The following is a 144179-nucleotide window of genomic DNA, read 5'->3' on the forward strand; positions in this document are numbered from 1 at the left end:
CGAGAGACACCAAGGATTTGCTCCTTGGCGTGGGTTCAACCCGCGAGACAAATACCCCGGCAAGCATCCCCTTTTCATTAAAAAACATCCCATACAGGTACAGTCCATAGAGGATGAAAAACATGAAAGAGAGGATTACAAGTTTTAGATACAGCTAAGGCCCGAAGGCTTACAATTAAAAAGATAAGGTGCCCGTAATCCCTTTCCTGTCCCTCTCTTCAGGAGGTAGGTCAAGGAGACGAAAAGGGGAAAGGGGCGCCAAGGCGAGCTACAGGTGCCAGAAGACACCAAGAGAACATCCCGGGGACCGGACGGTGATGGCGACGCCGGGGGAAGGGTGCGAAGGAGGGGCGGCAGGACGTCAGCACACTGTCGAGGGCACCACGCCCTTGTACTCCGACCTGACGGCCTTGTCGCCAGCCCTCTTCCCCTTCCGCGGCCTCCCTACGCCAGCCGCCCAAGGAGACGCCCCCGGGGAGTTCAAGAAGCCGGCGGCGCGGATGATGGGGTCGCCGGTGCTGCACGAGACGGCGCCCGACACCTAGTCGGAGCCGCCATCCTGCCGCCCGCCACCCTCACCATCACTGCCGCTCTCCTCCTCGTCACTCTTGCTCGGGGAGGAGCCTTCGCTATCGGAGGAGCTGTCCACGCAGCACTTCGCCCGGGTGCCGAAGCACCCGAAGACCTTGACAGAGAGGAGATCGCCCTCCACCAGCTTAAAATGGAGGGTGAACCCCTCCATCAGGCTGTGGATGCGGGCGAACGTCTTCCACCCTCGGTCAAGATACATCACACCAGGGGCTGGGAACACGACGCGGACTCGCGTGCCGCTGATCCCACAGCCCCTCATGTGCAGTCTCAGCGTCTCGGGCGGGTCCAACTCCATCGCGCTCGCGAACGGAGCTGGAAGCCGGAGGCGGCGATGAGGCGCCCAGCGCAGCTTGACGAAGAACTCGCAAGGGTTGTCCCCTATATGGACCGCCGCGGGGGGAGGAGTCGCCGGCGGAGGCGAAGCTGGCGCGCCGCCCCGTCCGCCTCCTCCCCGAGCGCCTCGACCTCGTCCTCGACCTCGTCCACGACCTCGCCCCCTCCCTCTTCCCCTTATGGCTGGCTCTGCCACCACGAGCGCGGAAGAGAGCCAGCCATAAGGGGAAGAGGGAAGGGTGCGCTGTCTGGCGGCAACCCTCGCCGCCACCGATGAAGGCCCAGGGTTCCCTTTCTCCATGGCGAATGAGAGAAAAGGGAGCCGAAGCTGAAGAAAGGAGGAGATGAGAAGGTGCGGGCTTCGGTGCTCCCTTCCCGCTCCTTATAAAGGAGCAAAGTGGGAGCCCGGCCGCCCCGCTCAGCGAATCAAGGCACGGGAAGAGCAGGGAGGCAGGCCGACCCGCTACCTTTGCTCGCAATGGCCCAGATTCCCACCTCCACCGTCCGCGACCCCAAGCGCATGGGAGCCGCGTGGCGAAGGTGCAGAACCGAGGCGATGGATGAGGCGGCCTCGCCCTACCCCGTGATCTCGGGAAGTGGGCGCCTCAGAAACCGCGCACCGGCCCCGTCCAGTAAATACACCACGCCCCCACGCCTACCTCCGTTTAGAGAGGAGGGCGTGGGTCGTCCCCTTCATCATGGCCTGACGCATGCTCGCGGGGCTTAACCCCACGCACGCCGCCCGCGTCACCCACGGCTCCGCGTTTGATGCATGCCGTTCGAGGCGTGCGCGGGGGAAACGGACAGATATACGGCGTGACCCAGGCCGCGCGTGCCCGTGCACTGTTTTGGGCCTGGCCCAACAGCGCTCGGCACCGTGTCTGGCCCAGGCCCGGGGGCTCCTGTCGGTGTACTAAAGTAGGGGTACCCTTAGTACCCCGAACTTGTGCACGGGCAGTCGCAGCATCCCGCGGCAAGGCTTGCCGGGCGACCGCCAAGATCCTCCGTGGTCCCCTTGAAGACTATTCAAGAACAAAGTACTCAAGACAAGACCCCGGCAAGAGGAGCTTGCCGGGAAGGCTATCAGAAGTGTCCCAAGGCCCCGGCAAGAGGCGCTTGCCAGGAAGGCCAACCAAGGCGTACCAAGGAAACTTGCCGCGGCACCCCACGCGCCCCGGCAAGGCCCGGTGAGCGACAAGCTCCCGGACCTACACGACAAGACGACGACCGCGGCAAAGAGCTTGCCGCGGGAAGCCCCCACTTCGTGCCCGCGCTCCAGCACATCCACCCACGCGTCGCTTTGGGGCCCTCCCAAGCACACGTGGCGGAAGGCTGCGCAGCTGAGGTGCGAGGTGGCAAGCAGGCGCTGGCAAGACAACCACCGTGGCTAACGGTGGCTTCTCTAGCAAGCCCCTTTCGGCACTGTTTAGGCGACACAGACGGGCATTTAATGCTCTTGTCCCCTGCCGTCAGGGTTAGGTATGATAACACTGTAGCAGCTAGCTGTGCCTACTACAGCACCTAGCTGTGCCTACCACCACTCTTCCACTTTTGCCCTCCGTTGCCCTATGTCGGTAACCCCTTGAGCATATAAAAGGAGGCCCGGGGCAACTGAGAGAGGGGTTAGACACTTCGAATACTCTCGCTCGGGGTTCAGCAATTCCACACACTCACGCTCGATCTCGCTCCCGAGCTAGAAAGCAATACAATCCACAAAGCAGGAGTAGGGTTTTACGCATCCGTGCGGCCCGAACCTGGGTAAATCGCCCGTGTGCTTCGCCTCGATCTACTCTTTGCGCGACCTCCGCCCCCCGCCGAACCAAAAGGGACCCCGGTCCCATAGGTGCCCGTGGATCAGCAGCCCCGGCAATTATCCTACTTATTAGAATTTTGAAAATGTCACTTATTTATAAGAAAAGAAAATATAAATATTTAAAAAGCTGTGTTTGATAAAAATACCTTTTGAATTTTTTGTATGTTATTTTTTTGAGGCGTCATGTAATTTTTATGTTATTTTTTGAGTGGTCAGGTAATTTTTATGTAAACAAAAGGAAAAGGAAAAAATAAACAAAAGGAAAAGCATGGGCCAGCCTAGACATCTAGACCCACGCGTGGTCCAGCACGCGGGATAGGCCGGCCTATGAAAGCCCATCTAATCTAGCCCATCGCATGGGCGCACCAGGTCAGAGCAAACGGTGGTGGGAGTTTAGTCCCACCTCGCCGAGCGAGAGGGAGACGCACCAGCTTATATACCCGGCTGTGCCTCCCCACTGAAGCTCCTCTCCTATGCAGGCAGTACTTTGCCTAATCATCATGCTCTTTGCCCCGTTGGGCCTACCAGCCGAACAGTAATCTGCACCACGGGCCTGCATCCTGGCCCATAAACTGTTGGGTTCCTAGTCGTATACAGGCCGTGGTGCATGAAATCTCCTGCCTCTGGTAGGTGGGCATTTTTTTGCATTTTGAAATTAGTTTTGATCTTCTTCATATCACCAGCAAAATTTTACACATGCTCACTCACTTACATGTAATACACATTTGTTTTGCATATATGTTTGTTGAAATGTACTGCTAGTAAGGGTGTTTTTTTCATCTGTCACATGTTTTTCATCCCAAATCAATTGCTACCATTTTTAATCTGTCACATGTTTTTGAACCCAAATCAATTAGTACTATATTTCATCTCTCACATGTTACATCATCCCAAATGAATTACTACTATTTTGTTATAAAGTACACTTGGAAACCTAGAGGGCAGTATAGAGTGATGTTTTCACCAGTCAGTCTAGAGGGCAGTACAAATTCAAAAAAACAAAAAATATATAAAACCTGGGAAACCTAGCTTTGTTTGTGCAAGAGATCATGTGTGCAAAAATTGAGGTGATTTGGAGGTGGTCGAAGAAATCACCGCATTCCCTAGGGACCATTTGGTATTAACTTAAGCCAGTTTTTGAGCAAATGTGATTTTTTCCACCACCTCCAAATCACCCAAATTTTATTTTACAGGGTGACCTACATTGTGCCAAACATGTCTATGAAAGAAAATTTGTAAAACATATATTTTACAATGCCCCCTTGAGGTATAGACCGATATTTTGACAAGTGAGTCTAGAGGGCAGTATAAATTCAAAAAAACAAAAAAAAAACCTTGGAATCCTAGATTTGTTTGTGCAAGAGATCATGTGTGCCAAAATTGAGGTGATTTGGAGGTGGTCGAAATAATCGCCGCATTCCGGAGGGACCATTTGGTCTAACTTAAGCCAGTTTTTGAACAAAGGTGATTTTTCCACCACCTCCAAAACACCCAAATTTTCTTTTACACGGTGACCCACATGTGCCAAACATGGCTATGAAAGAAAATTTGGAAAAAATATATTTTAAAATGCCCCCTAGAGGTATAGACCGATGTTTTGATCAGTCAGTCTAGAGGGAAGTATAAATTAGAAAAAATTCAAAAAAAATATAAAACCTTGGAAACATAGCTTTGTTTGTGCAAGAGATCATGTGTGCCAAAATTGAGGTGATTTGGAGGTGGTCAAAACAATCACCGCATTACGGAGGGACCATTTGGTCTAACTTAAGCCAGTTTTTGAACGCAAGTGATTTTTTCCACCACCTCCAAAACACCCAAATTTTCTTTTACATGGTGAACCACATGTGCCAAGCATGGCTATCAAAGAAAATTTGGAAAAAATATATTTGACAATGCCCCCTAGAGGTATAGACCGATGTTTTGACCAGTCAGTCTAGAGGGCAGTATAAATTCAAAAAAATCAAAAATATATAAAACCTTGGAATCCTAGCTTTGTTTGTGCAAGAGATCATGTGTCCCCAAATTGAGGTGATTTGGAGGTGGTCAAAAAAATCACTTCATTCCGGAGAGACCATTTGGTGTAACTTAAGCCAATTTTTGAACAAAGGTGATATTTTCCACCACCACCTCCAAAACACCCAAATTATCTTTTACACGGTGACCCACATGTGCCAAACATGTCTATCAAAGAAAATTTGGAAAAAATATATTTTACAATGCCCCCTAGAGGTATAGACCGATGTTTTGATCAGTCGGTCTAGTGGGTAGTATAAATTCAAAAAAAATAAAAAAAATAAAAAACCTTGGAAACCTAGCTTTGTTTGTGCAAGAGACCATGTGTGCCGAAATTAAGGTGATTTGGACGTGGTCGAAAAAATCACTGCATTACGAAGGGACCATTTGGTCTAACTTAAGCCAGTTTTTAAACAAAGCTGATTTTTTCCACCACCTCCAAAACACCAAAATTTTCTTTTACACGGTGACCCACATGTGCCAAACATGTCTATCAAAGAAAATTTGGAAAAAATATATTTTACAATGCCCCCTAGAGGTATAGGCCGATGTTTTGATCAGTTAGTCTAGAGGGCAGTATAAATTCAAAAAAATATAAAACCTTGGAGGAGTTGAAAAAAATCACCTTTTCTCGTGCCCGGACTTAACATTTTTAGTCCCACCTCGCCCCCCGAGCAAGTCCTGCACCTGCTTAAATACCTTCATTTTTTTGATTATGACAAGCGTTGGTCTTCCTTGCACTCTACGTGGAGGATATGTAGGATAAGTATGATTCATCATATGTATTCATCCTGTATATTCTTCAATTGGAGAGCATGGATGACTAATGTATTTTTCGGATTTATCAGCTTTTATTTTGTTTTCGAGAGTGAAATATAATTCCTCCATTACATCTATTTCCAAATTTTATCATGCAACATAAACAAGCTACACGCTAGCCATGAAGAAACCATGATTCTTGAGGTTGCACTTCAAAAACTCACATATAAAATGCAAAAAATATATCCCAAACTCATAATGTTACAAGGGAGTGGACAACCAAATAGCTGAGTCATACATTATGAGGAAGTCACAAACTGATAGAATGAAGTATTTTAGAGAAAAGGTCACAAGATACTAGACATAGACAACAATGCACACGCCAACATCAGGTTGATCGTCGACGTACTTGCTGTCCGACCGTGCGCATACATCTCTCTCTTTATGGTCGGTGCGAATGCACATTTTGCACTCATTGTCCACCTAGTGGGAACACAACACCTGGGCAGTGTTTCTTCTTGTAAAATTCCCAATATGTAAAATATGTGGGAACATGGTGTGCATGCGCATTCCAATTTGTGGCAAGAACAACTGATACTGTGAAGCAGACCTTCCTTCGACTCCGTGCGCACTTTGATCTTTTTATCCATTCTTTCCTTCTTAGACAAAACGTATGTGGTAACCTCTACTGCATCAAGTACCTCTCTGATCTCACATTTTTTGACAGCATCTATGCTCCATATATAAGACCAACTTAAACACAACAGGAGTGAAAACTTTAACTGCGTGTTTCTCAAGAACTGAAGCATTTCCCTCTATGAACGGAACGGACTGCAAGGCCTCGAGGTCTTGGAGAGCCTCATTCAAGCGTCGCGACGCAAGGCAACGCTCATAGTGCTCTAGCATTTGAAACAACGTCATCTTAGCCTCAAGATGCATATGTAGCACCGAGTTTAAAGTCTCACTTCGCTGATTGCTGCTCAATCCTAGGAAACAACGGCCCTCAAGATATGGAGCACACCACAGTTTTCTCATCTTATGCATCTGATGCAGCCAGGAGTCCTCACTTGTTACTTTATTTTGTTGTAAGAAGTGTAACCATTTTCTCTCATGCTCTTCAATGGAAGATGTATCATATATGAAAGATCTGAATTCCTCCTTTACTGCGTCATCATGTAGATGGCGTACAATGTTCTGCTGAATGTGCCATATACAGAGCCTATGGTTTGAGTCAGGCCACACCACCCTGATTGCTCTCTGCATTGCAAGGTCCCCATCCGTGATCACAGATATAGGATGCTTCTGTCCAATAGCATCAGAAAAGGTCCGTAACATCCACTCGTAAGCCTGGCTTGTTTCATGTGAAATGATACCACATGCAAAAATAACGGTGCTGCGGTGGTGATTCAACCCGACAAATGGCACAAATGGCAGATTGTACTTATTGGTTCTGTATGTGCTATCAAAAAGAATAACGTCTCTAAAAGCATCGTTGTCAATTCGGGATTGACTATCACACCAGAACAGTCCCTTTAGATGGCCAGCTGCATCAACCAAGTACCTGAAGAAAAAAATCTGAATCTTTCTCTTGCCTCGCCTCCATGTGATTGATCACCGTTTGAGCATCCCCAGAAGAAATTGTTTCCTGCTTGTTAGCATGGCAGAAATTGTAAATGTCCCTCATAATGCATCCAACCTCATCATATCCACCGTATTGCATGCACATAATATCCATAATATGCTGTTTTCTGATCCCAGATTTTTCCATGTCTGCAATGTCCGCTTTCTACTCATCGCTAATTCTTCTGTGTGAACGCAAAAGACACGACAGATCCCGTGGGGCTAGAGGATGGTTGTGTTCATCGATGAAATCCTTGACAAACCACTGACCTGTTTCCTCTTGTCATGCAATCACCAATTTAGCTTTACACCCTACACGAGTTATACTCCGTGGCCTGCTCTTTCTATCTTCCATCTTCCTCTTCATGTGCTTATCTTCACGAACCCCTTCACTTACACACAAATTTCCTTAAAATTATATGGCAGTTGGATCCATCCCACTCGACATAGCTTCTCCGGACACTAAAACCTTTCTCAAGACCATATTTGTTATAGAATGTATAACCTTCATCATCACTATTAAACATCTTGTTGGCAATATGATAGTACTCCATCATTGACTCATGACTTACATCCGCCATGTCTTCCTGCATCACAATTCAGACGAATAAAAATCTGAAAGGACAAACATAAATTCATGCAAAATCTAGTATGAAATCTTGCGTGGAATTTTAAACTTTGCTCCTTGTACATTTATGGCAAGCGATCATAAACGTCCATAAACTGGGTCCCCCATAAACTAGTCAAGTGACCATGGATGATGAAAAATTCTAAATTGAATTGCATGCACTAGGGAAACCTAAATCTATGATGACTAAACAAATCTAAATAGGAAGTGCAGGCTACGAAACAAAGTAAGTTTATGGCGATATCTCCCACAGGCATTGATATCTCCTGTTGCATCAAGAAAAACAAGCCTACTTTCATAACAAGAATTGATATCTCCCGGCGGCCTAACCGAGGGGCCAACCGCAGAGTATAGATCCATCTACGAGGAAGTTGGAGTTCCTGCCAAGAGTCACTTCCAACGGGCCAATCAAACGGGGAGGAGTTGAGATCCGGGTGATTCATACCTTAGTATGCAAGCCCGAAAGCGATGTGATCGGCGGGGGCGAGTTCCAATAGCGCCGCCACCGTCAGCGCTGACACTGCCGCCGCAGATGTCACGCCTTAATCTTCTTCCTGCCGCCGGGCACGTCGTTTATAGTGAAGGGGACGAGGTGGAGGACGAGGACGGCGCCGGCAACGTTGTTGGTACCTCTCGCCGGGCTCGTCGGACAGAAGGAAGAGGACGAGAACGAGAACTGGATCTAGACGTCGTGGACGTGATCGGTTGAAAACAGAATATTTTACCCTGGACCATTATGCCCTTCTCTAATTAAAATAATTAGGTTAATCTATTTTTAATCCCCCGCCAGATTGGACGACTAACAAAACTCGGAGGGGTAAGTACTCGAAAGTACTCCCAGTACTGCCTCAATCACCGTAAAGGAGCTCTTACTTCAGAGTACATACTAAGAGTTGGTGCGTGTACTACATTCTTGTTGCAACTTTAAATTAGGACACCGAGATGTACCGAATGTTCGATCTGGAGGAGCCCTAGGCCGAACGATGCATTGACTCGGAGAGGGAGGTTCTACCGAACCAAATCTTTCAATGAAGCCCCACTCCAGCACAAACAGAAAAAGTCCAGACAACCCATTTTGCTGGGCCACTCCCCAGCTGTTAATAAAAACTAAGGTAAGACTTCTGAAAAATGAAAAGCTTTTTAACAATGATATATGGGTTTAATTGCCAACATATACTTTTGAGGATGCACACAAATATTACCTGAAGATCACTAAAAAAACAGTTCAGGGCAAGAGATAAGAAGAAAAAAACACTAGGATGGAGAAGCACTTCTTCTGATGCCTAGACCTCAGTCCACTCTATGTACACACATATGTGCCCACCTTCTTAAGTTGCGCATACACCGACCACATGGTAAAACAATAGACTGGTGCATAGCTAATAAGTTCATAAGAATACAACCTACGATGGAGGAGATATATTCCTCTCGTACAAGACCATATCATTTTCTACATAAACGCAATGATGACCAACACAACGCCGATATATCAACCAATAATTGAGCCCTTAATTTAACAGTAAGAACATGCATCCATCTACCAACATAGTTGAACACCCTATCAGGATATAATTTTGACACCATTTGTATGTTATACCATACAACAAAAAGATAAATGATAGCCGCACAATAATTGTCGTGGTTTTGTAATTTAAGGTATAGCAAGCCTTCTCCCTGATTGTAGAAATTGTTGACTTTAGAAAAGGTTCAACAAGAATTATAGCAATAAAGGAGCTTATCAGAACCTGGGTGTACTTTATCTCGCACTTGGAAGTGGAAGAGAAAGTGGTGGTATGCCAGACGCCATATCAAGATACTGGTGGGGTGATGATGACAATCATAAGAGAAGAGGATACATTGGGCAACATGGTGGAAACTTTGTATTCCGAAGAACAAAAGGGGGGGGGTTGGGATTGTTGGGGAATGTAGTAATTTCAGAAAAATTTCCTACGCACACGCAAGATCATGGAGATGCATAGCAACGAGGGGGGAGAGTGTTGTCCACGTACCCTGGTAGACCGAAAGCGGAAGCGTTAGCACAACGCGGTTGATGTAGTCGTACGTCTTCACGATCCGACCGATCAAGTACCGAATGTATGGCACCTTCGAGTTCAGCACACGTTCAGCTCGATGACGTCCCACAAACTCCGATCCAGCAGAGCTTTGCTGGAGAGTTCCGTCAGCACGACGGCATGATGACAGTGTTGATGATGCTACTGACGCAGGGCTTCGCCTAAGCACTGCTACAATATTACCGAGGTGGAATATGGTGGAGAGGGGCACCGCACACGGCTAAGAGATAAAGAGGTCAATTGTTGTGTCTAGAGGTGCCCCCCTGCCCCCGTATATAAAGGAGGGAGGGAGAGGCCGGCCCTAGAGGAGGGAGCGCTAAGTGTGGGAGTCCTACTACGACTCCCAAGTCCTAGTAGGATTCCCCTTTCCTTTCCGGAGTATGAGAGAAGGAAAGAGGGGGAGAGGGAGAAGGAAAAGGGGGGCTGCACCCCTTGTCCAATTTGGTCCAGAGGGGGGGCGCGCGCCTCCTTCCTTTTGGCCTCTCTCCTCTATTCCCGTATGGCCCAATAAGGCCCATATACTCCCCGGCGAATTCCCGTAACTCTCCGATACTCCGAAAAATATCCGAATCACTCGGAACCTTTTCGAAGTCCGAATGTAGTCGTCCAATATATCGATCTTTACGTCTCGACCATTTCGAGACTCCTCGTCATGTCCCCGATCTCATCTGGGACTCCGAACTACCTTCGGTACATCAAAACACATAAACTCATAATACCGATCGTCACCGAACTTTAAGCGTGCGAACCCTACGGGTTCGAGAACTATGTAGACATGACCGAGACACGTCTCCGGCCAATAACCAATAGCGGAACCTGGATGCTCATATTGGCTCCCACATATTCTACGAAGATCTTTATCGGTCAAACCGCATAACAACATACGTTGTTCCTTTTGTCATCGGTATGTTACTTGCCCAAGATTCGATCGTCGGTATCTAAATACCTAGTTCAATCTCGTTACCGGCAAGTCTCTTTACTCGTTATGTAATGTATCATCCCGCAACTAACTCATTAGTCACATTGCTTGCAAGGCTTATAGTGATGTGCATTACCGAGTGGGCCCAGAGATACCTCTTCGACAATCGGAGTGACAAATCCTAATCTCGAAATACGCCAACTCAACAAGTACCTTCGGAGACACCTGTAGAGCACCTTTATAATCACCCAGTTATGTTGTGACATTTGGTAGCACACAAAGTGTTCCTGCGGTAAACGGGAGTTGCATAATCTCATAGTCATAGGAACATGTATAAGTCATGAAGAAAGCAATAGCAACATACTAAACGATCAAGTGCTAAGCTAACGGAATGGGTCAAGTCAATCACATCATTCTCTAATGATGTGATCCCGTTAATCAAATGACAACTCATGTCTTTGGCTAGGAAACTTAACCATCTTTGATTCAACGAGCTAGTCAAGTAGAGGCATACTAGTGACACTTTGTTGTCTATGTATTCACACATGTACTAAGTTTCCGGTTAATACAATTCGAGCATGAATAATAAACATTTATCATGATATGAGGAAATAAATAATAACTTTATTATTGCCTCTAGGGCATATTTCCTTCAGTCTCCCACTTGCACTAGAGTCAATAATCCAGATCACATCATCATATGATTTAACACCAATATTCATATCTGTATATGATTAACACCCATAGTTCATAGACTAAGGCATAGCCTAGTGGTGGGAAGGGGCTGATGCCTTCCCACCCACCCAGGTTCAAGGCACGATACTTGCAATTTGGGTTTGTTGCACCAATTATACTGTAGGGGGTTCCCTTACAATCTTTCTGTCAAAAAAACACCCATAGTTCATGTCTTCATGTGATCAACACCCAAAAGGTTTACTAGAGTCAATAATCTAGTTCACATGGCTATGTGATTAACACCCAAAGAGTACTAAGGTATGATCATGTTTTGCTCGCGAGAGAAGTTTAGTCAACGGGTCTGTCACATTCAGAGTCGTGTGTATTTTGCAAATATTCTATGTCTACAATACTCTACACAAAGCTACTCTAGCTAATTGCTCCCACTTTCAATATGTATCCAGACTGAGACTTAGAGTCATCTGGATCGGTGTAAAAGCTTGCATCGTTGTAACTCTTTACGACGGGCTCTTTTATCACCTCCATAATCGAGAAATATTTCCTTAGTCCTCACTAAGGATTTTCTTGACTGCCGTCCAGTGATCTACTCTTAGATCAAAATTGTACTCCCTTGTCAAACTAAGGTATACAATAGGTCTGGTACACAGCATAGCATACTTTATAGAACCTATGACTGAGGCATAAGGAATGACTTTTCATTATCTTTCTATTTTCTGCCATGGTCGGGTTTTGAGTCTTACTCAACTTCACACCTTGCAACACAGACAAGAACTCCTTCTTTGACTGTTCCATTTTGAATTACTTCAAAATCTTATCAAGGTATGTACTCATTGAAAAAATCTTATCAAGCGTCTTGATCTATCTTATACATCTTGATGCCCAATATGTAAGCAGCTTCACCGAGATCTTTCATTGAAAAACTCTTATTCAAGTATCCCTTTATGCTATCCAGAAATTCTATACCATTTCCAATCAACAATATGTCATCTACATATAGTTTTAGAAAATGCTATAGAGCTCCCACTCACTTTCTTGTAAATACAGGCTTCTCCAAAAGTCTGTATAAAACCATATGCTTTGATTAACTCATCAAAGCGTATATTCCAACTCTGAGATTCTTGCACCAGTCCATAGATGGATCGCTGGAGCTTGCACATTTTGTTAGCACCTTTAGGATTGACAAAACCTTTTGGTTGCATCATATACAACTCTTCTTTAATAAATCCATTAAGGAATGCAGTTTTGACATCCATTTGCCAGATTTCATAAAATGTGGCAATTGCTAACATGATTCGGACAGACTTAAGCATCGATACGAGTGAGAGTATTTCATCGTATTCAACACCTTGAACTTGTCGAAAAACTTTTGCGACAAGTCGAGCTCTGTAGATAGTAACACTACTATCAGCGTCTGTTTTCCTCTTGAAGATCCATTTATACAATATGGCTTGTCGATCATCGGGCAATTCCAACAAAGTCCTTACTTTGTTCTCATACATGGATCCCATCTCAGATTTCATGGCCTCAAGCCATTTCGTGGAATCTAGGCTCATCATCGCTTCCTCATAGTTCGTAGGTTCATCATGTTCTAGTAACATGACTTCCAGAATAGTATTACCGTACCACTCTGGTGCGGACTATACTTTGGAAGACCTACGAGGTTCTGTAGTAACTTAATCTGAAGTTTCATGATCATCATCATTAGCTTCCTCACTAATTGGTGTAGGAATCAATGAAACTGATTTATGTGATGAACTACTTTCCAACAAGGGAGTATGTACATTTACCTAATCAAGCTCTACTTTCCTCTCACTCACTTCTTTTGAGAGAAACTCCTTCTCTAGAAAGGATCCATTTTAGCAACGAATATCTTGCCTTCGGATCTGTGACCCAACAGTTACCTTTGGGTATTCTATGAAGACACACTTCTCCGATTTCGGTTCAAGCTTATCAGGTTGAAACTTTTTCACATAAGCATCGCAGCCCCAAACTTTAAGAAACGACAACTTTGGTTTCTTGCCAAACCACAGTTCATAAGGCGTCGTCTCAACAGATATTGATGGTGCCCTATTTAAAGTGAATGCAGTTGTCTCTAATGCATAACCCCAAAACAATAGTGGTAAATCAGTAAGATCGATCATAGATCGCACCATATCCAATAAAGTGTGGTTACGACGTTCGGATACACCATTACGCTGTGGTGTTCCATGTGGCGTGAGCTGTGAAACTATTCCACATTGTTTTTAATGAAGGCCAAACTCATAACTCAAATATTTTCCTCTACGATCAGATTGTAGAAACTTTATTTTCTTGTTACGATGATTCTCCACTTCACTCTGAAACTCTTTGAACTTTTCAAATGTTTCAGACTTGTGCTTCATTAAGTAGATATACCCATATCTTCTCAAATCATGTGTGAAGGTGAGAAAATAACGATACCCACCGCGAGCCTCAATGTTCATTGGACCACATACATCAGTATGTATGATTTCCAACAAATCTGTTGCTCGCTCCATAGTTCCGGAGAACGGCATTTTAGTCATCTTGCCCATGAGGCATGGTTCGCAAGTACCAAGTGATTCATAATCAAGTGATTCCAAAATCCCATCAGCATGGAGTTTCTTCATGCACCTTACACCAATATGACCTAAACGGCAGCACCACAAATAAGTTGCACTATCATTATTGACTTTGCATCTTTTGGCTTCAATATTATGAATATGTATATCACTACGACCGAGATCCAACAAACCATTTTTATTGGGTGTATGACCATAGAAGATTTTATTCATGTAAACAGAACAACAATTATTCTCTAACTTAAATGAATAACCGTGTTGCAATAAACATGATCAAATCATATTCATGCTGAACGCAAACACCAAATAACACTTATTTAGGTTCAACACTAATCCCGAAAGTATAGGGATGTGCGATGATGATCATATCAATCTTGGAACCACTTCCAACACACATCATCACTTCACCCTTAACTAGTCTATGTTCATTCTGCAACTCCCGTTTCAAGTTACTACTCTTAGCAACTGAACTAGTATCAAATACCGAGGGGTTACTATGAACACTAGTAAAGTACACATCAATAATTTGTATATCAAATATACCTTTGTTTACTTTGCCATCCTTCTTATCCGCCAAATGTTTGTGGTAGTTCCGCTTCCAGTGACCATTCCCTTCGCAGTAGAAGCACTCAGTTCCAGGCTTGGGTCTAGCTTTGGGCTTCTTCATTGGAGCAGCAACTTGCTTGCTATTCTTCTTGAAGTTCCCCTTCTTCCCTTTGCCCTTTTCTTGAAATTAGTGATCTTGTCAACCATCAACACTTGATGCTTTTCTTGATTTCTACGTTCGTTGATTTCAGCATCATGAAGAGCTTGGGAATCATTTCCGTCATCCTTTGCATACTATAGTTCATCATGAAGTTCTACTAACTTGGTGATGGTGACTAGAGAACTCTGTCAATCACTATCTTATCTGGAAGATTAACTCCCACTTGATTCAAGCGATTGTAGTACCCAGACAATCTGAGCACATGCTCACTAGTTGAGCAATTCTCCTCCATCTTTTAGCTATAGAACTTGTTGAAGACTTCATATCTCTCAACTTGGGTATTTGCTTGAAATATTAACTTCAACTCCTGGAACATCTCATATGGTCCATGACGTTCAAAAACGTCTTTGAAGTCCCGATTCTAAGTCGTAAAGCATGGTGCACTAAACTATCAAGTAGTCATCAAATTGAGCTTAGCCAAACGTTCATAATGTCTGCATCTGCTCCTGCAATATGTCTGTCACTTAGCGGTGCATCAAGGACATAATTCTTCTGTGCAACAATGTGGATAAACCTCAGATCACGGATCTAATCCGTATCATTGCTACTAATATCTTTCAACATAGTTTTTCTCTAGGAATATATCAAAAAATAAACATAGGGAAGCAACAACGCGAGCTATTGATCTACAACACAATTTGCAAAATACTATCAGGACTAAGTTCATGATAAATTAAAGTTCAATTAATCATATTACCTAAGAACTCCCACTTAGATAGACATCCCTCTAATCATCTAAGTGATCACGTGATCCAAATCAAATAAACCATGTCTGATCATCACGTGAGATGGAATAGTTTTCAATGGTGAACATCATTATGTTGATCATATCTAGTATATGATTCACGCTCGACCTTTCGGTCTTAGTGTTCCGAGGCCATATCTGTATATGCTAGGCTCGTCAAGTTTAACCTGAGTATTCTGCGTGTGCAACTGTTTTGCACCCATTGTATTTGAACGTAGAGCCTATCACACCCGATCATCACGTGGTGTCTCAGCACGAAGAACTTTCGCAACGGTGCATACTCAGGGAGAACACTTATACCTTGAAATTTAGTGAGAGATCATCTTATAATGCTACCGTCAATCAAAACAAAATAAGGTGCATAAAGGATAAACATCACATGGAATCAATATAAGTGATATGATATGGCCATCATCATCTTGTGCTTGTGATGTCCATCTCCGAAGCACCGTCATGGTCACCATCATCACCGGCGCGACACCTTGATCTCCATCATAGAATCGTTGTCGTTTCGCCACCTATTGCTTCTACGACTATCTCTACCGCTTAGTGATAAAGTAAAGCAATTACAGGGCGTTTGCATTGCATACAATAAAGCGACAACCATATGGCTCCTGCCAGTTGCCGATAACTCGGTTACAAAACATGATCATCTCATACAATAAAATATAGCATCACGTCTTGACCATATCACATCACAACATGCCCTGCAAAAACAAGTTAGACGTCCTCTACTTTGTTGTTGCAAGTTTTACGTGGCTGCTACGGGCTCAGCAAGAACCGTTCTTACCTACACATCAAAACCACAACGATAGTTCGTCAAGTTAGTGTTGTTTAAACTTTCTCAAGGACCGGGCGTAGCCAAACTCGGTTCAACTAAAGTTGGAGAAACTAACACCCGCCAGCCACCTATGTGCAAAGCACGTCAGTAGAACCACTCTCATGTAAGCGTACGTGTAATGTCGGTCCGGGCCGCTTCATCCAACAATACCGCCGAACCAAAGTATGACATGCTGGTAAGCAGTATAAGTTGTATCGCCCACAACTCACTTGTGTTCTACTCGTGCATATAACATCTACGCATAAAACCAGGCTCGGATGCCACTGTTGGGGAACGTAGTAATTTCAGAAAAATTTCCTACGCACACGCAAGATCATGGTGATGCATAGCAACGAGGGGGGAGAGTGTTGTCCACATACCCTCGTAGACCGAAAGCGGAAGCTTTAGCACAACGCGGTTGATGTAGTTGTACGTCTTCATGATCCGACCATCAAGTACCGAACGTATGTCACCTCCGAGTTCAGCACATGTTCAGCTCGATGATGTCCCACGAACTCCGATCCAGCAGAGCTTTGCGGGAGAGTTCCGTCATTACGACGGCGTGATGACGATGTTGATGATGCTACCGATGCAGGGCTTCACCTAAGCACTGCTACGATATTACCGAGGTGGAATATGGTGGAGGGAGGCACCGCACACGGCTAAGCACTACTAGGGAAAACCCTAGTAGTAGCGCGGGTTTTGAGGCTATCAGCAGCGCGGGCACCCGCGCTACCAATAAGGCACTACATCTAACTGTTAGTAGTAGCGTTGTCTGTACCCGCGCTACTACCATTGACTATATCAGCAGCGCATTTTCGAAACGCGCTACTATTAGTTAGCTGTAGCGATTTCCTGAGCCCGCGCTATTGTTATATCTTTCACAATTTCCCCATTCCAGCTTCAATAAACTGCAATTTCCAGATACTAGGTACTACTAGATATCAATTTCATAAAGCATTATAGGTACTAGGTAGTACTCCCTCGGTTCCAAATTACTCGTTGTGGTTTTAGTTCAAATTTGAACTAAAACCACGACGAGTAATTTGGAACCGAGGGAGTACTAGATAACAATTTCATATATACTCAACATGCATCCTCAAGCAGTACAAGGTGACATCGACGATGATCATCATATTTAGTTCTAGATGATATCGACGACGATCATCATATGTAGTTCTACATGATATCGACGACGATCACCACATGTAGTTCTAGATGATATAGCCATACACACATATGTAGTTCTAGATGATATCGACGACGATCATCATCCTCAAGCCTGGGGCGGTGGGTGTTCCTGATAGTAATTAGGATGGCCTGTCCAACACGAAGATTCTTGCCAACGAGGAATCTCTTCCACCCAACCGAGTTTCAGTGTGTGCGACCGTCTGTGTCCATGCGGTAAGTACAGGTGGTGACGGAGCCCCTTGCGGTAAGGCGTAGTCCAGCTGAGCCTTCTTCATCAGGCTCGATACCACAACTCACAGATAGGTTCTTTGGCAATTTCTGAATAAGAAAAACATATCAATTAATAAATAGCCTCACATATACTCTTGCAAATATATCTATTAAGTCTAGATTTCTACACTATAAAAAGACACAGTACTATGCATTTGTACTAATTAATCATGAATTCTACTAATAAGTATATATGGATTATCTACACTATTAATAGTTCCTTGGATTCTACACTAATAAGCATGTGATCAGACTCTACACTAAAGCATATCAACGACTAGATTCCACACAACATATCATTGGACTCTACACTAAGCATATCATCTGATAATTTGCATTTGTAAGTATAACATACCATATCATGTCGATCGACCATGGTACTTGTCAGGCGGGTCACGAATGGCACCCCGACAAAGTCAGCACGTGGTGGAATTATGTCCCATAGGTTGCACACCTCTTCCTCGCTCAGCCTCATTCTTTGAGCTACGATGGCTTCATGAAGTGGGTTCTCATCATCTTCATCGAGTGGGTCCTCATTATCTTCATCATCTTCTTCATCTTCGTCATCTTCATCATCTTCCACCAGGTTGAGATAAATGACAGCCAGCTTGGGTCTTTCTGCTCTGAAGGAGAAGCTGATCAACTCACCACCAGTAAGACGCATGCGGGCGAGGAAACGGGCCCATCCATCTCCTCCAATCTGCGACATATTGCGTCCTTTCTTGACCTCCATAGTGTACGCCCCCCAGGAGCCTCAAATGTCACAGTGTCTCCTGTCAGCTTGTTGAATGTCAACCTCACATTGCATGGGACGGTCTGTGTAAGAAAAGAAAAATGACACAATGCAGTAATGCCAACACTAAAAATAAAATAGTTGTTACATTTCATCTAATTTCTTACCGCTGCATGACGAAAACTCGGCTGGAAGTAGATGCCAAACAGCTTGCCAGTTGCAAGGCTGCTGGCGCACCTTGACTTGCACAGTCGACATAGTGGTGGTGGTGGTGGCGCCATTTTTCTAAAGCAATATGAGCAAAGGATTAATGATTCACTTCACAGGAAAGAAAAACAGTAGCATGTGATATTTTCCTAAAGCAATATGAGCAAAGGATTAATGATTCACTTCACAGGAAAGAAAAACAGTAGCATGTGATATTTTCCTAAAGCAATATGAGCAAAGGATTAATGATTCACTTCACAGGAAAGAAAAACAGTAGCATAGTGGTGGTGGCGCCATTTTATGGACAATTATAATCAACTAAATCAACTAGCCTACTAAATCAACTAAACCAAAATGTTCTAAATCAACTAAATCAACTAGCCTACTAAATCAACTGAATAATATCAACTAAATTAGAATGTTGCATATGAACTAGCCTACTAAATCCACTAGCATACTAAATCAAAATGTTCTAAATCAACTAAATCAACTAGCCTACTAAATCAACTAAATCAACTAGCCTACTAAATCAACTAAATCAACTAGCCTACTAAATCAACTAAATCAACTAGCCTACTAAATCAACTGAATCATATCAACTAAATCAGAATGTTGCATATGAACTAGCCTACTAAATCAAAATGTAGCAGGGAGGAGGGAGAAGGAGGGGCGACTCAAGGAGGGAGAAGAGAGTAGGACGGAGGAGGAAGGCGGAGCGAGGAGGGGCTGGCCGGCGGCGAGTGGAGGGAGAATGGAGGAGGAAGGCAGAGCGAGGAGGGGTCGGCCAGCGGCGAGTAGAGGGAGGACGAAGGAGGAGGAGGCCGGTACCGAGTCCAGTGAGGAGGATGAGGTGACGGCGGCGCAGATCGGAGGAGGGGCGATGGGGGAGGACTGGCGGCGCGGGGGTTGAGGGGGAGATCGAGTGTGTGTGTGAGTGTGATCTGGATCGGATAGGTGAGGGGGCCGGGGGGAGATGGAATGGCTTAGCAGTAGCGCGCTATGGCAACCTGCGCTACTGCTAAACGACCTATCAGTAGCGCCTTTCGCCGATAACACGCTACTGCAATGTTAGAAATAGACATAAAAATACATTGATCATCAATTGTCTTTTTGTGTACAATCTGATTTGTTAATAGGAATCCTCGACGGTTGGTTTAAGAACAGGCGAGGATTCCTATTGCGGCCACAGATCCTACACATAGAGTTCAATGAAGACCAAGTGCTTGTGAAAGATGTAGAAGTAACATATTTAAGGTGGTACAAACTCTCTTCACGGAGCGAGGTGGGACTAAATTTTTGTAGTAACCTTAGTAGTGTCTAGAGGTGCCCCCCTGCCCCCGTATATAAAGGAGGGAGGGAGAGGCCGGCCCTAGAGCAGGGCACGCCAAGTGTGGGGAGTCCTACTAGGACTCCCAAGTCCTAGTAGGATTCCCCTTTCCTTTCCGGAGTAGGAGAGAAGGAAAGATGGGGAGAGGGAGAAGGAAAAGGGGGCTGCACCCCTTGTCCAATTCGGACCAGAGGGGGGGGCACGCCTCCTTCCTTTTGGCCTCTCTCCTCTATTCCCGTATGGCCCAATAAGGCCCATATACTCCCCGGCGAATTCCCGTAACTCTTCGGTACTCCGAAAAATACCTGAATCACTCGGAACCTTTTCAAAGTCCGAATATAGTCGTCCAATATATCGATCTTTACATCGCGACCATTTCGAGACTCCTCGTAATGTCCCCGATCTCATCCAGGACTCCGAACTACCTTCGGTACATTGAAACACATAAACTCATAATACCGATCGTCACCGAACTTTAAGCGTGCGGACCCTATGGGTTCGAGAACTAGACATGACCGAGACACGTCTCCGGTCAATAACCAATAGCGGAACCTGGATGCTCATATTGGCTCCTACATATTCTACGAAGATCTTTTATCGGTCAGACCGCATAACAACATACGTTGTTCCCTTTGTCATCGGTATGTTACTTGTCCGAGATTCGATCGTTGGTATGCTATACCTAGTTCAATCTCGTTACCGGCAAGTCTCTTTACTCGTTCTGTAATACATCATCCCGCAACTAACTCATTAGTTGCAATGCTTGCAAGGCTTAAGTGATGTGCATTACCGAGAGGGCCCAGAGATACCTCTCTGACAATCGGAGTGACAAATCCTAATCTCGAAATACGCCAACCCAACATGTACCTTTGGAGACACCTGTAGAGCTCCTTTATAATCACCCAGTTACGTTGTGACGTTTGGTAGCACACAAAGTGTTCCTCTGGCAAACGGGAGTTGCATAATCTCATAGTCATAGGAACATGTATAAGTCATGAAGAAAGCAATAGCAACATACTAAACGATCGGGTGCTAAGCTAATGGAATGGGTCATGTCAATCAGATCATTCAACTAATGATCGGGTGCTAAACTCATAATACCGATCATCACCGAACTTTAAGCGTGCGGACCCTATGGGTTCGAGAACTAGACATGACCGAGACACGTCTCCGGTCAATAACCAATAGCGGAACCTGGATGCTCATATTGGCTCCCACATATTCTAGGAAGATCTTTATCGGTCAAACCGCATAACAACATACGTTGTTCCTTTTGTCATCGGTATGTTACTTGCCCGAGATTCGATCGTCGGTATCTCAATACCTAGTTCAATCTCGTTACCGACAAGTCTCTTTACTCGTTATGTAATGTATCATCCCGCAACTAACTCATTAGTCACATTGCTTGCAAGGCTTATAGTGATGTGCATTACCAAGAGGGCCCAGAGATACCTCTCCGACAATCGGAGTGAGAAATCCTAATCTCGAAATACGCCAACTCAACAAGTACCTTCGGAGACACCTGTAGAGCACCTTTATAATCACCGAGTTACGTTGTGAAATTTGGTAGCACACAAAGTGTTCCTCCGGTAAACGGGAGTTGCATAATCTCATAGTCATAGGAACATGTATAAGTCATGAAGAAAGCAATAGCAACATACTAAACGATCAAGTGCTAAGCTAATGGAATGGGTCAAGTCAATCACATCATTCTCTAATGATGTGATCCCGTTAATAAAATGACAACTCATGTCTATGGCTAGGAAACTTAACCATCTTTGATTCAACGAGCTAGTTAAGTAGAGGCATACTAGTGACACTTTGTTTGTCTATGTATTCGCACATGTACTAAGTTTCCGGTTAATACAATTCGAGCATGAATAATAAACATTTATCATGATATGAGGAAATAAATAATAACTTTATTATTGCCTCTTGGGCATATTTCCTTCAGGGGTTCAGAGATTCGCATAGTTTTAATCTCGCCTCGCTGGCCAAGCAGGTATGGAGACTTATGGAAAATCCCGACTCACTATGCGCACATGTTGGGGGCAATTTGGAGGATCGAGGATGGCTCATAAGTTAATATTTGGTCTGATCCATGGATTGCCATGAGTGCAGACGGATGCATAGTTACGCCGAGAGGAGCAAACCTGCTTTCAAAAGTATGAGACCTTATTGATCCGCCAACAAGAGTATGGGATCAAGATCTTAATTATCAATGACATGTTTTGGTAGGTAGAAGCGGAGAGAATCTTATCTATTTCGCTTGCGCCGCAAGGAGTGATGGAGGATTTTTTGGCATGGAGGTTCACAAGGAATAACATGTTCACGGTCAGATCGGCGTATTATGCAGAGTGGGATCATCAATTCGGGCGCTAGTTTGAGAGAATTGTAGGAGAACCGTTACAACAATATCCAGTATTGACGAAGTGGTAGAATAATTCACTTCCGGCTAAAATAAAAATACATGCATGGAAAGTGTTGCATGGTTTTATACCATGCTTCGGAATCTTAGCAAACCGACATATTGCTATATCCAGGAACTGTCCAATGTGCGCAGCAGGATGTGAGGATATCAAGCATGTGCCGTTTACTTGTGCAAGAGCAATAGAGATCTGGAGGTGTCTAAATTTGATTGGTTTTGTGGAGGAGGCATGCGAAGTGGACCGAGCCGGTTCATTGTTGCTGGACTATATTTTGTGTGCGCCGATGAGAGAACGTTTGCTTCCAGATGTGAGTGCATATGTCTTAATCCTCGTGGGCATTTGTTATATGTGTGGTGGGAAAGAAGGCAACAAGTCCATGGAGAAGATGTGCAAAAGTGTGCTCATTCGGCCTTGTCGATCTCAACTCTAACAGCGAACTATGTCAAGGCGAGGAAGAATGATGCGGGTGTGAAGAACGAAGGATGGACTAAGCCAAAGGAGGGGCATGTTAAGCTTAATGTTGACGCAACATTTTATGTACAAACTCTTAAAGGAGCGGTCGGGGATGTGCTGCAGGATGACAAAGGAGGATTCATAGCAGCATCCAATGAAAAACTTGAGCATGTTTCGGACGCAACTTCAGCAAAGGCATATGCAATGCGACATGGGATTCTTCTGGCTCAACAGATGGGAGTAAGCAACCTGGTGGTGGAAGCAGATTACTTGGAGGTGATCAACATGATGAATGTGGGCGGCTTCATTGTGACAGGAGCAGCGACAATTTATGCAGACTGCAATGTCTTATCGGTAGGTTATACTTCAGTGTCTTTCGCCCATTGTCCTAGGAGGCAAACTGTGTCTCTCATGAGCTAGCTAGGCTGGCGGTCTCAACATCATCCTCGTTGTGGGTTGAGGAACCACCGGCCTCAATTGTAAGGTCGATGGTGGATGATGTAATGTACAATGGTAGTACTTGTCTCCTTGAATGGCTACTCTGGGTAGACGAACCTCTACCTTGCTTATCGCATGACTTTCATTTCCCTCTATGAATGCCCAAAATCAGGTCGGTTTTGAAAAACATTCCCTCTGGTTATAGGCCGAAACCATGCTCAAGTGCTTCTATAAGTTATTTTTTACTTGAAAGGTGTTTTTTTATAGGATTCAAGAGTCTATGCAAATTCGATGTTTTTCTTTTCTATTTCTACGTTTCGACAATCATACTTGAATTCAATGAAACAGTCTTTTTTTGGTAACCAAACTTTTTTGCTCATGAGTCAATTATTAATTGAAACTCGAAGGGAATGAGATTGAATCTTCCCTGCAAAAATAAATAAAAATAAAAACCTCTTACATGTCACGCGGTCTACTCGTAATTCCGCTGAGGAGGACAACTTAATTAGCGATGGCCTGCACATCAGCTTCAACGTCAACGACAACAGCCATAGATTTTGCTTGAGCTTGAGCAGCCAAGGCGAGCCATCCCCGCAGGCCCTTCCGCACGATCTTGCAGTCGTCATAGGCACGGTCGCGGAAGGTCTCCACGTCGGCCATCATGCTCGCGATGCTGGACATGAGCAGCTCCTTCTTCCACTCCTCCAGCGGCGCCAAGTCCGAGTACTTATCCCCGAACTCGTACATCTTCTGAAATTCGATGCCGGCGATGTTGTGGGTGTGCTTCCTTGCCACGCCAACAGCCTCCCTGGCGCGTAGGTGCTCCTCCACGGACCGCAGCATCTCCTCTTCCGCCGACAGCGCGCGGCGGCTGGACAACACCTGCGCGATCCACCGCGCCGCCACCTCGAAGAACCACGGGATCAGGACCTTCCTCGCCATGCCCACGAAGGACAGAGATGGTGCGAGGGACGGTGCCAGGGACAGCGGGAACACGTGCTCGAACAGCAGGCCGACGACGTAGCCGTCACTGTCGATGGTGACCGCGACGGCAGTGTCCAGGAGCGGGAACGAGTAGGTGTACCCCGTGCAGTAGATGACCGTGTCGGCCACGACGGAGGAGCCGTCCACGAACTCCACGCGCCCGTCGGCGTGAAGACGGCAGATGCGGGAGTGCAGGCGCAGCACGTCGCCGTGGTTGGCCAGCATCCTCGACATGGCCGGCGTGGCGGCCGTGGCCTCGGAGCTGGCCGTGAGGTGCACCTCCCTGGCGACGCGTCAGAGGTCCAGCACGATGTCCTTGCCACTTTCACCGCACCCGACCACCACCGCCGCCTCACCGAGGAATGGCTCCGGCGTCCGGAACAAGTGGCTATGCAGCTGCCGGCGCGTCCACTCCGCCATGCCTTCGATGTCGCTCGGGAGCATCGGCTGCGAGTAGTGGCCGGTGGCCACCACCACAGCGTCGAACACCTCCTCCTCCCGCGCAAAATCATCATCCTCAGTGGTGCCGAGGCGCTGCACGGACCTCCACTGACGGATCATAATCGTCGATGTCGGCGTGGGGGCGACGCGCAGGACCATGGTGTTGAGCCTGACGACGTCCATGAGCCCGAACGCGTCGCAGAAGTCCCGGAGGTAGCAGTGCATCTCGCCGTGGACCGGCAAGCTGCGCGGGTCACGGCCCTCCAGTCCCCGGGGAAGAACTGGAAGTCGGAGAAGCCCATGGCCTCGCGCGGGCTGATGAGGCGGAGGCAGGCATAGATGCTGCTGGGCACGCGCACCGGCATCCTAGCGCCGAGCGGGTCCTCGACGTCGGTCCGGGGGCCATACAGCCACTGTCCGCCGATGTCGCCGCTCTGCTCCATGACCGTGACGGCGTGGCCCTCCTGCCGCAGCTCGCGCGCCACCGCCAGGCCGGCCACGCCGCCCCCCACCACGCACACGCTCTTGGACTGCAACGCTGACTCGCCGCCCCCAGCATCCATGCCGATCGGTTGGTCGACGGTGACCACGCTTTGCTTTCCTTGGTGGGTCGATAATAATATCGATTGCTAACATACCACGATCAATGACTGTCATCCATGTACTTGATACTCTTATGAAATGCTACATTTCAGTATTCCTAATCTGACATAGCTGTCGATCAACTAACACAGAGAAAGATGACGAAGACGTGGATGATAGTATGGAGAGCACGGACAGCAAGAGCCGCTACGTCCTCAGGAGGCTGCGGAATGGGGAAATCCCGTACCGCAGCGGCTCCGACAGGCTCTACGGCAACATAGCCTGCCCCTTCTGCTGCGCGAGAATCAAGAACGACTACGACAACCTGATCATGCATGGCACCGATATCGGCCGTGGTAATGGGAGGAACCACAAGCCCCACGTCCGGGCTGAACATGCCACTTTTGGTGCCTTCCTCACGAAGTACGCGAAGGGGCATCTGCCATTCTACCTCCCGAGGCCTCCTCGTCCGGCCAAGATGCCGAGGATCTGATGCGCTACTTGGTTGTTACTACTGGCCCACCCTAGTTAAGACTGTTTTTATGTTATGGTTGTCGTGTGATACTTCTGCCCCACCGTACTGCTTGAATTTATGCGCCGGTTTATCTTTTGGGTTGCGACCGTTTAACATGCTATGTTTAAGTGTTTGGTAGTACATTGCTCATTTCTTGTAATGGACAACTTCCAATGCTACGTGCTTAGGTACATGCTAACAATATTAAATATGGTTTTCTGAAGCAGCAGTGCCAATTTGTATATGATAGGCGCCTAATTAAGCGTCTACCCTGTACTAATAAGCGTTGTTGCTTCATTAAACTATTGTTTATCTTGTAAGCACCTACCCTGTACTAATAAGTGCATTGCGGTCAACCTTGCCTAATACCTCCACTATGGTGATATATGGTACATATATGTTATGACTCTAACTGAAGATCCTAATGCTATATCTTGCACTGAATTTGGTATGTTTAGAAATAATGACATTCAAGTTATTTCTATGGACATTTAAACCATTATAAATGATCTTGTATTAATAGCTGCCAAATGTAGAGCACAGAAATGTTTGCCAGGAGTACATACTGCCATTTGAAGTAAAACAAATGAGCATGCATTAGTAATTGCCAGAAATGTAGCATGCACATGATTGCCAAAAGTACCTATTGCCATTTTTTGACATGCACTTAGGTTGTATAATATATTGCCAAAAGTACATCATGCAAATGATTGGCAGAATGACCTATTGGCAGTTCAACCAAAAGAACCGAGCATGTATCCCTAATTGCCAAAATTATATAATGTTCGTGATTGCCAAAAGTATGTACTGCGACAGGAGAGATTGCTATATTGAGGTATGTTATCATACCCTACTTTTTACGGTCTTAGCTAGTGTTAGCAAGCCATCTTTCATCACTCGTCGATGCACGTTTGATAAAGTTCAATGACCAAATCGTAAATGACAAATGTATCATAAGTAGTGCTAACGACTGTGCTACCGAGTACGTACCTAAACTACCATTTGGTTAACTTAAATGAGCTCGATATAGCTTATGACGGCTTGCATGATCGTCTTGATATCAAAGAAGGCACTTGTTTAGCAATGGTATTGCTATCAAATTTCACTCTAAGCTCTTCCATAGTTTTTGTTTTTTTAGCTTGAACTTTATCAACAAGCTTCCTCGGGCGTCCACGTGCTCTCCGCTTTTTTGGGGAGCTCGGGGTGTCGGGATCCTTTGGGGAGCTCGACGTGTCTGATATCTTGCACTGAACAGTACCGATAATTTCTTGGACATCGTCTTGTGAATTGATAGGTTCCGATGCAACGTGGGCTTCATACTGCCTGCACAGCAGACATCAGTGCATTCTGTAGCATCATGACACATGTGAATACAATAAAATATCCGTGCTTTTTCGCTAACCGTTATGGGGTACTTGTATGTTTTCATGCGAAGACTGTTGCAATCTGAACGCAGCAAGCTTGAAACTATTTTCCAGCTAAATATATCTATCTGTGACTACATTTGATAAGCGACACATATGTCAGAACAGCGTTCAGTCATAAGATATTCTACAAGAAAATATAGTGTTTGGCTCACCTGCTCCACTTTGTCGGTAAATACTTCACCGTTCCATGTCAACATGTACTTCAATGTAAAAAACACACATGAATGCCTGCAGTATTTAGTTTAGGTTTTAGTAAACTTGGACGTGTCGGCAAGGAATAATTTAGGAGGTCGTACGTACCTGTCATTCTGTTGCGGTATGTCATCGTAGAGTACTACTTCCCAGTCAGTAAATTTGATGGGATTATCTGGTGTTACCAAGCCATCCTTCACCGCTCCGTCCATGCAGGCATGAATCGCCTCCACCTACATAATACGAGTATTATGAAGGGTTACGGTGATTTGGGAGTTCATGTGCCATGCGATAGTAAAGAGGCAGCAAGATAAAGCTTACAAGAGCAGTTTCCTTCGACTCGTCAAACTGATTTTTCAAGGAGTTTAGGATTTGAATCTCTTCTTTTTGTCAAAATTGAAAACCATTGCCATCCAGTGGTTATCATTCACATTCAACGAGATGTGGACCTGCCGTAAAGTCAAAGAGGACTCATTCCACAGAATAATGTATATAAGGTAACAATTATGGTTCGGGGGACCCCTGAAATATTTCATCTACACTATCTATTACGATATATGAAAGTGAGGAAAACGGGTACCTTCCGGCGTCCTAAAAATTTATTTGCAATACGCTCAAGGAACGAGCTTCCACGGCCCTTTGGAATAACCCCTTTTGTTTGTAAAAGCTTTCTGGTTTCATTGGGGGATATGACTGAGGTAGTATCAGTCTCAACTCCGCTGATGTGAGCATATGCCATAATATCCTGCCAAATTTGTATCATATAATGATGTGCCAACAGTTCAAATAGTTGATGTACAATGGAGTACAAGGGGCTTACATCACCAAAGATGTATTTTTTATCGTAAATTGGCTTCAGTTGTTCCGCTCTTAGGGGAATGTCTCCGATTTGAACGACTTCAACAGGGCCGTGTGTTCCCCGGACGAAAATGGCTGCCTCTTTGTCCTCAGCGGTGAGCACGTAATCATTATCAAACAGAGGCTTAAATGGTGTGATTCGAGGATCGTCCTTGTTAGGCAGGACGTGTCTGGCACTTGGTGTTGGAGTCGAAGTACGTGGCATGGATGCGTCGAACTTAGGAGTCGCGATGAAGGGATCACTGCACACATTGACTTGTTCCTACAACAACAAAAATGGTCAATTATAATTAGTTTGGTAATACTACTTATGTGGTGGGCCATAATTATTACCTCGATGCCTTCTTTCTGTGACTTGGATTCTCAGCTGACTTTAGTTTGGTTTTTAATTCCTACGACAATTATAACAATAATGAATATGGAGGAACATATTCATAACAATAAAAAATGCACAACATGACATACCTTCAGTTCCCTCCTTAAGTCCTTAATTTTGTCCTCGAGCAGCGAGAGCCTAGGATTATTGCCAGATTTACTCTTAATGTCGATTAACTCTTCGCTCAGGGTGAGGAATTTCGCGTCAAATCTATGCTGAAATTCCATTAACTGTCTACCTATCTTCTTTTCTTGCTCAGCACAACGTGCATTCAGGGCTGCAACTATCATTCCCACCTGTGCAAACAAAATAACACCCCGTTCAGAACAAAGCAAAATGAATGAGTTTCGATGCGACCTTTTAATGATCATGGAAAATGAAAATTGTCTTTGTTGGGATTACTTGGTGGCTACTCATATTTTGACCTTGTGATTGTGCTCGAGATGAATCACCTTCATCCTCACGTACAAATTTTTTGCTTCCTGGATCCTTTCTATTGTTGGCCTGTGGTTGTCGAGCACAAATTTCCATCACAACCTTTGAATCAGGTACAATGAATCAGTAGTAGCAAATAAATAACCAGATATATACATGGGTCAAATCTAGAAACACACCAGTCCTTTATGAAGACCTCCTGAGGTGTAAGCTTCTGCTCTTATTACGCATGTGCATTCGTCGTCCCATCGTGCGACCAATGGTGGGGGTATAGGAGTATACATCAATTTGCCGGAACGCAGGTGCTCCCAGTACCAAATCTTCACAATAAATTACACTACTAGGGAAAACCTTATACACAGAATCTTAGCAGAAGCGTGGTTTAAAAACAGACGCTACTACTAATTAGCAGTAGCGAGCTTCAGTAAAGAGCGCTACTAATATTTAAGTAGAAGTAGCGCTCTAGGTGAAACGAGCGCTACTACTATAATTGCCACGGTGTTGCCTCCAGGCTAGATATAGTAGTAGCGCCCTTCCATGGGACGCGCTACTGCTAATGTACTTAGTAGCAGCGTTTTTCATCAAAACTCGCTACTGCTAAGTATCACCGCAACTAATTAATGATAACCAACGTATATTTTTGATGTTTCTACATTGCTTAGACTTAGAGCGTTTTTTCAGGACAAAGCGTTACTGATATTGGGATAAACAAAAGAAATAACTGCTTCCATTAGCAGTAGTGTTTTTCACTAAAAAGTGCTATAGATAAGTTAGCTATAGCGCGTTTTCCTTATGAGCGCTACTGCTAGTTCGACTTAACCACCCCCGGCTCAAAATTTCGCTAAGTCCACCATTCACCCCCCCGGCCTGTTCCCCTACTCCTCTCGCCGCCGGCCGAGCCCGAGCCTTCCCTCACCGCCGCCGCCCGAGCCCGCCCTCAACCTCACCGCCGTCGCCCGCCGCCGCTCTTGACCACACCCTCACCGCCTCCTCGCCCACCACCGCTCTTGACCACACCCTCACCGCCGCCGCCCGCCGCCGCTCTGGACCTACTCCAGGACCGCCGCCTCCCGATCCACACCCTCACCGCCGCCGCTCTCTCCCTCTGTAAGCCCCCACCCCTCCCCCACCACCTCTCTCTTTGCTTAGTTAGTTGATGATTTTAGTAGTGGTAGATATTAATTTAGGGTTCATAGATAATGATTTTTAGTAGTAGTGGATATTAATTAGTAGTAGTGATGGTAAACTAGTTGTATAATTAGCAGTAGTAGATGTTAATTAGTAGTAGATGTTAATTAGTAGTAGTAGTAGTAGATGTACTAGTTTCTTTCTATTTATAATAAGTTTATATTTAGTAAGAACGAGTTGAATTAATAGAACTAGTTTAGTTTTAGTTGAACTAGTTTAGTTTTAGTTGAACTAGTTTAGTAAGTAAATTAATAACTAGTTGAACTACTTTATTTTAGAAAGAACTAGTTTCTTTCTATTTATAATAAGTTTATATTTAGTAAGAACTAGTTGAATTAATAGAACTAGTTGAACATGTCATATTTGTTGTTATTTTTTAGTTTAAGCAATTATTTCATGTTTTGGTTACACCTCCGAGTGGCCTATGTTTTGTCGGAGTGTCGATTAATTTCCGTTCCAGCAAATTTCAGGCGCTCGATATGTCCTTTTTTAGCAAAGGTCATGCCGGATTTTTCCATGAATTCTGGCATGACTTTTGCTAGAATATGTACAAGTTTAATCTTTGAATTATGAACGTAGGAAATGTCGTACTCGGACGATGACAGTCTCCCGGGGGAGTGCAGCTGGTGCCACGATGATCGAGGTATGTGCAACAGGTTCGTTGAGTTGGATGAAGATCGGCGCTTCAGCATTAAGCTCGAGGAGACCTTCGATGTTGAAATGGTACGCAACAACGACATGTGTTTTTTTCGTAATTAAGCATGACTTCAACTATTTCAACGTCTAATTTTCATCTTTTACAATTCGACTAGCTTATCCCATGCCATGCAAGATGCTATGTCTTGGAGAGGATGGGTTTTGAAGACCATGAAAATTTTGAAACAAAGAAAATACACCTAAGGATCCATCATGATATGGATTTTGAAGTAAATCTGTGCAATGCTCAGAGCGTAACCCATTTTGGTTGCCAAAATTGGGAAGCACTTTGCAAAATGTATGGTTTTTATGAGGGTATGATTGTCACCATGGATCTTGGTGATCCTGACATCGAGCAAGACAATATGGACATTTGGGTCCTTGTTGATACGCTTCCGATTGTACCGCTATGTGAGTTTCTCAAACATAGTTATTAACTAATTTATATTGTTTATTTCAAAATAGTTGACAACTTAGTTCCATTGACAGCTTATTTTGATTCTTCCAAGACTGTGCGGAAGATGGTAGACAAAACCCACTACACTGATGGCTCCGAATTAACTTATAAGGAGAAAAATCATTTGATCGCATTTTGTACTCTTCTTGAGGATTACAATAACTATTATCGAACTCCTCCAAATTATGGTGAATACGTGCCACTAGTGCACGTGTTGAACCACGGTAACTTCTCTGGAGATACCCTGGTAAGATTTTTTACTATTATGACATCCGTGCATCTTTTTCATACTTCTAAAACTAGTACATCATTGCTAACTATGAAGTTATTACTATGTTTTTCAACAGAAACTCCCGATGGATTGTGTGCCTCATCTGATGTATCTAAATGGTCGCCTTACAGTTCTGAACATACTGCCAAGTAAATCTAGGGAGCTCACCTGTGCATATCGGATTTCTAAAACCGGTGAACACATGTTCATCAAAGAATGGAAGAAATGTATGGACATTCGCAAGGAGGTTCTTGGAAGTAACATTCAGCGAAAGGCAAGAATTGGAGACAGGCTAATCTCCATTCTCCATAATAGAGAGTCAGGGGCTATCTTGTTTTTTGCTATTTTACCTTAGAAAATGTAGTAGGTCTTAATCGAATGTAGTAGGTCCTATGAGGTACAATATGTTTATTATGTGGTAATGTGTTAGAGTTGATAATGAGGAGTACTTGTGATTACGACTAGTGACCAATTTGCTAGGTTGATCTTGAGGAGGTGTTATATGACAATGATGTATTATGATGATAAGTTGTTAATGATATGATGATGATGATGATATTATTATATCATTGGGTGAAAGAACCACAGATTAGTTTCAAGTGGATGGACATCCACTTGAAACTAGTCCATGGTTCTTTCACCCCGTGATGTAATAACTCACTATGATGTAAAAATAATCTCTAAATTCCTGTTGTATGAAACCTTGTGTAAAGGTGTATGAATACAACATGAAATAAAAAAGAAATAAAATACTAAATAATAGTAGTAGCTACTACTAATTACCAGTAGCGCTCTTTTGGAGAAGCGCTACTACTAAGTCAATTTAGCAGTAGCGTGGGCCTAGGCATGCTATTGCTAAGCTTTAGCTGTAGCGCCTTATCAGTAGCGCTCCTGCCCGCACTACTGATAGGCCTAAAACCTGCGCTGCTGCTAGGATTTTCCCTAGTAGTGTTACTTTGTGAATATAGAGAGATATAGAAAAGAAAAACAATTGTACAATGTTAACTAGTGATGTTGCACTAACTTGAAGCAGAGCTAGATTTCCCTGTAGAGATACTTGATCAAGAGAGTTAAATTTGTGTATGGACCTGAACAAGTGTTTCATTGTGAAACATCCACAGTTCAATTTCCGAAGGCTTTTAATATCCGCAACAAGTTTAAGGTATTTCGCGTCGACATAACATTGTGCTGTTGGTGCTAAAACTGTGCCAATAGCGAATAGAACGAACCGTGCCAGGAAATCATTGTCCGGAGTTTTGGAACTTAAGATAGCTGTCTCAAGGTCAGCCAGATCAATGGTCCCATTGTTTTGAAATGTGTTAAACAAATTTGGATCCGGCGTGCTTTGCAGCTTTTCATCAATATCCTCCCCTTTTATCGCAAGGCCAAATATATGGTGCACGTCTTCTGCGGTGATAGGAATGGGTGTTTTACCTATGGTAATGGACGATGTCTCACTATCGAAGCTCTTTGCTAGTCTTATCAACATAATGCGTCGGATTTTAAATTCACGAATCATGTTTAGACACCCAAGACCGGTATCGCTTATGATTTTCTCTATGTGTTCTGGTGACAACAATTTCATGACTTTGGCGAGCCTTGACGGTGAGCACACTAACTTCATATGGCCGTGCTTCCTCAAGATTTCCTGCAAAAGTGGCAATAGATTTTATCGAGTATGAAAGAAGTGTCTGCAAGTACAGTTTTCAAATGAAATGTCAACTACGTACCTCATCAGTCATTTTGGTGACGTATTTTTCTCCATTAGCAGCACTTTTAACAGTAGTTTCCATTTTACTGCACCTATGGAACAGAAGCAAAACCGGTTCAATTTATTTGACCTTCATGTTGAGAAATGTGTAACAAAAAATAGAATCTTATACGCAGGCACGGATGAGTTTATTAAATAATATGGACTACATGTAACTTTAAGCACAGTACAGATTTTGGTCATGCATAACATTGGGATAGTTCAACTAGGGTTTTGGGATTGCATAAACATACGACGTGTTATTTCTTGAAAGAGATACCCTTGTTGTGGTATTACCTATTCGGACATTCGTGTAGTGTGCCAAGATTGATCATGTTGATAGTTATTAATGAGAGCTATGATCAGGTAATCTTGACGGCTAGAATAACTTGTGGGAAACCTATTAGGGCTTTACTAGTAGACGTGCGTGTCCGAGAAAGATTACAAAAATAGCTATGATCACATAACCTTCTGTCATCGATGGTAGCGGCCCAATGCTCCACGCGGATAGTGCGTCCCACACTAGATGTGGATGTGTGGCGCTTGACGACAGCAACAGGAGCAGTGGCGCGTTAACGCGCGTAGGAGGCGGCGACAACACCACTGCCGTCCGACCCCTCAGGTGACGTTCCTGGTAGGCGGCGGGCGGCGGCTACAATCTGATCTTGCAGTAGTCATGGGAGGTGGTACGGGACCTGGATGCCGCGGGTGGTTAGGAGAGAGGAGCTGTAATCGTGGGATTTCAGGAGATCTGGGTGGCGTGAGTTATGGGAGGTTGAAACATTAGCTTGTAATTGGCCAAAATAAATGTAATGTTCCGAAGAAAAAACAAATGTGCCGTCGAGAAAGGAATGCTTTTTTTAAGTGGTATAAAATATGTTGTTTGTTCTCAAAATGCCCGAAAATTGTCCGTACATGACAAAACTTGTAAGTTTGCTGAAAATGGTTGAAATTTGTACGTACCCCAATAATTACCATGGCTTGCAACCCTGCAAAGTCGGGTTGATTTCAGGTAGGTCAACAAACCAACATGTGATTTCGGAGGGTGCCAGGGCGTGTTTGGGGGCACCCCCATGTTTAGTAGATCATCTACAATACAAAATGATGTCTACTATTTCCCATGGAATCCCATGACCAAAACAAGCTGCCATGCGAAATGCTTCTCAGTTTAGACTAAGATTAAACAAAAGGAAAAGCATGGGCCAACCTAGACATCTAGACCCACGCGTGGTCCAGCACGCGGGATAGTCCGGCCTGTGAAAGCCCATCTAATCTAGCCCATCGCATGGGCACACCAGGGCAGAGTAGACGGTGGTGGGAGTTTAGTCCCACCTCGCCGAGCGAGAGGGAGATGGACCATCTTATATATCCGGCTGTGCCTCCCCACGCAAGCTCCTATCCTATTGTTGGGGAACGTAGTAATTTCAAAAAATTTCCTACGCACACGCAAGATCATGGTGATGCATAGCAACGAGAGGGGAGAGTGTTGTCTACGTACCAACGCAGACCGACTGCGGAAGCGATCACACAACGTAGAGGAAGTAGTCATACGTCTTCCTGATCCGACCGATCCAAGCACCGTTACTCCGGCACCTCCGAGTTCTTAGCACACGTACAGCTCGATGACGATCCTCGGGCTCCGATCTAGCAAAGCGTCGAGGAAGAGTTCCGTCAGCACGACGGCGTGGTGACGATCTTGATGTTCTACCGACGCAGGGCTTCGCCTAAGCACTACAACGATATGACCGAGGTGTAATATGGTGGCAGGGGGCACCGCACACGGCTAAGGAACGATCACCAAGGATCAACTTGTGTGTCTAGAGGTGCCCCCTGCCTCCGTATATAAAGGAGCCAAGGGGGAGGGGGGCGCCGGCCAAGAGGAGGGCGCAGGAGGAGTCCTACTCCTACCGGGAGTAGGACTCTCCCCCCCCCCAATCCTAGTTGGACTAGGTTTCCCCAAGGGGGAAAGAGAGAGAGGGGGGCCGGCCCCTTCTCCTAGTCCTAATAGGACTAAGGGAAGGGGGGGCGCGGCCACCTATGGGCTGCCCCTTCTCCTTTCCACTAAGGCCCATGAAGGCCCATATGGCTCCCGGGGGGTTCCAGTAACCTCCCGGTAATCCGGTAAAATCCCGATTTCACCCGGAACACTTCCGATATCCAAATATAGGCTTCCAATATATCAATCTTTATGTCTCGACCATTTCGAGACTCCTCGTCATGTCCGTGATCACATCCGGGACTCCGAACAACCTTCGGTACATCAAAATGCATAAACTCATAATAACTGTCATCGTAACGTTAAGCGTGCGGACCCTACGGTTCGAGAACAATGTAGACATGACCGAGACACGTCTTCGGTCAATAACCAATAGCGGGAACTGGATGCCCATATTGGTTCCTACATATTCTACGAAGACCTTTATCGGTCAGACCGCATAACAACATACGTTGTTCCCTTTGTCATCGGTATGTTACTTGTCCGAGATTCGATCGTCGGTATCCAATACCTAGTTCAATCTCGTTACCGGCAAGTCTCTTTACTCGTTCTGTAATACATCATCTCACAACTAACATATTAGTTGCAGTGCTTGCAAGGCTTATATGATGTGCATTACCGAGAGGGCCCAGAGATACCTCTCCGACAATCGGAGTGACAAATCCTAATCTCGAAATACGCCAACCCAACATCTACCTTTGGAGACACCTGTAATGCTCCTTTATAATCACCCAGTTACGTTGTGATGTTTGGTAGCACCCAAAGTGTTCCTCCGGCAAACGGGAGTTGCATAATCTCATAGTTATAGGAACATGTATAAGTCATGAAGAAAGCAATAGCAACATACTAAACGATCGGGTGCTAAGCTAATGGAATGGGTCATGTCAATCAGATCATTCAACTAATGTTGTGACCTCGTTAATCAAATAACAACACCTTGTTCATGGTTAGGAAACTTAACCATCTTTGATTAACGAGCTAGTCAAGTAGAGGCATACTAGTGACACTAAGTTTGTCTATGTATTCACACATGTATTATGTTTCCGGTAATACAATTCTAGCATGAATAATAAACATTTATCATGATATAAGGAAATAAATAATAACTTTATTATTGCCTCAAGGGCATATTTCCTTCAGTCTCCCACTTGCACTAGAGTCAATAATCTAGATTACACAGTAATGATTCTAACACCCATGGAGTCTTGGTGTTGATCATGTTTTGCTCGTGGAAGAGGCTTAGTCAATGGGTCTGCAACATTCAGATCCGTATGTATCTTGCAAATCTCTATGTCTCCCACCTGGACTAGATCTCGGATGGAATTGAAGCGTCTCTTGATGTGCTTGGTCCTTTTGTGAAATCTGGATTCCTTTGCCAAGGCAATTGCACCAGTATTGTCACAAAAGATTTTCATTGGACCCGATGCACTAGGTATGACACCTAGATCGGATATGAACTCCTTCATCCAGACTCCTTCATTTGCTGCTTCCGAAGCAGCTATGTACTCCGCTTCACATGTAGATCCCGCTACGACGCTTTGTTTAGAACTGCACCAACTGACAGCTCCACCGTTTAAAGTAAACACGTATCCGGTTTGCGATTTAGAATCGTTCGGATCAGTGTCAAAGCTTGCATCAACGTAACCTCTTACGTTTAGCTCTTTGTCACCTCCATATACGAGAAACATATCCTTAGTCCTTTTCAGGTATTTCAGGATGTTCTTGACCGCTGTCCAGTGATCCACTCCTGGATTACTTTGGTACCTCCCTGCTAAACTTATAGCAAGGCACACATCAGGTCTGGTACACAGCATTGCATACATGATAGAGCCTATGGATGAAGCATAGGGAACATCTTTCATTTTCTCTCTATCTTCTGCAGTGGTCGGGCATTGAGTCTGACTCAACTTTACACCTTGTAACACAGGCAAGAACCCTTTCTTTGCTTGATCCATTTTGAACTTCTTCAAAATATTGTCAAGGTATGTGCTTTGTGAAAGTCCAATTAAGCGTCTTGATCTATCTCTATAGATCTTTATGCCTAATATGTAAGCAGCTTCACCGAGGTCTTTCATTGAAAAACTCTTATTCAAATATCCCTTTATGCTATCCAGAAATTCTATATCATTTCCAATCAGCAATATGTCATCCACATATAATATCAGAAATGCTACAGAGCTCCCACTCACTTTCTTGTAAATACAGGCTTCTCTGAAAGTCTGTATAAAACCAAAAGCTTTGATCACAGTATCAAAACGTTTATTCCAACTCCGAGAGGCTTGCACCAGTCCATAAATGGATCGCTGGAGCTTGCACACTTTGTTAGCTCCCTTTGGATCGACAAAACCTTCCGGTTGCATCATATACAACTCTTCTTCCAGAAATCCATTCAGGAATGCAGTTTTGACATCCATCTGCCAAATTTCATAATCATAAAATGTGGCAATTGCTAACATGATTCGGACAGACTTAAGCATCGCTACGGGTGAGAAGGTCTCATCGTAGTCAACTCCTTGAACTTGTCGAAAACCTTTTGCGACAAGTCGAGCTTTGTAGACAGTAACATTACCATCAGCGTCAGTCTTCTTCTTGACGATCCATTTATTCTCAATTGCTTGCCGATCATCAGGCAAGTCAACCAAAGTCCATACTTTGTTCTCATACATGGATCCCATCTCAGATTTCATGGCTTCAAGCCACTTTGCGGAATCTGGGCTCACCATCGCTTCTTCATAGTTCGTAGGTTCATCATGATCTAGTAGCATGATTTCTAGAACTGGATTACCGTACCACTCTGGTGCGGATCTCACTCTGGTTGATCTACGAGGTTCAGTAGTATCTTGTACTAAAGTTTCATGATCATCATCATTAGCTTCCTCACTAATTGGTATAGGCGTCGCAGAAACAGTTTTCTGTGATGTACTACTTTCCAATAAGGGAGCAGGTATAGTTACCTCGTCAAGTTCTACTTTCCTCCCACTCACTTCTTTCGAGAGAAACTCCTTCTCTAGAAAGGATTCATTCTTAGCAACAAATGTCTTGCCTTCGGATCTGTGATAGAAGGTGTACCCAGCAGTCTCCTTTGGGTATCCTATGAAGACACACTTCTCCGATTTGGGTTTGAGCTTATCAGGTTGAAGCTTTTTCACATAAGCATCGCAGCCCCAAACTTTAAGAAACGACAACTTTGTTTTCTTGCCAAACCACAGTTCATAAGGCGTCGTCTCAACGGATTTTGATGGTGCCCTATTTAACGTGAATGCGGCCGTCTCTAGAGCGTATCCCCAAAACGATAGCGGTAAATCAGTAAGAGACATCATAGATTGTACCATATCTAGTAAAGTACGATTACGACGTTCGGACACACCATTACGCTGTGGTGTTCCGGGTGGCGTGAGTTGCGAAACTATTCCACAATTTTTCAAATGTATACCAAACTCGTAACTCAAATATTCTCCTCCACGATCAGATCGTAGAAACTTTATTTTCTTGTTACGATGATTTTCCACTTCACTCTGAAATTCTTTGAACTTTTCAAATGTTTTAGACTTGTGTTTCATTAAGTAGATATACCCATATCTGCTTAAGTCATCTGTGAAGGTGAGAAAATAACGATATCCGCCACGAGCCTCAATATTCATCGGACCACATACATCGGTATGTATGATTTCCAACAAATCTGTTGCTCTCTCCATAGTACCGGAGAACGGTGTCTTAGTCATCTTGCCCATGAGGCACGGTTCGCAAGTACCAAGTGATTCATAATCAAGTGGTTCCAAAAGTCCATCAGTATGGAGTTTCTTCATGCGCTTTACACCGATATGACCTAAACGACAGTGCCACAAATAAGTTGCACTTTCATTATCAACTCTGCATCTTTTGGTTTCAACATTATGAATATGTGTATCACTACTATCGAGATTCATCAAAAATAGACCACTCTTTAAAGGTGCATGACCATAAAAGATATTACTCATATAAATAGAACAACCATTATTCTCTGATTTAAATGAATAACCGTCTCGCATTAAACAAGATCCAGATATAATGTTCATGCTCAACGCTGGCACCAAATAACAATTATTTAGGTCTAATATTAATCCCGAAGGTAGATGTAGAGGTAGCGTGCCGACCGCGATCACATCGACTTTGGAACCGTTTCCCACGCGCATCGTCACCTCGTCCTTTGCTAGTGTCCGCTTATTCTGTAGTCCCTGTTTCGAGTTGCAAATATTAGCAACAGAACCAGTATCAAATACCCAGGTGCTACTGCGAGCTCTAGTAAGGTACACATCAATAACATGTATATCACATATACCTTTGTTCACCTTGCCATCCTTCTTATCCGCCAAATACTTGGGGCAGTTCCGCTTCCAGTGACCAGTCTGCTTGCAGTAGAAGCACTCAGTTTCAGGCTTCAGTCCAGACTTGGGTTTCTTCTCCTGAGCAGCAACTTGCTTGCCGTTCTTTTTGAAGTTCCCCTTCTTCTTCCCTTTGCCCTTCTTGAAACTAGTGGTCTTGTTGACCATCAACACTTGATGCTCCTTCTTGATTTCTACCTCCGCAGCTTTCAGCATTGCGAAGAGCTCGGGAATAGTCTTGTTCATCCCTTGCATATTATAGTTCATCACGAAGCTCTTGTAGCTTGGCGGCAGTGATTGGAGAATTCTGTCAATGACGCAATCATCTGGAAGATTAACTCCCAATTGAATCAAGTGATTATTATACCCAGACATTTTGAGTATATGCTCACTGACAGAACTGTTCTCCTCCATCTTGCAGCTATAGAACTTATTGGAGACTTCATATCTCTCAATTCAGGCATTTGCTTCAAATATTAACTTCAACTCCTGGAACACCTCATATGCTCCATGACGTTCAAAACATCGTTGAAGTCCCGATTCTAAGCCGTAAAGCATGGCACACTGAACTATCGAGTAGTCATCACCTTTGCTCTGCCAGACGTTCTTAACATCTGGTGTTGCTCCAGCAGCAGGCCTGGCACCTAGCGGTGCTTCCAGGACATAATTCTTCTGTGCAGCAATGAGGATAATCCTCAAGTTACGGACCCAGTCCGTGTAATTGCTACCATCATCTTTCAACTTTGCTTTCTCAAGGAACGCATTAAAATTCAACGGAACAACAGCACGAGCCATCTATCTACAATCAACATAAACAAGCAAGATACTATCAGGTACTAAGTTCATGATAAGTTTAAGTTCAGTTAATCAAATTACTTAAGAACTCCCACTTAGATAGACATCCCTCTAATCCTCTAAGTGATCACGTGATCCAAATCAACTAAACCATAACCGATCATCACGTGAGATGGAGTAGTTTTCAATGGTGAACATTGTTATGTTGATCATATCTACTATATGATTCACGCTCGATCTTTCGATCTCTGTGTTCCGAGGCCATATCTGCATATGCTAGGCTCGTCAAGTTTAACCTGAGTATTCTGCGTGTGCAAAACTGGCTTGCACCCGTTGTAGATGGACGTAGAGCTTATCACACCCGATCATCATGTGGTGTCTGGGCACGACGAACTTTGGCAACGGTGCATACTCAGGGAGAACACTTCTTGATAATTTTAGTGAGAGATCATCTTATAATGCTACCGTCAATCAAAGCAAGATAAGATGCATAAAAAGATAAACATCACATGCAATCAATATAAGTGATATGATATGGCCATCATCATCTTGTGCTTGTGATCTCCATCTCCGAAGCACCGTCATGATCACCATCGTCACCGGCGCAACACCTTGATCTCCATCGTAGCATCGTTGTCGTCATCGCCAATCTTATGCTTCCACGACTATCACTACCGCTTAGTAATAAAGTAAAGCATTACATCACGATTGCATTGCATACAATAAAGCGACAACCATATGGCTCCTGCCAGTTGCCGATAACTTGGTTACAAAACATGATCATCTCATACAATAAAATTTAGCATCATGCCCTGCAAAAACAAGTTAGACGTCCTCTACTTTGTTGTTGCAAGTTTTACGTGGCTGCTACAGGCTTAAGCAAGAACTCATCTGACCTACGCATCAAAACCACAACGATAGTTTGTCAAATAGACTCCGTTTTAACCTTCTCAAGGACCGGGCGTAGCCATACTTGGTTCAACTAAAGTTGGAGAGACAGTCGCCCGCAAGCCATCTATGTGCAAAGCACGTCGAGGGAACCGGTCTCGCGTAAGGTTGGTCCGGGTCGTCTCGTCCAACAATACCGTTGAACCAAAGTATGACATGCTGGTAGGCAGTATGACTTGTATCGCCCACAACTCACTTGTGTTCTACTCCTGCAAATAACATCAAACCATAAAACCAGGCTCGGATGCCACTGTTGGGGAACGTAGTAATTTCAAAAAATTTCCTACGCACACGCAAGATCATGGTGATGCATAGCAACGAGAGGGGAGAGTGTTGTCTACGTACCAACGCAGACCGACTGCGGAAGCGATCACACAACGTAGAGGAAGTAGTCGTACGTCTTCCCGATCCGACCGATCCAAGCACCGTTACTCCGGCACCTCCGAGTTCTTAGCACACGTACAGCTCGATGACGATCCTCGGGCTCCGATCCAGCAAAGCGTCGAGGAAGAGTTCCGTCAGCACGACGGCGTGGTGACGATCTTGATGTTCTACCGACGCAGGGCTTCGCCTAAGCACTACAACGATATGACCAAGGTGTAATATGGTGGCAGGGGGCACCGCACACGGCTAAGGAACGATCACCAAGGATCAACTTGTGTGTCTAGAGGTGCCCCCTGCCTCCGTATATATAGGAGCCAAGGGGGAGGGGGGCGCCGGCCAAGAGGAGGGCGCAGGAGGAGTCCTACTCCTACAGGGAGTAGGACTCCCCCCCCCAATCCTAGTTGGACTAGGTTTCCCCAAGGGGGAAAGAGAGAGAGGGGGGCCGGCCCCTTCTCCTAGTCCTAATAGGACTAAGGGAAGGGGGGGCGCGCGGCCACCTATGGGCTGCCCCTTCTCCTTTCCACTAAGGCCCATGAAGGCCCATATGGCTCCCGGGGGGTTCCGGTAACCTCCCGGTAATCCGGTAAAATCCCGATTTCACTCGGAACACTTCCGATATCCAAATATAGGCTTCCAATATATCAATCTTTATGTCTCGACCATTTCGAGACTCCTCGTCATGTCTGTGATCACATCCGGGACTCCGAACAACCTTCGGTACATCAAAATGCATAAACTCATAATAACTGTCATCGTAACGTTAAGCGTGCGGACCCTACGGTTCGAGAACCATGTAGACATGACCGAGACACGTCTCCGGTCAATAACCAATAGCGGGACCTGGATGCCCATATTGGTTCCTACATATTCTACGAAGACCTTTATCGGTCAGACCGCATAACAACATACGTTGTTCCCTTTGTCATCGGTATGTTACTTGTCCGAGATTCGATCGTCGGTATCCAATACCTAGTTCAATCTCGTTACCGGCAAGTCTCTTTACTCGTTCTGTAATACATCATCTCACAACTAACATATTAGTTGCAGTGCTTGCAAGGCTTATATGATGTGCATTACCGAGAGGGCCCAGAGATACCTCTCCGACAATCGGAGTGACAAATCCTAATCTCAAAATACGCCAACCCAACATCTACCTTTGGAGACACCTGTAATGCTCCTTTATAATCACCCAGTTACGTTGTGACGTTTGGTAGCACCCAAAGTGTTCCTCCGGCAAACGGGAGTTGCATAATCTCATAGTTACAGGAACATGTATAAGTCATGAAGAAAGCAATAGCAACATACTAAACGATCGGGTGCTAAGCTAATGGAATGGGTCATGTCAATCAGATCATTCAACTAATGATGTGACCTCGTTAATCAAATAACAACACCTTGTTCATGGTTAGGAAACTTAACCATCTTTGATTAACGAGCTAGTCAAGTAGAGGCATACTAGTGACACTAAGTTTGTCTATGTATTCACACATGTATTATGTTTCCGGTAATACAATTCTAGCATGAATAATAAACATTTATCATGATATAAGGAAATAAATAATAACTTTATTATTGCCTCTAGGGCATATTTCCTTCACCTATGCAGGCAATACTTTGCCTAATCATCATGCTCTCTGCCCCGTTGGGCCTACCAGCAGAACAGTAATCTGCACCACGGGCCTGCATCCTGGCCCATAAACTGCTGGGTTCCTAGTCGTATACAGGCCGTGGTGTATGAAATCTCCTGCCTCTTGTAGGTGGGCATTTTTTGCATTTTGAAATTAGTTTTGATCTTCTTCAGATCACCAGCAAAATTTTACACATGCTCACTGACTTGCATGTAATACACATTTGTTTTGCATATATGTTTGTTGAAATGTAATGCTAGTATGGGTGTTTTTTTTCCATCTGTCACATGTTTTTCATCCCAAATCAATTGATACAATTTTTAATCAGTCACATGTTTTTAAACCCAAATCAATTAGTACTATATTTCATCTGTCACATGTTACATCATCCCAAATGAATTACTACTATTTTGTTATAAAGTACACTTGGAAACCTAGAGGGCAGTATAGACTGATGTTTTCACCAGTCAGTCTAGAGGGCAGTACAAATTAAAAAAATATAAAACCTGGGAAACCTAGCTTTCTCTGTGCAAAAGATCATGTGTGCAAAAATTGAGGTGATTTGGAGGTGGTCAAAGAAATCACCGCATTCCGGAGGGACCATTTGGTCTAACTTAAGCCAGTTTTTAAACGAAGGTGATTTTTTTCACCACCTCCAAAACACCCAAATTTTCTTTTAGACGGTGACCCACATGTGCCAAACATGTCTATCAAAGAAAATTTGTAAAAAAATATATTTTACAATGCCCCCTAGAGGTATAGGCCGATGTTTTGATCAGTTAGTCTAGAGGGCAGTATAAATTCAAAAAAAGTTAAAACCTTGGAGGAGTTGAAAAAAATCACCTTTTCTCATGCCTGGACTTAAACATTTTTAGTCCCACCTCGCCCCCCGAGCAAGTCCTGCACCTGCTTAAATACCTTCATTTTTTTATTATGACAAGTGTTGGTCTTCCTTGCACTCTACGTGGAGGATATGTAGGATAAGTATGATTCATCATATGTATTCATCCTGTATATTCTTCCATTGGAGAGCATGGATGACTAATGTATTTTTCAGATTTATCAGCTTTTATTTTGTTTTCGGGAGTGAAATATAATTCCTCCATTACATCTATTTCCAAATTTTATCATGCAACATAAACAAGCTACACGCTAGCCGCGAAGAAACCATGATTCTTGAGGTTGCACTTCAAAAACTCACATATAAAATGCAAAAAATATATCCCAAACTCATACTGTTACAAGGGAGTGGACAACCAAATAGCTGAGTCATACATTATGTGGAAGTCACTAACTGACAGAATGAAGTATTTTAGAGAAAAGGTCACACGATACTAGACATAGACAACAATGCACACACCAACATGAGGTTGATCGTCGACGTACTTGCTGTCCGACCATGTGCACAATGTTGTAGCTATCATTGTTCTGCTTTGAGATCCTGCACATAAGGATATTATTAATGCCATGGAATATATTTTGAAACATTTAAAAATGAAATTATGGCATATTAGGTACCTCTGTCAATTTGGCACACGTACGTCGATTGCGACCATCTTCCTCATGACAATAGCTACATCTACCCTTTGTTCTTGTTTTCTTCATCTTTGCTTGTAGCCTTTTCTCCGGAGCACCTCGGCCTGGCACATGCACTGGATCCAGAACCTTTTCGAAACCTTCACCATCAAGGTTAGCCGATTGTGGCATCAGCGGGCCAAACCTAATGCTGTTACCCTGAGCCTTAGTTGATCCCTTGCTATCAGCTTGTTCACTTGTTGATCCCTGGCAAACATCTTGTCCTTCCAAAACCCTTTTTAGATGCTAAAACGCCTCATCAGAGTGGCATGCCTTGAAAGATGCCGTGTGACTAAAATTCCTTAGCTTACGGTACCTTGGTAGGGCTGCAGAGTATGCATACATCTCTCTCTTTCTGGTCGGTGCGAATGCACATTTTGCACTCATTGTCCACCTAGTGGGAACACAACACCTGGGCAGTGTTTCTTCTTGTAAAATTCCCAATATGTAAAATATGTGGGAACATGGTGTGCATGTGCATTCCAATTTGCGGCAAGAACAAATGATACTGCAAAGCAGACCTTCCTTCGACTCCGCGTGCACTTCGATCTTTCTATCCATTCTTTGCTTCTTAGACACAACATTTGTGGTAACCTCTGCTGCATCAAGTACCTCTCTGATCTCACATTTTTTGATAGCATCTATGCTCCATATGACCAACTTAAACACAACAGGAGTGAAAACTTTCACTACGTGTGAGGTAGTCCTGGATTAGGGGGTGTCCGGATAGCCGAACTATCACTGTTGGCCAGACTCCTGGACTATGAACATACAAGATTGAAGACTTTGTCCCGTGTCCGGATGGGACTTTCCTTGGCGTGGAAGGCAAGCTTGGCAATACGGATATGTAGATCTCCTACCATTGTAACCGACTCTGTGTAACCCTAACCCTCTCCGGTGTCTATATAAACCGGAGGGTTTTAGTCCGTAGGACGAACAACAATCATACCATAGGCTAGCTTCTAGGGTTTAGCCTCTTTGATCTCGTGGTAGATCTACTCTTGTACTACCCATATCATCAATATTAATCAAGCAGGAGTAGGGTTTTACCTCCATCGAGAGGGCCCGAACCTGGGTAAAAACATCGTGTCCCTTGTCTCCTGTTACCATCCGCCTACACGCATAGTTCGGGACCCCCTACCCGAGATCCGCCGGTTTTGACACCGACATTGGTGCTTTCATGGAGAGTTCCTCTGTGTCGTCACCTTTAGGCCCGATGGCTCCTTTGATCATCAACAACGACGCGGTCTAGGGTGAGACTTTTCTCCCCGGACAGATCTTCGTATTCGGCGGCTTTGCACTGCGGGCCAATTCACTTGGCCATCTGGAGCAGATCGAAAGCTACGCCCCTGGCCATCAGGTCAGATTTGGGAGTTTGAACTACACGGCTGACATCCGCGGAGACTTGATCTTCGACGGATTCGAGCCACAGCCAAGTGCGCCGCACTATCTCGATGGGTATGATCTAGCTCTGCCGCCGAACAGTGGCCTGGAGGCCGCACCAGCGTCCGCTCCGACCCTTAGCTCGGAGCCGACTTTGCCGATCGAGGACGAGTGGCTGGACACCGCCTTGGGGGCTACAATCTGTACGGTGATTGAGCCGAACACCATCCCTGTCCCTTGCAAAGCCCGTGACTCCGAGGTGCCGGACTCCTCTCCGGACTCCGAACCTCCCGCGCCCCTGCCAATCAAATCTGATTGGGCGCCGGTTATGGAGTTCACTACCGCGGACATCTTTCAGCACTCACCCTTTGGTGACATCCTGGATTCACTAAAGTCTCTCTCTTTATCAGGAGAGCCCTGGCTGGACTATGGTCAGGAAGGTTGGGATGTGGACGACGAAGAAATTCAACACCCACCCACCACCCACTTTGTAGCCACTGTCGATGATTTAACCGACATGCTCGACTTCGACTCCGAAGACATCGATGGTATGGACGACGATGCAGGAGACAACCAAGAACCAGCGCCTATAGGGCACTGGAAGGCCACCTCATCATACGACATATACATGGTGGACATCCCAAAAGAGGGGAATGGCAATGGAATAGCGGAGGATGACCTCTCCAAGAAACAGCCCAAGCGCCAGCATCAGCGGCGCCGCTCTAAATCCCGCCACAGCAAAAACGGTGATTCCGGCACGAGAGATAATAACACCCCGGACAGTGCCGAAGACAACCCCCTCCAGCAGGATTCAGCACAGGAGGAGGGAGAAGCCAGCCCTCATGATAGAGCGGCAGACAGAGAGGTAGAGGATGATAATTATATGCCTCCCTCCGAAGATGAAGCAAGCCTCGACGACGACGAATTTGTCGTACCCGAGGATCCCGTCGAGCAAGAGCATTTCAATCACAGGCTTATGGCCACGGCAAGCAGCCTCAAGAAAAAGCAGCAGCAGCTTAGAGCTGACCAAGACTTGCTAGCTGACAGATGGACCGAAGTCCTTGCAGCCGAAGAGTACAAACTCGATCGCCCCTCCAAGAGCTACCCAAAATGCAGGCTGCTACCCCAATTAGAGGAGGAATCACCCAAACCTACATCACCAATGCATGACGCGGCCAACCGGCCACCTCGTGGCCGCGACAGAGAGGCCTCTAGGCCCTCCACTAAAGCCGCACCCCGGCGTCGCTCGAAAAGTACAAAGCCACGGGGAAATGCGCCAGACTTGCGAGTCATATTGGAGGACAAGGCAAGGCAAATAAGATCGATCTACGGATCGCGTGGGCGCCCCACGACATGTGATGACAACCATCACGCCAGATACGGCAATTCCGGCCGGGCCGAACACAGTAGACAAAGCTCATTTGAGCTGCGTCGTGGTATATCCCAATAGAGAGGCGCCGCACACCCACTATGCTTCACAGACGAAGTAATGGATCATCAAATCCCCGAGGGTTTCAAACCCGTAAACATTGAATCATACGACGACACAACAGATCCTGCGGTTTGGATCGAGGACTATCTCCTTCACATCCACATTGCCCGCGGCGATGATCTACACGCCATCAAATAACTCCCACTCAAGCTTAAAGGACCAGCTCGGCATTGGCTCAACAACTTGCCAGCAGAATCAATTGGTTGTTGGGAAGACCTAGTAGCCGCATTCCTTGATAACTTCCAGGGCACATATGTGCGACCACCAGATGCCGATGACCTAAGCCGCATAATTCAGCAGCCAGATGAATTGGCCAGACAATTCTGGACACGGTTCTTAACCAAGAAAGTTCAAATCGTTGACTGTCCGGATGTAGAGGCTCCGGATGCAGAGGCCCTTGCAGCCTTCAAACATAACATCGGCGACGAGTGGCTTGCCCGGCACCTAGGACAGGAAAAGCTGAAATCCATGGCAGCCCTCACATCACTCATGACCCGCTTCTGCGCGGGAGAGGACAGCTGGCTAGCTCGCAGTAACAACCTGACCAAAAACCCTAGTAGTTCGGATACCAAGGACAACAATGGTAGGTCGCGTCGCAACAAGCACAAGCGCCGCATTAACGGCGATAATGCTGAAGATACGGCAGTCAATGCCGGATTCAGAGGCTCTAAACCCGGTCAGCGGAAAAAGCCGTTCAAAGGAAATACTCAGGGCCCGTCCAATTTGGACTGAATACTCGATCGCTCGTGCCAGATACATGGCACCCCTGAAAAACCAGCCAACCACACCAACAGGGATTGTTGGGTGTTCAAGCAGGCAGGCAAGTTAAATGCAGAAAACAACGACAAGGGGCTGCATGGCGATGACGAGGAGGAGCCCCGGCCACCGAACAATAGAGGACAGAAGGGCTTTCCCCCACAAGTGCGGACAGTGAGCATGATATACGCAACCCACATACCCAAAAGGAAGCGGAAGCGTGCACTAAGGGACGTATACGCGATGGAGCCAGTCGCCCCAAAGTTCAACCCGTGGTCCTCCTGCCCGATCACTTTTGATCGAAGGGACCACCCCGCTAGTATCCGCCATGGCGGATTCGCCGCATTGGTTCTTGACCCAATCATTGACGGATTTCACCTCACTAGAGTCTTGATGGACGGCGGCAGCAGCCTGAACCTGCTTTACCAGGATACAGTGTGCAAAATGGGCATAGACCCCTCAAGGAGTAAACCCACAAAAATGACCTTTAAAGGCGTCATACCAGGTGTAGAGGCCAACTGTACAGGCTCAGTTACACTCGAAGTGGTCTTTGGATCCCCGGATAACTTTCGGAGCGAGGAATTAATCTTTGACATAGTCCCGTTCCGCAGCGGCTATCACGCACTGCTCAGACGAACAGCATTTGCAAAGTTCAATGCGGTGCCGCACTATGCATACCTCAAGCTCAAGATGCCAGGCCCTCAAGGAGTAATCACGGTCAATGGAAACACTGAACGCTCTCTCCGAACGGAGGAGCATACGGCGGCCCTCGCGGCGGAAGTACAAAGCAGCCTCTTAAGGCAATTCTCGACTCCGACTACTAAACGTCCGGACACCGTCAAGCGCGCCCGGAGTAATGTCATGACCGGTTTTCCAATAAAATGCTTATTGAGAAACCGACCATTTTATTTCCAGTATGGGGAAAATCCTCCTTACTGGTAGACAAAATCTTGATACAGTAAGCCAGTAGCATTAAATATATTACAGGGTCGAGCTAAGGCTGCTCAACAATTTATTACAAGCACGCCAATAATTATATATAATGGCGGATATGACACAATGGTGTGGGGTGGCATACTACTGACTCGAGATAAAAGTGGTGGTGGAAATATCACAGTGGAGTGGATAACATGACTCCTAAACTGGCAGCTCATCGAGTGTCGAGGTGAGGCTCGATGAATTTATTAGGGTAGCGGAAGAGGATATAATACAGTGACCAAATCCAGGATCGCACAAGACTGACTGGGACTCCTCTAGGCGTCAGACTCGCTATCGAACTCTTCATCCATGAGACCGCCTTCGTCAACATCTGGCCAAATCAACAAGCCAGGTGAGTACTTTGAAAGTACTCGCAAGACAGTTCGGACATAAGATATAACAAATGCATGCATGAATGTGTCATGAGTAATTAGTAAATTCACATTTAAATTTAATAAATATTGGCACAACATGATAAGTAAAAAAAAGGAGTCGGGCGGTAGTCTTCCCGAAATCTCAACAAAATAACTGAAAACCGATCGGGTGTCTGGAGCGACGCCTCAAAAGGTAAACAAATAAATAATCATGCCGCAGTCGGGCGTATAAGCGACACCACATAAAGGGCTTATATTGAAAGTAAATAACATGCGTGCCATAGTCCGACGTCGAAGCAACATCGCAGAAAGGGCTTATATTAAAAGTAAATAACATGCGTGCCACAGTCGGACGTTGGAGCGACATTGCAGACAGGGCTTATATCAAAAGTAAATAACAAGCGTGCCACAGTCGGACGTCTGAGCGACATCGCAGAAAGGGCTTATATCGAAAGTAAATAACAAGCGTGCCACAGTCGGACGTCTAAGCGACATCGCAGAAAGGGCTTAAATTTCATTATTCATATCTGATAAATTCACAAAGATAGAATATTCATAGGAAATATTCAACACATAATAATAAAAGGGTTAGTCCATCCATAGGAATAAACATTTAACCGGGCTTAACACTCATGTGGTTCACCGGAGTTTTTGTCACTGAGATTGACACTTGACAAGATAAGTGGAACACAGTACTTGGACATGGATAATATGATTCAAAGGATTTTTTTACTCTGCAGAGTTTGTACTAAATTACCCACAGCCAACGGATTTCCATAGTCACGAAGGACTAGTTTCGTTTACAGTATTTCGGAAGAAACACATCTAACCAGTACACACCCATTCCACCTCACGATGCCAGGAATCGCCCTAGACAGCGTTCAAGAAAAACTTTGAGACGGGGAGATCACAATCTCGAATAACATGGGATCAAATTTATATACGCGCTCTCTAAGGGGTGCCCCCCTCTCGGTCCCAACCGGAAACACCCATGCCCCCTGACCGGATGACTGGCTTTAATCTAGGTCCATGGAACCCTCATCACGGCCTCTCGATTTGGTGTGTACCAGGAAAGCGGTTTTCAACTTACTAAGCCATATCCCTTGCGGAAAACATGTGGTAGTACAGGATGGGAAAACAGATAGAAACTGGACTGATTCATAATGACACTGGAGTCAAATAGTCTGGCATAACACTGGCATGCTACAACACTGCCATCTTACCCATTCTCATGCCATCACATGGCCATGCATACTTGTATCCAACAACTTATGGATTTTCGAAACTCACTTGCCTCAACTTTGCATGTAATGCAACATTCATCGAGATGCTCATAAACATGCCATGAAACTACTTAATGCAAACATGCCAAAGACACTCATCATATCAAAAGTTCAAACATGCTTGCCTGGTTCGGAGTAGTCGGAGTCTAGCTTGGCGAAGTTCGCGGTTCCGTCACCTCCTTCGGTATCTACGTTATAAGAAAAATACGTACTAACGTAAATACCGAGAGTGCACAAACAAAAAGTGTTCCAAATATTTTTCAAATAAATATGACAAAAAAACTAGACAGAAAAATCAAGATGACAGAAAAAGAATCAATCAAAAAACAGTTCCTGGTTAAAAGTTATAAAGGTTTTAATCCAGGGACTCATCTGTAATGAAACAGAAAGTTTCCAGGGGCCAACTTATAAAAACAGAAAATGCTTCGGCTAAAAAGTCATCAACTGCAAAGGGAAACGTATTCTGCCCGAAGGCGTTTTCAGAAAACGTTTCGTTTAAAAGAAAAGAGAGGCTGACGGGGGGTCCCACCCGTCAGGTTTGAAATTTCAAACGAGGGAGAAACAGAGCTCGTCGGCGCCGAGAGCTGCGGTGGTCGCCGGCGGTGAACCACGGCGAGTTAGGAGGTTCGGAGAGTACCTACATGCTCAGTGTGTCCTTCCGCGTTGGTGGGTGGTGGTGGTGATCGTCGATAGTGGTCCTTGCTCCGGCGGACGGCGGCTCGGGTGGAGTTGGATCTCGTCGGGGAGGGCTGCGGAGGTCAAATTGAAGCCTGGGTTAGATCATTGGGTGCTCGAGGAGACTACTGACGAGGTTTGGGTGGCGGGGATGGCCTCACTAGAGTGGATCGAGCTGGTGGTCGAGGCGGATCGGGGCGGCCGGAGTTGGGGGAGGAGACCTCCTCGAGGTCGTCCTAGTGGCTTGGCGGGGTTCTGGTGGGGTGCAGTGGTGGTGCGTGCTCGAGAACGGCTCGGGACCTCCTTTTATAGGCAATCTGAGGCGGTGACCGTGAATAGGGATCTCCCGCGATGGTTACGGCGGCGCAGTGTTTGGTCGGGGCGTTTAGGGGGTTGGGCGTCAATGTGGAGGTCCACCGGTTCCATTTAGGTGCTAACCAAGTTTGGATTAGGCGCTCTAGGTGGCTTTGATGAAACGGGGCGACGCGGGCCCGTCGGCGGCAGAGGGCGTGCCCTGTGCTTGCCGGGCCACGGCGACGGTGCTGCGGTGTGTGCTGGCGTGCATGAGGCCACGCGAAGGGCTAGGGAGCGTTGGGCGGCGCCAAACGGCGTAGCGAGCTGGCGCTGGCTCCTGTTGGCCGCCACGGGTGGCTCTGCCACCGCAGAGGCTGCCGGCGTCGGCGAGGCTCGCCGCCACTGACACCTACATCCGTCGAAGAGAGCATGCGGTGCTCTGGTCAAGGAGGAGAGGCCGTGCGCAACGTGCCAGGGTGGTCAGGTGATCGATGACAAGTCTCTGACGAAAAACGACACTGCTAACTCTGAAACTCTGAACTTTACTGAAAGTGTACAGGAACAGTGCCGGCCAAGTGTTCGACAAAATGATTTTGGTATGTGGGGAATTTTCCTTGAGCTGATCTTTGGTGTGGTGGCCTCTCATTGCATCTGGGGGCTGCCTGAATTTTGGTAGAATTTTTGGAGAAGAGAAAATATGAATTTCACCAAATTTGACAAATCTGGTCCAAACTTGCAGAGGTTGAAACTTGAAAATTTTGAAAAGAGTAAGAGTGGATCTTGATGGATCTAGGTTGGGGGTGCTAAGGACTATCAAGAGGAGTTGGTTTGAGATCAGAACTCAAAGGAAGTCAGGTACTTACTTTGTAAATCATCTAGGCTTAAAATAATTGACAGGATTGTTTTGGGGAAAAGAATAAATGAAATAAAATCCAAAAATGGGTTGGACTTGTTGGAACAGAAAGTTTGGATTGCCCCAAAGTGGAGGGAGGGGTTTTGGGAGGATTTACCACATGAGGCATGGTAAAACCATGGGTGGTTTCAAAATAAAAGAAGCCCCAAAACCCATAGGGTTTCTTTTAAAAGAAAATAATTTCCAAAAATATATTTGAGATGGGAAAAATCAGAAGAAAGGTTTTTATTAACCAAACACCAGGGTTGAAGAAGATACAAAAAATAAAATCCTTGCCAAAGGGGAAAAGTTTTGAGAGAGAGGTTTTTGGAAGGATTTAAATGACCTTCTTCAAATCCAACAAAGTTTTTGTTGAAGACTAAATAAAAAAAATTGGAGTGTCACAACACCTACCCCCTTAGGAAAAATCTCGTCCCCGAGATTTCAGCTGATCCTCAAATAAGTGTGGGTGCTCTGTCCGAAGAAAATCATCTCTTTCCCAAGTTGCTTCACTCTCGGTGTGATTGATCCACTGAACTCTGAAAAACTTGATGGTTTTCTGTCGGGTCCTCCTTTCAGACTCCTCTAATATTTTTATTGGATGTTCCCGATAGGTGAGGTCTGGTTGCACGTCAATGTTTTCATGGGATACTTGCTTATCTGGGTTGCTCACGCACTTCCTCAACTGCGAGATGTGGAACACGTCGTGGACATTGGATAATTCTTCGGGTAAGTCTAGCATGTAGGCTACCGTGCCTCTTCGTGCCACTATACAGAATGGTCCGATGAATCTTGGTGCTAGCTTTCCCTTAATCTTGAATCGTTGCAGGCCCCTCATAGGAGATACTCGTAGATACACAAACTCACCGGGTTCAAAACTGACTCCACGATGTTTCTGATCGTAATAACTCTTCAGTCGGCTTTGAGCTGTCTTGAGTCGGTCCCTGATTAGCTTGAAATTTTCCTCGACTTCTTTGAGCATGTCTGGGCCGAAGATACGGCTGTCTCCGGTCTCTGACCAATTTAGCGGGGTACGACATCTCCGCCCGTACAAGGCTTCAAATGGTGCCATTTGCAGGCTGGCCTGGTAACTGTTGTTGTATGCGAACTCTGCGTATGGCAAGCTTTCTTCCCAACTGGTTCCATAGGTGAGGACACATGCTCTCAGCATGTCTTCTAAAATTTGGTTTACGCGTTCAGTCTGTCCATCCGTCTGGGGGTGGTATGCTGTACTGAAAGCTAGTTGGGTTCCCAGAGCCTGTTGTAGGTGATCCCAAAATCTGGAGATGAATTGTGTGCCCCTGTCAGATATTATAGTCTTTGGAACTCCATGTAAGCAGACGATACGGGAAAGATAAAGACTGGCAAGCTTCTGAGTGGTGTGGGTTGTCTTCACGGGGATGAAGTGTGCCACCTTAGTCAGTCTATCTGTGATGACCCATATGGCATCATTCCCGTGCCGTGAGCGAGGTAGCCCAACAATAAAATCCATTCCAATCTCGTCCCATTTCCACTCGGGTATCTTATTTGGTTGTAATAGTCCGGCCGGTTTCTGGTGCTCGGCCTTGATGCGTTGACATGAGTCACAACACGCAATGAATGTGGCTATGTCCCTTTTTATACCGTGCCACCAAAATTTTTCCTGAATATCCTTGTACATTTTTGTTCCTCCAGGATGGATTGAATATGGAGCGGTGTGGCCTTCAGCTAAGATTTGCTGTTTAAGGTCCTCGATATTTGGTACGCAAAGTATATCTCCGTACCACAATATTCCCTGCTCGTCGATAACGAATTATGAGGCCTTGCCCAAACTCACTTTCCGTTTTATGCCTTCAATGCTGGGGTGCCCATGCTGAGCCTCTTTAATCTTTTCTATCAGGGTAGGCTATATTTCTAAATTCAACACACTACCTTCGGTGACCACCATCAAGTTGAGTTTAGCGAACTCCTGCCGAAATTCAGGTCTCAGGTTTGGTAGGTTGTCGTTGTACGGGCTAGGGTTCTGACTTAGAGCATCTGCCACTACATTTGCTTTTCCTGGATGGTAGTGGATTCCCGCATCATAATCCTTCACTAATTCCAACCAGCGTCATTGCCGTAAATTGAGCTCCGGTTGTGTGAAAATATACTTGAGGCTTTTATGGTCTGTGTATATTTCACAACGATTTCCAAGTAAAAAGTGTCTCCATTCCTTGAGTGCATGAATGACTCCTGCCAATTCCAGATCATGAGTAGGATAATTTTCTTCATGCTTGCGAAGTTGTCTGGAAACATATGCGACTACCTTGCCTTCTTGCATCAATACGCATCCGAGGCCCTTCCGGGATGCGTCACAATACACCTCAAAATTCTTGTGTATGTCTGGCACAATTAATACTGGTGCTGTCGTTAATTTCCTTTTTAGTTCTTGGAAACTTTTCTCGCAAGCTTCCGTCCACTCAAACTTCTTGTCTTTCTTGAGTGACTGCGTCATTGGCTTGGCTATAGTGGAGAATCCTTCAATAAATCTTCGGTAGTATCCTGCCATTCCCAAGAAACTTCGTACGTCTGTTACGCTGGCTGGTGGTTTCCAGCCAAGTACGGCCTTGACTTTTTCCGGGTCCACGGTAATGCCTTCTTGGGTCAGTACGTGGCCCAGAAAACCTACCTGTCTTAGCCGAAATTCACACTTGCTGAACTCGGCGTACAATTGATGTTTCCTGAGTTCTCCTAGTACAATTCTGAGATGTTCAGCGTGCTCTTCTGGTGTCTTGGAGTATATTAGAATATCATCGATGAATACCACAACAAACTTGTCCATAAACCACATAAATACTTTGTTCATGAGGTGAACAAAATATGCGGGGGCGTTCATTAGTCCAAATGGCATTACTGTGAACTCATACAGTCCGTATCTGGAGGTGAAGGCTGTCTTGGGGATATCTTCTGTTCGTACTTTTAATTGATGGTATCCCGACCTTAAGTCAATCTTTGAGAATACCTTGGCCTGAGCGAGCTGATCAAATAAATCATTTATTCGTGGCATCGGGTATTTGTTCTTGATTGTGACCATGTTAAGTGCTCGATAGTCTATACACAATCTCAGTGTCCCATCCTTCTTTTTGGCAAATAAAATTGGTGAGCCCCAAGGTGAGGAGCTTGCTCGTATATATCCTTTGTCCAGTAATTCTTTTATTTGCTTCTTCAATTCTACCAACTCAGATGGTGCCATTCTGTATGGTTTCTTGTATATGGGGGCAGTTCCGGGTGCTAGATCAATGCAGAATTCCATCTCTCGATCTGGTGGCATGCCTGGTAGTTCTTCGGGAAATACGTCTGGAAATTCACACACTACTGGAACCTTGCTTAATTCAGAAACGTCCACCTTGTTCAATCTCGGTTGCCGAGATATTTTTATCTCTTTGGCTGAAACTTTTATTGTCTTCCCGTGGTGGTGGGTGAGAATTACGGTCTGGTTGAAGCAGTCAATAAAACCTTTGTTGGTGGTTAACCAATCCATCCCTAAGATGACATCCAGTCCTTTATTTTCCAATATAATAAGGTTGGCATGAAACTTCAATCCTTCAAACACAACAACCACACCTTGGCAGTAACTTTGAGTAACTTGCTTAATCCCAGGGGACTTGATGATCATGGATTTTTCCAAGGGAAGCATTGAAAAATTATTTTGCAAAGCAAAACTCTTCGAAATGAATGAGTGAGAAGCTCCAGAATCAAACAAAACCGTGGCAGGTATTGTGTTGAAAGGGAACGTACCGAGTACGATATCCGGGGTGTTTTGTGCTTCCTCTCTGGTCACGTGATTCAGATGACCCTTCATGTGGTTGTTATTGGGGTTGAAATTGTTTTGCTTGGGCGCTGAATTATTGCCACCGTTGTTCGGCTTTGGGGTCGAGTTCCTTGGCTTGGGGCACTGCTTGGCATAATGCCCTTCCTCTCCACAAGCGTAGAAAGTAACGCCTGGGCGATATGTGAACTCCTTGTCCCTTACATGGAAATTCTTGATTGGGCGTGAGATGTTTGTCGTGGGTTTGTGTGTCCCACCTTTCTGAAAATCTGTCTTGCTTCGGTGGTTGCGAGCAAGAGTAGTCTGGTCCCTTTTGCGCTTGCGGAAATCCTCCAAGCTGCGTCTCTCATTTTTCAAGGTAATGGCCTTATCCACCAGCGTTTTGAAATCTAGGAAGGTGTGCACAACCAGCTGGCATTTAAGCGCGGGTGCCAGACCGTCCAGGAATTTTTCCATCTTCTTGCTTTCAGTCATACGCTCTTCGTTGGTGTAGCGAGACAACAGAGTAAACTGACCGTTGTATTCTGACACCGTCATGGTCATTTGTTTGAGGTCATCAAACTATCTCTTCTTGATTTTCATAACAGTTTTAGGAATGTGCGCCCCACGAAAACCTTCTTTGAACTCCTCCCAGGTTATATCATTTTCGTTGGGGTGCATGTGTAGGAAATTTTCCCACCATGATGCAGCTGCTCCAGTGAGATAGTGCGGTGCATATAGTACTTTCTCACGGTCTGAACACTGTGCAATAATTAATTTTCTTTCCATGTCTCGAAGCCAATCATCGGCCTCGAGAGGCTTGTCAGTGTGGGAAAATGTTGGGGGACGCGTCTTTTGTAGCTCAGATAGTTTGGATTGCTGTTGATATGGACCACGGTGATTCCCCATATTGATGACTTGGTTCATCATTTCCTGATGTTCTTGCTGACTCTGTTCATAAAGGCGGCATACTTGGGAAAATGCCGTTTCACTGCCCTGCTGACTCGACTATCCCTGCGTGAAATTGTTGCTAGTCTGGGTGCCATAATTCTCTTCTGGCAGATTTGGCATGGAGCGCATCCAAGGATGAGACATTTTTCACTCTGGGGATATATTTGTAAAACTCATAAGAAAGGGAATTGAGTCGTAAAAATCAATAAATTCATAAAGACGGGAAATTTTAAAATGCTCCAGGATTTTTCAAGATAATAATCGATTGCGCACGGAGAAGGACTGCTCATTACATATCTTACACGTAAGCAGTAATTATACAATACATCACTCAGGATATGCGTACATATTCCTGACATGTTATTTAGGCTAGTGCACTTCTCTCAGTTCCTACATGATGCGCAAACAAGCTACTTCTCACAACCTATGTACATATGAACATATCGTACAAGTCGGTACATCGCATGGCGGCTAAGCGTACTCAGTCGGAGATGGTGAGGATCTCCCTTGCCCTACCGAGGGTGAGGCGCAGTGAGGCTGGGGACTCAACCTCCTCCTCGCTAATAGGCTCCAGACGTGAAATGCTGCGTTGAGTAGATGGAGCGGGCGCCATAGGTGGAGCAACACGAACAGGAGTGGGCGCAATGGGTGGTGCAATGCGGGCTGGAGTGGGCGCAATAACTTGGTTGAACTCCTCGGTGGTAGGCAGGCGACTAGCAGTGGTGAGAGTGGTAGGTGCGGTGTGCAGGAGCTCCCTCCTGTTGGCGGCACAGCCATGGACTGAGTCCATGCGGGCAGCCACAAGGTCATCCACCAGGTTGTCGAAGGCTGCCTCCAGGGCCCGGAGGTACTCGACAAGCATCTCAAAAGCCTCGTGTCGCTCTCCTCTGGGGCAAGCGAATGCATAGTGACAGGTGTATGGCACGTGGCATGGAAGGTAGCGGTAACGACGAGTCTTCATCAAAGGAAGAACATCCCGGAGACGAGCTATCGCCTCACGGGCAACCATCTGCATAGCATGCTTCTCCGTAGGCATGGCTCTCCCCAAGAACCGGAAGCGGCGTAACTCAACACGCCCTCCCTTGAATTGCACCGCGGCCTGGTGCATGGTCAGACTGTCGTTAACCTTGTGCTGATAGAGTGTGAAGACTGGGCGCATAGATGGCCCCATCGCGACCTGGACGATGAAGGAGAGAAGCTTGACGAACCCATCAGGCATGATGGCGAACATCTATGACTCGCAGTCGTTGCCAGCCATCTACAAAAGTAGGCAAAAATTCTGAGTGGTCAGATCATAAATTTATGCTGACTGTCAGAAAATGACTACATTTGCAAAAATATGAATTAGCTCTATTATGCTAATAACCGATTAGCGATTGCACCAAGTGGCTTCCTACAGTCAGCCTGGCTCTGGTACCAAGCTTGTCACGACCGGTTTTCCAATAAAATGCTTATTGAGAAACCGACCATTTTATTTCCAGTATGAGGAAAATCCTCCTTACTGGTAGACAAAATCTTGATACAGTAAGCCAGTAGCATTAAATATATTACAGGGTCAAGCTAAGGCTGCTCAACAATTTATTACAAGCACGCCAATATTTATACATAATGGCGGATATGACACAATGGTGTGGGGTGGCATACTACTGACTTGAGATAAAAGTGGTGGTGGAAATATCACAGTGGAGTGGATAACATGACTCCTAAACTGGCAGCTCATCGAGCGTCGAGGTGAGGCTCGATGAATTTATTCGGGTAGCGGAAGCGGATATAATACAGTGACCAAATCCAGGATCGCACAAGACTGACTGGGACTCCTCTAGGCGTCGGACTCGCTATCGAACTCTTCATCCATGAGATCGCCTTCGTCAAGATCTGGCCAAATCAACAAGTTAGGTGAGTACTTTGAAAGTACTCGCAAGACAGTTCGGACATAAGATATAACAAATGCATGCATGAATGTGTCATGAGTAATAAGTAAATGCACATTTAAATTTAATAAATATTGGCACAACATGATAAGTAAAAAAAGGAGTCGGGCGGTAGTCTTCCCGAAATCTCAACAAAATAACTGAAAAACCGATCGGGTGTCTGGAGCGACGCCTCGAAAGGTAAACAAATAAATAATCATGCCACAGTCGGGCATCTAAGCGACACCACATAAAGGGCTTATATTAAAAGGTAAATGACATGCGTGCCACAGTCGGACGTCGGAGCGACATCGCAGAAAGGGCTAATATTGAAAGTAAATAACATGCGTGCCATAGTCCGACGTCGAAGCAACATCGCAGAAAGGGCTTATATTAAAAGTAAATAACATGCGTGCCACAGTCGGACGTTGGAGCGACATTGCAGAAAGGGCTTATATCAAAAGTAAATAACAAGCGTGCCACAGTCGGACGTCTGAGCGACATCGCAGAAAGGGCTTATATCGAAAGTAAATAACAAGCGTGCCACAGTCGGACGTCTAAGCGACATCGCAGAAAGGGCTTAAATTTCATTATTCATATCTGATAAATTCACAAAGATAGAATATTCATAGGAAATATTCAACACATAATAATAAAAGGGTTAGTCCATCCACAGGAATAAACATTTAACCGGGCTTAACACTCATGTGGTTCACCGGAGTTTTTGTCACTGAGATTGACACTTGACAAGATAAGTGGAACACAGTACTTGGACATGGATAATATGATTCAAAGGATTTTTTTACTCTGCAGAGTTTGTACTAAATTACCCACAGCCAACGGATTTCCATAGTCACGAAAGACTAGTTCCGTTTACAGTATTTCGGAAGAAACACATCTAACCAGTACACACCCATTCCACCTCACGATGCCAGGAATCGCCCTAGACAGCGTCCAAGAAGAACTTTGAGACGGGGAGATCACAATCTCGAATAACATGGGATCAAATTTATATACGCGCTCTCTAAGGGGTGCCCCCCTCTCGGTCCCAACCGGAAACACCCATGCCCCCTGACCGGATGACTGGCTTTAATCCAGGGCCATGGAACCCTCATCACGGCCTCTCGATTTGGTGTGTACCAGGAAAGCGGTTTTCAACTTACTAAGCCATATCCCTTGCGGAAAACATGTGGTAGTACAGGATGGGAAAACAGATAGAAACTGGACTGATTCATAATGACACTGGAGTCAAATAGTCTGGCATAACACTGGCATGCTACAACACTGCCATCTTACCCATTCTCATGCCATCACATGGCCATGCATACTTATATCCAACAACTTATGGATTCTCGAAACTCACTTGCCTCAACTTTGCATGTAATGCAACATTCATCGAGATGCTCATAAACATGCCATGAAACTACTTAATGCAAACATGCCAAAGACACTCATCATATCAAAAGTTCAAACATGCTTGCCTGGTTCGGAGTAGTCGGAGTCTAGCTTGGCGAAGTTCGCGGTTCCGTCATCTCCTCCGGTATCTACGTTCTAAGAAAAATATGTACTAACGTAAATACCGAGAGTGCACAAACAAAAAGTGTTCCAAATATTTTTCAAATAAATGTGACAAAAAAACTAGACAGAAAAATCAAGATGACAGAAAAAGAATCAATCAAAAATCAGTTCCTAGTTAAAAGTTATAAAGGTTTTAATCCAGGGACTCATTTGTAATGAAATAGAAAGTTTCCAGAGGCCAACTTATAAAAACAGAAAATGCTTCGGCTGAAAAGCCGTCAACTGCAAAGGGAAACGTATTCTGCCCGAAGGCGTTTTCAGAAAACGTTTCGTTTAAAAGAAAAGAGAGGCTGACGGGGGGTCCCACCCGTCAGATTTGAAATTTCAAACGAGGGAGAAACAGAGCTCGTCGGCGCCGAGAGCTGCGGTGGTCGCCGACGGCGAACCACAGCGAGTTAGGAGGATCGGAGAGTACCTACATGCTCAGTGTGTCCTTCCACGTCGGTGGGTGGTGGTGGTGATCGTCGGCGAGCACCACGTCGACGGCGGTCCTTGCTCCGGCGGATGGCGGCTCGGGTGGAGTTGGATCTCGTCGGGGAGGGCTGCGGAGGTCAAATTGAAGCCTGGGTTAGATCATTGGGTGCTCGAGGAGACTACTGACGAGGTTTGGGCGGCGGGGATCGCCTCACCGGAGTGGATCGAGCTGGTGGCCGAGGCGGATCGGGGCGGCCGGAGTTGGGGGAGGAGACCTCCTCGAGGTCCTCCTAGTGGCTTGGCGGGGTTCTGGTGGGGTGTAGTGGTGGTGCATGCTCGAGAACGAGCTCGGGACCTCTTTTTATAGGCGATCCGAGGCGGTGGCCGTGAACGGGGATCTCCAACGATGGTTACGGCAGCGCAGTGTTTAGTCGGGGCGTTTAGGGGGTTGGGCGTCAATGTGGAGGTCCACCGGTTCCATTTAGGTGCTAACTAAGTTTGGATTAGGCGCTCTGGGTGGCTTTGACGGAACGGGGTGGCGCGGGCCCGTCGGCGGCAGAGGGCGTGCCCTATGCTTGCCGGGCCACGGCGACGGTGCTGCGGTGTGTGCTGGTGTGCATGAGGCCACGCGGAGGGCTAGGGAGCGTCGGGCGGCGCCGAATGGCGTAGCGAGCTGGCACTCGCTCCTGTTCGCTGCCACGGGTGGCTCTGCCACCGCAGAGGCTGCCGGCGTCGGCGAGGCTCGCCGCCACCAACACCGGCGTCCGTCCAAGAGAGCATGTGGTGCCCTGGTCAAGGAGGAGAGGCCGTGCACAATGCGCCAGGGTGGTCAGGTGATCGATGACAAGTCTCTGACGAAAAACGACACTGCTAACTCTGAACTTTACTAAAAGTGTACAGGAACAGTGCCGGCCAAGTGTTCGACGAAATGATTTTGGTATGTGGGGAATTTTCCTTGAGCTGATCTTTGGTGTGGTGGCCTCTCATTGCATCTGGGGGCTGCCTGAATTTTGGTAGAATTTTTGGAGAAGAGAAAATATGAATTTCACCAAATTTGACAAATCTGGTCCAAACTTGCAGAGGTTGAAACTTGAAAATTTTGAAAATAGTAAGAGTGGATCTTGATGGATCTAGGTTGGGGGTGCTAAGGACTATCAAGAGGAGTTGGTTTGAGATCAAAACTCAAAGGAAGTCAGGTACTTACTTTGTAAATCATCTAGGCTTAAAATAATTGACAGGATTGTTTTGGGGAAAACAATAAATGAAATAAAATCCAAAAATGGGTTGGACTTGTTGGAACAGAAAGTTTGGATTGCCCCAAAGTGGAGGGAGGGGTTTTGGGAGGATTTACCACATGAGGCATGGTAAAACCATGGTTGGTTTCAAAATAAAAGAAGCCCCAAAACCCATAGGGTTTCTTTTAAAAGAAAATAATTTCCAAAAATATATTTGAGATGGGAGAAATCAGAAGAAAGGTTTTTATTGACCAAACACCAGGGTTGAAGAAGATACAAAAAAATAAAATCCTTGCCAAAGGGGAAAAATTTTGAGAGAGAGGTTTTTGGAAGGATTTAAATGACCTTCTTCAAATCCAACAAAGTTTTTGTTGAAGACTAAATAAAAAAATTTGGAGTGTCACAAGTAACCTACAACAAGACCGCCTGGCATGTTCCGAGCATGCATAGCAATGCGGCACCAACCCTAGCCCTCGCGAAATCGCGAAACCAGTACCACGCATACATAACTACGCTCTGGAGATACCATGGGCACAGGGGGAGGGGCACGACCACGGCATTCCCAGAGTGCGGCTCAACCGCACCAGGGGCTCCCAATTGTGTCATTCTTTTTTTTCTTATTCTCAGGACTCCGTTTTCCAGAAGCCCTGTCCGGGAGTAGAATCGCCGAACTCACGATGCAACAGCCAGTGAAGCAGAAAAGCTACATCGAGTGTCCAGGTGGTCTCTATTACGAGCAGTATACCTGTCTTACATACCATCCCGCAGCTTACCCCTGGAGGGACATGTTAAATAGTCTCATCCCTTGCTTATCGCACTATTTGTATCGTTCTACTTTCATTGCAGTATCTTTTGAATAAACAATACATAGCTTCTGCTTATTATTGCATTCCTTTTTTCCATAAAATGTTCATCTATGACATGTTGCACCCGTACAACTTGGTACGGTCAATACACCAGGGGCTTAAGTACCCCAAAACATGGTGTGATAAGTCCGAACACTTTCACAAGTGCGGCACCCCGAACTTATAGCATTATATGCATCGGCTCTGAATCATGTCTTGGGTCAATAGTTGGGTTTACCCGGCTCCCATGTTTTGGTACCTTACGTTCCGTTATATCGGCTAAGGTAGCGCTGGGAGAACCACTGCGATTGTGCCCCGGTTGAGCTGGGTTGAGCACCTCAGTGGAGAAAGCTAAAACTGACCGTCATGATAGGGCGAGAGCCGATCACTGTTCGAGAGGTTTTTCGGGTCCCTAAAGACTCATGCCGCTTAGAGGGAGGAGTCAGCATTGTCCGGCCAAGGCGTGGATAGCGCCCCGAACTCGGTCTTCCAAATACCAGGGGCTTCGCCGAAATTTAAAAATATAGAATTCTATGGCTAAGTGAGAGTGTTCAAGCATTATAGTCCGGTTGCATCGTTCGTTGTGTTGAACGCCTCCCTCGAAGGACCCAAGAATGGGAACAAGAGCGCTCAAGTTTATCCCGAACACCCCAGCACTCGTAGCATGGGGGTTGAAGCCAACGACTCGCCATCTCTCAAATTTGATAAACGGCCGCACAGAAGGTAATATTTTAAATTAAACAAGCATTGCTTAGGGCATATGAACAAAGTTTTCAGCGTATAGGATAACAAATGTGAGTCTACTCAAAAATTAGATCTTTGGAGCATTCACCCGCTATAAGGCGGGCACCCTTTAGGACGCCCTCATAGTACATCTCGGGCTTGCGATACTCCTTGCCCGGCGGTGGCGTGTCTGTCACAAGCTTCTCGGCGTCCATCTTGCCCTAGTGCACTTTAGCACGGGCAAGGGCCCGACGGGCACCTTCAATGCAGACGGAACGCTTGATGACTTCAATCCATGGACAGGCGTCCACCAGCCGCTGCACTAGACCGAAGTAGCTCCCAGGCATGGCTTCTTTAGGCCACAGCTGAACTATGAGGCCCTTCATGGCCTGTTCGGCCACCTTGTGGAGCTCGACCGGCTACTTCAGCTCGTCGCTCAGGGGCACCGGATGTCCGGCCTCAACATATTGAGACCAGAACACCTTTTCTGTCGAGCTCCCCTCCTCGGCTCGGTAGAACGCGGCAACCTCGGACACACTACGGGGCTGATCTGTGAACGCTCCTGGAGAGCTCCAGATTCGGGTAAGTAACAGATAATTCACTTTTACATGCTTGCTTTGCATATAGAATGCCTTACCCGCCGCTATCTTTTGATCGCCTCAATCTCCTGGAGGGCCTTCTGGGCTTCGGCCTTAGCGGCTTTGGCACTCTCAAGAGCCAAGGCGAGCTCGGACTCTCGAGTCTTCGAGTCACGCTCCAAACTCTCGTGTTTTTCCATGAGAGCCTGGAGCTCTTGCCGCACCTCCGCCACCCGCGCCTCCTGCTTCTCTCGCTCGGTGCGCTCCGCGGCCGCACTGTTTTCGGCCTCGGACACCGCTTCCTTCAGGGTCGCCACCTCGTTCGTGGCCCCTGCAATACTCATGTTATTCCTGTCATTTTTTGCAACCAAATCCTTTCTATAAGGTATTACTTTAATAAGGTATTACTTACCTTCCTTGTCCTCGAGCTGCTTCTTGGCAAGGCCGAGCTCGTTCTTGGACCGCTCGAGGTTCTCCTTCAATGCATTGACCTCCGCAGTCAGTGCGGTAGAGGTCAGCAGCGCAGCCTGCATTCCCATATTGACATATTTATGTTAGACTCCTGTGTATATCTTTTTAGATCCTCAGCTCGGCTTTTCTTTCCGAACACCGAACTAAGCATCAGGGGCTACTATCTATGCGGTAATATTCTTACATATCTTAAAAACTTACCTCAAAGCCTGTTAGAAGGCTGGTACAGGCTTCAGTAAGCCCGCTCTTGGCGGACTGAACTTTCTGGATCACCGCACTCATGATAGTGCGGTGCTCCTCGTTGATGGAGGTGCCGTTAAGCGCCTCCAGCAAGCTATCCGCTGCCTCCGGTTGGACGGAGGCCACCGGCGTCGCAGTCTTGCCCTTCTTACGAAGGGGCCACCTGCCGTACTTCGGAACCACTGTAGGTTCCGGTACGGAGTCCGGCACAGGCCGGACTTAGAGCCCTCTGGGGTTTTTCCCCCTTTGCGCCCGGAGTCTGGGAGGTCGCCTTGCGGCGCCTCCAGGACCACCTCCTCCTGGTCGGGCCCCTTTTGGGACTCCACCGCGGCGTCGTCTACGTCACGAGGGGAGGAGGCGGTCGGAAGTGAAGTGCTATTCACATCCGACGAATGCAGGGAGCCGCTCGACGAAGCGGGGAGCTCGTCCTTTGGCGGGCTAAATGGTTGTATTCGGCATTAGAAGACACTATGCGACAAATGAAAAATCATGAGTTATTCTGGAATCCGGACACTTACGATCTCGCCAGGGGCTTGGCCCTCGAGGGCCACTCCTCTTCGCCGTCGTCGGCGTTGGTGGAAAAGTTCGGAGGAAGGGTCCTTCCTTTCTTGGACCCTCCGGCACCTAGCTGGGGCGGCCTTCCTTTTCTTCTCTCCCCCCGCTGGGGGAGAGGCCTCTTTTTCCTCCTCCTCGTCTTCACGGGAGGAGTCCGCCTCGAAATCGTCGGATGATGAGTCCAACAACACCTGGCGCCGGGCAATCCTTCGAGTTCCCGTGGCCTTCTTCTTGGCCTTCTTCTCCGGCACCACGTGAGGTGCCGGAACCAGCAGCCCCGTCAAGCGGGCGTCCGCTGGGTCTTCTGGCAAAGGAGCCGGACAGTTAACCTGCCCAGACGTCTTCAGCCAGTCCTGTCAAAGGTAAGGGAGTTTAGATCCCACATAGAGTCAGACTATGAAAAACAAGAGTCCCGTAAAGGGTAGAATAGCTTACCTCGCTAGCCTGACGCCGCGAGCTGAATCCGCGATCTTCGATAGCGGATGCGGGGGCCTCGGCGCCCTTAAACAGCACCTTCCAGGCATCTTCGTACGTAGTATCGAAGAGCTTGCGCAAGGTTTGGTACTGTGATGGATCAAACTCCCACAATTTGAAGGCCCGTTGTTGGCATGGGAGGATCCGGCGGATGAGCATGACCTGGACTACGTTGACAAGCTTGAGATTCTTGTTGACTAGTTTTTGGACGCAGGTTTGAAGTCCGGTCAGCTCTTCCGAATCTCCCCATGTTAGGCCCGTCTCTTTCCAGGAGGTGAGCCGTGTGGGGAAACCAGATCGGAATCGGGGGCCGCCGCCCATTTGGGGTCGCACGGCTCGGTGATATAGAACCACCCCGATTGCCACCCCTTTATTGTCTCCGCGAAGGAGCCCTCGAGCCATAGGACGTTGGCCATCCGGCCCACCATGGCGCCTCCGCACTCCGCTTGGCGGCCACCCACTACCTTCAGCTTGACATTAAAAGTCTTCAGCCATAAGCCGAAGTGGGGCTGACGGTATTGATGATGCTACCAACGCAGGGCTTTGTCTAAGCACTGCTACGATATTACCGAGGTGGAATATGGTGGAGGGGGGCACCGCACACGGCTAAGAGATCAAGAGGTCAATTGTTGTGTCTAGAGGTGCCCCCCTGCACCCGTATATAAAGGACGGAGGGAGAGGCCGGCCCTAGAGGAGGGCGCGCCAAGTGTGCGGAGTCCTACTATGAATCCCAAGTCCTAGTAGGATTCCCCTTTCCTTTCTGGAGTAGGGGAGAAGGAAAGAGGGGGAGAGGGAGAAGGAAAAGGGGGCTGCACCTGTCGGTGTCAAAACCGGCGGATCTCGGGTAGGGGGTCCCGAACTGTGCGTCAAGGCCGGATGTTAATAGGAGACAAGGGACACGATGTTTTTACCCAGGTTCAGGCCCTCTCCATGGAGGTAAAACCCTACTCCTGCTTGACTAATATTGATGATATGGGTAGTACAAGAGTAGATCTACCACGAGATCAAGGAGGCTAAACCTGTCGGCGTTCTGGGAACAGGGGTCCCTAGACTTGCCTGCCTGCGGCCTGCGGCGTGGCTCAAATGGGGCCCAGTGCGGCCCATCTTCATCAACACAAGACTCAAGACCCTCGCGAGGGGCCAAGCCTCGCAGGGCGGACGACACGGCGCATCCTCAGGCACGGCCTCATCAGGCAGGCTCACGAGGAGGCGGAGATATCAAGGCAGGGTACCTCGCGAGGTGCCCATGACGTAAGCAATGACGACTCAGGGTGCCAGGCGGCCGCCAGCGCGCGCAGCGTCCTTCTTTCCCCTTTGGTGCAAAGGGGGCAAGCGCAGCCGCGGAGTACCAAGGCATCAGGCAAAGGTTGCCATTTCGGTGCAACGAGACCAAGACCAGGAGGACTACGAGACGGAGGTCACCGTGGAGCCCAGCACGGCGTCACCGCAGAGCCTTTGGCAGGCGGAGACCAACTTTAGTCAGGATAAGTGTACTCGCTGTCCCCCTTCAAATTAGCCTGCCATTGTTGGCTCCCTTCCCGCTCAATATTTGGGAAGAGGACCAGGGCCTCTATAAACAGGACTAGCCACCCCCAGGGTAGAGTGATCGGCATCTGGATCAGACCAAGGGGATCGGTTCGATTGGTAGGAAGCAGAGAGTGAGAGAGAGAGAGAGAGAAAGAAGGGTGACTGAACTCCTCCTAGCAGTTCATCACCCCAGCCAAGAACAGACCCTCGCGAGGCTGTTCTTCCTTGTATTGTTCATCATCACCAGCCCTAGGAGGCAATCCACCAACCACACACTGGAGTAGGGTATTACACCACAATGGTGGCCTGAACCAGTATAAATCTTGTGTCCCTTGTGCAGTTCTTTTAGTAGTTTAGATCCTTGCGAGACGGAGAGGTAGAAGGCGTGATCTCCACGCGCACCCCAGTGTTCGAACCTTAAGGGTCTGCCGGAACCCGTGATCCGACATTTGGCGCGCCAGGTAGGGGTGCGCCGGAATTCGTCTTCCACCACTCCGCTCTCCTCCGACCGTCGCATCCATGTCTGACGCTCGTCGGTCCCGCGCCGAGCGCCGGGCCGCCATCGCTTCTCGCGTCGCCCAAACAGCCCCCGTCGGTGGGCGTCCTCGTCGTTCCCCGTCGCCCGCCGTCAATGCCGCCACCGGCCCGGCGGTGGGCGAGCAGCAAGCGTCGTCTCAGCATCCATCCGTGCGGTCAGGCGGCCGCACTGCTACTCCATCACTCGCCCCAGCCGGCTCTTCGTCCCGCACGCTCCGCGCACCCTTGGAGGCTCGAGCTACGCTCATCGCGGCAAACGAACTCCTGCGCTACCGCCCCGTCGACGACGTCTATGAGGAGTGGCTCGACCGCGTCGCCGAGCTCGTCCGCGCCGCAGGGGGCTCTCCTGTGCCGTCCGCTCCGCTGCGCCGCACTCCGCCCCGCGCGGGGAATGAAGCTCCGGGGGCGTACCAGCCGCCTCCTCTCCAAGAAGACGCCATGGCTCCAAGGCGCGTGGCCCCTGGATGGAACCCGCTCCGCCAGGCGCCAGCACAGCAAGAATGGAGCTGCCAAGAAGTCCCTCGCCCGCAAGGAGCTGCCCGGGAGCTCCCTGCTCCAGCTCCGGCACACCAAGACCCCGCTCTGCTCCTAGCTGCAGCGCGTGGGGACCCTCAAGGCCAAGCTCTCCACCAGCCGAAGCCTTTCGTGGCCACTGCAGGCTGCCGTGCCTACACCACCGAGCTACGTAGTGTCGCATGGCCCGGCAAGTTCAAGCCGGACCTGCCTCCTCGCTACGACGGCACAACTGATCCCGCAGGGTTCCTCCAGCTCTATGAGCTGGGCATCGAGGCTGCCAGCGGGGACGAGAAGGTCATGGCGAACTGGTTCCCCATGGCGCTGAAGGAAGGAGCTCGCACCTGGCTCCTGAATCTGTCCCCAGGCACGATCTCCTCCTGGGACCAGATGCGCACCCGCTTCATCGCCAACTTCCAAGGTACTCGCGACCGGCCACCCGCCGTGAGCGACATGCGCCGCATCAAGCAACAACCTGGGGAGACCCTGCAAAAGTACATCCAACGCTTCAATAGCGCGCGCCTCAAGATCCCCAAGGTGTCCGAGGAAGCCATCATCTCGGCCTTCTCCGATGGCGTGCGCGACGTCAAGATGAAGGAGGAGCTGGCGATGCATGAAGACCTGTGCACCTCCCTGAAGCTGTTCAACTTGGCGACCAAGTGCGCCAGGGGTGAGGAGGGACGCCTCTCCCTCCTCGAGCTGCCTGCCGCGGACCCAGAAGAGAAGAAGCCCAAGGCCAAGGACATGAAGCGCAAGGGGGCTGCCGTACTCGCAGCAGAACCAGACACCAAGCGGGGCAAGGATCTGCCCGAACCCTCCAGGGGCAGCCGGTACTGTGTGTACCACGACCTCCACACCCACAGCACCAACGAATGTCAAGAGCTCCGCACCGTGCGAGAAGGAAGGATCGGCCGTCGCCCTGACCGTGCTGACCGGGGCTACGACCGAGGAGGAGGAAGAAACCCAGGACGCTGGGAAGATCGCGGCCCGCGCCAGGGGTGGCGCGACCAACCTCGCGAGGACCGCTGGCGGGACCTGCCTCGCGAGGGGGACTGGAGGGATCAGCCTCGTGAGGATCGCCCTCATGGCAACGCAGGCCTACCTCCGCTGCCGCCTCAACCAACGAGGAACGAAGACCGCCATCAAGACGAGGGGGTTGGGGGCTTCCAAGAGCCGTGCGCAATCGCCTACATCCTGGGCGGAGCTCAAGCCCCAGCCTCTCAACGCATCTTCAAGCAGTTTGCCCGCGAAGTGAATGCAGTTCTCCCCAAGCTCGAAGCAACGCGCCCCCTCAGGTGGTCGGCGTGCGCCATCACGTCCAGCTCAGCAGACCAGCTCAAGTGCGCGGCCACGGCCGGAGTCCTCCCGATGCTTTGCTCCCCAGTCATCAGCAACGTGCTAGTCACAAAGACCCTCATCGACGGAGGGGCAGGGCTCAATGTCCTGTCCGTGGAAACATTCAACAACCTCCAAGTGCCCTATGACCAGCTTCAGCCAACCAAGCCTTTCTCCGGAGTCACCGACGGTTCCACGGTCCCGATCGGGCAGGTCCGCCTCCCTGTCACCTTCGGGGCCCGTAGCAACTACCGCACCGAGCTCATCGACTTCAACGTCACCCACATCCGCCTGCCGTACAACACCATCCTCGGGTACCCAGCGCTGGCCAAGTTCATGGCCGTGACTCACCACGGCTACAACGTCCTCAAGATGCCAGGAAGTGGCGGCGTCATCACGGTGCCCTGTGAAGAGAAGGATGCAGTGTGTTCCCTGGAGCGAGCCTTTCAGGCCGCGTCACTAGAAGACCCGGATCGCGGAAGCAGGAGGCTTCCTGAAACCACCCCCAAGAAGAAGACGTCGCAAGGCTCAGCCCCTCAGGCGGTAGGCCCTTCTGGGCCCGTGTCTGCCCAGGGGGAACCCCCTTCCATCGCATAGGAAAGCGCACCCGGCGCCCTCCTCAGGCAGGGCTCGGGGGCTCTCACTTGGAGGGCCACCGACCTAGCCAGGGTCACAAGGGAGGAACTTGGGCACCATGTGGAGGCGTGCTTTGAAGCACGTTTCCCTCAAGAAGGAGCCAGGCAAGGAGGGTCAGACCAGCAGGAGTTCGTTAACAAGGCCATTCAAGAACTACAGGAGTCAAGGATCATGAGAGGTTGCCGTCATCCACCAGCTGTGGCTCCACATCCAGGCGAGGATGGTGGGCTGCTCGTCTGCGTCAACGTACCAGGGCTCAATCAGATCGCCACAACGGAGCGCCTCTGGCCCTCGCAAGTGGGGCGCTGCGGAGGCCCGCCCCACAGCTATGTTCGCATGCCTTACGGCCTGCCGAGCATGGCTGCGGCGTACCAGCGCCTCGTGAGGGGCATCATGGAGGCTCAGGAAGACAGGCATTCCGCGGCCCTGGCGGAGATGAAGACAGCTCGTGAGGAGTCACCAGTGCCTCTGGAGCCTCCCGAGGCCCCGGGGCCTGGGGGCTCGTGAGGATCGGCTTCCGCGACCCACCGAGTCTGCTGCACCAATGTCACTTCGCCAACGGCATCCTCAGGTGACATCTTTCAAGCCTCATTCCCAGCTGGGAGCGCCCTCCCAGGGTTGCATCACTCCCAGGCCGCGTGGGTCCGTCCCTGCGGCATGTATCTACCTTTATTTTTCGGTCGTTAGTTTGCCTTGTTGGGGGCGCCCCTCGGGCTGCATCATCCCCAAGCCGCTGGGGCTAGGCCCAGCGGCGTGTATCTCCCTTGCGTTTATTTCCAACTATGCATTCGCCTGTCACGCTTGGTTGCTTGATGCCCATCCGCGGCATCCCTTCTTCTCCATGTCGACTACTTGCACGTTAAAGGGGGGGTGCCTGAGCATCGCGACTCAGGGCTCTTACTGGCTCTCCAGCCCTCACCCTCTGGCCTTGTCCACGGCATTGCGACCTGGCATACCAACGACGGCTGAGACAAGCTCGAGGGCCAGGACCCGAGGACATAGAGTACCGGCATCTAACCAAATTTTCCAGGGACACATCTCAAGATACGGCCCAGTGCCAGGCGCAACCCGCCTAGTGGTAGGGCCTCGTGAGTCCCGCGCTGGCTCGCGGGTGCCCTCACACACCTCACCTGCTCCAACCAACAACCTCTTGAGCGACTAACGATCGACTGATGACTGCCATGGCAACCCCATCTTCTTTCTGTGATGACTCTGCAGGATTCTTGGAGGGAACTGCGCTAGACAAGGCCCTCATGGAGTTCCCTTCATCCTCGCCTGCGCGAACCGCTTGCACATTAAAGGGGGGTGCCTGAGCATCGTGACTCAGGGCTCCTACTGGCTCTCCAGCCCTCACCCTCCGGCCTTGTCCACGGCATCGCGACCTAGCATACCAGCGACGGCTGAGACAAGCTCGAGGGCCGGGACCCGAGGATGTAGAGCATAAAGGGGAGCAGAGGCGAGGGAGAATGGGCTCGCGAGGACCTTGCCGAGCGATTCCTCTCCTGCCTACGCGTGAACCCGACGGCACACCAGGAATAATCCTTGGTTCTCAAGATAAGTCACCACCCAAAGCACTGGCTACCGTGGCACTACCCCCGCACCTAAAGCAATTCCGTACTAGCGACGTTGCTTCCCTTTCTCACCAAGCGACGGCTGCTTGGGCGCCAAAGGGGACCTCCTGAGCATCACGACTTAGGGGCTCTTACCGGACCCCGGGTCGCTCACCTCCTGGCCTTGACCACGGCATCGCGACCTGGCATACCAGCGACGGCTGACGCCGCCTTGGGACTGGGACCTGTCGACGCAGAGCACCAAGCCCTCGCGAGGTGCGAAAGGGAGGACTAAACTACGACAGAATTAGCGACTCGCACAGATCCATAGCAAAAGGTTATGTATTAACAAATGGGACTACATGCACCTTACAAGCCCCCACGGGGCGCATTTTGATTCCTCGCAGGGAACGGATCCTAAGGGATACTAACTACACGAGCTCCTGCAAAAGATGCCATCATCAACAGTGGGCCGTCAGGCGCCGGCGCCAACTCCATCCAGATCAGGGTCGGTGACGGCCTGACGAGCCCGCCCTGCTCCGGGAGCGGCGCCGACTCGGGGGCTCGTAGCTGTCGTCGCTCGTCTCCGGAGTCGCGAAGATTTCGCTGGAGTCGCTGGACCCTCCAGCGCCTCCGCCAAGGGAGCGGTCGACGGGCCTAGCCCTCACCAGGGCGAGGTCCTGGCCACCTCTCCCGCGGCAGCACTCCAACCGGCGCCCGTTCGTGTCGAAGACCTTGAAGAACATCACCGCAGCGCCATCGTACTCCAAGTGGACTGCGAAGACGCCCCTTTCCCTGCAAACCCGGGCGATCTCTCTCCAGCCGCGGGACATGTAGACCTCGCCCGGGGCGGCGACCACGACCTCTGCCTCGGTCGCGAGGGCGTTGCAGTCGGCGTGCTGCAGCCAGAGCTCCAGGGGCCCTCCTAGAGGGATGATGGGGGCGAAGAAGGGAGGAAGACGGATCTAGGACTGAAGAGGAGTGGCGACGTGGAGCATGAACTCTCGGGAGGAGCCCTCGGCATGGACTCCAGGAGGAACCACCCACGCCTTCATGACCCGATGGTGTCGACGACAGTGCTGACCGCGGGGATCGGCATCGACACCCTCGGCGCCCTCGGCGTGGGCATACAAGGGAAGCGGGAACCCCGGCGGAGCCCGCTCGCGCCAGGGCCTCGCCACCACCTGACGGTCCTCCTCGTCCCAGCTGCAAAGGGCAAGTCGCTTCTTCGGCGGGAGAGGGTCTGGTCCCTCTCGAGGAGCCTTTCCCTTCTCCGCTGCGGAAAACCGGCGAATTGGAGCCATCACACCAAGACGGAGCAAGAACTGAGGCAAAGGAGAAAGCAAGGAGAGATGGACTGGAAGGGCACGCGCGGTGCCGTACTTATAGCCGGCGAAGGCCAACCGCCGGCCTCCACGATCACAGGTAATCATGACACGATCTGCATGCAGGGACTTGTCCAACTCGCGCGATCACCGAGGCGTCGTGGGGAAGGGGAGACGCCCGCGTCCCATCAACCGCCACGCGGCGCCCAAGGCCGCAGGCTATTAGGGCCCGCGGTGCTTCGCCCTTGCCCTTTCGCCTCTCGGCACAGCCAAGTCCATGCGCGCCTTGGGCCCAGGGGCTACTTTCGGCGTTCTGGGAACGGGGGTCCCCAGACTTGCCTGCCTGCGGCCTACGGCGTGGCTCAAATGGGGGCCCAGTGCGGCCCATCTTCATCAACACAAGACTCAAGACCCTCGCGAGGGGCCAAGCCTCGCGGGGCGGACAACATGGCGCATCCTCAGGCGCAGCCTCATCAGGCAGGCTTGCGAGGAGGCGGAGATATCAAGGCAGGGTACCTCGCGAGGTGCCCATGACGTAAGCAATGACGACTCAGGGTGCCAGGCGGGCGCCAGCGCGCGCAGCGTCCTTCTTTCCCCTTTGGTGCAAAGGGGGCAAGCGCAGCCGCGGAGTACCGAGGCATCAGGCAAAGCTTGCCATTTCGGTGCAACGAGACCAAGACCAGGAGGACTACGAGACGGAGGTCACCATGGAGCCCAGCACGGCGTCACCGCAGAGCCTTTGGCAGGCGGAGACCAACTTTAGTCAGGATAAGTGTACTCGCTGTCCCCCTTCAAATTAGCCCGCCATTGTTGGCTCCCTTCCCGCTCAATATTTGGGAAGAGGACCAAGGCCTCTATAAATAGAACTAGCCACCCCCAGGGTAGAGTGATCGGCATCTGGATCATACCAAGGGGATCGGTTCGATTGGTAGGAAGCAGAGGGTGAGAGAGAGAGAAAGAAGGGTGACTGAACTCCTCCTAGCAGTTCATCACCCCAGCCAAGAACAGACCCTCGCGAGGCTGTTCTTCCTTGTATTGTTCATCATCACCAGCCCTAGGAGGTAATCCACCAACCACACACTGGAGTAGGGTATTACACCACAATGGTGGCCCGAACCAGTATAAATCTTGTGTCCCTTGTGCAGTTCTTTTAGTAGTTTAGATCCTTGCGAGACAGAGAGGTAGTAGGCGTGATCTGCGCGCGCACCCCAGTATTCGAACCTTAAGGGTCTGCCGGAACCCGTGATCCGACAAAACCCTAGAAGCTAGCCTATGGTATGATTGTTGTGTATGGAGTTGATGGCCTACGGACTACAACCCTCCGGTTTTTATAGACACCGGATAGGGTTAGGGTTACACAGAGTCAGTTACAATGGTAGGAGATCTTGAATATTCGCATCACCAAGCTTGCCTTCCACGCCAAGGAAAGTCCCATCCGGACACGGGACGAATTCTTCAATCTTGCATCTTCATAGTCCTGGAGTCCGGCTGAAGGTATAGTCCGGCTATCCAAACACCCCCTAATCCAGGACTCCCTCAGTAGCCCCCGAACCAGGCTTCAATGACGACGAGTTCGGCACGCAGATTGTCTTCGGCATTACAAGGCGGGTTCGTCTCCAAATTTTGTGTACCTGTAGGAATAATGTCCGATTTTTGTAATGTAGCGCTCCTCGGCTTCCACGCCCAATAATGGCCGTCTTCCACGTGTCAAATGAATGCGAAAAGCCGGTGTGGTTTTACATCCGTACCCCTAGCGCCATAAACGAGCCGCCTATTTAACGGGATGGGGATTCAGATCCAAACCACATCTTCTCCTCTCCGCGAGTTATCATCAGAGCGCCTTCAGCAAAGGTCCATTCCAACATGGCCAGTCGTCGCAGCTCCTCCCCTCGCCCTACCAGTCCTAAACCCGGAGACTGGGAGAGTTGCTCCATCCCGCACAGCGAGTTAGTGTCGCTTCAGGCCAAGGGATTTCTCCCTCAGGCTTATATGGTCCCGGTCCGAGCCGGACTCGCCACCTATAATGGCGGAAAACAAGCGGAGAGCACCCCCAATCCCTCTAAAGGGGAGCGGGTGTGCCTCGTCCCCTATCTAATAAGGGGACTGGGATTTCCAATTCATCCATTTCTTTGTGGGCTTCTGGAGTTTTACGGCCTCCAGCTGCACAATCTCACGCCCGCCTCCATACTGCATATCACGGGCTTCGTCGCCCTTTGCGAGCTATTTCTGGGTGTTGAGGCTCATTTCGCGCTATGGAAGAGGATATTCTACCTGGTGCCCCGTTCTCAAGAGGGGTCTATATATCGAGTGGGCGGAGCCGAAGTATGGCGCATCGCCGGGACCGGATACCTATCCAGAACCCCAAAGAAGGCGTCCGAGGACTGGCCTTCGGAATGGTTTTACATAGATGATGTCCCGCTACCGGACCCTATCCGGGTCGGTCTCCCTGAGTTCAACAGTGCTCCATTAAAGAAACGCTTGAGCTGGCGTCCGCGGAGCTCTCAGAGAGAAAGCGACAGAGACGTCCTTTACCTGATGGGCCGGATAAGACTGTTGGCTCACTCCGGACTAACAATGATTGGAGTCATGGCCGCATGCATTTTGCGGGGGGTGCAGCCGCTTCAATATAGAGGCCACCCCATGTGGGATTTTAACGGGGAGGAGGACGCCACCCGTTACGGTCGTAAGGGGCCAGCCTCAGTTGCTGCTCTAGTAAAGATTTTATCCTCTTTGTACAAGGGAGAAAAGGAGGAATTCCTCCGCGTCAACCCGCGGGCCGGATTTACTATGTACAACCCTCCAAGTTGGGTAAGTGAACAATTGTGCTTGTTTTACACTCCCACGATCAGATATGTAGTCTAACGACTTCAATGCAGGAACTGCGACAGGAGGTAAAGGATATTAACAGCCGCCCTCCACAGCCCGAGGACCCAGAACGGTCCCTCGATCTGGACTCCAAAGAGGATCCGTACATATCGGTGGAGCTTATCGATGGGGTGTTCCGTCAGCTAAGCAAGGACAATACCTTGGTGGCCATTACGGCTGATTATCAAGGGTTAATCCCGGCCTCCTAGGTGACAGGGACCGGAGCCAAATCCCCTTGAGAAGGATTCCGTTCTCATGTATTTCAGTTTTCTGACGACAACTGTGTTTTGTAGGGGAGATTTCTAAGGCGGGAGGCCGAACCTGCAGCGGCTGGCCAATGAGGGGCCGCAGGACCCCGTGGGGTAAAAAGGAACGTGGTCCGGACTGAGATGCCAGCGCAAAGGTATAGCGCGCCCTCTTTTTCCCTGGTGTTATTCCTTCAGGGCTTATTAACATTCGTGCCATCTTCAGGACGAAGAGACCTCGCCGGACTACATCCGGAGAGGCTGCCAATCGCGCCTCCACCAGCCAGGCTCGAACGCCTAGCCCGGAAGCGGAGGCGAGCACAGGGCGCGCAGCAGACGCTCCTCCGACAGAGGACGCAAACAGGCTGTCTGCCACAAATTCTGAGGTGGAGAGTGCCATGAACCACAGGCGTTGCCAGATAGTTCTACGCGATGCTTGTTTCTCCCAAGAGGCTTTAGATGCCTTCAAATCGGGAGATGCGTACCTCCGTGCCGCTCAAAATGGTTTAGCCAGAGCCACGGAGCAGTATGTAAAAGACATACGGGTAAGAAAATTTTGGTCAAATATATATATATACCAGTAGCCCCCGAGACTTGAAACAGTTAGAGTAACTGATTTAAGGATCATTTATTATGCAGGTTCTTATAGAGAAGAATACTGTACTGTCCCGGGAGCTAGAAGAGTGCAGGGCCCAACTGGAGGCCGCACTAGCCGCGACAGGGGAGCCCAAAGAGACCCCCTCAGGTAAGATATACTTCGAAAGAGTAGTATTGTGCGGCATGGATGCAAATCTGACAAATCATATTGCAGATGGCGCCGGACTCGATCCGGAGAAGCAACAACTCTTACGCCGGCTAAAGGCCGGTGAGAGTACGTTGACAAAGGTGAGGCGAGAGAAGAATGATCTTCAGGATGCCAACACCAAGCTGGACGTCAAACTTAAAGATGTTCGTGGCCAGCTGTCGGACTCCACGAAGGAGAATCAGCGGCTTCGACGCTGCATTTTTAGTAAGTGTTTGAACGAACTTTGAAAAAAGAGTTCGGCGAGGAAGTCGACTAACAGAATAATGTCTGTAGGTATGCTCATAGGTCGTCCTACAGAGGAGATGCCCGGTTCTACGGGTGACCTTCTTCCTGAGCTCTTGCAACTGCACGAGCGAATTCGGCAGGCGATGTGAGGCGTTGCCCAAGCCTTATGGCCGTCCCACTCCATGCCCGAGGGCCTTGGAGAGCTTGCGGAGAAGCTGAAAGGAGCTCGGCGGCGCTTTCGGTTGTGGAAGATATCGGCCTGCCGACAAGGCGCTAGGGAGGCCTGGGCCATGGTGAAGACCCGTTTTACGAAGTCTGACCCAAACCACATGGCCGAGGTCGGACCTGTGGGGCCTGACGGGAAGGAGATCCCTGTAAGCCTAGTATACGGCCAAGTAGAATTGGTCGCGAAGTATTCCCAGCAGGACTGTAAATTAGATAGCCTGTTAGATGGTATAGAGGAGGAATACAATCAGTCAGAGTGACTATGTAATTTTCAATTGACATGTATAATGCCTTCTAGCTGGATTGTAGATCGTTTGTCATTGCCGACCTTTCCGCTTCTACCTCGGGACCTGACGGTCCGGAGTGTGTCCGAATACCCTACCGGTTATGTAAGAATCGGGGTATGCATGGAGACCAGGCGTAGGGGTCATTAGTGCTTTATCAGACAAGTGCCCAACTAGTTATGTTATATTACATGGTTAGTAAGAAACATCTTCTAGAGAGAATAGTTCCGTTAGGGGTTCCTTTCTCTGGGAGGCATGCCCTAAAGTGCATGGACGGACTGCAAATGCAGGAAAATCATCTGGGGGCATGTATATGAATAAGTAAAAAAGGTCATCTTTTAGTTCACCGACCGAATATTCCCTTAAGAACGCTAGCTTTCGGCTTCACCCAGTCTGAGGTACACATCCGGCTTATCCGGCAATAACAATTGCAGAGGTGCTCCCTTTACCGCCTAGCCGAACAATCGGGAACGTAGGGGTAAGCACAGGTGCCAGGCAACCCAGCTTGGCCAAAACTTAAGTCATATCGATGCATATAATGGTGAAGAAAAGGTACATGCGGAAGTTTTGATGCATGTGTTGGGCAGGAAGCCCATATAAATAAGCTTCTGTTAAAGAAGCCCCCAGGTTTTAATGAGTGCGGGTAGCGCGTCACTTGATGAGCCTTTAAGGGCTATAAGAGAAAAGAGGGGAAGGAGAGAAATTTAAGACAAAAAATGTAAAAACTGGACAGAGGAAGGAGACGAACACAGAGTCCGGCGCTAGGCATAGAATCTTTGGAGACGGGCGGCGTTCCATGGGTTCGGCTCGAGTCGGTTATCCGACGCATCTCGCAGGCGGTACGCTCCACCAGTCAGGACATGGTCGATTATGAATGGACCTTCCCACTTGGGCTTGAGTTTGTCCTTTTTCTTATCCGGCAGGTGTAGAAGTAGTTCGCTAACGTTGTAATTTTTGGCCCGTACTTCTCTGCTTTGATATCTTCGAGCCTGCTGTTGATAAAATGTGGAACGAGCTTTTGCCACGTCACGCTCCTCCTCCAAGGCGTCCCAGTTGTCCTGCCGATCAAGCTCGGCTTCTCTTTCTTCGTACATGCACACTCGAGGTGAGTCATGAATAATGTCGTAGGGCAGAATTGCCTCTGCGCCGTACACCATAAAGAATGGTGTATATCCGGTGGTGCGATTCGGCGTGGTCCGCAGCCCCCAGAGTACGGAGTCGAGCTCCTCTACCCAGTGCGTGTTAGATTTCTTGAGGGACCGCACTAGTCTGGGTTTAATGCCGCTCATGATAAGACCATTTGCACGTTCGACCTGGCCGTTAGTTTGTGGGTGATAGACGGAAGCATAGTCAAGCTTGATGCCCATGTTTTTGCACCAGAGTTTTACCTCGTCGGCGGTGAAGTTTGTACCGTTATCGGTGATGATGCTGTGGGGGACGCCATAACGGTGTACAACCCCGGATATGAAGTATATCACAGGTCCGGATTCGGCCATCTTAACAGGCTTGGCTTCTATCCATTTGGTGAACTTGTCCACCATGACCAGTAAGTATTTTTTCTTGCGGGTTCCGCCTTTAAGGGGTCCAACCATGTCAAGCCCCCAGACCGCGAAAGGCCAAGTGATGGGGATAGTTTGGAGGGCGGTGGGTGGAATATGGCTTTGGTTTGCAAAAAGCTGGCAACCGACGCATCGTTGGACCAAGTCCTGAGCATCTGCTCGGGCCGTCAGCCAATAAAAGCCTGTACGGAAAGCCTTGCTTACCAGGGACCGAGCTGCAGCGTGGTGGCCACCAAGTCCGGCATGAATTTCAGCCAGCAGGTTCCGCCCTTCCTCTTCGGAGATGCACCTTTGAAGGACTCCTGTAGTGCTTTTCTTATAAAGCTCTCCCTCGTGGACTTTATAGGCTTTAGATCGCCGCACTATGCAGCGTGCCTCGTTTTGGTCCTCTAGGAGTTCCTGCCTAGTAAGGTAGGCTAGGAATGGTTCTGTCCACGGGGCGATGACCGCCATTATTACGTGGGCTGAAGGTGTAATTTCGGTGGCAGAGCCTCCGATTGTGTTAGATTGTTCGGCGTCGGGTGGTGCGGTTAGGTCCGGGCCGTTATCTGCGGGTTCCCCCTCCCATGCTACTGATGGCTTGAACAATCTTTCTAAAAAGATGTTGGGGGGGACTGCATCGCGCTTTGCTCCAATGCGTTCCAGGACATCCGCTGCCTGATTGTTTTCTCGGGCTATATGATGAAACTCCAACCCTTCGAACCGAGCTAACATTTTTAGGACGGCGTTGCGGTACGCCGCCATTTTTGGATCCTTTGCGTCAAAGTCTCCTTTTATTTGGGATATCGCGAGGTTCGAGTCCCCGCGTACCTCTAGGCATTGAATGCCCATGGATACTGCCATCCGGAGACCATGTAGGAGGGCCTCATATTCGGCTGCGTTGTTGGAGTCTATGTACATGATCTGGAGCACATATTGAACTATGTCTCCTGTGGGGGACGTCAAGACGACGCCGGCCCCTAGTCCGGCCAACATTTTGGAGCCGTCGAAATGCATGATCCAGTTTGAATATGTGCCGTACTCTTTAGGGAGCTCGGCCTCCGTCCATTCTGCGACGAAGTCGGCCAAAACTTGCGATTTGATAGCTCGCCATGGCTTGTATGTTATATCGAATGGGAGGAGCTCGATGGCCCATTTTGCTATCCGGCCCGTTGCATCGCGGTTGTTGATAATATCATTGAGTGGTACTTCCGAGGCTACTGTTATGGAACACTCTTGAAAGTAGTGGCATAGCTTCCGGGATGCCATGAATACTGCGTATGCAATCTTTTGATAATGCGGGTATCGTGATTTGCATGGAGTGGGGACAGTGCACACGTAGTAGACCGGCCTTTGAAGGGGGGGTTTGTTTCCGTCCGTTTCCCGCTCGACAACGAGCATTGCGCTGACAACTTGATGTGTTGTTGCAATGTATAATAACATTGGTTCACCGGTGTTCGGCGCGGCCAGGACTGGGTTTGTTGCCAATATGGCCTTTATTTCGTCGAGTCCGGCCGTGGCGGCATCCGTCCACTCGAAGTGTTCGGTGCGCCGAAGGAGGCGATAAAGGGGTAGTGCCTTTTCTCCCAATCGAGAGATAAAGCGGCTTAAAGGCGCCACGCATCCGGTTAATTTTTGTATTTGTTTGAGGTCCTTTGGGATATCCAGTTGCGACAAAGCTCGAATCTTGGCCGGATTCACTTCAATTCCTCTACCGGATACAATGAAGCCCAAAAGCTTTCCGGCTGGAACACCGAAAACGCATTTTTCCGGGTTGAGCTTGATGTCGTATTTTTGGAGGTTGTCGAATGTTAGCCTCAAGTCGTCTACTAGAGATTCGACATGTCTTGTTTTGACGACCACGTCATCCACGTACGCCTCCACTGTCTTGCCGATCTGGTTTGCTAGACATGTCTGAATCATGCGCTGATATGTTGCGCCGGCGTTTTTCAGGCCAAAGGGCATTGTGTTGAAGCAGAATGGGCCGTATGGTGTGATGAATGCTGTTGCAGCTTGGTCTAATTCTGCCATCTTGATTTGATGGTAACCGGAGTATGCGTCGAGGAAACACAACGAATCGTGTCCTGCGGTGGCATCGATAATTTGATCGATACGGGGGAGGGGGAAGGGATCCTTTGTGCAAGCCTTGTTAAGGTCTTTAAAATCGACACACAGGCACCAGGATTTATCCTTCTTTGGTACCATCACCAAGTTTGCTAGCCAGTCCGGATGTTTTATGTCTCTAATGAATCCGGCCTCCAATAGCTTGGCCAGCTCCTCTCCCATAGCCTGTCTCTTGGGTTCGGAAAAACGCCGAAGGGCTTGTTTGACAGGTTTGAGTCCTTTTAGGATATTTAAGCTGTGTTCGGCCAGCCTGCGTGGGATTCCTGGCATGTCTAAAGGGTGCCAGACGAAGATGTCCCAATTCGATCGTAGAAATTCTCGCAGTGCGGCGTCCATATCAGGGTTTAATCGTGCCCCGATGGAAGCTGTTTTATTCGGGTCCGTTAGATGGACCTGTAATTTGATTATTTCATCTGCTGGCTTAAAGGATGTGGACTTGGATCTCTTATCGAGTATCACATCATCCCTATTAACCGTGGAGCGCAGCGCAATCAGTTCCTCAGCTGCTAAGGCTTCGGATAATGCCTCCAGGGCTAATGCGGCTGTCTTGTTTTCGGTGCGGAGCGCTATGTCCGGATCACTAGTGAGAGTGATAATTTTGTTCGGCCCAGGCATCTTGAGCTTCATGTACCCGTAATGGGGTATTGCTTGGAAGATTGTAAATGCTTCCCGCCCTAGTAGGGTGTGGTATCCGCTGCTGAACGGGGCCACCTGAAATGTGACCTCTTCGGATCTGTAATTATTCGGAGTGCCGAACACCACATCTAGTGTGATTTTTCTTGTGCAGCACGCTTCCCGACTGGGGATTATTCCTCTAAAGGTTGTGCTACTTCGCTCAACGCGGCTCCAGTCTAATCCCATTTTTGAAGGGTTTCCTCGTAAATGAGGTTCAATCCGCTGCCTCCATCCATGAGTACCTTGGTGAGGCGAAAGCCGTCCACTATTGGACTGAGGACCAATGCGGCTGGTGCTCGGGCTGTTCGGAATTTAGGTTCATCACTTGCGTTGAAGGTAATAGCCGTGTCACTCCATGGGTTTATTGTTGCTACTTGATAGACTTCAGCGAGGCTGTGGAGTGTTCTTTTTCGCATATTATTTGATGCGAAGGTCTCGAAGACTGTGAGAACGGTACTGGTGTCCCCGGGGTGGTTTTCTGTGGCCTCCAAAATTAAGAGGTCCTCGCCAATTTTGGCCACCTATCGGAGTATCCAACATGCTCTAAGGCTGTGAGTTGGAGTGGCGTCCTCTGTACTATGAATTTTACAGGGTCCATCAAGCCATCTTTCCAGTACGGTTCCATGCCCTGTAGAGGGTTTTGGTTTTTTGGTGTTAACCCGGGTGTCTTACGATGATGCACCCTCTTAGTTCGGACGGGATTGCTATTTAGGGCCGGATTATCCCAAAATTGTATTTCGGTTTTCCAGGCACTTTCCATCGCACAGTACTTTTGTACTATGGACGCCAAGTCAACAAAGCATGTGATATCATGATGGCTTATGGCGTTAAGGATTCCCTCGTCCGTGCAATTATTGCAGAAGATTGATATTGCGTCTCCCTCGCGGCAATCCTTTATCATGTTCATAACCAGGAGGAATCTGGCCCAGTAATGATGTACTGTTTCCTCGGGCTTTTGCCTGATTTGGGAAAGATTGCTTATGTTCAGGTGGGCGGGTGGCGTTGAATCTGAAACCTCGCCCAATCTAAGATTCAGAGGCCGAAGAACTTCCGAACTCTGAGGTTCGGATTCTTGGATGTTTTCCAATGAGTCTGGCCCGTTGCCTGATTCTAAGCTCAAGTCTTGAGTCACATCCTCCCCTCCGTGGGTATCCGGCTTGGAGGGATCGGGAATTCGGACGTAACTAGTCCTTAGAATAGATGACGGGTCGCCGCACTGCGCCTCTACCACGGCGACGTGGTGGGTGGCCTGGGAGAGTTAATTTCTCTTAGATCGGGTTTAAGCCCAACCTGGTCGTAATCTGTGGCGACCCCCAGGGCGGCGATGCGATCCAAGAGCTCGTTTACGGAAGAGAGCTCCATCGGATCTAGCTGCTCGACAAGTTCCGAGCTGACGTGAAGGTTGCTTTTGATGACCCGAGAGGTCACCGTCGGCGCAACGGCCGAACAGGCGGTCATGAGGAAACCGCCTAGCCGGAGTGTTTGGCCGACAGCCAAGGCTCCCTTAGTAACGGCGCCGTCTTTAAAGATGGGAGGAGGCATCCTTCCTTATTGCGACGGCACAGTGGAACTCTCAATGAAAGCACCAATGTCGGTGTCAAAACCGGTGGATCTCGGGTAGGGGGTCCTGAACTGTGCGTCAAGGCCGGATGGTAACAGGAGACAAGGGACACGATGTTTTTACCCAGGTTCAGGCCCTCTCGATGGAGGTAAAACCCTACTCTTGCTTGACTAATATTGATGATATGGGTAGTACAAGAGTAGATCTACCACGAGATCAAGGAGGCTAAACCCTAGAAGCTAGCCTATGGTATGATTGTTGTGTATGGAGTTGATGGCCTACGGACTACAACCCTCCGGTTTATATAGACACCGGATAGGGCTAGGGTTACAAAGAGTCGGTTACAATGGTAGGAGATCTTGAATATCCGCATCGCCAAGCTTGCCTTCCATGCCAAGGAAAGTCCCATCAGGACACGGGACGAAGTCTTCAATCTTGCATCTTCATAGTCCTGGAGTCCGGCTGAAGGTATAGTCTAGCTATCCGAACACCCCCTAATCCAGGACTCCCTCAGCACCCCTTGTCCAATTCGGACCAGAGGGGGGCGCGCGCCTCCTTCATTTTGGCCTCTCTCTCCTCTACTCCCGTATGGCCCAATAAGGCCCATATACTCCCCGGCGAATTCCCGTAACTCTCCGGTACTCCGAAAACTACCTGAATCACTCGGAACCTTTCCAAAGTCCGAATATAGTCGTTCAATATATTGATCTTTATGTATCGACCATTTAGAGACTCCTCGTCATGTCCCCGATCTCATCCGGGACTCTGAACTACCTTCGGTACATCAAAACACATAAACTCATAATATCGATCGTCACCGAACTTTAAGCGTGCGAACCCTACGGGTTCGACAACTATGTAGACATGACCGAGACACGTCTCCGGTCAATAACCAATAGCGGAACCTGGATGCTCATATTGGCTCCCACATATTCTACGAAGATCTTTATCGGTCAAACCGCATAACAACATACGTTGTTCCTTTTCTCATCGGTATGTTACTTGCCCGAGATTCGATCGTTGGTACCTCAATACCTAGTTCAGTCTCGTTACCGGCAAGTCTCTTTACTCATTACGTAATGTATCATCCCGCAACTAACTCATTAGTCACATTGCTTGCAAGGCTTATAGTGATGTGCATTACCGAGAGGGCCCAGAGATACCTCTCCGACAATCAGAGTGACAAATCCTAATCTCGAAATACGCCAACTCAACAAGTACCTTCGGAGACCGCTGTTGCAAAAATTCCCTAGAAAAGTCAGAGAATGGTATAACGTTGAATCTTTTTGCATATTAAGCTCTGATAAATTTATTACAGTGGGAATGTTAGTTCATAATTTTTGGAGTCAGGGAAGTATTGATACCCTTGCATTCTTTACAGACTGTACCGTTTTGGCAGATTGCTGTTATGGTTGCATTGTTTGCATATGTTTGCTTGTTTAATGATTCTATTTGAGGATAGGAGTATTAAATATACAGAGGCATTTAGTATGAAATGTTGAATAATTATTTTAGTGATTTGTTACAGTAGAAAATGATAAGGTTTTGCATTGGTTTATAGTAACCTATCTCACGAGTTCTTGTTGAGTTTGTTGTGAATGAAACTTTTGATAAAAAGAAGAGAAACCATGATATGAGAGGAATTAAGGAGACACAAAAGTTCAAGCTTGGGGATGCCCAAGGCACCCCAAGATAAACACAACTCTCTTGCTGCTTGACATTCCTTGGGTGCAGTTGATTTGGGATACGTACTACTTGGACTCAATCCCGCATGCAGCTGAGATTTGCGGCTCCTTTTGGTGGCGAGACCTCGTTCACCTCATGCCAATATACCATGGTATCTCCCATGTTCAAGTCAACAATGGTAAATCTGTGTTGTTTTGGAAGGACAATTGGAATAAGGATGTTTATGCTGACAAGTATCCTAGGGCATTCTCGTACGTCCATCATGAAGATCTCTCGGTCCGGGATTTTCTGACGACCGCCACCCTGCATGAAACCTTTCAGCTCCCACTGTCCGTACAAGCCCATGATGAGCTAAAGCTTCTGCAGCTTGACGTTGCGGAAATTACACTTGATGAACGACGGGATGTGTGGGCCTACTGCTGGGGGTGCCACTATTTTCAAAACTGCTACATATTACAAATTTTTCTTTCGGGGCGTGGTGGCTCATGTGGCGTACAAGTGGCTTTGGCAGACCAAATGTACCCCGAAAATCAAAGTCTTCGGTTGGTTTTTGCTCTCTGACCGCCTCAACACACGCAACATGCTGAAACACCGACATTATAACATTGGGACCAACCTTGATTGCCTGATGTGTGGTCGTCACGTCGAAGAAACGGTGGAGCACCTTTTCTATCACTGCACCTTCAGCAATGTTTGTTGGCAACGTATGAACATCATGTGGGGGATGGTTGGCAACCGGCTGGATCTTATTGAACAAATGAAGAATCAGCACCCGCGCAAGATGATCATGGAAATCTTTCTGATTGCTACTTGGAGTCTCTGGAAAGAGCGTAACAACAATTACTTTAGACATGTGGTGCCTTCCGTTGACTCGTGGTGGACCAGGTTCAAGATTGACTTTGGTAACCTTCTTTATAGAGTGCCAGAACACAAGAGACATGTTGTCTCTTCCATTTTTCAAACTCTAAACCAAGGCTTTCATTAACTTTGGGGCTTGTAGCTTAGTAGTGTCTAACTCCCCCCACTTTGTAATTATCACCATGTAACCACTTTTGTTTTATACTTAATATATATGCAGTTGGAGCCTTTCCTACTGTCCCAACCCTCAAAAAAAATATTTCAAGAAGTCTCAAGCATCTAAGCTTGGGGATGCCCCGGTAGGCATCCCACCTTTCTTCTTCAACAACTATCGGTTACTATCGGTTGAGCCTAAGTTTTTGCTTCTTCACATGAGTTGTGCTATCCTTGCAATGTAGTTTTCTTTAGCTTTGCTTGCTGTTTGAATAAAGTATCAAGATCTGAAATTATTAAATGGGAGAGTCTTCACATAGTTGCATAATTATTCGACTACTCATTGATCTTCACTTATATCTTTCGGAGTAGTTTTTGTTATTGCTCTTAGGGCTTCACTTATATCTTTTGAGCATGATAATTTTTGCTCTCATGCTTCATTTAGATTATTTTGAGAGTCGTTAATTTGCTTAAAATTAATATACTTGGTATTCAAGATATGTGAAACTTTCTTTTGAGTGCGTTGAATACTAAGATAAGTTTGATGCTTGACAATTGTTTTGAGATATGGAGGTGATAATATCAAAGTGAAGCTAGTTGGGTGATTATGAATTTAAAGAATGCTTGTGTTGAAGTTTGTGATTCCCGTAGCATGCACGTAAGGTGAACCGCTTTGTGATGAAGTTGGAGCACAATTTTATTTATTGATTGTCTTCCTTATGAGTGGCGGTCGCGGACGAGCGATGGTCTTTTCCTACCAATCTATCCCCCTAGCAGTATGCGTGTAGTGCTTTGGTTTTTGATGACTTCTAAATTTTTGCAACAAGTTCATGAGTTCTTTTGATTAATGTTGAGTCCACGGATTATACGCACTCTCACCCTTCCACCATTGCTAGCCTCTCTAATACCGCGCACTTTTCGCCGGTATCATACACCCACCATATACCTTCCTCAAAACAGTCACTATACCTACCTATCATGGCATTTCCATAGCCATTCGGAGATATATTGCCATGCAACTTTCCACCATTCCGTTCATATGACACACATTACTTTTGTCATATTGCTTTTTGCATGAACATGTAGTTGACATTGTATTTGTGGCAAGGCCACCTTCATAATTTTCATACATGTCGCTCTTGATTCATTGCATATCCCGGTACACCGCCGGAGGCATTCATATAGAGTCATATTTTGTTCTAAGTATCGATTTGTAATTGTTGAGTTGTAAGAAAAATAAAAGTGTGATGATCATCATTATTAGAGCATTGTCCCAGTGAGGAAAGGATGATGGAGACTATGATTCCCCCATAAGTCGGGATGAGACTCCGGACGAAAAAAAATAAAAAAAGAGGCCATAAAAAAAGAGAAAAGGCCCAAACAAAAAAAGAGAGAGAAAAAGAGAGAAGGGACAATGCTACTATCCTTTTACCACACTTGTGCTTCAAAGTAGCACCATGATCTCCATGATAGAGAGTCTCATATGTTGTCACTTTCATATACTAGTGGGAATTTTTCATTATAGAACTTGGCTTGTATATTCCAATGATGGGCTTCCTCAAAAGTGCCCTAGGTCTTCATGAGCAAGCAAGTTGGATGCAGACCCACTTAGTTTCTTTTGTTGAGATTTCATATATTTATAGCTCTAGTGCATCCGTTGCATGGCAATCCCTACTCACTCACATTCATATCTATTAATGGGCATCTCCATAGCCCGTTGATATGCCTGGTTGATGTGAGACTATCTTCTCCTTTTTTTCTTCTCCACAACCACCATTCTATTCCACATATAGTGCTATGTCCATGGCTCACACTCATGTATTGCGTGAAAGTTGAAAGAGTTTGAGATTACTAAAGTATGAAACAATTGCTTGGCTTGTCATCAGGGTTGTGCATGATTTAAATATTTTGTGTGGGGAAGATGGAGCATAGCCAGACTATATGATTTTGTAGGGATAAACTTTCTTTGGCCATGTTATTTTGAGAAGACATAATTGCTTAGTTAGTATGCTTGAAGTATTATTATTTTTATGTCAATATGAACTTTTGTCTTGAATCTTTCAGATCTAAATATTCATACCACAATTAAAAAGATTTACATTGAAATTATGCCAAAGTATCACTCCGCATCAAAAATTCTCTTTTTATCATTTACCTATTCGAGGACGAGCCGGAATTAAGCTTGGGGATGCTTGATACGTCTCCAACGTATCTATAATTTTTTATTGCTCCATGCTACTTTATCTACTGTTTTAGGCAATATTGGGCTTTATTAACCACTTTTATATTATTTTTGGGACTAACCTATTAACCGGAGGCCCAGCCCAGATTTGTTGTTTTATGCCTATTTCAGTCTTTTGAGGAAAAGGAATATCAGACGGAGTCAAAACGGAATGAAATCAACTGGAGAAGTTAATTTTGGAAGGAAACCCACCTGTTAGACTTGGAGTGCACGTCAGGGGAGTCCCAAGCTGCCCACGAGGGTGGGGGGCGTGCCCCCTGCCTCATGAGCACCCCGGAGGTCCACCGACGTACCCCTTGCACCCATATATACTCACATACCCTAAAACTTCCAGAAAAGAAGATAGATCGGGAGTTCCGCCGCCGCAAGCCTCTGTAGCCACCGAAAACTCTCGGGAGCCCTTCCCGGCACCCTGCCGGAGGGGGGGATCCCATCACCGGTGGCCATCTTCATCATCCCGGCCCTATCCATGACGAGGAGGGAGTAGTTCACCCTCAGGGCTGAGGGTATGTACCAGTAGCTATGTGTTTGATCTCTCTCTCTCGTGTTCTCTCTCATGTTCCCTCTATGGCACGATCTTGATGTAGCCCGAGCTTTGCTATTGTAGTTGGATCTTATGATGTTTCTCTCCCTCTACTCTCTTGTGATGAATTGAGTTTCCCCTTTGAAGTTATCTTATCGGATTGAGTCTTTTATGAGAACACTTGATGTATGTTTTGCGATCCACTTGATGTATGTTTTGCTGATCAACTTGCGGGTTTCGTGACATTGGGAACCTATGCATAGGGGTTGGCACACGTTCTTGACTCTCCGGTAGTAGCTTTGGGGCATTCTTTGAAGTACTTTTATGTTGGTTGGATGAATCTTAGATTGTGTGATGCATATCATATAATCATGCCCACGGATACTTGAGGTGACAATGGAGTATCTAGGTGACATTAGGGTTTTGGTTGATTTGTGTCTTAAGGTGTTATTCTATTACGAACTCTTTTATAGATCGATCCGAAAGAATAACTTTGAGGTGGTTTCGTACCCTACCATAATCTCTACGTTTGTTCTCCGCTATTAGTGGCTTTGGAGTGACTCTTTGTTGCATGTTGAGGGCTTGTTATATGATCTATCTATGTTATTATTGTTGAGAGAACTTGCACTAGTGAAAGTATGAACCCTAGGCCTTGTTTCCTATCATTGCAATACCGTTTACGCTCACTTTTACCACTTGTTACCTTGCTGTTTTTATTATTTCAGATTACAAAAACCTATATCTACTATCTATTTTGCACTTGTATCACCAGCTCTTCGCCAAACTAGTGCACCTATACAATTTACCATTGTATTGGGTGTGTGGGGACACAAGAGACTCTTTGTTATTTGGTTGCAGGGTTGTTTGAGAGAGACCATCTTCATCCTACGCCTCCTACGGATTGATAAACCTTAGGTCATCCACTTGAGGGAAATTTGCTACTGTCCTACAAACCTGTACACTTGCAGGCCCAACAACTTCTACAAGAAGAAGGTTGTGCAGTAGACATCACCCAACCCATTCAAGCAATTCAGCGCGGGCTGGCCCACGTCGCACCGATCTCGTGCCAGGATCACGTCTTAATATTTTTAGTCCCACCTCGCCCCCTGAGCAAGTGCTGCACCGGCTTAAATACCTTCATCTATTTGCTTATTACAAGTGTGGGTCTTCCTTGCACTCTGTTTGGTGGATATGCAGGATGAATATGACTCATCATCCGTATTCATCCTATATATTCATCAATTGGAGAGCATGGATGACTGATGTATTTTTTCGGATTTATAGAAAATGCAAACCAAATATCGCAAACTCATACTGTTACAAGTGTGTGGACTATTAAAAATAGTGTGTGCAAAAAAGAGAATTTGAAATAAGATGTAATATATATTTTTAATAAAGTTATATTATTGTCGGTGTACTAAAGTAGGGGTACCCTTAGTACCCCGAACTTGTGCACGGGCAGTCGCAGCATCCCGCGGCAAGGCTTGCCGGGCGACCGCCAAGATCCTCCATGGTCCCCTTGAAGACCATTCAAAAACAAAGTACTCAAGACAAGACCCCGTCAAGAGGAGCTTGCCAGGAAGGCTATCAGAAGCATCCCAAGGCCCCGGCAAGAGGCGCTTGCCGGGAAGGCCAACCAAGGCGTACCAAGGAAACTTGCCGCGGCACCCCACGCGCCCCGGCAAGGCCCGGTGAGCGACAAGCTCCCGGACCTACATGACAAGACGACGACCGCGGCAAAGAGCTTGCCGCGGGAAGCCCCCACTTCGTGCCCGCACTCCAGCACATCCACCCACGCGTCGCTCTGGGGCCCTCCCAAGCACACGTGGCGGAAGGCTACACAGTTGAGGTGCGAGGTGGCAAGCAGGCGCTGGCAAGACAACCACCGTGGCTAACGGTGGCTTCTCTAGCAAGCCCCTTTCGGCACTGTTTAGGCGACACAGACGGGCATTTAATGCTCTTGTCCCCTGCCGTCAGGGTTAGGTATGATAACACTGTAGCAGCTAGCTGTGCCTACTACAGCACCTAGCTGTGCCTACCACCACTCTTCCACTTTTGCCCTCCGTTGCCCTATGTCGGTAACCCCTTGAGCATATAAAAGGAGGCCCGGGGCAACTGAGAGAGGGGTTAGACACTTCGAATACTCTCGCTCGGGGTTCAGCAATTCCACACACTCACGCTCGATCTCGCTCCCGAGCTAGAAAGCAATACAATCCACAAAGCAGGAGTAGGGTTTTACGCATCCGTGCGGCCCGAACCTGGGTAAATCGCCCGTGTGCTTCGCCTCGATCTACTCTTTGCGCGACCTCCGCCCCCCGCCGAACCAAAAGGGACCCCGGTCCCATAGGTGCCCGTGGATCAGCAGCCCTGGCATCTCTGGCGCGCCAGGTAGGGGGCGTTGAAGTTGTGTGAACCAGATCCGGAGTTCTTGCGGGCTAGATCTTCATCTTCTTCATTGATCTTCGCCATCTTCATCAACATGCCGCCGAAGAAGAAAGTTTCGGAGGCAGCTGCTCCGTCCGCGCCGAGCCACCCACCGCCGGAGCAAACGGATGGTGGGGGAGGTGCCGGCGGAAGAGCACGCATCGACGAGGGAACTCACGGTGCTGCCAGGTCCCAGGGCAAGGTTGCGCTGCCCATCGGCGGCGTGGCCGGCTCCCACAACGACCGGGCGCACTCCAAGACCTCGGCGTCCGTGCATGCACCGCGTCCATCCCAGGAGGCGCAGGACCGGCAGCATCATGGTACTCACGGTACCATGCGCTCGCTGGATCAAGATCGAGCTGGTGGATCCCGGAGTGCTCAGGACCACCATGCACGCCAACCTGCTGGCGCGAGCGAGACACGGTCGCCTGGACGAGATACTGCTCCTTCTAACATAGTTAGAAGTCCAAGCTTATCCCGCTCCTCGCACCGTTCGCCACCGCCGCCCGCCACCGCAGCAGAAGCTCTAGCGCGAGCTCAGCTGCTCCTGGACTACCCTCCAGCGGCGGACAAGGTCGACGACTGGAGGGCCACAATCCAGAGTCTCATCGGCTTCACCAACGGCGACGCTCCTCGGCAGCCGACCACGTCGCAGCCGCAGCGAGTCAGCCAGGCGCGAACCCGTGGTGACAAGACCGGCGGGGGTGCAACCTCTGTGCACTCCCCGCCCCGAAGGCCGAGATCGCCGACCCGCCGGATCCGCCTCGACAGCGACTCCACCTCGTCGTCAGATCCGCGAGCTCGTCGCGATCAGCGCCAAGTTCTTCAAGAACGACGGCAAGAGGACGCTCGTACTCGCATCGAGCGGCGAAGAAAAGCGCGACGTCAATCAGACCAGCGCGCTGGGCCCTCTGTTGACATGCACGCGCCGGGGGAACCAGGCGACTTGCCGTACACGGTAGGTTGCCCTGCGTTCACTCGTGAGCTGCGGCAAGTCCAGTGGCCCAGCACGAAGAACTTCAAGCCAGACGTGCCAGAGAAGTACGACGGCAAGTCGCATCCGTCGGAGTTCCTCAGCATCTACACCATCGCGGTGCAGGCTGCTGGGGGGCGGGACGACAAGATCCTTGCCAACTACTTCCCGTTGGTGCTCAAGCCAAACGTCAGGTCCTGGCTCATGCACTTGCCGGACAACTCCATATCCTCCTGGGCTGAGCTGTGCCATTAGTTTGTCGGCGCCTTTACAGGCGGCCACAAACCTCATGGCCAAGAGAGTGATCTCCATCTGCTCGTCCAGAAGGAAGGGGAGCCCCTGCGCAAGTATATCCAGAGGTTCAGTCGTGTACAGTACAACATCACAGACGTCCACCCCGCCGCGGTCATCAGCGCGTTCCATCAGAACGTGCGTAACCGCAGGATGCGGGAGGAGATGGCGATGTGCCGGGTTAGGGACGTCAGCGAGCTGTACGCCCTGGCCGACAAATGTGCATGTGCTGAGGAAGGGAGGAGACTCCCCGGAGAGAAGACCGGAGCGGAAGGATCTGATAGCGAAGATGCTGCCCCGGCAAAGAAAAACCGGCGGCGCAACAACAGGAAGAAGCAGAACAAAGAGGTGCTAGTCGTTGAGCAGTCTGGCGATGAAGGTGGCGCCAAGAAGGCTACAGTTGGTTGCTCCGGCAAGGAAATTGCCGCGTGCACCAACTGCCAGGCCGTGGCAGCCGCCGACAAGCAGGACGGCTCCGACAAGCACTACTGCAAGATTCACCGCACCAAGGGCCATGACCTCCAGAACTGTAAGAAAGTCGAGCAGCTTGTCCAGCAACAGAGGGCTGAGTACGAGCGGCGCGACAAGGAGAGAGCCCAAGGGCATGCCGAGAAACTCGGCCAGAAGCGCACCGTCCAGGGAGAATGCCGCGGCAAGGCCAAGCAGCGGCAAGGAGACAAACCTCCCCGCGGTCGCGACAAGGATGAAGACAACGGCGACAGCGACGAAGACCTGGATGATGTTGAGACCAGTGAGCAGGAGTTTCAAAAAGCCACAGAGGTCTTGTGTGTTGACGGTGGTGCTTCTCTGCATACCTCGCACTGCCGACTCAAACAGTGGGTGCGGGAGGTTAATGCAGCAGAACCACCTATCGAATCACGCAAGCTTCTGAAGTGGTCCAGCATGCCTATCATCTTTGACATTGAGGATCACCCCGATCGCACAACTGCGGTTGGGTGTTTGCCGATGTTGGTATCACCAACTATCCGCAACCTCAAAGTCACCAAGATGCTAGTTGACGGCGGGGCCGGCTTAAATCTGATCTCCTCAGCTGTACTCCAAAAACTCCAGATCCCCGACAGCGAGCTCGAAGAGACCGGTACGTTCCAAGGAATCAATCCGGGAAGGAGCAAGCCGAAGGGGAAAGTCACGCTGCCGGTAACGTTTGGCAGCGAGCTAAACTTCAGGACTGAGAGGGTCATGTTCGACGTTGCCGATATCCCGTTGCCTTACAACGGGATACTTGGCCGTCCAGCACTCGCCAAGTTCATGGCGGCCTCTCATTATGCATACAACATACTGAAGATGCCAGGCCCGATAAGCGTCATCTCTGTCCCTGGCGACCGGAAGGATGTGCTTATCTGTGCCGACAAGATCTACCGGGAAGCAGTAGCCACGGCAGAACGCAATCCACTTGCCGCTGAAGCTCCCGGGGGAAAGAAGACCAAGTCCGGCAAAGGCTCTGATGCCCACTCCGGCAAGCGCACCTCTTCGGAGTGCTGCGCTACCGTCGAGGACGCACCATCGAGCTCCACCGGCAAGAAGACCAAGTCCGGCAAAGGCTCTGATGCCCACTCCGGCAAGCGCATCTCTTCGGAGTGCTGTGCTGCCGTCGAGGATGCACCATCGAGCTTCACCGGCAAGAAGACCAGGTCCGGCAAAAGCTCTGATGCCCACTCCGGCAAGCGCGCCTCTTTGGAGTGCTGCGCTACCGTCGAGGACGCACCATCGAGCTCCACCGGCAAGCACAAGATGACGATGGCAGCTCTGCCAGAGACAAAGAAGGTGTCCGCCAAGGAAGACGGCACTGGTGGTACCTTCACCATCAGTGCCACGCTTGATCCTAAATAGGAAAGCGCGCTCGTTGCTTTCCTGCGGGCGAATGTCGACGTGTTTGCATGGCAACCGTCTGACATCCCCGGTGTTCCCAGGAAAGTGATTGAGCACCACCTTGCCGTCTGTCCTCATGCGCGGCCCGTCAAGCAGAAAGTTCGGAAGCAGGCGGTGGAGCGCCAAGAATTCATCGCGGAGGAAATCAAGAAATTGGAAGCAGCAGGCCTCGTCAGAGGAGTGCTCCATCCTACGTGGTTGGCCAATCCTGTAGTCGTGCGCAAGGCAAACGGGAAATGGAGGCTTTGCATCGATTTTACCGATGTTAACAAACCTTGTCCCAAAGACACATTTCCTTTGCCGCGCATTGAGCAGATTGTTGACTCCACAGCTGGATGTGATTTGCTTTCATTTCTTGATGCCTACTCCGGATATCATCAGATCTTCATGGCAGAGGAGGATGAAGAGAAGACCGCATTTATTACTCCATGTGGCACGTACTGTTTCATACGGATGCCTTTCGGATTAAAAAATGCTGGTTCGACATTCGCAAGAGTAGTCCATATTGCTCTTGGGCCACAAATACACAGAAATGTGGAAGCCTACATGGATGATATAGTGGTCAAGAGCAAGGATAGAGCGACCCTGATCCAAGACTTAGACGAGACCTTTGCAAATCTGCGCAAGGTCAGCCTCAAGCTCAACCCAGAGAAGTGTGCGTTTGGGGTCCCCTCCGGCAAGCTTCTCGGGTTCTTCGTGTCTCAGCGTGGGATTGAAGCCAATCCCGACAAGATCAAGGCCATTGAGCAGATTGAAGCACCAAAGCGCGTCAAGGATGTACAGAAACTTGCCGGTTGCGTGGCTGCTCTCAGCAGGTTCATCTCTCGGTCTGCTGAGCGCGCCCTGCCGTTTTTCAAATCATTGAAAAAGGCAGGTCCAATGAAATGGACTCCGGAAGCGGAGGCTGCGCTGCAAGACCTGAAGAGATACCTGTCCTCCCCTCCAATACTTGTCGCACCTAAACCGCAAGAGAAGTTGCTGCTGTACATAGCGGCAACCAATCAGGTGGTTAGTGCTGCGTTAGTGGCAGAGAGGGAGGCGGATGATGAGCCAGCAACCGCGACAAGCGCATCCAGCGACAAGCAGGAGGCTTCCCCGGCAAGATCTGGTCCCGACAAAGATGAATCTACGCTGATACACGAGGAGATACGGAAGAAAATGGTGCAGCGCCCAGTTTACTTTGTCAGTTCCCTCCTGCAGGGGGCTAGGTCAAGGTACTCTGGTGTGCAGAAACTGCTTTTCGGCCTTCTCATGGCCTCGAGAAAGCTGCGCCATTACTTCCAAGCACATGAGATCACAGTTGTCACTCGCTTTCCGCTGAAGAGGATACTGCATAATCCTGAAGCGACAGGCAGGATTGCTGAGTGGGCACTGGAACTGTCAAGCTTTGGCCTCAAGTTTGAAAGCACTTCAACTATCCAGAGCAGAGCATTGGCAGAGTTCATAGCAGAGTGGACGCCAACACCAGATGAAGAAATTCCAGAAATGAGCCTCCCCGACAAAGAAGCAAGCAAAGAGTGGCTGATGTACTTTGATGGTGCCTTTTCACTACAAGGCGCCGGCGCTGGTGTGCTGCTTGTCGCACCCACCGGTGAGCACCTCAAGTACATAGTCCAGATGCACTTTCCCATGGAGCAAGCAACAAATAATACTGCAGAGTATGAAGGCTTGCTTGCTGGTCTCCGGATCACGGCAGACCTTGGGATCAAGAAGCTCATTGTCAGGGGTGACTCACAACTTGTCGTCCGCCAAGTAAACAAGAATTATCAGAGTCCGTTGATGGAATCTTACGTTGACGAAGTGAGAAAGCTAGAAGAGCGCTTTGACGGCCTGCAAATGGAGCACGTTCCGAGAGCCTAGAACGCCATTGCGGATGGCCTGTCAAAGTGCGCCGCACTTAAGCTACCTGTGGAACCAGGGACCTTTGTGCTCAAGCTGACTCAACCGTCCGTAACACCATCAACTGGACAGAGCAAGAAGAGGAAGTTGATTCCTGGTGACTATTTGCCGGCAGAGCTTCCCGAAGCCGCCGCCAAGAAGGTCCCCAAGATCAACGCCAAGAATGCTGAGGAGCCAGATGCTCCGGAAAGCCCTAGGGCTTGTTCCGTCGAAGCAGAGGCTCCCGACGGGTTTAGCTCCGGCAAACTTGTCGGGGAACGTCAAGCTCCGGCAGAGACGCAACTTCTCGCCGTAGAAGCGGATGTTCCCGCAGCAGTCCCCAAGATCAACGACAAGAACGCTGAGGAGCAAGATGCTCCGGCAAGCCCCAGGGTTTGTTCCGTTGAGGCAGAAGCTCCCGACAAATTTTGCTCCGGCAAGCTTGTCGGGGAACGTCAAGCTCCGGCAGAACCGCAGTTTCTCGCCGTAGAAGCGGATGTTCCCGCAGCGGCAGATTTGCCTTTAGTCCTTGTTGTCGAGCCACAAGCTCCAGCATGGGCGCAGCAGATTGTCCACTTCCTTCAGACAGGAGAGCTTCCCGAAGAGCAAGAAGAAGCCGAAAGAGTAGCCCGGCAGTCAAGTATGTACCAGTTCGTCGACAAGACACTGTATAGAAGAAGACTCAACGGTGTGAAATTGAGGTGTATTCCCCGGGAAGATGGACAAAAGCTGTTGGCAAAGATACATGGAGGCATATGTGGTCACCACATTGGCGCAAGAGCACTTGTCGACAAAGCCTTCCGGCAAGGGTTCTTCTGGCCAACAGCCCTCCAGGATGCAACTGCACAAGTAACCAAGTGTGAAGCGTGCCAGTTCCATTCCAAGCAGATACACCAGCCAGCTCAAGCTCTCCAGACGATCCCTTTATCCTGGCCATTTTCGGTCTGGGGGCTCGACATCCTCGGCCCCTTTCCCCGAGCTGTCGGGGGCTAGTACTTGTACGTTGCAATCGACAAGTTCACAAAGTGGCCGGAAGTGGAACCAGTGAGGAAGGTGACCGCACAGTCAGCAGTCAAGTTCTTCAGGTCGATTGTTTGCCGCTTCGGGATCCCTAACCGGATAATCACCGACAACGGTACACAATTTACGAGCCACACCTTCATGCAGTACGTCCAAGATCTTGGCGCCAAAGTCTGCTTCGCTTCTGTTGCTCACCCGAGAAGCAACGGTCAAGTGGAGAGGGCGAATGCCGAGGTGCTGCGCGGGCTCAAGACCAGAACTTTCGACAAGCTGCACAAGTGCGGAAGAAACTGGATCGAGGAGCTACCGGTGGTTCTTTGGTCGATCAGAACGACGCCGAATCGAGCCACCGGACAGACACCCTTTGCTCTAGTCTATGGAGCAGAGGCAGTTACCCCCACGGAACTCATATACGGGTCACCTCGAGTGCTCGCTTATGATGAGCTTGAGCAAGAGCTGCTGCGGCAAGATGACGCACTGCTCCTTGAGGAAGACCGTCTTCAGGCTGCTGTGCGAGCTGCTCGCTACCAGCAAGCTTTGCGTCGCTACCATAGCCGCAAAGTTAACGCCAGAAGTCTCGAGGAAGGCGACCTTGTTCTTCGGCGTGTTCAGTCGGCCAAGAATCACAACAAGTTGACGCCGAAGTGGGAAGGCCCTTACCAGGTGAAACGAGTCACTAGGCCTGGCGCTGTCCGCCTTGAGACCGAAGATGGCATTCCGGTGAGCAACTCCTGGAACATCGAGCATCTTCGTAAGTTTTACCCGTAAGGCGCGGTTGTCGGGCCCTGCCCGGCAACCACCTTTCTGTACAAGTCTTGCCGCTGTTGCATGTAATCCTTTGTACAGAGCCAGGCGCAGACCCTGAGCACCAGAGATTGAAGTGCTGGCATACCCCGGGGTTATAGCATGCATGCTAGGTTGAGTCTCGTCCTTGGTTAGGGTTGATAGTCCCTAACAGCGGCTAACCCCTAACTTAGAGGTCGAGTGTCTGTCCTTCTACTCTTCTTTCGTTCGCAGGGCTCGCATATCCTGGCCAGACTGCTTGAAGGACGAAAAGGAGAAGAAGGGCGCGCCAGCACCTAGGCCCCGGCGAGCCAGTGTCGCTGGGGGCTGCAGGTGCCAAGTTTCATCCCCGGCAAGCCAGAATTGCCGGGGGCTGCGATATCAGATAAGTCTTTCGTCCCTCTTCATGCATCCTCTTATGGACTGGGGAATGCGAAACCGCGTTTCTTCCCGAAAACTGCCGTGCTCCCTCAACTCTAGGCCCTGGAGCGCATTCCCGGGGCCAAGTTCGGGCGTAGTCGTGGCAGCAAAGGGATGAAACGGGAGGGCCGCGCCCACCTCGTTCCCGTCTCCATCAAAGGCGTGAGGAAGGTCGAGCGACGTGGGAAGGCGGCAGGGCCAGTTGCCGGGAAATGGAATGTCTGTCCGAGAGACACCAAGGATTTGCTCCTTGGCGTGGGTTCAACCCGCGAGACAAATACCCCGGCAAGCATCCCCTTTTCATTAAAAAACATCCCATACAGGTACAGTCCATAGAGGATGAAAAACATGAAAGAGAGGATTACAAGTTTTAGATACAGCTAAGGCCCGAAGGCTTACAATTAAAAAGATAAGGTGCCCGTAATCCCTTTCCTGTCCCTCTCTTCAGGAGGTAGGTCAAGGAGACGAAAAGGGGAAAGGGGCGCCAAGGCGAGCTACAGGTGCCAGAAGACACCAAGAGAACATCCCGGGGACCGGACGGTGATGGCGACGCCGGGGGAAGGGTGCGAAGGAGGGGCGGCAGGACGTCAGCACACTGTCGAGGGCACCACGCCCTTGTACTCCGACCTGACGGCCTTGTCGCCAGCCCTCTTCCCCTTCCGCGGCCTCCCTACGCCAGCCGCCCAAGGAGACGCCCCCGGGGAGTTCAAGAAGCCGGCGGCGCGGATGATGGGGTCGCCGGTGCTGCACGAGACGGCGCCCGACACCTAGTCGGAGCCGCCATCCTGCCGCCCGCCACCCTCACCATCACTGCCGCTCTCCTCCTCGTCACTCTTGCTCGGGGAGGAGCCTTCGCTATCGGAGGAGCTGTCCACGCAGCACTTCGCCCGGGTGCCGAAGCACCCGAAGACCTTGACAGAGAGGAGATCGCCCTCCACCAGCTTAAAATGGAGGGTGAACCCCTCCATCAGGCTGTGGATGCGGGCGAACGTCTTCCACCCTCGGTCAAGATACATCACACCAGGGGCTGGGAACACGACGCGGACTCGCGTGCCGCTGATCCCACAGCCCCTCATGTGCAGTCTCAGCGTCTCGGGCGGGTCCAACTCCATCGCGCTCGCGAACGGAGCTGGAAGCCGGAGGCGGCGATGAGGCGCCCAGCGCAGCTTGACGAAGAACTCGCAAGGGTTGTCCCCTATATGGACCGCCGCGGGGGGAGGAGTCGCCGGCGGAGGCGAAGCTGGCGCGCCGCCCCGTCCGCCTCCTCCCCGAGCGCCTCGACCTCGTCCTCGACCTCGTCCACGACCTCGCCCCCTCCCTCTTCCCCTTATGGCTGGCTCTGCCACCACGAGCGCGGAAGAGAGCCAGCCATAAGGGGAAGAGGGAAGGGTGCGCTGTCTGGCGGCAACCCTCGCCGCCACCGATGAAGGCCCAGGGTTCCCTTTCTCCATGGCGAATGAGAGAAAAGGGAGCCGAAGCTGAAGAAAGGAGGAGATGAGAAGGTGCGGGCTTCGGTGCTCCCTTCCCGCTCCTTATAAAGGAGCAAAGTGGGAGCCCGGCCGCCCCGCTCAGCGAATCAAGGCACGGGAAGAGCAGGGAGGCAGGCCGACCCGCTACCTTTGCTCGCAATGGCCCAGATTCCCACCTCCACCGTCCGCGACCCCAAGCGCATGGGAGCCGCGTGGCGAAGGTGCAGAACCGAGGCGATGGATGAGGCGGCCTCGCCCTACCCCGTGATCTCGGGAAGTGGGCGCCTCAGAAACCGCGCACCGGCCCCGTCCAGTAAATACACCACGCCCCCACGCCTACCTCCGTTTAGAGAGGAGGGCGTGGGTCGTCCCCTTCATCATGGCCTGACGCATGCTCGCGGGGCTTAACCCCACGCACGCCGCCCGCGTCACCCACGGCTCCGCGTTTGATGCATGCCGTTCGAGGCGTGCGCGGGGGAAACGGACAGATATACGGCGTGACCCAGGCCGCGCGTGCCCGTGCACTGTTTTGGGCCTGGCCCAACAGCGCTCGGCACCGTGTCTGGCCCAGGCCCGGGGGCTCCTGTCGGTGTACTAAAGTAGGGGTACCCTTAGTACCCCGAACTTGTGCACGGGCAGTCGCAGCATCCCGCGGCAAGGCTTGCCGGGCGACCGCCAAGATCCTCCGTGGTCCCCTTGAAGACTATTCAAGAACAAAGTACTCAAGACAAGACCCCGGCAAGAGGAGCTTGCCGGGAAGGCTATCAGAAGCGTCCCAAGGCCCCGGCAAGAGGCGCTTGCCAGGAAGGCCAACCAAGGCGTACCAAGGAAACTTGCCGCGGCACCCCACGCGCCCCGGCAAGGCCCGGTGAGCGACAAGCTCCCGGACCTACACGACAAGACGACGACCGCGGCAAAGAGCTTGCCGCGGGAAGCCCCCACTTCGTGCCCGCGCTCCAGCACATCCACCCACGCGTCGCTTTGGGGCCCTCCCAAGCACACGTGGCGGAAGGCTGCGCAGCTGAGGTGCGAGGTGGCAAGCAGGCGCTGGCAAGACAACCACCGTGGCTAACGGTGGCTTCTCTAGCAAGCCCCTTTCGGCACTGTTTAGGCGACACAGACGGGCATTTAATGCTCTTGTCCCCTGCCGTCAGGGTTAGGTATGATAACACTGTAGCAGCTAGCTGTGCCTACTACAGCACCTAGCTGTGCCTACCACCACTCTTCCACTTTTGCCCTCCGTTGCCCTATGTCGGTAACCCCTTGAGCATATAAAAGGAGGCCCGGGGCAACTGAGAGAGGGGTTAGACACTTCGAATACTCTCGCTCGGGGTTCAGCAATTCCACACACTCGCGCTCGATCTCGCTCCCGAGCTAGAAAGCAATACAATCCACAAAGCAGGAGTAGGGTTTTACGCATCCGTGCGGCCCGAACCTGGGTAAATCGCCCGTGTGCTTCGCCTCGATCTACTCTTTGCGCGACCTCCGCCCCCCGCCGAACCAAAAGGGACCCCGGTCCCATAGGTGCCCGTGGATCAGCAGCCCCGGCAATTATCCTACTTATTAGAATTTTGAAAATGTCACTTATTTATAAGAAAAGAAAATATAAATATTTAAAAAGCTGTGTTTGATAAAAATACCTTTTGAATTTTTTGTATGTTATTTTTTTGAGGCGTCATGTAATTTTTATGTTATTTTTTGAGTGGTCAGGTAATTTTTATGTAAACAAAAGGAAAAGGAAAAAATAAACAAAAGGAAAAGCATGGGCCAGCCTAGACATCTAGACCCACGCGTGGTCCAGCACGCGGGATAGGCCGGCCTATGAAAGCCCATCTAATCTAGCCCATCGCATGGGCGCACCAGGTCAGAGCAAACGGTGGTGGGAGTTTAGTCCCACCTCGCCGAGCGAGAGGGAGACGCACCAGCTTATATACCCGGCTGTGCCTCCCCACTGAAGCTCCTCTCCTATGCAGGCAGTACTTTGCCTAATCATCATGCTCTTTGCCCCGTTGGGCCTACCAGCCGAACAGTAATCTGCACCACGGGCCTGCATCCTGGCCCATAAACTGTTGGGTTCCTAGTCGTATACAGGCCGTGGTGCATGAAATCTCCTGCCTCTGGTAGGTGGGCATTTTTTTGCATTTTGAAATTAGTTTTGATCTTCTTCATATCACCAGCAAAATTTTACACATGCTCACTCACTTACATGTAATACACATTTGTTTTGCATATATGTTTGTTGAAATGTACTGCTAGTAAGGGTGTTTTTTTTCATCTGTCACATGTTTTTCATCCCAAATCAATTGCTACCATTTTTAATCTGTCACATGTTTTTGAACCCAAATCAATTAGTACTATATTTCATCTCTCACATGTTACATCATCCCAAATGAATTACTACTATTTTGTTATAAAGTACACTTGGAAACCTAGAGGGCAGTATAGAGTGATGTTTTCACCAGTCAGTCTAGAGGGCAGTACAAATTCAAAAAAACAAAAAATATATAAAACCTGGGAAACCTAGCTTTGTTTGTGCAAGAGATCATGTGTGCAAAAATTGAGGTGATTTGGAGGTGGTCGAAGAAATCACCGCATTCCCTAGGGACCATTTGGTATTAACTTAAGCCAGTTTTTGAGCAAATGTGATTTTTTCCACCACCTCCAAATCACCCAAATTTTATTTTACAGGGTGACCTACATTGTGCCAAACATGTCTATGAAAGAAAATTTGTAAAACATATATTTTACAATGCCCCCTTGAGGTATAGACCGATATTTTGACAAGTGAGTCTAGAGGGCAGTATAAATTCAAAAAAAACAAAAAAAAAACCTTGGAATCCTAGATTTGTTTGTGCAAGAGATCATGTGTGCCAAAATTGAGGTGATTTGGAGGTGGTCGAAATAATCGCCGCATTCCGGAGGGACCATTTGGTCTAACTTAAGCCAGTTTTTGAACAAAGGTGATTTTTCCACCACCTCCAAAACACCCAAATTTTCTTTTACACGGTGACCCACATGTGCCAAACATGGCTATGAAAGAAAATTTGGAAAAAATATATTTTAAAATGCCCCCTAGAGGTATAGACCGATGTTTTGATCAGTCAGTCTAGAGGGAAGTATAAATTAGAAAAAATTCAAAAAAAATATAAAACCTTGGAAACATAGCTTTGTTTGTGCAAGAGATCATGTGTGCCAAAATTGAGGTGATTTGGAGGTGGTCAAAACAATCACCGCATTACGGAGGGACCATTTGGTCTAACTTAAGCCAGTTTTTGAACGCAAGTGATTTTTTCCACCACCTCCAAAACACCCAAATTTTCTTTTACATGGTGAACCACATGTGCCAAGCATGGCTATCAAAGAAAATTTGGAAAAAATATATTTGACAATGCCCCCTAGAGGTATAGACCGATGTTTTGACCAGTCAGTCTAGAGGGCAGTATAAATTCAAAAAAATCAAAAATATATAAAACCTTGGAATCCTAGCTTTGTTTGTGCAAGAGATCATGTGTCCCCAAATTGAGGTGATTTGGAGGTGGTTAAAAAAATCACTTCATTCCGGAGAGACCATTTGGTGTAACTTAAGCCAATTTTTGAACAAAGGTGATATTTTCCACCACCACCTCCAAAACACCCAAATTATCTTTTACACGGTGACCCACATGTGCCAAACATGTCTATCAAAGAAAATTTGGAAAAAATATATTTTACAATGCCCCCTAGAGGTATAGACCGATGTTTTGATCAGTCGGTCTAGTGGGTAGTATAAATTCAAAAAAAATAAAAAAAATAAAAAACCTTGGAAACCTAGCTTTGTTTGTGCAAGAGACCATGTGTGCCGAAATTAAGGTGATTTGGACGTGGTCGAAAAAATCACTGCATTACGAAGGGACCATTTGGTCTAACTTAAGCCAGTTTTTAAACAAAGCTGATTTTTTCCACCACCTCCAAAACACCAAAATTTTCTTTTACACGGTGACCCACATGTGCCAAACATGTCTATCAAAGAAAATTTGGAAAAAATATATTTTACAATGCCCCCTAGAGGTATAGGCCGATGTTTTGATCAGTTAGTCTAGAGGGCAGTATAAATTCAAAAAAATATAAAACCTTGGAGGAGTTGAAAAAAATCACCTTTTCTCGTGCCCGGACTTAACATTTTTAGTCCCACCTCGCCCCCCGAGCAAGTCCTGCACCTGCTTAAATACCTTCATTTTTTTGATTATGACAAGCGTTGGTCTTCCTTGCACTCTACGTGGAGGATATGTAGGATAAGTATGATTCATCATATGTATTCATCCTGTATATTCTTCAATTGGAGAGCATGGATGACTAATGTATTTTTCGGATTTATCAGCTTTTATTTTGTTTTCGAGAGTGAAATATAATTCCTCCATTACATCTATTTCCAAATTTTATCATGCAACATAAACAAGCTACACGCTAGCCATGAAGAAACCATGATTCTTGAGGTTGCACTTCAAAAACTCACATATAAAATGCAAAAAATATATCCCAAACTCATAATGTTACAAGGGAGTGGACAACCAAATAGCTGAGTCATACATTATGAGGAAGTCACAAACTGATAGAATGAAGTATTTTAGAGAAAAGGTCACAAGATACTAGACATAGACAACAATGCACACGCCAACATCAGGTTGATCGTCGACGTACTTGCTGTCCGACCGTGCGCATACATCTCTCTCTTTATGGTCGGTGCGAATGCACATTTTGCACTCATTGTCCACCTAGTGGGAACACAACACCTGGGCAGTGTTTCTTCTTGTAAAATTCCCAATATGTAAAATATGTGGGAACATGGTGTGCATGCGCATTCCAATTTGTGGCAAGAACAACTGATACTGTGAAGCAGACCTTCCTTCGACTCCGTGCGCACTTTGATCTTTTTATCCATTCTTTCCTTCTTAGACAAAACGTATGTGGTAACCTCTACTGCATCAAGTACCTCTCTGATCTCACATTTTTTGACAGCATCTATGCTCCATATATAAGACCAACTTAAACACAACAGGAGTGAAAACTTTAACTGCGTGTTTCTCAAGAACTGAAGCATTTCCCTCTATGAACGGAACGGACTGCAAGGCCTCGAGGTCTTGGAGAGCCTCATTCAAGCGTCGCGACGCAAGGCAACGCTCATAGTGCTCTAGCATTTGAAACAACGTCATCTTAGCCTCAAGATGCATATGTAGCACCGAGTTTAAAGTCTCACTTCGCTGATTGCTGCTCAATCCTAGGAAACAACGGCCCTCAAGATATGGAGCACACCACAGTTTTCTCATCTTATGCATCTGATGCAGCCAGGAGTCCTCACTTGTTACTTTATTTTGTTGTAAGAAGTGTAACCATTTTCTCTCATGCTCTTCAATGGAAGATGTATCATATATGAAAGATCTGAATTCCTCCTTTACTGCGTCATCATGTAGATGGCGTACAATGTTCTGCTGAATGTGCCATATACAGAGCCTATGGTTTGAGTCAGGCCACACCACCCTGATTGCTCTCTGCATTGCAAGGTCCCCATCCGTGATCACAGATATAGGATGCTTCTGTCCAATAGCATCAGAAAAGGTCCGTAACATCCACTCGTAAGCCTGGCTTGTTTCATGTGAAATGATACCACATGCAAAAATAACGGTGCTGCGGTGGTGATTCAACCCGACAAATGGCACAAATGGCAGATTGTACTTATTGGTTCTGTATGTGCTATCAAAAAGAATAACGTCTCTAAAAGCATCGTTGTCAATTCGGGATTGACTATCACACCAGAACAGTCCCTTTAGATGGCCAGCTGCATCAACCAAGTACCTGAAGAAAAAAATCTGAATCTTTCTCTTGCCTCGCCTCCATGTGATTGATCACCGTTTGAGCATCCCCAGAAGAAATTGTTTCCTGCTTGTTAGCATGGCAGAAATTGTAAATGTCCCTCATAATGCATCCAACCTCATCATATCCACCGTATTGCATGCACATAATATCCATAATATGCTGTTTTCTGATCCCAGATTTTTCCATGTCTGCAATGTCCGCTTTCTACTCATCGCTAATTCTTCTGTGTGAACGCAAAAGACACGACAGATCCCGTGGGGCTAGAGGATGGTTGTGTTCATCGATGAAATCCTTGACAAACCACTGACCTGTTTCCTCTTGTCATGCAATCACCAATTTAGCTTTACACCCTACACGAGTTATACTCCGTGGCCTGCTCTTTCTATCTTCCATCTTCCTCTTCATGTGCTTATCTTCACGAACCCCTTCACTTACACACAAATTTCCTTAAAATTATATGGCAGTTGGATCCATCCCACTCGACATAGCTTCTCCGGACACTAAAACCTTTCTCAAGACCATATTTGTTATAGAATGTATAACCTTCATCATCACTATTAAACATCTTGTTGGCAATATGATAGTACTCCATCATTGACTCATGACTTACATCCGCCATGTCTTCCTGCATCACAATTCAGACGAATAAAAATCTGAAAGGACAAACATAAATTCATGCAAAATCTAGTATGAAATCTTGCGTGGAATTTTAAACTTTGCTCCTTGTACATTTATGGCAAGCGATCATAAACGTCCATAAACTGGGTCCCCCATAAACTAGTCAAGTGACCATGGATGATGAAAAATTCTAAATTGAATTGCATGCACTAGGGAAACCTAAATCTATGATGACTAAACAAATCTAAATAGGAAGTGCAGGCTACGAAACAAAGTAAGTTTATGGCGATATCTCCCACAGGCATTGATATCTCCTGTTGCATCAAGAAAAACAAGCCTACTTTCATAACAAGAATTGATATCTCCCGGCGGCCTAACCGAGGGGCCAACCGCAGAGTATAGATCCATCTACGAGGAAGTTGGAGTTCCTGCCAAGAGTCACTTCCAACGGGCCAATCAAACGGGGAGGAGTTGAGATCCGGGTGATTCATACCTTAGTATGCAAGCCCGAAAGCGATGTGATCGGCGGGGGCGAGTTCCAATAGCGCCGCCACCGTCAGCGCTGACACTGCCGCCGCAGATGTCACGCCTTAATCTTCTTCCTGCCGCCGGGCACGTCGTTTATAGTGAAGGGGACGAGGTGGAGGACGAGGACGGCGCCGGCAACGTTGTTGGTACCTCTCGCCGGGCTCGTCGGACAGAAGGAAGAGGACGAGAACGAGAACTGGATCTAGACGTCGTGGACGTGATCGGTTGAAAACAGAATATTTTACCCTGGACCATTATGCCCTTCTCTAATTAAAATAATTAGGTTAATCTATTTTTAATCCCCCGCCAGATCGGACGACTAACAAAACTCGGAGGGGTAAGTACTCGAAAGTACTCCCAGTACTGCCTCAATCACCGTAAAGGAGCTCTTACTTCAGAGTACATACTAAGAGTTGGTGCGTGTACTACATTCTTGTTGCAACTTTAAATTAGGACACCGAGATGTACCGAATGTTCGATCTGGAGGAGCCCTAGGCCGAACGATGCATTGACTCGGAGAGGGAGGTTCTACCGAACCAAATCTTTCAATGAAGCCCCACTCCAGCACGAACAGAAAAAGTCCAGACAACCCATTTTGCTGGGCCACTCCCCAGCTGTTAATAAAAACTAAGGTAAGACTTCTGAAAAATGAAAAGCTTTTTAACAATGATATATGGGTTTAATTGCCAACATATACTTTTGAGGATGCACACAAATATTACCTGAAGATCACTAAAAAAACAGTTCAGGGCAAGAGATAAGAAGAAAAAAACACTAGGATGGAGAAGCACTTCTTCTGATGCCTAGACCTCAGTCCACTCTATGTACACACATATGTGCCCACCTTCTTAAGTTGCGCATACACCGACCACATGGTAAAACAATAGACTGGTGCATAGCTAATAAGTTCATAAGAATACAACCTACGATGGAGGAGATATATTCCTCTCGTACAAGACCATATCATTTTCTACATAAACGCAATGATGACCAACACAACGCCGATATATCAACCAATAATTGAGCCCTTAATTTAACAGTAAGAACATGCATCCATCTACCAACATAGTTGAACACCCTATCAGGATATAATTTTGACACCATTTGTATGTTATACCATACAACAAAAAGATAAATGATAGCCGCACAATAATTGTCGTGGTTTTGTAATTTAAGGTATAGCAAGCCTTCTCCCTGATTGTAGAAATTGTTGACTTTAGAAAAGGTTCAACAAGAATTATAGAAATAAAGGAGCTTATCAGAACCTGGGTGTACTTTATCTCGCACTTGGAAGTGGAAGAGAAAGTGGTGGTATGCCAGACGCCATATCAAGATACTGGTGGGGTGATGATGACAATCATAAGAGAAGAGGATACATTGGGCAACATGGTGGAAACTTTGTATTCCGAAGAACAAAAGGGGGGGGTTGGGATTGTTGGGGAATGTAGTAATTTCAGAAAAATTTCCTACGCACACGCAAGATCATGGAGATGCATAGCAACGAGGGGGGAGAGTGTTGTCCACGTACCCTGGTAGACCGAAAGCGGAAGCGTTAGCACAACGCGGTTGATGTAGTCGTACGTCTTCACGATCCGACCGATCAAGTACCGAATGTATGGCACCTTCGAGTTCAGCACACGTTCAGCTCGATGACGTCCCACAAACTCCGATCCAGCAGAGCTTTGCTGGAGAGTTCCGTCAGCACGACGGCATGATGACAGTGTTGATGATGCTACTGACGCAGGGCTTCGCCTAAGCACTGCTACAATATTACCGAGGTGGAATATGGTGGAGAGGGGCACCGCACACGGCTAAGAGATAAAGAGGTCAATTGTTGTGTCTAGAGGTGCCCCCCTGCCCCCGTATATAAAGGAGGGAGGGAGAGGCCGGCCCTAGAGGAGGGAGCGCTAAGTGTGGGAGTCCTACTACGACTCCCAAGTCCTAGTAGGATTCCCCTTTCCTTTCCGGAGTATGAGAGAAGGAAAGAGGGGGAGAGGGAGAAGGAAAAGGGGGGCTGCACCCCTTGTCCAATTTGGTCCAGAGGGGGGGCGCGCGCCTCCTTCCTTTTGGCCTCTCTCCTCTATTCCCGTATGGCCCAATAAGGCCCATATACTCCCCGGCGAATTCCCGTAACTCTCCGATACTCCGAAAAATATCCGAATCACTCGGAACCTTTTCGAAGTCCGAATGTAGTCGTCCAATATATCGATCTTTACGTCTCGACCATTTCGAGACTCCTCGTCATGTCCCCGATCTCATCCGGGACTCCGAACTACCTTCGGTACATCAAAACACATAAACTCATAATACCGATCGTCACCGAACTTTAAGCGTGCGAACCCTACGGGTTCGAGAACTATGTAGACATGACCGAGACACGTCTCCGGCCAATAACCAATAGCGGAACCTGGATGCTCATATTGGCTCCCACATATTCTACGAAGATCTTTATCGGTCAAACCGCATAACAACATACGTTGTTCCTTTTGTCATCGGTATGTTACTTGCCCAAGATTCGATCGTCGGTATCTAAATACCTAGTTCAATCTCGTTACCGGCAAGTCTCTTTACTCGTTATGTAATGTATCATCCCGCAACTAACTCATTAGTCACATTGCTTGCAAGGCTTATAGTGATGTGCATTACCGAGTGGGCCCAGAGATACCTCTTCGACAATCGGAGTGACAAATCCTAATCTCGAAATACGCCAACTCAACAAGTACCTTCGGAGACACCTGTAGAGCACCTTTATAATCACCCAGTTATGTTGTGACATTTGGTAGCACACAAAGTGTTCCTGCGGTAAACGGGAGTTGCATAATCTCATAGTCATAGGAACATGTATAAGTCATGAAGAAAGCAATAGCAACATACTAAACGATCAAGTGCTAAGCTAACGGAATGGGTCAAGTCAATCACATCATTCTCTAATGATGTGATCCCGTTAATCAAATGACAACTCATGTCTTTGGCTAGGAAACTTAACCATCTTTGATTCAACGAGCTAGTCAAGTAGAGGCATACTAGTGACACTTTGTTGTCTATGTATTCACACATGTACTAAGTTTCCGGTTAATACAATTCGAGCATGAATAATAAACATTTATCATGATATGAGGAAATAAATAATAACTTTATTATTGCCTCTAGGGCATATTTCCTTCAGTCTCCCACTTGCACTAGAGTCAATAATCCAGATCACATCATCATATGATTTAACACCAATATTCATATCTGTATATGATTAACACCCATAGTTCATAGACTAAGGCATAGCCTAGTGGTGGGAAGGGGCTGATGCCTTCCCACCCACCCAGGTTCAAGGCACGATACTTGCAATTTGGGTTTGTTGCACCAATTATACTGTAGGGGGTTCCCTTACAATCTTTCTGTCAAAAAAACACCCATAGTTCATGTCTTCATGTGATCAACACCCAAAAGGTTTACTAGAGTCAATAATCTAGTTCACATGGCTATGTGATTAACACCCAAAGAGTACTAAGGTATGATCATGTTTTGCTCGCGAGAGAAGTTTAGTCAACGGGTCTGTCACATTCAGAGTCGTGTGTATTTTGCAAATATTCTATGTCTACAATACTCTACACAAAGCTACTCTAGCTAATTGCTCCCACTTTCAATATGTATCCAGACTGAGACTTAGAGTCATCTGGATCGGTGTAAAAGCTTGCATCGTTGTAACTCTTTACGACGGGCTCTTTTATCACCTCCATAATCGAGAAATATTTCCTTAGTCCTCACTAAGGATTTTCTTGACTGCCGTCCAGTGATCTACTCTTAGATCAAAATTGTACTCCCTTGTCAAACTAAGGTATACAATAGGTCTGGTACACAGCATAGCATACTTTATAGAACCTATGACTGAGGCATAAGGAATGACTTTTCATTATCTTTCTATTTTCTGCCATGGTCGGGTTTTGAGTCTTACTCAACTTCACACCTTGCAACACAGACAAGAACTCCTTCTTTGACTGTTCCATTTTGAATTACTTCAAAATCTTATCAAGGTATGTACTCATTGAAAAAATCTTATCAAGCGTCTTGATCTATCTTATACATCTTGATGCCCAATATGTAAGCAGCTTCACCGAGATCTTTCATTGAAAAACTCTTATTCAAGTATCCCTTTATGCTATCCAGAAATTCTATACCATTTCCAATCAACAATATGTCATCTACATATAGTTTTAGAAAATGCTATAGAGCTCCCACTCACTTTCTTGTAAATACAGGCTTCTCCAAAAGTCTGTATAAAACCATATGCTTTGATTAACTCATCAAAGCGTATATTCCAACTCTGAGATTCTTGCACCAGTCCATAGATGGATCGCTGGAGCTTGCACATTTTGTTAGCACCTTTAGGATTGACAAAACCTTTTGGTTGCATCATATACAACTCTTCTTTAATAAATCCATTAAGGAATGCAGTTTTGACATCCATTTGCCAGATTTCATAAAATGTGGCAATTGCTAACATGATTCGGACAGACTTAAGCATCGATACGAGTGAGAGTATTTCATCGTATTCAACACCTTGAACTTGTCGAAAAACTTTTGCGACAAGTCGAGCTCTGTAGATAGTAACACTACTATCAGCGTCTGTTTTCCTCTTGAAGATCCATTTATACAATATGGCTTGTCGATCATCGGGCAATTCCAACAAAGTCCTTACTTTGTTCTCATACATGGATCCCATCTCAGATTTCATGGCCTCAAGCCATTTCGTGGAATCTAGGCTCATCATCGCTTCCTCATAGTTCGTAGGTTCATCATGTTCTAGTAACATGACTTCCAGAATAGTATTACCGTACCACTCTGGTGCGGACTATACTTTGGAAGACCTACGAGGTTCTGTAGTAACTTAATCTGAAGTTTCATGATCATCATCATTAGCTTCCTCACTAATTGGTGTAGGAATCAATGAAACTGATTTATGTGATGAACTACTTTCCAACAAGGGAGTATGTACATTTACCTAATCAAGCTCTACTTTCCTCTCACTCACTTCTTTTGAGAGAAACTCCTTCTCTAGAAAGGATCCATTTTAGCAACGAATATCTTGCCTTCGGATCTGTGACCCAACAGTTACCTTTGGGTATTCTATGAAGACACACTTCTCCGATTTCGGTTCAAGCTTATCAGGTTGAAACTTTTTCACATAAGCATCGCAGCCCCAAACTTTAAGAAACGACAACTTTGGTTTCTTGCCAAACCACAGTTCATAAGGCGTCGTCTCAACAGATATTGATGGTGCCCTATTTAAAGTGAATGCAGTTGTCTCTAATGCATAACCCCAAAACAATAGTGGTAAATCAGTAAGATCGATCATAGATCGCACCATATCCAATAAAGTGTGGTTACGACGTTCGGATACACCATTACGCTGTGGTGTTCCATGTGGCGTGAGCTGTGAAACTATTCCACATTGTTTTTAATGAAGGCCAAACTCATAACTCAAATATTTTCCTCTACGATCAGATTGTAGAAACTTTATTTTCTTGTTACGATGATTCTCCACTTCACTCTGAAACTCTTTGAACTTTTCAAATGTTTCAGACTTGTGCTTCATTAAGTAGATATACCCATATCTTCTCAAATCATGTGTGAAGGTGAGAAAATAACGATACCCACCGCGAGCCTCAATGTTCATTGGACCACATACATCAGTATGTATGATTTCCAACAAATCTGTTGCTCGCTCCATAGTTCCGGAGAACGGCATTTTAGTCATCTTGCCCATGAGGCATGGTTCGCAAGTACCAAGTGATTCATAATCAAGTGATTCCAAAATCCCATCAGCATGGAGTTTCTTCATGCACCTTACACCAATATGACCTAAACGGCAGCACCACAAATAAGTTGCACTATCATTATTGACTTTGCATCTTTTGGCTTCAATATTATGAATATGTATATCACTACGACCGAGATCCAACAAACCATTTTTATTGGGTGTATGACCATAGAAGATTTTATTCATGTAAACAGAACAACAATTATTCTCTAACTTAAATGAATAACCGTGTTGCAATAAACATGATCAAATCATATTCATGCTGAACGCAAACACCAAATAACACTTATTTAGGTTCAACACTAATCCCGAAAGTATAGGGATGTGCGATGATGATCATATCAATCTTGGAACCACTTCCAACACACATCATCACTTCACCCTTAACTAGTCTATGTTCATTCTGCAACTCCCGTTTCAAGTTACTACTCTTAGCAACTGAACTAGTATCAAATACCGAGGGGTTACTATGAACACTAGTAAAGTACACATCAATAATTTGTATATCAAATATACCTTTGTTTACTTTGCCATCCTTCTTATCCGCCAAATGTTTGTGGTAGTTCCGCTTCCAGTGACCATTCCCTTCGCAGTAGAAGCACTCAGTTCCAGGCTTGGGTCTAGCTTTGGGCTTCTTCATTGGAGCAGCAACTTGCTTGCTATTCTTCTTGAAGTTCCCCTTCTTCCCTTTGCCCTTTTCTTGAAATTAGTGATCTTGTCAACCATCAACACTTGATGCTTTTCTTGATTTCTACGTTCGTTGATTTCAGCATCATGAAGAGCTTGGGAATCATTTCCGTCATCCTTTGCATACTATAGTTCATCATGAAGTTCTACTAACTTGGTGATGGTGACTAGAGAACTCTGTCAATCACTATCTTATCTGGAAGATTAACTCCCACTTGATTCAAGCGATTGTAGTACCCAGACAATCTGAGCACATGCTCACTAGTTGAGCAATTCTCCTCCATCTTTTAGCTATAGAACTTGTTGAAGACTTCATATCTCTCAACTTGGGTATTTGCTTGAAATATTAACTTCAACTCCTGGAACATCTCATATGGTCCATGACGTTCAAAAACGTCTTTGAAGTCCCGATTCTAAGTCGTAAAGCATGGTGCACTAAACTATCAAGTAGTCATCAAATTGAGCTTAGCCAAACGTTCATAATGTCTGCATCTGCTCCTGCAATATGTCTGTCACTTAGCGGTGCATCAAGGACATAATTCTTCTGTGCAACAATGTGGATAAACCTCAGATCACGGATCTAATCCGTATCATTGCTACTAATATCTTTCAACATAGTTTTTCTCTAGGAATATATCAAAAAATAAACATAGGGAAGCAACAACGCGAGCTATTGATCTACAACACAATTTGCAAAATACTATCAGGACTAAGTTCATGATAAATTAAAGTTCAATTAATCATATTACCTAAGAACTCCCACTTAGATAGACATCCCTCTAATCATCTAAGTGATCACGTGATCCAAATCAAATAAACCATGTCTGATCATCACGTGAGATGGAATAGTTTTCAATGGTGAACATCATTATGTTGATCATATCTAGTATATGATTCACGCTCGACCTTTCGGTCTTAGTGTTCCGAGGCCATATCTGTATATGCTAGGCTCGTCAAGTTTAACCTGAGTATTCTGCGTGTGCAACTGTTTTGCACCCATTGTATTTGAACGTAGAGCCTATCACACCCGATCATCACGTGGTGTCTCAGCACGAAGAACTTTCGCAACGGTGCATACTCAGGGAGAACACTTATACCTTGAAATTTAGTGAGAGATCATCTTATAATGCTACCGTCAATCAAAACAAAATAAGGTGCATAAAGGATAAACATCACATGGAATCAATATAAGTGATATGATATGGCCATCATCATCTTGTGCTTGTGATGTCCATCTCCGAAGCACCGTCATGGTCACCATCATCACCGGCGCGACACCTTGATCTCCATCATAGAATCGTTGTCGTTTCGCCACCTATTGCTTCTACGACTATCTCTACCGCTTAGTGATAAAGTAAAGCAATTACAGGGCGTTTGCATTGCATACAATAAAGCGACAACCATATGGCTCCTGCCAGTTGCCGATAACTCGGTTACAAAACATGATCATCTCATACAATAAAATATAGCATCACGTCTTGACCATATCACATCACAACATGCCCTGCAAAAACAAGTTAGACGTCCTCTACTTTGTTGTTGCAAGTTTTACGTGGCTGCTACGGGCTCAGCAAGAACCGTTCTTACCTACACATCAAAACCACAACGATAGTTCGTCAAGTTAGTGTTGTTTAAACTTTCTCAAGGACCGGGCGTAGCCAAACTCGGTTCAACTAAAGTTGGAGAAACTAACACCCGCCAGCCACCTATGTGCAAAGCACGTCAGTAGAACCACTCTCATGTAAGCGTACGTGTAATGTCGGTCCGGGCCGCTTCATCCAACAATACCGCCGAACCAAAGTATGACATGCTGGTAAGCAGTATAAGTTGTATCGCCCACAACTCACTTGTGTTCTACTCGTGCATATAACATCTACGCATAAAACCAGGCTCGGATGCCACTGTTGGGGAACGTAGTAATTTCAGAAAAATTTCCTACGCACACGCAAGATCATGGTGATGCATAGCAACGAGGGGGGAGAGTGTTGTCCACATACCCTCGTAGACCGAAAGCGGAAGCTTTAGCACAACGCGGTTGATGTAGTTGTACGTCTTCATGATCCGACCATCAAGTACCGAACGTATGTCACCTCCGAGTTCAGCACATGTTCAGCTCGATGATGTCCCACGAACTCCGATCCAGCAGAGCTTTGCGGGAGAGTTCCGTCATTACGACGGCGTGATGACGATGTTGATGATGCTACCGATGCAGGGCTTCACCTAAGCACTGCTACGATATTACCGAGGTGGAATATGGTGGAGGGAGGCACCGCACACGGCTAAGCACTACTAGGGAAAACCCTAGTAGTAGCGCGGGTTTTGAGGCTATCAGCAGCGCGGGCACCCGCGCTACCAATAAGGCACTACATCTAACTGTTAGTAGTAGCGTTGTCTGTACCCGCGCTACTACCATTGACTATATCAGCAGCGCATTTTCGAAACGCGCTACTATTAGTTAGCTGTAGCGATTTCCTGAGCCCGCGCTATTGTTATATCTTTCACAATTTCCCCATTCCAGCTTCAATAAACTGCAATTTCCAGATACTAGGTACTACTAGATATCAATTTCATAAAGCATTATAGGTACTAGGTAGTACTCCCTCGGTTCCAAATTACTCGTTGTGGTTTTAGTTCAAATTTGAACTAAAACCACGACGAGTAATTTGGAACCGAGGGAGTACTAGATAACAATTTCATATATACTCAACATGCATCCTCAAGCAGTACAAGGTGACATCGACGATGATCATCATATTTAGTTCTAGATGATATCGACGACGATCATCATATGTAGTTCTACATGATATCGACGACGATCACCACATGTAGTTCTAGATGATATAGCCATACACACATATGTAGTTCTAGATGATATCGACGACGATCATCATCCTCAAGCCTGGGGCGGTGGGTGTTCCTGATAGTAATTAGGATGGCCTGTCCAACACGAAGATTCTTGCCAACGAGGAATCTCTTCCACCCAACCGAGTTTCAGTGTGTGCGACCGTCTGTGTCCATGCGGTAAGTACAGGTGGTGACGGAGCCCCTTGCGGTAAGGCGTAGTCCAGCTGAGCCTTCTTCATCAGGCTCGATACCACAACTCACAGATAGGTTCTTTGGCAATTTCTGAATAAGAAAAACATATCAATTAATAAATAGCCTCACATATACTCTTGCAAATATATCTATTAAGTCTAGATTTCTACACTATAAAAAGACACAGTACTATGCATTTGTACTAATTAATCATGAATTCTACTAATAAGTATATATGGATTATCTACACTATTAATAGTTCCTTGGATTCTACACTAATAAGCATGTGATCAGACTCTACACTAAAGCATATCAACGACTAGATTCCACACAACATATCATTGGACTCTACACTAAGCATATCATCTGATAATTTGCATTTGTAAGTATAACATACCATATCATGTCGATCGACCATGGTACTTGTCAGGCGGGTCACGAATGGCACCCCGACAAAGTCAGCACGTGGTGGAATTATGTCCCATAGGTTGCACACCTCTTCCTCGCTCAGCCTCATTCTTTGAGCTACGATGGCTTCATGAAGTGGGTTCTCATCATCTTCATCGAGTGGGTCCTCATTATCTTCATCATCTTCTTCATCTTCGTCATCTTCATCATCTTCCACCAGGTTGAGATAAATGACAGCCAGCTTGGGTCTTTCTGCTCTGAAGGAGAAGCTGATCAACTCACCACCAGTAAGACGCATGCGGGCGAGGAAACGGGCCCATCCATCTCCTCCAATCTGCGACATATTGCGTCCTTTCTTGACCTCCATAGTGTACGCCCCCCAGGAGCCTCAAATGTCACAGTGTCTCCTGTCAGCTTGTTGAATGTCAACCTCACATTGCATGGGACGGTCTGTGTAAGAAAAGAAAAATGACACAATGCAGTAATGCCAACACTAAAAATAAAATAGTTGTTACATTTCATCTAATTTCTTACCGCCGCATGACGAAAACTCGGCTGGAAGTAGATGCCAAACAGCTTGCCAGTTGCAAGGCTGCTGGCGCACCTTGACTTGCACAGTCGACATAGTGGTGGTGGTGGTGGCGCCATTTTTCTAAAGCAATATGAGCAAAGGATTAATGATTCACTTCACAGGAAAGAAAAACAGTAGCATGTGATATTTTCCTAAAGCAATATGAGCAAAGGATTAATGATTCACTTCACAGGAAAGAAAAACAGTAGCATGTGATATTTTCCTAAAGCAATATGAGCAAAGGATTAATGATTCACTTCACAGGAAAGAAAAACAGTAGCATAGTGGTGGTGGCGCCATTTTATGGACAATTATAATCAACTAAATCAACTAGCCTACTAAATCAACTAAACCAAAATGTTCTAAATCAACTAAATCAACTAGCCTACTAAATCAACTGAATAATATCAACTAAATTAGAATGTTGCATATGAACTAGCCTACTAAATCCACTAGCATACTAAATCAAAATGTTCTAAATCAACTAAATCAACTAGCCTACTAAATCAACTAAATCAACTAGCCTACTAAATCAACTAAATCAACTAGCCTACTAAATCAACTAAATCAACTAGCCTACTAAATCAACTGAATCATATCAACTAAATCAGAATGTTGCATATGAACTAGCCTACTAAATCAAAATGTAGCAGGGAGGAGGGAGAAGGAGGGGCGACTCAAGGAGGGAGAAGAGAGTAGGACGGAGGAGGAAGGCGGAGCGAGGAGGGGCTGGCCGGCGGCGAGTGGAGGGAGAATGGAGGAGGAAGGCAGAGCGAGGAGGGGTCGGCCAGCGGCGAGTAGAGGGAGGACGAAGGAGGAGGAGGCCGGTACCGAGTCCAGTGAGGAGGATGAGGTGACGGCGGCGCAGATCGGAGGAGGGGCGATGGGGGAGGACTGGCGGCGCGGGGGTTGAGGGGGAGATCGAGTGTGTGTGTGAGTGTGATCTGGATCGGATAGGTGAGGGGGCCGGGGGGAGATGGAATGGCTTAGCAGTAGCGCGCTATGGCAACCTGCGCTACTGCTAAACGACCTATCAGTAGCGCCTTTCGCCGATAACACGCTACTGCAATGTTAGAAATAGACATAAAAATACATTGATCATCAATTGTCTTTTTGTGTACAATCTGATTTGTTAATAGGAATCCTCGACGGTTGGTTTAAGAACAGGCGAGGATTCCTATTGCGGCCACAGATCCTACACATAGAGTTCAATGAAGACCAAGTGCTTGTGAAAGATGTAGAAGTAACATATTTAAGGTGGTACAAACTCTCTTCACGGAGCGAGGTGGGACTAAATTTTTGTAGTAACCTTAGTAGTGTCTAGAGGTGCCCCCCTGCCCCCGTATATAAAGGAGGGAGGGAGAGGCCGGCCCTAGAGCAGGGCACGCCAAGTGTGGGGAGTCCTACTAGGACTCCCAAGTCCTAGTAGGATTCCCCTTTCCTTTCCGGAGTAGGAGAGAAGGAAAGATGGGGAGAGGGAGAAGGAAAAGGGGGCTGCACCCCTTGTCCAATTCGGACCAGAGGGGGGGGCACGCCTCCTTCCTTTTGGCCTCTCTCCTCTATTCCCGTATGGCCCAATAAGGCCCATATACTCCCCGGCGAATTCCCGTAACTCTTCGGTACTCCGAAAAATACCTGAATCACTCGGAACCTTTTCAAAGTCCGAATATAGTCGTCCAATATATCGATCTTTACATCGCGACCATTTCGAGACTCCTCGTAATGTCCCCGATCTCATCCAGGACTCCGAACTACCTTCGGTACATTGAAACACATAAACTCATAATACCGATCGTCACCGAACTTTAAGCGTGCGGACCCTATGGGTTCGAGAACTAGACATGACCGAGACACGTCTCCGGTCAATAACCAATAGCGGAACCTGGATGCTCATATTGGCTCCTACATATTCTACGAAGATCTTTTATCGGTCAGACCGCATAACAACATACGTTGTTCCCTTTGTCATCGGTATGTTACTTGTCCGAGATTCGATCGTTGGTATGCTATACCTAGTTCAATCTCGTTACCGGCAAGTCTCTTTACTCGTTCTGTAATACATCATCCCGCAACTAACTCATTAGTTGCAATGCTTGCAAGGCTTAAGTGATGTGCATTACCGAGAGGGCCCAGAGATACCTCTCTGACAATCGGAGTGACAAATCCTAATCTCGAAATACGCCAACCCAACATGTACCTTTGGAGACACCTGTAGAGCTCCTTTATAATCACCCAGTTACGTTGTGACGTTTGGTAGCACACAAAGTGTTCCTCTGGCAAACGGGAGTTGCATAATCTCATAGTCATAGGAACATGTATAAGTCATGAAGAAAGCAATAGCAACATACTAAACGATCGGGTGCTAAGCTAATGGAATGGGTCATGTCAATCAGATCATTCAACTAATGATCGGGTGCTAAACTCATAATACCGATCATCACCGAACTTTAAGCGTGCGGACCCTATGGGTTCGAGAACTAGACATGACCGAGACACGTCTCCGGTCAATAACCAATAGCGGAACCTGGATGCTCATATTGGCTCCCACATATTCTAGGAAGATCTTTATCGGTCAAACCGCATAACAACATACGTTGTTCCTTTTGTCATCGGTATGTTACTTGCCCGAGATTCGATCGTCGGTATCTCAATACCTAGTTCAATCTCGTTACCGACAAGTCTCTTTACTCGTTATGTAATGTATCATCCCGCAACTAACTCATTAGTCACATTGCTTGCAAGGCTTATAGTGATGTGCATTACCAAGAGGGCCCAGAGATACCTCTCCGACAATCGGAGTGAGAAATCCTAATCTCGAAATACGCCAACTCAACAAGTACCTTCGGAGACACCTGTAGAGCACCTTTATAATCACCGAGTTACGTTGTGAAATTTGGTAGCACACAAAGTGTTCCTCCGGTAAACGGGAGTTGCATAATCTCATAGTCATAGGAACATGTATAAGTCATGAAGAAAGCAATAGCAACATACTAAACGATCAAGTGCTAAGCTAATGGAATGGGTCAAGTCAATCACATCATTCTCTAATGATGTGATCCCGTTAATAAAATGACAACTCATGTCTATGGCTAGGAAACTTAACCATCTTTGATTCAACGAGCTAGTTAAGTAGAGGCATACTAGTGACACTTTGTTTGTCTATGTATTCACACATGTACTAAGTTTCCGGTTAATACAATTCGAGCATGAATAATAAACATTTATCATGATATGAGGAAATAAATAATAACTTTATTATTGCCTCTTGGGCATATTTCCTTCAGGGGTTCAGAGATTCGCATAGTTTTAATCTCGCCTCGCTGGCCAAGCAGGTATGGAGACTTATGGAAAATCCCGACTCACTATGCGCACATGTTGGGGGCAATTTGGAGGATCGAGGATGGCTCATAAGTTAATATTTGGTCTGATCCATGGATTGCCATGAGTGCAGACGGATGCATAGTTACGCCGAGAGGAGCAAACCTGCTTTCAAAAGTATGAGACCTTATTGATCCGCCAACAAGAGTATGGGATCAAGATCTTAATTATCAATGACATGTTTTGGTAGGTAGAAGCGGAGAGAATCTTATCTATTTCGCTTGCGCCGCAAGGAGTGATGGAGGATTTTTTGGCATGGAGGTTCACAAGGAATAACATGTTCACGGTCAGATCGGCGTATTATGCAGAGTGGGATCATCAATTCGGGCGCTAGTTTGAGAGAATTGTAGGAGAACCGTTACAACAATATCCAGTATTGACGAAGTGGTAGAATAATTCACTTCCGGCTAAAATAAAAATACATGCATGGAAAGTGTTGCATGGTTTTATACCATGCTTCGGAATCTTAGCAAACCGACATATTGCTATATCCAGGAACTGTCCAATGTGCGCAGCAGGATGTGAGGATATCAAGCATGTGCCGTTTACTTGTGCAAGAGCAATAGAGATCTGGAGGTGTCTAAATTTGATTGGTTTTGTGGAGGAGGCATGCGAAGTGGACCGAGCCGGTTCATTGTTGCTGGACTATATTTTGTGTGCACCGATGAGAGAACGTTTGCTTCCAGATGTGAGTGCATATGTCTTAATCCTCGTGGGCATTTGTTATATGTGTGGTGGGAAAGAAGGCAACAAGTCCATGGAGAAGATGTGCAAAAGTGTGCTCATTCGGCCTTGTCGATCTCAACTCTAACAGCGAACTATGTCAAGGCGAGGAAGAATGATGCGGGTGTGAAGAACGAAGGATGGACTAAGCCAAAGGAGGGGCATGTTAAGCTTAATGTTGACGCAACATTTTATGTACAAACTCTTAAAGGAGCGGTCGGGGATGTGCTGCAGGATGACAAAGGAGGATTCATAGCAGCATCCAATGAAAAACTTGAGCATGTTTCGGACGCAACTTCAGCAAAGGCATATGCAATGCGACATGGGATTCTTCTGGCTCAACAGATGGGAGTAAGCAACCTGGTGGTGGAAGCAGATTACTTGGAGGTGATCAACATGATGAATGTGGGCGGCTTCATTGTGACAGGAGCAGCGACAATTTATGCAGACTGCAATGTCTTATCGGTAGGTTATACTTCAGTGTCTTTCGCCCATTGTCCTAGGAGGCAAACTGTGTCTCTCATGAGCTAGCTAGGCTGGCGGTCTCAACATCATCCTCGTTGTGGGTTGAGGAACCACCGGCCTCAATTGTAAGGTCGATGGTGGATGATGTAATGTACAATGGTAGTACTTGTCTCCTTGAATGGCTACTCTGGGTAGACGAACCTCTACCTTGCTTATCGCATGACTTTCATTTCCCTCTATGAATGCCCAAAATCAGGTCGGTTTTGAAAAACATTCCCTCTGGTTATAGGCCGAAACCATGCTCAAGTGCTTCTATAAGTTATTTTTTACTTGAAAGGTGTTTTTTTATAGGATTCAAGAGTCTATGCAAATTCGATGTTTTTCTTTTCTATTTCTACGTTTCGACAATCATACTTGAATTCAATGAAACAGTCTTTTTTTGGTAACCAAACTTTTTTGCTCATGAGTCAATTATTAATTGAAACTCGAAGGGAATGAGATTGAATCTTCCCTGCAAAAATAAATAAAAATAAAAACCTCTTACATGTCACGCGGTCTACTCGTAATTCCGCTGAGGAGGACAACTTAATTAGCGATGGCCTGCACATCAGCTTCAACGTCAACGACAACAGCCATAGATTTTGCTTGAGCTTGAGCAGCCAAGGCGAGCCATCCCCGCAGGCCCTTCCGCACGATCTTGCAGTCGTCATAGGCACGGTCGCGGAAGGTCTCCACGTCGGCCATCATGCTCGCGATGCTGGACATGAGCAGCTCCTTCTTCCACTCCTCCAGCGGCGCCAAGTCCGAGTACTTATCCCCGAACTCGTACATCTTCTGAAATTCGATGCCGGCGATGTTGTGGGTGTGCTTCCTTGCCACGCCAACAGCCTCCCTGGCGCGTAGGTGCTCCTCCACGGACCGCAGCATCTCCTCTTCCGCCGACAGCGCGCGGCGGCTGGACAACACCTGCGCGATCCACCGCGCCGCCACCTCGAAGAACCACGGGATCAGGACCTTCCTCGCCATGCCCACGAAGGACAGAGATGGTGCGAGGGACGGTGCCAGGGACAGCGGGAAGACGTGCTCGAACAGCAGGCCGACGACGTAGCCGTCACTGTCGATGGTGACCGCGACGGCAGTGTCCAGGAGCGGGAACGAGTAGGTGTACCCCGTGCAGTAGATGACCGTGTCGGCCACGACGGAGGAGCCGTCCACGAACTCCACGCGCCCGTCGGCGTGAAGACGGCAGATGCGGGAGTGCAGGCGCAGCACGTCGCCGTGGTTGGCCAGCATCCTCGACATGGCCGGCGTGGCGGCCGTGGCCTCGGAGCTGGCCGTGAGGTGCACCTCCCTGGCGACGCGTCAGAGGTCCAGCACGATGTCCTTGCCACTTTCACCGCACCCGACCACCACCGCCGCCTCACCGAGGAATGGCTCCGGCGTCCGGAACAAGTGGCTATGCAGCTGCCGGCGCGTCCACTCCGCCATGCCTTCGATGTCGCTCGGGAGCATCGGCTGCGAGTAGTGGCCGGTGGCCACCACCACAGCGTCGAACACCTCCTCCTCCCGCGCAAAATCATCATCCTCAGTGGTGCCGAGGCGCTGCACGGACCTCCACTGACGGATCATAATCGTCGATGTCGGCGTGGGGGCGACGCGCAGGACCATGGTGTTGAGCCTGACGACGTCCATGAGCCCGAACGCGTCGCAGAAGTCCCGGAGGTAGCAGTGCATCTCGCCGTGGACCGGCAAGCTGCGCGGGTCACGGCCCTCCAGTCCCCGGGGAAGAACTGGAAGTCGGAGAAGCCCATGGCCTCGCGCGGGCTGATGAGGCGGAGGCAGGCATAGATGCTGCTGGGCACGCGCACCGGCATCCTAGCGCCGAGCGGGTCCTCGACGTCGGTCCGGGGGCCATACAGCCACTGTCCGCCGATGTCGCCGCTCTGCTCCATGACCGTGACGGCGTGGCCCTCCTGCCGCAGCTCGCGCGCCACCGCCAGGCCGGCCACGCCGCCCCCCACCACGCACACGCTCTTGGACTGCAACGCTGACTCGCCGCCCCCAGCATCCATGCCGATCGGTTGGTCGACGGTGACCACGCTTTGCTTTCCTTGGTGGGTCGATAATAATATCGATTGCTAACATACCACGATCAATGACTGTCATCCATGTACTTGATACTCTTATGAAATGCTACATTTCAGTATTCCTAATCTGACATAGCTGTCGATCAACTAACACAGAGAAAGATGACGAAGACGTGGATGATAGTATGGAGAGCACGGACAGCAAGAGCCGCTACGTCCTCAGGAGGCTGCGGAATGGGGAAATCCCGTACCGCAGCGGCTCCGACAGGCTCTACGGCAACATAGCCTGCCCCTTCTGCTGCGCGAGAATCAAGAGCGACTACGACAACCTGATCATGCATGGCACCGATATCGGCCGTGGTAATGGGAGGAACCACAAGCCCCACGTCCGGGCTGAACATGCCACTTTTGGTGCCTTCCTTAGGAAGTACGCGAAGGGGCATCTGCCATTCTACCTCCCGAGGCCTCCTCGTCCGGCCAAGATACCGAGGATCTGATGCGCTACTTGGTTGTTACTACTGGCCCACCCTAGTTAAGATTGTTTTTATGTTATGGTTGTCGTGTGATACTTCTGCCCCACCGTACTGCTTGAACTTATGCGCCGGTTTATCTTTTGGGTTGTGAGTGTTTAACATGCTATGTTTAAGTGTTTGGTAGTACATTGCTCATTTCTGGTAATGGCCAACTTCCAATGCTACGTTCTTAGGTACATGCTAACAATATTAAATATGGTTTTCTGAAGCAGCAGTGCCAATTTGTACATGATAGGCGCCTAATTAAGCGTCTACCCTGTACTAATAAGCGGTGTTGCTTCATTAAACTATTGTTTATCTTGTAAGCACCTACCCTGTACTAATAAGTGCATTGCGGTCAACCTTGCCTAATACCTCCACTATGGTGATATATGGTACATATATGTTATTACTCTAACTGAAGATGCTAATGCTATATTTTGCACTGAATTTGGTATGTTTAGAAATAATGACATTCAAGTTATTTCTATGGACTGCTAAACCATTATAAATGATCTTGTATTAATAGCTGCCAAAAGTAGAGCACACAAATGTTCACCAGGAGTACATACTGCCATTTGAAGCAAAACAAATGAGCATGCATTAGTAATTGCCAGAAATGTAGCAAGCACATGATTGCCAAAAGTACCTATTGCCATTTTTTTACATGCACTTAGGTTGTATAATATATTGCCAAAAGTATATCATGCAAATGATTGGCATAATGACCTATTGGCAGTTCAACCAAAAAAACTGAGCATGTATCCCTAATTGCCAAAATTATATAATGTTCGTGATTGCCAAAAGTATGTACTGCGACAGGAGAGATTGCTATATTGAGGTATGTTATCATACCCTACTTTTTACGGTCTTAGCTGGTGTTAGCAAGCCATCTTTCACCGCTCGCCGATGCACGTTTGATAAAGTTCAATCACCAAATCGTAAATGACAAATGTATTATAAGTAGTGCTAACTACAGTGCTACTGAGTACGTACCTAAACTACCATTTGGTTAACTTGAATGGGCTCGATATAGCTTGTGACGGCTTGCGTGATCGTCTTGATATCGAAGAAGGCACTTGTTTAGCAATGGTCTTGCTATCAAATTTCACTCTGAGCTCTTCCATAGTTTTTGTTTTTTTAGCTTGCAGTTCATCAACAAACTTCCTCGGGCGTCCACGTGCTCTCCGCTTTTTTGGGGAGATCGGGGTGTCGGGATCCTTTGGGGAGCTCGACATGTCTGATATCTTGCACTAAACAATACCGATAATTTCTTGGATATCATCTTGTGAATTGATAGGTTCCGATGCAACGTAGGCTTCATACGTCTCCGCATGTACAGCAGACATCAGTGCATTCGGTAGCGTCATGACACATGTGAATACAATAAAATATCTGTGCTTTTTCGCTAACCGTTATGGGGTACTTGTATGTTTCCATGCGAAGACTGTTGCAATCTGAACCCAGCAAGCTTGAAACTATTTTCCAGCTAAATATATATATCTGTGACTACATTTGATAAGCGACACATATGTCAGAACAGCGTTCAGTCTAAGATATTCTACAAGAAAATATAGTGTTTGGCTCACCTACTTCACTTTGTCGGTAAATACTTCACCGTTCCATGTCAACATGTACTTCAGTGTAAAAAACGCACATGAATGCCTGTAGTGTTTAGTTTAGGTTTTAGTAAACTTGGACGTGTCGGCAAGGAATAATTTAGGAGGTCGTACGTACCTGTCATTCTGTTGCGGTATGTTGTCATACAGTACTACTTCCCAGTCAGTAAATTTGATGGGCTTATCTGGTGTTACCAAGCCATCCTTCACCGCTCTGTCCATGCAGGCCTGAATCGCCTCCACCTAGCATAATACGAGTATTACGAAGGGTTACGGTGATTTGGGAGTTCATGTGCCATGCGACAGTAAAGAGGCAGCAAGATAAAGCTTACAAGAGCAGTTTCCTTCGACTCGTCAAACTGATTTTTCAAGGAGTTTAGGATTTGAATCTCTTCTTTGTCAAAATTGAAAACCATTGCCATCCAGTGGTTATCATTCACATTCAACGAGATGTGGACCTGCCGTAAAGTCAAAGAGGACTCATTCCACGGAATAATGTATATAAGGTAACAATTATGGTTCGGGGGACCCCTGAAATATTTCATCTACACTATCTATTACGATATATGAAAGTGAGGAAAACGGGTACCTTCCGGTGTCCTACAAATTTATTTGCAATACGCTGAACCAACGAGCTTCCACGGCCCTTTGGAATAACCCCTTTTGTTTGTAAAATCTTTCTGGTTTCATTAGGGGATATGACTGAGGTAGTATCAGTCTCAACTCCGCTGATGTGAGCATACGCCATAATAACCTACCAAATTTGTAATCATATAATGATGTGCCAACATTTCAAATAGTTGATGTACAATGGAGTACAAGGGGCTTACATCACCACAGATGTATTTTTTATCGTAAATTGGCTTCAGTTGTTCCGCTCTTAGGGGAATGTCTCCGATTTGAACGACTTCAACAGGGCCGTGTGTTCCCCGGATGAAAATGGCTGCCTCTTTGTCCTCAGCGGTGAGCACGTAATCATTATCAAACAGAGGCTTCAATGGTGTGATTCGAGGATCGTCCTTGTTTGGCAGGACGTGTCTGGCACTTGGTGTTGGAGTCGAAGTACGTGGCGTGGATGCGTCGAACTTAGGAGTCGCCATGATGGGATCACTGCACACATTGACTTGTTCCTACAACAACAAAAATGGTCAATTATAATTAGTTTGGTAATACTACTTATGTGGTGGGCCATAATTATTACCTCGACGCCTGCTTTCTGTGACTCGGATTGTCGGCTGACTTTAGTTTGGTTTTTTAATTCCTATAACAATTATAACAATAATGAATATGGAGGAACATATTCATAACAATAAAAAATGCACAACATGACATACCTTCAGTTCCCTCCTTAAGTCCTTAATTTCATCCTCGAGCAGCGAGAGCCTAGGATTACTGCCATATTTACTCTTAATGTCGATTAACTCTTCGCTCAGGGTGAGGAATTTCGCGTCAAATCTATGCTGAAATTCCATTAACTGTCTACCTATCTTCTTTTCTTGCTCAGCACAACGTGCATTCAGGGCTGCAACTATCATTCCCACATGTGCAAACAAAATAACACCCCGTTCAGAACAAAGCAAAATGAATGAGTTTTGATGTGACCTTTTACTGATCTTGGAAAATGAAAATTGTCTTTGTTGGGCTTACTTGGTGGATACTCATATTTTGACCTTGTGATTGTGCTCGAGATGAATCACCTTCATCCTCACGTACAATTTTTTTGCTTCCTGGATCCTTTCTATTGTTGGCCTCTGGTTGTCGAGCACAAATTTCCATCACAACCTTTGAATCAGGTACAATGAATCAGTAGTAGCAAATAAATAACCGGATATATACATGGGTCAAATCTAGAAACACGCCAGTCCTTTATGAAGACCTCCTGAGGTGTAAGCTTCTGCTCTTATTACACACGTGCATTCGTCCCATCGTGCGACCAATGGTGGGGGTATAGGAGTATACATCAATTTGCCGGAACGCAGGTGCTCCCAGTACCAAATCTTCACAATAAATTACTTCGTCAATATAGAGAGATATAGAAAAGAAAAAGAATTGTACAATGTTAACTAGTGATGTTGCACTAACCTGAAGCAGAGGTAGATTTCCCTGTAGAGATACTTGATCAAGAGAGCTAAATTTGTGTATGTACCTGAACAAGTGTTTCATTCTGAAACATCCCCAGTTCAATTTTCGAAGGCTTTGAATATACGCAATAATTTTAAGGTATTTCACATCGACATAACATTGTGCTATTGGTGCTAAAACTGTGCCAATAGCGAATTGAACGAACCGCGCCAGGAAATCATTGTCCGGAGTTTTGGAACTTAAGATCGCTGTCTCAAGGTCAGCCAGATCAATGCTCCCATTGTTTTGAAATGTGTTAAACAAATTTGGATCCGGCGTGCTTTGCAGCTTTTCATCAATATCCTCCCCTTCTATCGCAAGGCCAAATATATGGTGCACGTCTTTTGCGGTGATAGGAATGGGTGTTTTACCTATGGTAATGGACGATGTCTCACTATTGAAGCTCTTTGTTAGTCTTACCAACATAATGTGCCAGAGTTTAAATTCACGAATCATGTTTAGACACCCAAGACCGGTATCGCTTATGATTTTCTCTATGTGTTCTGGTGACAACAATTTCATGACTTTGGCGAGCCTTGACGGTGAGCACACTAACTTCATATGGCCGTGCTTCCTCAAGATTTCCTGCAAAAGTGGCAATAGATTTTATCGATTATGAAAGAAGTGTCTGCAAGTACAGTTTTCAAACGAAATGTCAACTACGTACCTCATCGGTCATTTCGGAGACGTATTTTTCTCCATTAGCAGCACTTTTAACAGTAGTTTCCATTTTACTGCACCTATGGAACAGAAGCAAAACCGGTTCAATTTATTTGACCTTCATGTTGAGAAATGTGTAACAAAAATAGAATCTTATACGCAGGCACGGATGAGTTTATTAAATAATATGAACTACATGTAACTTTAAGAACACTACAGATTTTGGTCATGCATAACATTGGGATAGTTCAACTAGGGTTTTGGGATTGCATAAACATACGATGTGTTATTTCATGAAAGAGATACCCTTGTTGTAGTATTACCTCTTCGGACGTTAGTGTAGTGTGCCAAGATTGATCATGTTGATAGTTATTAATGAGAGCTATGATCAGGTAATCTTGATGGCTAGAATAACTTGTGGGAAACCTATTAGGGCTTTACTAGTAGACGTGCGTGTCCGAGAAAGATTACAAAAATAGCTATGATCACATAACCTTCTGTCATCAACGGTAGCGGCCCAATGCTTCACACGGATAGTGCGCCCCACACTTGATGTGGATGTGTGGCGCTCGACGACAGCAACAGGAGCAGCGGCGTGTTGACATGCGTAGGAGGCGGCGCCAACACCACTGCCGTCCGACCCCTCAGGCAACGTTCCTGGTGGGCGGTGGGCGGCGGGCGGCGGCTACAATCTGATCTTGCAGCAGTCGTGGGAGGTGGTACGGGACCTGGATGCCGCGGGTGGTTAGGAGGGAGGAGCTGTAATCATGGGATTTCGGGAGATTAGGGTGGCGTGAGTTATGGGAGGTTGAAACATTAGCATGTAATTGGCCAAAACAAATGTAATGTTCCAAAGAAAAAACAAATGTACCGTCGAGAAAGGAATGTATTTTTTAAGTGGTATAAAATATGTTGTTTGTTCTGGAAATGCCCAAAAATTGTCCGTACGTGACAAAACTTGCAACTTTGCTGAAAATGGTTGAAATTTGTATGTACCCCAATAATTACCATGGCTTGCAACCATGCAAAGTTGGGTTGATTTGAGGTAGGTCAACAAACCAACATGTGATTTCAGAGGGTGCCAGTCAAGGCCGCAAGGGCGTGTTTGGGGGCACCCCCATGTTTAGTAGATCATCTACAATACAAAATGATGTCTACTATTTCCCATGGAATCCCATGACCAAAACAAGCTGCCATGTGAAATGCTTCTCAGTTTAGACTAAGATTTACACATGAAAAAACTTGCAAACTTAGATGAAAATGGTTCAAACTTGGCATATGTATCCCTAACATGGCCATGGATTGTAACCATACAAACTTGGCGGTTATTTAATATAGGTCAATAAACCAACACGTGCTTTCCGAGGTTACAAGGATAGCCCGGAAGGGCCCGTCTCGGGCCATCTCCTTCAATACACCATGTACATAGGATTCCAAGTTATTTTGATGCCATCCAATGAACCAAATCAAGCATGCATGCACAGTGCGTTCAAGGTTACACATGATTTTCATGATTTTTTTCATTTCCTCCCAGACGGTCTACCCCCTAGACTACCATCAAAAGTGGTAGCACATGATGCCTTCAAGCTTCTTTGCCTAAGGGTGGACCTAATTGACACCATACCAAGTGCGAACATTGGTTCAAATTGGATTCCATCCATGGAGTCGATGCGGTACACGCGCTGCCTCCGTCGAGAACCTTCGTGACGCTCCCGGTCAGAAGCGCGACTACACTATTGAATGTACAAACCAAGCAGATCATGCTTCATGTGGAATGAACCCAACTTATGACATGCAATGGAAAATGTTACATTACAGGCTTACAGGACAACATTAGAATGAGTTTCAGCAAAATTTGCAAGTTTTGGCAATTGCGCCACTTTTCGGGCATTTATGACCGAAAATGGAAGAAAATGGAAAATCTAGTAGAAACTTACAACCATTGTGCATGAATGCTTCATTTGGTCATGGGAGGCCATGTAATATATTTGAAAAAATATGAAGATGGTGTGATCATGGAGGTTCCCCAACACAAGCCCTTCCGGCCGAGCCTGGCGCGCTTTGAGAGTAGATGCTATAGTACTATCCTGACCTGTATGAAATCGACCCAACTTTTTGAACCATGACACGTGTGGCCAGTTTTCTAGTATTTTCGGCCGAAAAAATTACCGTACATGCAAAATTTTGTGTAAACTAAATAGCATTTTTGCATGCTTGGGGGAATTTCACAAATTTCATGTTGTACTTGCTTCACAAAGTGGACAATGCAGTTCGAAGGTTCTAGACGGGAGCAGTTGATGTGCCCGAGGTTCCATACGACATGGAATCCAGTGTAGGCCAATGATCCAACTAGGCTTGGTGTGTCAACTAGGTCCACCATAAGACAAACAAAGTGTAATGCATCATGTGCCCCCTGCTTTTGATGTGTGGCTAGGGGGGTAGACCATGCATGCGATGTTTCTTTTTCGCTTCGAAATTGCAAAAGGATTATAAATGTTGGCCAAATTTAAAACCATTGTGAATGCATTATTGATTATCTCATGGGAGATCATGAAATAAAGTTGGCATCATTTGTGGATATTGTAAACACAGAGGTGCTCCAATACGCGCCCTTCATTTGGGCTAACATGGCATCCTCTGAGAAGACACATGCTGGTTTGTTGACCTTTCTTAAATCAACACAAAAAATTTGGGGTAACAACTCATGGTCATGTTAGTCCTCCATGCCAAGTTTGAAGTATTCTTAGTAAAGTTTGCAACTAATGTCAATATGTGGAGAAGTTGTCGAAACTGAGAACCATATTTGCATGTTTGCTTGATTTGCTCATGGGAGGGCATGAAAAAAAGTTGGAATCATTTATATGTGGTGTTAACATGGAGGTGCTCCCGGACTCGCCCTTCCGGGCTAGCTTGGCACCCTCCAAAAATGCTCGACGATTTGTTCACTTATCTTAAGTCAACCGAACTTTTTTGTGGTGACAATTCATGGCCATTGTACGCCTCCATGCCTAGTTTGAACCATTTTCGGCAATGATTGCAAGTGTTGTCACGTGCGGCCACATTCGGGCATTTTCGTCCGAAAATGAAAAACTTCGCTAAACTAAAAACCATTTTGCATGCTTGCTTGCATTGGTCATGGCATGTATAGTTGTGAAACTTATTTTGAAAATGGACAAGGACAATTTTGGAATTATATATCATTCATACTTGTTTCGAACCAAAAACCTAGTTCACCCTTATGAAATGTATTTTTTAGCACAACATAATGTTTTTTTAATCTTGATGATACATGTTAAAAGATCCCATAACTCACGCACGCCACCTCTCCCTAAATCCCTTGATTGCACCGCCTTCCTCCTAACCACCCGTGGCATCGGGGCCTCCTACCACCTCCAGAACCACTCCAATATAAGATCGGAGATGCCGGGCGTACGCACTTTTTGAAATCTCTGGACGCCGCTGCCGCCATCGTCAGCTTAGGGGTCGGAAGTGACTACTCTTTTCGCCCCTCCTCCTCACGTCCCTCTCTCGAGCGAAAATGGTTAAGGAGATCTGAATTCAACTGCTAGCACTAATCTTTAAGACTGTGCGTACTAGTAATGAGATTGATCTCCATTCGCAGTGTGGCATTTGTTTGGACACCAAGGGTTTGTGCCCCGTGAGCATCGTATGAGGGAGTTTTGTACTGTCTCCCTGAGCGGGATTTGCAAACAAGATAGTAAGATCCAGTCTGACATGACCCATAGCAAATATCATGAGAAATTTAGTACTCCGTCCGATCCAAAATTAATGTGTTAGATCCATGTAGATACGCATGTATCTCGTCTTGTTTTCTGCATAGATACATCCGTATGTACAAAAATTTGTCCACAATTTTTTGGACAGAGGCAGTAATATTGGATGAATATTGTACTCGGACCCTTTGTACTCAGTCAGTTGTTCATAATGTTTACTGCAAAAAGAGTTATATTGCATCTTGATTTCTTAGATGATAAAATGGTTTTGTGTACGTGCATGTTAATTTAAATCTTCTATGGGGTTATATGATAATACTGCTAAGAAGTAGTGAACTATACTATGCTAGTCATCTATGATTGGACAAATTCTTTAGATTAACAGGCAGTTCATATATATTAGCAATCGTACATATGCTACTCAGGTAATCCCCTGCTACGACAGATGCAGTTTCACACAGAAATTTGGAGTGCCCTTGGGAAAATATGGGAACTTTGAAGCAAGTTTCAGTACCAATGAGGGGTTTGAATTCTCGTGTGAGATTACCAATGACAATGAGTTGACATACATTTCAGGGGAGTCTTGGAAAGAATTTGTTAGAGTTTACACGCTACATGTGGGTCAGGAGATTACGTTCAGTACTGACAATTCGGAAGCACCAAGTAGCGTTGTGACAACTGGGAATTTGCCTATCATACATCCGAGTAAGATAATTTTTTGCTCCTGCAAGTTTATTACTCTAAATTTATCATATACCATATATAATAAATTAAATTGTCTGTGCTATAATATTGTAGCATGCTACCAATTGTCCAATGAGAAAAGAGATATTATTGACAATGTCGCTGTAACTGAGGGGACAAGCTTAAACTAGAGAATGATGGAGTATGTCATACGCCAAGTGATGGACCTTGACAAGTTAGTGGAGCGTCATGATGCTGGAAACTATGATCAAGGAAGAGCATATGCATTCCTCCATACGTTGACATGGTTAGATTGCAACAAGAACTTCTCGGTAACCATCTTTCGGTACTTCATTCATTTTGTGTCATTTCAGTATGTTTTTAGCTTTGTTCCAAATTAAATGTTCTTCCTTTACTACATAACATTAAGTTTCCACGTGTTGATGCAACAAATATTGTTTTCAAACAGAAACTACCTAATCGTGTTGTCCCCGAAGAAATGGAGGAATATGGTGCCATAACCATTGTTTATCATCCACATAGTACTGTGTCAAGTACATACACCATTTCTAATATTGATGGTTGTGTCTGCATCAACAAATGGAACGAGTTTATGAAGAAGGAAAAACTCTTGCTGTTAGGACAGAAGGTGCTGATGTTGCTGTACCTGGGAGATCATGGGATTTATCTATTTGTTTCCCATGTTCCTGATGTGCCTCTAGAGTAGTTTTGGCAAAATGTAGTGTGCGAAAATAAATTAAGGGATTTTTTAAGTCATTGTTGTAATGACATACTTTATTTTTATTTCATGGTACTCTTGTGTTCATGCACAAGATAGTGGGCAAGAATTTAAATGGTCGTTTACGTTTTTCCATTCGATTGCCTTCATTGCAACTCGGTTTATTCATTATTTTTTAGCAATTTTGACATGCTCCGTCTTACCCCTTATTTTCTCATAATAGTCAAGAAGGTAAGAAATAATCAAAACAACTATTTCATGCAATCATCGTATAAGATTTATTTCTTACTCTTACCTGCCATGTTAAAAGAGGGTTGGGGGTAGAACACCTCTTCTTATTAAGATGTTATTACATGTAACCATGATAATCGCCTTGATACGATCACAAATATATTATTTCTTCACAATCAACATCACACACAACACACACAACACAATTACACTAGCCGTCAACAGCTTCAGCATGAAAACAATTTGTCTCCCTAGTCCTAACATCGTATAAGCTTGGTGCTTCGTAATGGTTGCCAGATTGCTCTCACTGTAATTTTTCCTGCCTCCAATGTTGCCACTCTTGGTACATGCATTCTTTTCCCACTGTTTTTTTGCGCGTTGTAGTTGTTCCCTTCTATCCTGTGCCGCAGCCATTGCATCAAGGGCATAAGCACCAACAAGGACTCTTGTACCAACAAGATGATCTACGTACTCTAGTTCCCAGCGCCAGAAATCACATGGATCATATGAATCAAGTGGCCACAAATCAAACCAGCACTAACGAAACAGTAGAAAAAATTACTCATGCAGTAAATGTCAACCCAAAGTGTAAAGGGATTGTACATCGTGGTGCTTGCACTTGTAGAACACCCAACCATCATGCTCTTCGGTACTGGAGAGATAGAATCTAACTGTTTCGCCACAGTTAGGGCAAGGGATCAGGGGCACATCAACTGATCCGCCACTCAGCGCGCACCTAATCAAGCTCGACGACGACATGGTTGATTTGGTGTCAGGCGACTGCGGCAATGAAAGAGGGTGGTCGTAATCCTTTGGGTAAAAGAAGAACTAGGGACTCCTCCGTTGGGCTAACAAACCCTAACAACAGCACCAGAGCATCGTGCTCCCTCTAAATAGGCTAACTAACAAATCTTCCAACTGACTAACCCACCCTAAAATCACGGACGGACCATCCATGCGCATTACTTGTAAATATATCGTCAGATATCATGGGAGATATGTACCCTTCCATCGTACCGCATATCCCTCCCATCTTTTCTTTCTGCATATCGCTCCTTCCTTAACCACCCAGAAAGTTTTGGTGTCTAGAGGTAGCCATTGCCGGGATAATCACCATCGCTCTGCGGAAGCTCACGCCGACACCGGAGTAAAAAGAAAAAGGTATCATCCTCCACGTCTCCTCCCATCTCTTGAAACGTTCATACTTTTTTTTGTTGATTGGGCCAAAAAGGAGGTTGTGATGAGATTAGAGATGCCATATTTGTGTGTAAGATCTTTGGTATTTGTTCCTGGCAGATTAGTTTTTCGTCGAAGGTAGTATTTTTGTGCAAGATTGTGTGTGCTTGTCTTTACTTGGAGTAAAGGCCGTTATGAGATTAGATGTGATTGCAAGTTCATAGTAGTTCATAATACGAACTGGTTACGGAAACATTATGTTGGTGGAGCTAATTTTCTAGCCCTTTCTGCTATACTGGATTACTATGAATGATTTGCATAAGGTTGGAGCGAAGAATTTTATGCAAGAGCTTTGCGATTGGTAGTTAGGGGATCCTGATCATACGATCTAGTTATGGATTTTTTTTTTGTCGTTGGATTTTCTTTACAAAACCTTTAGGCTATGTTGCATTAGTAGGAATGATTTGAATGATGTTTGATTTAGCCACTTAGATGTGGCATACAAAGACTTGTTCTCAATACTACAGTAAAGGAGGTGCTGTTGAAGGAGGTGCTGGATTATTTAGGACTGATATATATTAGTTAAGCCTGTGCTGACTAGCTAATTGATGCATTCATTGTTTTGGTATATGTACACATATTAATTAACTCTCGTCTTTCTTCTTTTTTCTAGCCCTCCGGATCGAGCACAACTTCGGTAAGGAGACGAGGCCCGAAGAAAAAGTTGAGCTCGGATGAAAGGTTTGAGATCACAGCAATCGCGCGCAACGGCGAACCGATTGAACCCATCCAGACAAAGAACGCATTTGCTGCTCAGTGCGGGGTTCTTGTTAGGGACAAGATCCCGATCAGCATCCACCAATGGTATAAGCCTAAGAACGAAGACCCTGAGGTGTCTTATGTCAATGATATGCAGAAAGATGATCTTTGGACTGAGCTGAAGGCAAATTTCATCCTACCGCGAGAGGAGGATCTGGAGAAGCCAGTTACAGAGAAATTAATCAAGTCTTTTGCTCTTAAGAAGATGGCAGGACTATTCAGGAGGTGGAGGAAAGAGCTGAAAAAGTTTGTCGACAAAGAAGAGACACCAGAATTCATCAGCAAATATGAGAAGATCAGAGATCACTGGCCCGCATTTGTGGCCCACGCGACATCGGAAAAGAGTAAGAAGATGTCGGCGACAAACAAGCAAATGCTGCGAAGAAGCAGTTTCACCATCGCACGGGGTCAGGTGGCTACCTCAAAGCCCGGCCTAAGTGGGCTAAGGCTGAGAATGATCTGCTTGATAAAGGGATCGAACCAGAGACAATGAACTGGCCAGACCGTTGCTGGACTTGGTTCTTCGGGGCTGGCGGAACCTTGGACCCTGTATCAGGGAAGTGCCATTGGACGGACGAGCAACTGCAAATACCAGTCAAGAGGCTTCGGCACTATATCAATGCAACGCAACAAGGGACGTTCGTTCCAGACATGGAGAAAGACGAGCTCACAATGGCCCTCGGGAATCCTGAGCACCCTGGACGAACACGAGGCACTCCAGGCTCCATTCCGTGGAAGGTTGGTTTTCCGGACGCAGGGGGTTACAAAACCCAGGAGAGGAGGAAGAAACTGGAGCATAGGCAACTACAGGCGCTGCACGAAAGGGTAATGGGGCTAGAGGAACGAGAAGCAGATCGCAACAAACGACCTGCCGAAGCTTCCCCCGAAGCTACCCCGCCATCTCAGCAGAGAAGCAGCGTAGCTTCCACCGAGCTGCTTCAGCCGAAGCATGTCTTGACGGCTCCTGCAAGCTATCCCGTGGATGCTACCACGGAGTCTCAAAATTGCCACATTATGACGCAATGGATGAATTTTAAGGTCAAGGCGGCTGCTGGCTCTGTTTATCCTACTGAACCAGGTGCAACTTTTCACTGCCGGCCGATTCCAGAAGGATATGCTAGGGTGATGGTGGATGAAATAACGGAGGGATTTGAGGACCTCCAGCTTGACCACCCTACCGGTGAAGGGGAGACTAGGTTGGGTTCTGCTCTGAAGACTCCATGCCTATGGCGGAAGGAGCTCATCAACCTTCCGAATTGGACGCCTCCGCCTCCTCCTCCTCCTCCTCCGGCGAGTCAGGGCACTCCGCCTCCTCCTCTGGCGAGTCAGGGCACTCCGCCTCCTCCACCGCCTCCTCCTCCGGCGAGTGACGATCAGGGCACTCGGCCTCCTTCTCCGGCGCGTGGCGGCACTCCGCATCCTTCTCCGCCTGCGCCGGCGCGCCCGAGCAGCCAGCAGCCTCCTCCTTCTCCGCCTCGCCAGCAAGGGCGGAAGAGACCCGCCACCGCCCAGGCTCCTCCGGCGCGTCGTAGTCCTTCTCCTCCGCCTCGTAAGCAAGCACGAAAGAAGACAGACGCCGCAGCCGCTCCGTCTGCTCTGGCGTCTAGCAGTATAGCCAGAGGCGGGAGGCAATACAGATACGGTCCTTCTCTCAAGCCTCTAGAGAAGTTACCATACGAGAGAACCGAGGAGGAAAACACAAAGATCATGCGGGCCGAAGTGGAAGACTTCTTTGAAGGGTTGAAAGCAAAGAGATATCCACCTCCGGAGGAGAAGGTTGATCCGGTGAAAGCAAAGCGCACTATCAATGCCCTGAGGAAACCACCAAAGTCTCCACCGAGAACCAACTACGAGCGCATTACTGAACAGACATATCTCGAAGCGGAGCGGTCGGAAAGTACTGTCAGACATCAAAGGTCAAAAGAACAAGAAGCTGCGAAAAAAATTGCCCAGCTCGGCGAACAAGCAAATCAATCGTGCCCCCCGCTCAATGTGTCTAGCGGCGACATCGTCGCTAATGCTCCCGGGACGGTGGCCGGTTATGGCAGTCTTGCAGATTACCTGCCTGACGATCAACTTCCTGATTTCATGAAGGTGGACGAACACAGATACGAGTACGGGAAGCCTCTCGTCAAAGATGAAAAATCTCTAACAACGATGATGATTGGTACATGAAAACCTGCAGAGAGTCTAGGGGACGAATAGTTTGTATCTGAGAATTAAAGAGGAGCACGACCTCGTTGGAACTGATCTGTTGCCTGTTCCATTTGAGGAGTTCTTCGCGTTCTTCAATCAAAAGACCCTCGATAGATTAACGGTCTTTTGCTACTGTCTGTAAGTACTATTTCTGTCATTAAGTCTCTATATATAGCTCGGCTCTTTCATTGCATGTATTTATAATTAATTATCCTCAATATATTATGCAGATTGAAGATCGTCGAGTGCAGAAAACAAGAAATGTATGATATTGGGTTCATTAACACAAATATCATAAATGAAATTCAGGTTAAAAAGCACGCCAAAGAGGCCGAGGCCAACTTGCTAGAATCGTTGATCAAAAATCAAAACAAAGATACCATACTCTTTCCTTACAACTTCGAGTGAGTGTTACTGTCGTGTGCATATTCGGTTTCCCTTATTACTCGAGCGAGGTTATAGTAATGTAATTGATGAGTTATGCATGCGTGCGCAGCTTCCACTATGTTCTTCTAGATATTAAGCTTGAACGGGGACTATTAACCGTCTTAGACTCGAGACGAAAAGCTCCCGAAACCTATGCGGACATGACTAAAATGCTCAACAAGTAAGTTCAATCGATCATTATCGCACCATATCGGCAACTTTTTGTTCATTTCCTGATATCTCAAGTAATAATAATTATTTTCTTTGTCTTGCAGGGTTTGGAAACAGTTCACCACAGAAGCTCCGGGACTGCCGAAGGAGCTGCGATATACATCCCTGAAAGTAAGTACTACTGGCTAGCTAGTTACGCGCATCTCCCGTTGATTCTATAGCTATACTTTCATCAATGCCATTTATAATGCTTCATTATCAGTTTGATTGACCTCTATTTCTCGTAAAGTGCTTGTGGCAGGAACAAGGGAATGATTTCTGTGGATACTACGTGTGCGAGTTCATCTACAACGCGACTTTGAAAAATAAGCGGGGCTACTCTAAAAGACAATATGAAGTGCGTAAGCAATAATATTCACAATTTCATTTTATTACACCATCATTTCTGTTGAATTTCATTCATATATATGTATTAACCCCCTTCTTCAAATTATACGTGGCAGATGCGGAATGAACTCCTACCACAAGATCGCATGAAAGCAATTCAAGAGGAATTGGCGGGATTCTTTCTTGACCACGTCATCAATAAAGCCGGAGAATACCATGTGGAAGTTGATTTCAATTACTAGGGGATTGTAAGAGATCTTACATATTGTATATGTATGTAGCCAGTAGCGTCGGATAGATAATACGAAAACTTGTTATTCGACCAATCCCTCGGAGAAGGAGAGGTCGATCGATCACTTCTCTCGGTATGCATGACGAACTTCTGTACTTAATGGTTTCCTTCATTTTCTTACTAGCTAGCGTGTCGAGGGCCTCTCTATGTATAGTACGTAGCGTCTACCAAGCACGGAGATAAGAGAGGACACTTCTCCCTATTAATTAGCTAGCTAACACAATATATGAAACACCTAAATTAACCCCCCCAAAACCCCCCAAACCCCCCCCCCCTTCAAAAAAACCAAAAACCCCAGCCCTTCAAATGCTGACGCGTGGATGCCTTTTGGTCCCGGTTGGTGCCACCAACCGGGACCAAAGGCCCTCCTGCCTGGGCTCGGCGCACCGGCCACGTGGAGGCCCATCTGTCCCGGTTCGTGTAAGAACCGGGACTAAAGGGCCAGGGCATTAGTAATGACCCTTTAGTCCCGGTTCAACAACCGGGACAAAAGGCCCGTATGAACCGGGACAAATGGCCCCATTTCTACTAGTGAGAGTTACAAAGGGCCTCATGTGGGCTGAAAGAAGTCATGGCCCACACATGGGCCGGAAGTTAAAACGGGCTGGAATCATATTGGACGGCCCAGATGACGCTACTGGGCCTAATTCGGAGAGGTCATAACGGGCCCTGGGTTAGCGGGCTGTAAATGGGCTATATGTGAACATGCCATTAACAGGCTTTCCGTGGGCCGGCCCGCCACCTTTTGACCAAGTCAAAAGGGCCGGCCTTTTCACAGGAATGGGCCTCTGTTGGGCCGTGCCACATGTCGCCGTATCATAGGCGCCTTCGGTCCAATGAATGGATGACATCTGTCCCAATGGTGAGCCGACACGTGTTTGCTCCAGCCAATGATGATTTTACACGTGGAAAATCCCCATTGGTCGGGGCTGTTAACAGGTTATCGGATCCAAAACCGGACCCGACAGCTTAACGGCGTTCCGTTATGGTGGATGCCATGTGTCGGTCACCCTTGACGAAAGCACTTCTGTGACGCGCGACTTATCGTCATGGAAGTGAACACTTCCGTGATGATAATTTTGGTAATGCCATGGAACACTTCTACGACAGCACAGGTATGACTATCTTGATTCTGTCATAAAATCGTCATGGATGTACATGCATGACAAAAAACGCGACCTACTGTGAAAAACACGTATCATCATGGAAGTGTATTTTTTTGTAGTGTCAATTTTGGTCTGGACAGCGATGACAAGGCTAGAAGAGCTTCTATGAAGACTGCCGTGGTTCAGTATAATGGCATCCCAAAGGAGGTGCTCGTTGATCCCATGGTGCAGGAGGCCATCGCAGCGGTCAATCCTATCAAGGTTGGAGTGGGCGCCCCGCAGAGCGGCAAACAGAGGGCGTTGGCCTCGCTGGATGATGTTGTGCCAGCCAAGGGCACTGAATCTCCTATCAAGGCGCAGTCTCAACTAGTGGCAACTGAAGAACCTAGCTACCCCCCGGGCTTCGGACCCTCTCCATGCTTTGTCGGGGTGGCCATCCCGGCTGATGATGTTGCTCGGCTGGAGATGGTGGATCAAAACAAGGAGGTTTCAGGCAGTGCATCTGGGGTGGAAGGAGAAGAGCAGAAGGAACACGCTAAGGGGGAGAAGGCCATGAAAACCTCTGACCTCCCAGATCGGGAACAAGACAAGACTGGTGATGGCCAGGTGGATGTGCTGGGCAATAGTCAGGATGGGGCTGCAGAGAAGGCGGATGACACCAAGCGTAAGAAGGCAACACACAAGGGAAACGGGAAAGTCATGGCTCACGCAGTTTCAATCCTGGGCAAGAGAGACGCAGGGGCAGAGGAGGATGGTACTGAATCTGATCAGAACAAGAAGAAAAAGGCAGCAGGGGATCCTGAGGGTAAGAGCAACTGTGGCAAAGATGGTGGTCAGGAAGCTACCGGGCCTGGGGCTCCCGGTCTACTGGTGGGTGCGATGGACGACACCCACCAGGAGCCATGACGGTTATAAGTTGGAACTGCCGGGGTCTTGGGCAGCCCCGGACAGTTCAAGAACTTGTGTGCTTAGTGCGCACGTATCGTCCGTCTCTAGTCTTTATCTCGAAAACTAGAAAGAGTGGGGATTATGTCAATAAATTACGTAGGAGACTAGGTCTCAAACGCTGCACCTGCCATGTCGGGAAAGGAAAAGGTGCAGGAATAGCTCTCTTCTATGATGAGCAAGTTGAAATAAAGAAACTCGTTGTTGGCCCGCGGTACATCAATGTGTTGGTTCGGCTCAGTCCTCATGCTCAGCAATGGAGGGGTACATTCGTTTATGGTGAACCAAAAGCTAGCGAGAGGCACCATATGTGGTACCTTCTTAGAAGAATAAAACCTTTGTCTGATGAGCCATGGCTCATGCTTGGAGATTTTAACGAAACAGCTTGGCAACATGAACACTTCTCCAAGACCACTAGGAATGAGAGAAATATGGCAAATTTCAGAGAGGTTCTTGCTGACTGTAATCTTCTGGATCTTGGTTTTAAAGGT

General features: G+C 47.3%; 4 pseudogenes; all 4 read right to left on the reverse strand.

Moving 5' to 3' along the window:
* Positions 1–6220: 6220 nt before the first annotated feature.
* Positions 6221–7710, reverse strand: LOC147974172 (protein FAR1-RELATED SEQUENCE 5-like; annotated as a pseudogene).
* Positions 7711–23838: 16128 nt separating this feature from the next.
* LOC125507685 (flavin-containing monooxygenase FMO GS-OX-like 8 pseudogene) lies at positions 23839–25585 on the reverse strand (annotated as a pseudogene).
* A 1652-nt stretch (positions 25586–27237) lies between these two features.
* Positions 27238–108176, reverse strand: LOC147974173 (protein FAR1-RELATED SEQUENCE 11-like; annotated as a pseudogene).
* A 16127-nt stretch (positions 108177–124303) lies between these two features.
* LOC125507686 (flavin-containing monooxygenase FMO GS-OX-like 8 pseudogene) lies at positions 124304–126327 on the reverse strand (annotated as a pseudogene).
* Positions 126328–144179: the final 17852 nt, after the last annotated feature.

Source organism: Triticum urartu, chromosome 5A (genome assembly GCF_056163025.1).
Source record: "Triticum urartu cultivar PI428250 chromosome 5A, HENAU_Tu73, whole genome shotgun sequence".
Lineage (NCBI taxonomy): Eukaryota > Viridiplantae > Streptophyta > Magnoliopsida > Poales > Poaceae > Triticum > Triticum urartu.